The sequence below is a fragment of the Siniperca chuatsi genome, linkage group LG3 (assembly GCF_020085105.1).
Source record: "Siniperca chuatsi isolate FFG_IHB_CAS linkage group LG3, ASM2008510v1, whole genome shotgun sequence".
Classification (NCBI taxonomy): Eukaryota; Metazoa; Chordata; class Actinopteri; order Centrarchiformes; family Sinipercidae; genus Siniperca; species Siniperca chuatsi.
The window spans coordinates 34,068,081-34,212,259 of NC_058044.1; the positions used below are offsets into that span (position 1 = coordinate 34,068,081).

General features: G+C 40.6%; 4 protein-coding genes across 10 annotated transcripts in view; 2 read left to right on the forward strand and 2 right to left on the reverse strand.

The window, feature by feature from the left end:
- dok1a (docking protein 1a) overlaps positions 1 to 9,842 on the reverse strand; it is a 19,529-nt gene extending 9,687 nt beyond the window's left edge. Inside the window, exons 1-3 of the mRNA XM_044185741.1 lie at positions 9,713 to 9,842; positions 7,693 to 7,749; positions 5,862 to 5,940 (exon numbers count right to left, since the gene is read on the reverse strand). Coding sequence (XP_044041676.1) covers positions 5,862 to 5,940; positions 7,693 to 7,749 — 136 coding nt within the window. The 5' untranslated portion in view covers positions 9,713 to 9,842. The remainder of the gene's footprint in view (positions 1 to 5,861; positions 5,941 to 7,692; positions 7,750 to 9,712) is intronic.
- Positions 9,843 to 14,630: 4,788 nt separating this feature from the next.
- Positions 14,631 to 115,599, forward strand: glra3 (glycine receptor, alpha 3). 6 transcript variants are annotated; one of them, XM_044185680.1, is made up of 11 exons: positions 14,634 to 15,358; positions 59,540 to 59,653; positions 60,162 to 60,292; positions 62,945 to 63,012; positions 93,419 to 93,642; positions 93,813 to 93,895; positions 98,653 to 98,790; positions 101,426 to 101,640; positions 104,525 to 104,674; positions 112,553 to 112,681; positions 113,291 to 115,599. In XM_044185680.1, the coding sequence occupies exons 1-11, from the start codon at positions 15,294 to 15,296 to the stop codon at positions 113,618 to 113,620; spliced, it is 1,647 nt and encodes a 548-aa protein (XP_044041615.1). In that variant the 5' UTR covers positions 14,634 to 15,293; the 3' UTR covers positions 113,621 to 115,599. The 6 variants fall into 6 exon arrangements, with proteins under 6 accessions (XP_044041634.1, XP_044041615.1, XP_044041624.1 ...); XM_044185699.1 differs by lacking the exon at positions 112,553 to 112,681 and having other exon boundaries at positions 14,631 to 15,358; XM_044185689.1 differs by lacking the exon at positions 59,540 to 59,653 and having other exon boundaries at positions 14,637 to 15,358.
- LOC122871191 lies at positions 17,140 to 22,680 on the reverse strand. The gene is made up of 9 exons (XM_044185978.1): positions 22,565 to 22,680; positions 20,117 to 20,524; positions 19,945 to 20,030; positions 19,417 to 19,553; positions 18,918 to 18,977; positions 18,308 to 18,541; positions 18,041 to 18,188; positions 17,704 to 17,813; positions 17,140 to 17,242 (listed from the first exon to the last, which is right to left on the reverse strand). Exons 2-7 carry the CDS (start codon positions 20,465 to 20,467, stop codon positions 18,157 to 18,159), a joined length of 900 nt encoding a protein of 299 aa, XP_044041913.1. The 5' UTR covers positions 20,468 to 20,524; positions 22,565 to 22,680; the 3' UTR covers positions 17,140 to 17,242; positions 17,704 to 17,813; positions 18,041 to 18,156.
- A 10,413-nt stretch (positions 115,600 to 126,012) lies between the features above and the next one.
- The window catches only part of hpgd (15-hydroxyprostaglandin dehydrogenase), a 20,998-nt gene continuing 2,831 nt past the window's right edge, over positions 126,013 to 144,179 (forward strand). The window contains exons 1-6 of one of the 2 annotated variants that reach the window (XM_044186162.1): positions 126,013 to 126,345; positions 127,342 to 127,465; positions 129,376 to 129,482; positions 133,654 to 133,750; positions 141,195 to 141,271; positions 141,395 to 141,497. In XM_044186162.1, coding sequence (XP_044042097.1) covers positions 126,253 to 126,345; positions 127,342 to 127,465; positions 129,376 to 129,482; positions 133,654 to 133,750; positions 141,195 to 141,271; positions 141,395 to 141,497 — 601 coding nt within the window. In that variant the 5' untranslated portion in view covers positions 126,013 to 126,252. Of the gene's footprint in view, positions 126,346 to 127,341; positions 127,466 to 129,375; positions 129,483 to 133,653; positions 133,751 to 141,194; positions 141,272 to 141,394; positions 141,559 to 144,179 lie in introns of both variants that reach the window. The other variant, XM_044186153.1, reaches the window with a different exon arrangement.

Here is a 144,179-nt window from a genome sequence, read left to right on the forward strand (position 1 = left end):
GAAGCATGGGTGGGGAATCTGCCGTAGCACCAGGGCACGACGGACCCCCAAAAGCTTCCAATTATTCCAGATCTGAGATCTTTGAGATCAGAATGAATGTAGTGGTGAAAAGCTTGGGAGGACCAACCCATGATTTGTATTAAGTGCTCAGGAATCCCATTGCAGGAGGCCAAGATAGCAGCTCCTATCCTGAAGGAGTGAACAGAGTAATAGATGGGAAAATGCCGGACAAGAAGAGTACGTGGCGGAAGTGCTAGTGGAACCAGAATCGAGTAGCCACTTGTCCAGACTCTGAGACGAAGAGAGGTTCTGACGGGGTTATGCTCTGGGATTTCCAGAATTGCAAGTAGTTTGCAAGTGTCTCGAAAGGGTTCAGTGGTGATTGGACCTTGAAGTAGAAGACGGGTGTAGGATGTCCAGATTGATTGGTTTTGGTTCATTTAAGGTAGAATACTATCATTTCGTCTGAGAAATGTGACAAGTCTGAAATGCAGGCGTGATGGCATGGGTCGAAGTGAAGGGTAGAAGCGGTGTATTCAGATCATCAGAGGAAACCAAAGAAAGCCAGCAGAAACATGGCTTCTAAGGTTCGAGCAACATGAGAGATGCTATATCCAGAGTGTGGATGCAAACTGACAGCTAGTTGGCTATAAGGGAAAGACGGCAAGGATTTTGAGGTGCCTCTTGACGGAGTCCTCTGAGAAGTAAGGTTATCTGAGGATGGTTTGAGGCCAGGCCAGGGCTGCCGGTTAGAAGTTTGGTGAAGAACCTGATACTACTAAGGTAAACTTTGATGGTGTGTATTTTGATAGCCATCACGGTGTGGGTATAAGTAACAAAACAGGACAAGGTGACAACCTCAAACAACGGGAAGGTTATGTTGTACTGGTTGTAAAAGTGGTGTTCTGGGAGTTGCCGATCAGGTGTATGAAGGTAGGATTTGCATGTTGAACATCAGTGCCAAATATGGAGGAACCGGTCTTGGTGTCTGCATGGGGGGCCAAGCTTCTGAACTTCTGGAATGAGAAACGAGAGAGACAGTCAGTAATGGCGTTGGAATGATCGGGAACGTGAGCTGCGTGAAGAACGTATTGGTGAGTAACGGAGTGCCAGGTTAAGCGGCACATGAATGGCATGATGGATGGGGTGTTGGAGCAACCTTTGTCTATTATGTTGATGGTTACGAGCTTGTCGGAGTACATGAGGATGGACTCGTGCCCCCACAGAATAGCTGAAGCTGCTATGGGGTAGATTTCGAAGAGAGCAGAGGCTTTCACTTGCAAGCTCCAGGGGCCATGCTGCTGCGAACCATCTTCTGTTGTAGAAACCCCCAAAACCGACAGAAGGAGCAGCGTCAGTGTACAGATTGATGTCATGTGGGTGAGTCAGTTGGTTGTCATAGAAGAAAGTGATACCATTCCAGCTGGCGAGAAGGTAGAGCCAAAGACAGAGTTCGGTACTGTCCAGGAAAATGGAACTCAAGAGTAATGGGAAGGAAGAAGCGATTGACAACAAGTGTGAGATGGCGTTTGATGCAGGACAGAGCGAAGAGGAAGTTGGAGATCAGAGGGCTGATACGGTTGAGCTTTTCGAATGGTAAAGAAGCCTGGAACAGATTTGTGTCGAGGGTAATTCCCAGGACCTCTAGAGATGTGGAGCGGCCCTCTGTTTTCTCTACAGACCCCCAAGGTCTGAGAAGAAGTCAGTTTGACCAGACCTGATGCAGGTGGCGATGAGGGAGTTAAAATGATGAGGAAATTGTCCAGGAGATGGATGAGGAATGGAATCTTATGGTTATTCAACAAGATCCAAAAGAGGGCTTCTGACAGGGTGTTGAAGAGTTTAAGGCTGCTTTTGCAACCAAAGGTAAGCCTGATGGCAAAGTAATAAGAACCTCGTCAGCGGACTCCAAAGAATCGCCAGTATGCGTAAGAAGACGGTAGGGGCTGATGATGCTTGCTTTGGGTTCTGGTGGGGCCGCTGACGAGAGAAAGCTGAAGTTCTTGGTGAAGCTTGGTGTGGCGTAGTGTGAGCGGGAATGGAGCAGGAAGAGGTCAGATGAGACAGGGCACTACACAGGGAGCATAGTAGGATAGATGCTGCAGTAGATTTCATTATTGAGTGTGCCCCAGTAAGTGTTCTCATTAAACTGTTGGAGACAGGTTTTGCCTTCGCAGGCAAAGTGAATGTGATAGAAACCAATTCCTCCAAAACGGAGGGCCAGATTTAGAATGACTGCCATGTAGTCATCCATTTCTTGCCAGCGGGTGGGCAATTGGGAACATAGTACGTCTCTGAAGAGAGAGAAAGCATAAGCAAACTTGGTGGAAGAAAGCTCTCTGGTGCAGGTGGTTTTCTTCCCTTTCAGGTAAGGGAGCCCTCCTTGGTCTTCAGAAAATCTGTCGGCGGGTGGTTGGTGGAGGGAAGGCATGATGAGAAGAGCAAGATCTATGTAATTACCGTCTATGATCTCAATCTACATAATATTGGAGGGAACTGGAGAAGGACGGGATGTGTTAGGATGGTGAAAGGGAGGATTAGCTGAGGACAGGGTGAAGTTGCCGGTTGCCTTCTGGGCTGGAAGGTGTTGAGAGGGAAGACTGAAGTAAAGAGAAGAAGGGAATTGCTGCTGCAAAGGCTGTGGAGGAAAGCTGGGCGCCAGCATCTCAGTGCCGGACGCTCAAGCTGACATGGGCTGGTGGGACTGGTGGAGCTGGGAGGTGAAAGATCCTGGCATCCTGGTGTCTGAAGCCCCGACTAAAGCCGGCTGTTGTGGTTGGAGGAAGTGGGCAGCTGGGGGTACTGGCATCCCAGTGCCAGAAGCCCCTGTTGGAACCGGCTGCTGTAGTTGTTGGAAGTGGGCAACAGGGGGCGCTGGCATCCCGGTGCAATGTGGGCTGCTGGAACTGTTGCAGAAAACCCTGATGAGAGGTGAAGGGGGGAATTTCAGTGATGGTTGCTTCTACTGACGCTGATGGAACTGAATGTGAGTGAGAGATGGTTGCTGAAGCCGTGGTGATTTTTGTACTGCCTGATGAGTCTTGTTTTCTCTTTTGTTCTTGCTGGCTTTTTTGTTTTCTTAGGGCTGGAGGACATGGGTGAGCTGTCCCTTTAACGGGAGTGATGACGTCACGGCGTGTAGTTGGGGTGCATGTTATGACATCACCCGGAAGTAAGCTAGTGTTGACGGAACAGTTGCCACGAGGGGCTAACATGAGAGTGTTGAAGAGTTTTGCTTTATTGTCTGTTCTATAGAAGTGGATTCCTTTGTCCTTCAGCGCTTTATGAAATGAGGTGGTCAGTCAGACCATTTTGATGAAGGCTGGTTGTCGAGGAGTCTTGCAAGACCGGCCGTGGTTTGTGAAGCCGGAGCGGTCAGGAAGAAGACGAGGGACCTGGGTTGTCCTTGGAGGCAATGGAGTCGGAGAAGTGCAGCAGAGGTGACTGACTGATCTTGAGTGTCCTCTTCCTCTTTTTGATGGAGGAGAAGGGCTGGGGGAGACGGATTATTCGTCGAATTAATTGTATTGGTCTTGGATGTGGAGGAGGGATCAACCAGGCGGGATACAGAATGGAAGAGACAGAATATAGATTTGCTGGACTCACCTGCTTCGTGGTTGTCCTTTGGATAACGTTAGTGGGGAGTGGGGTCTCAGGCACGGAGGCGGTGGAGAACTTTCTGGCTTCTGTGACTCTTTGGGAGTTATCCTGTGATTCCTGATTTCATCCGAAAAGATCATCATCAGATGGGAACAACGAGATGGAATTCATACTTGGATGAGGTGAGGGGCTGGATGGGATTGAATTGGTTGAACTGGAAGGTTGCTAGTGTGCTCGATGTGGTGTAGCAGAATACAAGAGTGAAGAGGAGGAGATGGGTTAGGTAGGTATTTATGGAAGTGGCATGGTTGAGGTGTGGTCTTGGCTCCTGAAACTCTGCTAGATAGCTGCAATTAATGATGAGTAGTACGCTGCTCTGGCATTCCTATGTTTTAAGACTATCATGTTAGACTAAATGAGATTCTTCCAGCTTGGTGGAACGCCATTTCCTTTCAAGTTTTCGTGATGTTTGCTTTAATTTGCATGTTTGGGGGTTATAACATGGAGCTAACCTTTTTTGTTTTATTATCTTCTTTTTTAGAGGGGCGATAGAATCGACCGTCGTTCGCAGTGAGCCTGCAGCACAATCAACAATATGTACATGTATGCACATGTATTTTATGTATTTATTAATTTGGTTCTGAATTTCCATGAAATACTGTGAATGCTGCTATTGACACAAGCTATACCATGGTTATTTTCTTACATTCATATCAGCTAATACAATTAATGGTTTTATGTATTACTCTAAATGTAATTAGAATTATAGGAGGTTTAAAAAGAGGTTGGAAAATTATTTATAGTAAATTGCGATTTAATTTTATTTCAAAGTTTTGGCTAGGGCATAGCACACCAATGGTTCTCCTGGGTACACCATTTATTTTTTGTATTTCTTTCCATGTCATTATATGAATGTAAATGTATGTACATTTTAATGCATATGTGATTACCCTAGTGAACAGATGTAGATGTGTTATGCAATATCAACACAATATTTCAATATTTCAGTTACTTGTTTTTCATGTGTCCTCCATAATGAATGCAAAATTTCCCCTTTTGCATTCATTGAAAACACCTGAAAAGGTATACCAATAAAAATTTGGTCACAAATAAAATAAGAAAATATAAATCCATGTCAGGCGACCTTTGGTAAATGTATTGCTGCATTAACAAGTCTCTTGTGTATCATCACCTACTGGCAACATAAAATGAAGCCTACGTAACAGTTTATCAAATATACACAAAATTTCCAATATGTCATCTCCAGCTCCATGTACTCCACACAGCAAATAATATTTTATTCATTCACGCAGTGTCCAATAGTTATGAAAATCAAGTCAACCACCCTCCAGTAACAACACGACGGCTGCCACTCCCATCGATTTGCACAGGGGTGCTCGGGCTTGCTCATTGCTAATTGTACCTTTAATTTAAGTATGTTACTCTCCTACAGTTGAAGGTCCAGTTATCATTCTAAAACTCAATTTCATGTTACTTTCTGTTCCTTGGATTATTTAATATGAACACTAGATGTAATATGTGCACAAGTAAAGCCTGCATGTGACATCAGACAGATAACTCGAGAGGCACTGCATCGTGCAGACGCATCTGTTGACCTTATATAACACTATCACCAATTCTGAGTTTGATATTATATGAAATTAATAGCATATCCCTCATTCAGCTGGGAATCACTTTAGAAATAAACCTACTAATAGAGTATATAGAATAATAACCTAAATCCAAACTCCTACAATAATTGATATTTAATAGTACTTTTAATTATGTAGCCAAAGAAAACTGAAAGGAATACAACTGTAGTGTTGCATTAAAGCAGTGTTGATGTGATGACATTATCAGGGTTTTGTTTTTTTGTTGTTTTTTATAAGTTTTGTATTATACAACAGTTTTCACAGGCTGAGTAGTACTCCTCATGATGTGTAAACTTAACTTAATGTATAAAATCAGTGGTGTGCCCTTTTAAAACCTTTCTTATCATTTGACTGCTTGTGTGTTTTGCCCCACTGGACTTAACTGTAGCCATGTCACAATGTTACCAGAGCTATGTCTCAATTTGCGTACTTCCATACTTGCTATTTTGAGTGCATAAGTGCATTCACAATGACAATTATGGCAAAATGAAGTGCACTACATGGTTATCATAACTGATATAAAATGAGACCAACATTTTGATATAGTGGAACTTTCCTGTAATACTATGCTGGGACAAATAGTGATAGACGTAAAACACATTACTGTACCTCCCATATCCTGGATCTCCAGTCGACCCACTCCACTGCTACTGCAGGGAAACAGAGACATCCACACTGGCTTCCATCTCTGACAAGAGAGAGCGAGAGATGGTTAATGACAGAGAAAGTAGAAGTTGGATATGACAGTTCAGGACCCCTACACACATGCACTACCCTCAACCAAACATTTTCCTTGTGAATGTGATTTTTAGTTTCAATCCTCCCACATGTGACACAGAGAGGTAAAGATTAGTCACATCATCTCTGTGAAAATGCAATAATCCAATTTTCCTTTTCACATACTCTTCTGGGCGTTCTATGACTATATTAAAATGAAAAAGGAAAAGCTGTTTGACATTTAATTTTCAAAGGTGTAATCCGCTGTACAGTGTAAAATATTAAAATTTTTATTTAAATTTGAAAATTAAATATAAACAATGTAACCTGATTTTCCATTTATGCAAGCAATATTTAAGTCAAAATGAAAATGAAAACTGCATTTGACATTTGATGAGCGATGTTTTCACCGTTAGCACAGGAGCTTTAGATCGCTCGAGAGGAGGTGGTTTTCAGGGCTGACATGGAATACAGTACAGAGGTGACTTACAGCGACTCAAACCAGGACGCAAAACTAGGCCAGCAGGGAAAATCCAGCTAGAAAAGCACCTTGGTAACGTTACCGTGTCTTTGTCATCAGAGTCCTGGTCAGAGACGCTGTAATTCGGTACTGTATTCCATGTCGGCCCTGAAAACCTTCTCCTCTCATCAGTCCAAAGCCCCTGTGCTAACGGTGTAAACAACATCACTCAGCCAGTGCTCTGTGCTCCCATACCAGGCAGAGTCAGCTAATAGAACCGCTGACTAGTTAAGTTAATGCAAAGACTGGGGGCGCTGTTTTACTTATTACATTTGAATATTGTCCACTGTACTGCTGTACAGTGGACAATTAAGATGGTTAAGTGTTTGAAAATGAAATGTCAAATGCAGTTTTCATTTTCAAATTGTTATAAAATGTCATTTTCATTTTGACTTAAATACTGCTTGCATAAATGAAAAATCCGGTTACATTGTTTATATTTTATTTTCAAATCTGAATTAACATTTTTCCATAGATAGATAGATAGATAGATAGATAGATAGATAGATAGATAGACGTTTCATGTGATGCATTTAAACACTGATAATTTAATTAAAGCAGGTTTGTAATGGATCCTTTGTATTTCTATACCATTTTAAAAAGGTGGGATGGTTGAGACTAAGATTAAAGTTAGGAGATTCAATCAAGTGGCCACTGCAGTGATACCACACAGCATGAGTGCATGCTATCTGTTTCCTGTACAGCATAAGTGCTGCACAGGAATGTGTAGCATGGAACTGCGTTGTGTTTCAACTTGTTCATTTGGATTCCTGCTCTGGAGTCTCCTTCGAGCAACACACAGAAAGGCTGAGAGCTTTTTCTACCAAAACTATGGCTCACATTTCATTCCCTCAGCTAACTGTGGAATCTGAATGAAACTGAGACAAAATAATCTTTACATGTGTTACATCTCACCTGTTAAATACATAAAGCACTGAGCCCTATGCATTATTATGCAGTATTATAAGCCAGTATGACAGTATATCATCTTTCTATCAATCTTTCTTAGTTACTTTACTATAGTGTCAAGTTATGTTCCTGAGGTTGATATGATTACATTGTTATAACTGTAATCATAACATAAAGATAATATATCTGCTGCGAGAAAACAAGGCTGTATATTGAATCCTATGTCATATCCCAGGCTCATAAATGATCACTGCTACAAAGAAACAGCAAAGTTCAAATCTGTTATGTACTCACTTTGCCAGCTTTGTGTGGTTGGAGGTAAACCTTCCCTGTTTTGGTCTGAGAGTCCATCTGAGAAGCAATGCACTTCAGTTATTGCCTTTGGATTCAGAATGACGTGAGGTTTTCTTTCTTTGCTTTTTTTTCCTTGGGTGAATAGTGGAGTTGGGGTGTGCCCACAATGAGACATTCTTGAAATATGATCCTTACCTGATACACATACGCATACAGAGGTGTAGCCGAGATTGCAAAAGTGTGGAGGACAGAGTTCATGACTAATTCAATGTTTTAATTTACATTGTGACATCTGTATACATCTATATCTACATATACATATTTTTAAATATAAACATCAATCAATAGTTAGCGTTAGAGATTTATTAAAAGAAGAGCTGTAGGCTACTATGGACTTAGTAATGACCCACTAAAGGCCTAATCATCATATGATTACCACACACACACACACACACACACACACACACACACACACATTTTCATGTTACCGGGTACAGTTTGTTGCTAGGATTTGAAGACACTAAAGGTTCTGTGCTCAGCCTCGGTAAGGACTTATAGTTCATAGAACAGAAATATAAACACCTTACAATATAATGCAATATAGCATAATACACAAAAAGGGGATCTTGATGTTTTGTCCAAATTTTGCTTTTACATTGTTGCTTTTTATCCAACATGACACCAGGTGACTCCAGGTTATGCAACCGGCGAGAGGAAAGGTCACTGCTAATTATATTGCAGACGTGAGTTTACATGCAAAGGAACAATATCTGCCATATCTTCAAGGTTTTTCAGTGTAATGTGTGCTTGCGTTGTATAGATGACAAGAGAAAGCAGATGGAGGCAAAAAGATGATTTTAGGGCCTCCAAATTAAATAAGTAAATACATTGTATGTCCATGCCCCCTAGAACAATACATAGAAGAGATTTCTGATCTGACGCCCCTATCAGCAGGATGACATCATTTGTCTTTGTCTGCCAAAACTGTCACAAATCACTGTTGGAAAATAGCTGGTTATATAAATTGGTTAGGGTTAGGCACAAAAACAACTTAGTTAGGTTTAGGAAAAGATTGTGGTCTGGGTTAAAATTACTACTTAGTTAGGGTTAGGGAAACATTGTGGATGGGATTAAAATGACCATTTCCCTAAGGTTAGGGGAGCTTCTTTGTTACAATAATAAACACGTAGTTAAGGTTAGGGAATGATCGTAGTCATGCTTTTAAAAAAACGTCGACTTTGAAACGGGAAACAAACAGTGTCCTGTGTTAAAGTCTGAGTTTTTGGTGATCCATACATCCACCTCGATGTCTTCACTGTGGGGACTTTGTGGATCTACATTAACATCACGTGACTTCTTCCTTTGCTCCTGTCATAATTACTGTAGCCCCTAGTGGGGGCACTTGCTGAAAAGACTGATGCTTTCTTCACAAGCTAAATGGAGACTGTTCTCCAAAGATGAATGACAATTCATCTTTGGAGAACAGTCTCCATTTAGCTTGTGAAGAAAATGCCAAATGTAAACCACTTCATGTATTGTTTCCTCACATTTCTGGCTGAGGAGGTGAAGGACAGGGGCTCTGAGATGACTGAAGCTGTGATAGAATTTGTGTACTGCCATACCTTTTCTCCTGAGAAATTTACTGTGGCTTGTTAATCAATCAATTCAAATTCCAAGTGACAGTTTTTATTTGCAGATCTATCATTCTCCACAAGGACACTGGTTTGACAGCCTCTCTTTTACAGCTCCATATTTAAGGTTAGTGTTAACAAACCCTGAAGGTTAAGAGGGTAACAAGCTGAACTCCAGCAGCATGAAGCATTCACATTTTTTTCTGCAGAAGCACAACACTACTCTTGATTTCAAGACTGGTCATGCTGCAGTAAACTGTGACTACAAAAGAATAATTAAAAAAATCTGAGAACATTATAGGGCCACCTGAGCCATTATACACTGCTACTACAATGTTTTTTGAGGCACTGTGACAAATGTTTTTGGTTCTATTTATAGCTGTACTTACCTTTCAAAGGAATGAAAGTGTTTGTGTGTTCTTAAAGTGAATCCAATGCATTGATGTTGTGGTTGATGTCTTAGTATAGCTGTGTCACAGACACGCCAGGCTCCCCAACCCCACAACCACAACGTACTCCCTAACCAGAATTCTAATCAGGACACCTGTTGCCAATTACACACCTGATCTCCATCTGCATCACTCCAGCCCCAGTACAAAAACACACCACTCTCCTCAGTCAGTGTCTGGTCTTGTTTCAACAAGGATACTACGCGTGGCCCTGCAAGACAACGTTTTGGACGCCAGCCTTTGAAAAGTGTGCTTTCTCCTCTCCTGAGTTCCTGTCTCCAGTGTGTGTGTCTCCAGCTTCTGATCTCCAACCCCGCTAGGCAAAGGACGGTATCAGTAACCATAATCCCCCATTCTACTCACTGCTTGTTTTCCATCGTGTACAGTAAAACCATCTGTGTCTCCATCTTGGTGTCTCCGGCCTACTCTGTCCGTAACAAGCTGAAAGTGCAATGCCTGTTGCACGAAATCTTGGTGTCCTGTTTGATAGCAATTTATGTTTTGAGCAACATATCACTAAGCTTGTCCAATCATGTTTCTATCACCTCAGAAATATTGCAAAAATACGATCTATTTTAAATCTTAGTGATGCAGAAACTGTTGTGCATGCTTTTATCTCCTCATGCCTTGATTATTGTAACAGCCTGTTCACTTGTCTTAATCAAAAAACTCTGACACGACTGCAGACTGTACAAAACTCAGCTGCTAGGCTGTTAACCAGGACCAAGAAGTATGACCACATAACACCTGTTTTAGCCTCTTTACACTGGCTCCCTGTTGGTTTTAGGATTGATTTTAAGATCTTGTTGATTACTTTTAAGGCTCTTCATGGCCTGGCCCCAGATTATATTTTAGACCTTATGAACCTTCACGTAGTTTGAGATCTTCGGGCAGGGGTCTCCTGTCTCATCCTGAGTCCAGGATGAAAACTAAGGGGGACAGAGCTTTTGCTATCAGGGCCCCGAGGCTCTAGAACAACTTGCCCGACGAAATTAGGTTGTCTGAGTCAGTGTCTTAGTTTAAATCTCGTCTCAAAACACATTTTTATCTGAAAGCATATCCTGATTTTACTTGAACTGGCTGTTTATTGTTTTTCTGTATTTCATGTGTTTTATTTCTTTATATTTCGTCATTCACTGTTTTATTTTTCTTGTTGTGAAGCACTCTGTACTTTGATAAGTGCTCTATAAATAAAGTTTTATTATATATATAATTTGCAGTTTTCATCAAAACATGAGTGAAGGCAACATACGTTAATCAACATGAACGTACGTCAGTCCTACCTATGAAGGAAGTTACATACTGTTTTAATTATTAAATTAATTAATAATCAGGCAAGACTAAAGCAGGCACAGACAACATACCTATTTCAGACATCTTGGTGACCATAACAAACCTACTTTCACTCTGGGTCATGTGGTCTGTGAACCAGAAAGATTCTCTTATCATTCATGATAAATCATGATCCCATGTTCTTGCTGACAGATTGACTTTTTCTATGCCAGGGAATCTTAACGTACAGACATGATGATTTGCATGACCAAAATGTAGTGCACCAGGATAATTGGGGTCATTTTATCTTATGGCATCCTTTTAGTGACCTCTTCAATTCAGTTTTATTTATTTACATAGCGCCAATTCATAACAGAAGTTATCTCATTGCACTTTTCCTATAGAGCAGGTCTAGACCGTACTCTTTATATTATTTACAGAGACCCAACAATTTCCACCAAGCATTTGGCGACAGTGGCAAGGAAAAACTTCAAGAGGCAGAACCAGGGTGGGTGGCCATCTGCCGCTGCCGTGTTGGGTTGAGAGAGAGAAGCTGTATGTATGTATGACAAAGGTATATTATCATATATAGTTCCATAGGAGGCACATTGTGAAAGAGTGGTTTCTAACCAGAAAGCTGACAGTTAACTGTTACTGCCATTAGGGAGGGGGCTGATTAGTCTGGGCCTTAATTTGATGGGACGAGTCAGCACGGACTAAGCAGTCTCTTCAATCACAGTCCCATTTAGACACACCAAAAAGAGGGTAATTCAAGGTCTGACTGCAGAATGTGCCACATTTGCTTAAAAGTAGATTTGATAGCATGAGAGTGAGCAGAATAAGTGACAATATAAGAAACACTTTCACTCTTTTTGTTTACTGACTTTTGAAAGACCAATGCAGAATTTATTTTATGCCACTGCATAGGCCTAAAAAAAAGATAAAGAGAAGAAATAACTGTAGGTTGAAGAGATTTGTATTTCATATTAATAGCATTTTGAACAAAACCCTCAGTGGTGTGGCAGATCCTTCTCAATAAATTAATAAAACAAGAGTAACAAATGTAACCACTATTTTTCAGGAAAATACAGAAGTTGACATTTACTTATGACCTATTTGTCTGTACAGTATGTAGTAGGTTAATCCCAAAGTTTGGAACATCGCTGTGAAGTGATGTAACCACTAAGGATGAGTGTCTGTTTATTAATGCTAATTTATTAGAGTGTCAATATAGTGCTGGCAGCATGTTTAGCTCCAGCAGCTGTGAGGGAGAGAGAGAAACTAGGCTAACACACTGCTGAGCAGAGAAGTGTGTGTGTGTGTTGGTGAGAGCGGGAGGCATGACCTAAGATTTGTTCAACATTTCACTGTCAGCTGGAAAATGACGTAAACGAGGGTCATCCTTCCCTCAGAGGAAGGTCACCTCTATAGACCCACAAACACACACACACACACTATGTGCATGAAGTGCCTGCTGTTTATTGTATGCGTGTCCAACATATGACTCTCTTCTGCCTGATCTTTCACAGAGACACCCACAGATGATAACAGTTATGTGATACAAATGTGTCTTAGTGGTGACTGTGATAAAAGCTGCATGCTGTACACAGTACTACAGTAGTAGTTAACATAGCCCAGGCCATAACCAGGATTTTATTTAAGAGAATAAATGGAAAAAGAAATATCTGTTCAAGCATCTTAATCATTTAACAGTATATTCATGAATGTGTAACAAAAGTAGGTGAAAGCAAAGAAGTTTCCTTATATATGTGTATTTGTGCCATAATATAGAAAAAGAAGGCCAACATTTGAAAAGGGATAATAAGCAAAAAATACAGGGTAACTAACAAGCAATTAGCCTTACAGTATATTGCCCTGTGGGTGCATGATGTAAAGGGGTTTACTGAACTGGTGTACTGTAGAAAAAGCATTATGTTTGCAACAATATGCATTGTAACCCCACAGTCATTACTGTATCATTGGATTTAAGATGATTTTGAAGTGTTGATTTGTCGTGGGACACTTGACTAGTTCTTGATCCCCTCTGGGTTCCTAATTTTTTAAATCCCAGGATCACTCAGATGAGATTCAAGTCACCCTGGACTCAAAAGGCATCAATATCACCATCAACAGAATGTACAACCACTTTAAAAGTGACAAGGACAGAAGACAAAACTAATAAGGTAGGCTTCAGTATTCATAACAAAAGTTGCAAGTTGCACCCTGTTTTCAACCAGGGTAAATGCATGGGTTTTTGGGTTTTAGGATACTCCACTACACTGATGGATTCAGAATATGAAAATTGTACTGAACTAAACTACATATGTAACATTTCTGTCTTCATCTAACTGTTACGGTGATGGCGTCTTGTCATTCAGACATAGCTCTGTTACATATATGCTTATTATGTCTTTATTCAGACTTGACAGGACTGTTAAAGAAATAACCACAATGCTTGCACAATAATTGACACCTGGTGCACGAAAAGGAGCGAACAGTAGAGTTTGATAATGACTGATTTTATTTTGTGACTGTTTACCTTCTGCTGCTCTGGTCTTTACATTAATGTGACAGCAGTCAATTTAGTACTTTGTTGGAAGTATCAGGGAAACCTTACTAGGTCTGACCAGTGAAATTGCCATTTCACATAAAGTTTTACATAAAAGTGACTTGGGCACTTATTCAGACATGAGACCAACATGTAAAATTGCCATAACAGTTACGCTTAGGGTAGGATGTCATTATGTAAGACAGGACTAGTGTAGTTAATATAGTACGGTCACGTGAAAATTTTAAATAAATGGAACTTTTAAATTTGTATAGTACTGTATGAGTTTCAGAATGGATGAGGAAATTATTTTACAAATAGACATGGAATACCATAAGGCATCATCACAAAAAAATCTTGGAGGTATAGTTTCTTTTTCATGCATACAAATGATAAACTGTGTGACACCAAAAAATAGTCTTTTGAATAGAGACATTTTTGGAATAGACATAAAAGAACAAGAACTTCACTTTGATTACATACTGGTGAAAGTGCAGTATTTAAGTACATAGGTCACAGTAGGATAGACCCACGTGTAAGCACAGGGAGTGGATAGAGCAGGAGGCAATAATTACTTGATTGCAGGAAGAGCTGACAGGAAATGTTAAAAGTTTCACCATGCTGCACTGTAATACCCAGAACCTAATGTCTAATTCATATCTTGCACATTAGTGAGAGGAGGATGAGGGATGGAGGCATAAATGACAGCGGTGCAGAGTACAGGCATCTCCAATCTTCCATGTTGCCTTGAACATATCGCAGTGTCACGCAGGCGCCTGCACCCTCACACCCCTCCCCTTCCTCTCACTGTGTGTGGTTTTGTTTATGTTAGAGGTCCACTTGTACCACACTATCCACATCCTTGACAGGTTTGGTGCTTCAACAAATATAATTTTGGTTGTATTCTACAAATGATACAGATCGGTTTCTCAAACTGATCCTGCCTTGGTTTAGTAACCAGGCCAGGGAGTTTGCATCTCCACTCTACCCACGCCTACTTTGGCCATGTACTGTATCGCAAACTGTCATAAACATAGGCTGCTTTACAGCCGGGAGTCACAGCCACATGCGACTCTATGCATCCTGCCTAACAGAGCAGAATGACAGAGAGAGCGTAAAACAGATGGAGAAAGACAGAGAGAAAGAAAAGAGGAAAGAGGAGAAAATGAGGAGGATGGCAGGACGGAGAGCTACATAGGGACATATACACACACAGAGGAGAAAGCGCAATAATTCATGGGTGGGTGTTAAATTTGAATCAGCTCGCTGGGCTTCTAATTTTGATTCAGCTGTAAAAATTAACAACACTATAGATGATTGGCTGAGCTGTCTGCCAGTCGTGCCAATCCGGAGTGGAGGGCGGGTCTCTCTGCCCAGTGTTTCACGACGACACAGAATAGATCGAGCCCAGAGCAGAGCAGAGTTTGAACAGCTGTCATGCGCTCCGTTCGCTTTTCATTTCTTAACCTTTTCAGTTAACTGATTTATTTTGTAAGATGCCTAGCTTCCATGTTTTTTTTTTTCGTCCTAGTAATGGGAATTAACCGAACACTTTGTTTTTAGAGTTCCTGTTGCTACACTATGTTTGTGAGTTGCCCCCCCCGTACTGTTTGACCACAGCTGGAGCACGAGCGCTGTTTGCGGTGCTGAAAGCTTCAAGTGCCGCGAGGAGAGCAGAGATTTCCGAGCCTCTGGAGAGAGATGAGGAGAAAGAAGCTCTCTGTGGCGGGATTTTTAGTCGCCTGGAAACTAGTACTGTTTGTCAGGTAAGATCTGGCTATATGTTAACCTACCTGACTGGTAACATGTCTGTTAACCAGATAGATAGATTCGAAAAAAAATGGTGGACCTAAAAAAAAGTTGCATTACATTCCGCTCAACCACAACACACACAGCTCCTTTATTCCAGCTACATAGCTTATCATTTCTTGTATAGCTAAATTGTTTCAGATTGATTTGAAATAGCCTATGTATTTGGTGATATCAATGTTTGTTTAAATTGTGCAATGTCAATTATCTGCACCTGGGGCCAGGCGAAGGGTCAGTTGGTGTGCTGATATTGGTGAGGCTAATGTTATCTGCCAAAATTAGCTTATTACAGACTATGCACTGGAAAAAAGGCCACTCCAAAAATAAGCAAAAAAAAATTAAAACAAGATATTTTTGCTTGTAATAAGCAAAAAAATCTGCCAATGGAACAAGTGAAAATTCTCTTGGTACGATTTCTTGAAATAAGACATTATATTTAAGCTTTACAAGATAAGAGTGATCTTGAAATTAGCTGGGAAAACTCATTTTTAGCTATATTTTACTAGTATTGAGATGTTTTGTGTCTTATAATAAGCTTGCAATGCTCAAAAATAGTATTTTCCCCTCAAAAGTAGGATCTTTTTTTTTGTCATCCTGTTTGTTTCAAGTGTATTTAACTAATTTTTAGTTCTATAATTGTTACACTGTTCTAGATTTAAGTCAACCACCTACTTGAAATAAGATTAGAAACTGGCATTTTGAGACAAAATGTCTTGAAGTTAGTATTCCTGACTCGCATTAGGCAGTGCTCTTTTGCCATAATAAGCCACAGTTTACTCAATCCAAGTGTATTTACCTTATTGTAAGCTCTACAAAAGTAATACTGTCCTAGATTCAAGACATTAACTACTACTTATAAGACAGAAAAAAATGAAAACTAGTCTTGCATTTAACCAACTTTACATTTTATCAGCAAATAATAGACAGAGCCGTAGTTCACTGACAAGCCACGCAATATCGCGTTCATTATCAAAGATGAATCGACTTCGATAATGAACCCGATTTTGTGTAGCTTGTTAGTGAACTACGGCTCTGTCTATTAAAAGGCGCTCCATTTGAAAGCAGGTGATGGCGATTTAGCGGTAATCAGGGAACCGGCTTTACTGACGAAATGCACATGACAATCGCATGCGCTATATCGCCCAGCCCTAGTAACATCACCCTTAAGGATGCACCATACAACTCAACAGGACAATAACCAATATCACTATTTTCACTTTTATCTCAACTTAACTGCTTAGTCAATACTCTTTCACAGTAGATGCGCCTAAATTAGTGACTGCATCTGCTGAACAAACAATTAGTTTATTAAACTCAATATTAACTGAAAAGTTAAAATTAACTTAAAACCAAGCAGAATCAGCACTGAATTGTGCAAACAACACAAAATATAACATCATAGGATATCAGCATGTTGGCTAATATTGTCGTGCACCCCAAATGAACACTGGGCTAACTTAGCCAAATTCTGACCAAGAAATGAACACTAGTACCCTTGGAGGAAGTGCTATCCTACATGACCACTGCTTTTATTGGCCAATAAAAGCTTTCCACTCAGCCATGCTCTTCTTGTAAGACGATGTGAGATCTCTCTCATGGATTTTGTCTAAGAGGACCTCCGTCTGTATGACTGAAAGCAGAGTGGCTACACACTTTGGATAAGTCAGGTGTAGGGTGTAATAGTAGGCCATAAAGTATAAAGCACTCTCAGTAAGCTTGTCTTTTGGAAAGGTGGTTATTGCCACATCTCCTACCGCTAGGAGGCAGTTGGACGGACCGACAATCAGGACTGGGCAGGAAAGAGGGCGTTTCTTTAAGTAGGAATTGGGGTCTTCTGTTTCCTGTAACACATAACACATACATCCTTCTGTCAGTATAATGCATTTTGGTACCTAGGGTAGAGGGTTGTTTACAAACACATAACTTTACAAAGCAAAATTCTGACAAAAGTACAGTACTGAGAAATCTTCATCTGAAAGTGCTTTTTTTAAACTATCCCCAATGCATTTACTGCTTACACATGTCTAGCCTTCAAAAAGAAGTAAAAACCAAGACTAGGCTAGTCTTGCTTGGTTATCATTAGGGTGATAAAATCTGCTAAAATACTGTGACGCAGCCAAGACATCTACACAGTGAAAATCCTCTTTCTAAAAACAAATGTTTTAGGTGTCTTTGAAGGCTTAGAACATACAGTATGTGAATAGGAAATACATTGGGACTCGTCAGGGGCAGCACCTTCAATTATAATTTTTTCCGATACTGCAGACAAAACGATCCTGCAACATTTTTTTACACAGCTCACCTCGAGGACATGCACCAGAGCCTCACTCGCATCTCGAACCCTCTTTGGAGGAGCAGATGTGGAGGGGAACAGTGATGGCAGCACACGTAGAATCTCAAGAGCCTGTTCAGCTGTACAGGAAAAGATTCATTACATAAACACTTGGACAAAGTGCACAAGGTCAAATCTGATCAAAAGGTATACAATGCTTTATAAAATAAAAAAAAATCCAGCAAATAATGGGATAGCCATCATAGATAAAAAGAAGGACGACAAACTAGCTCTACTTGACATTTAACATGCCTGAAGGTCCACCCTAAACCCTATTCACTAATAACACCAAAACAGCATTCCCTACCTTTGTCCATTCCCATTGGGGGTTTCAGCACCTTTTTCCACACCCCAAAAAACTGCACCTTCTGGCAGAAGTCATGTCATCTTTCCCTCAGTTCATCAATGAAGTTGTTGTTATCTTTATCCAAAATGCGTTGAAGCTCCTCCATCACCTATGATATATCAAATATACCAATACAGACATTTGAATATAATTTAACAGGAAATTGGTATTTTAAACATTGTGTGTGATACCATGGTTTTAATCATGCACAGTCAATAAATGACTTACATGTACAACGACCTTGAAACAAGGATATGCTTCGAGAATCTTCACGTCTGTCCTCCTCGCGAATGGTATTTGAGTCAATGAATGCTCTTCTAGCTACAAATTCCAAATCCAAGACATGAGAAACATCCTGGTGGTTTGGATTTTTTCTTTTATACAAAGTTTGTAGGGCCTTGTAGTGCTTGGCCAAGGTTGCTGGACTGGTGTCTGGACTGTCACCATCTGCAGACTTGTTAGCTGTAAGACACAAAAATACATAATTAAAATGCTTCAGTTTAAAGAAAAGCTCAACTCATGTTGTTGCATGACAAAAATATGTCAAAAACTGCCATAAAAATCATAAATTAATATTAGATTAAACTTTCATGGAATTAAATCTTTTAAAAAATATAAGCCCTGATCATAACTACCAAATACCCATTTATTTTTGGAATTTTAACCATTTAAATGCCATTGTAAAAAATGTAATAATTTTTTGTATAATAAATACATGAGAACTATTTGCTTGAAACTCATATGGTCATGCAATCACATACAATTGCATGTAGGCACACATGTACAACCCTACAAAACACCCCACTACTACACACATAAGGCAGTTGGACAAACTCACCATCAGGACTGGACAGGGCAGAGGGTGGATATTCAGGTAGGCTTTGGGATTTTCTTTTTCCTTCAACACATAACACAGACATATTTCTGATAGGATAATGTACTGTAAGGATCATTTCGGTCTTTTGGTACTAAAAATTACATTCAATTAAAAAGAGCAAAAATGCCACTAATGAGACACAAGGATTTTAAATATTAACATTAAACATAAACATTATTTGATATGTTGGAGAGGTTATATAAAGTAATGTTGCACAGTTGACTGATACTTAAAGGTACTGCTGTACCCAGCTGTTCCTGATACAATACCAGCTTTTTATTAATACCAAATTTCTACAATTTCTACAATAATGTTAATAAATTGGTAATAAAACAGAACAAGTGTAGTGTAAACACCTATCCTCTGATGTCCATTTTAAAGCCTTTTACTTCAGTCATGTCAGCACTGTCATCTTGACCAATAAAATGGGTTTATTAGTTTATGCAAAGTTGAAACTTACCTTCTAAATCACTTTCTTTAGGGTCTGAGCCTGGGCTGCCACTTCCTTCTGTGGACCCATCTAGAATGATTGTTGAGTCACTTGAATCCATTTCATCTATGTCTGTTGGCTGCTCAAGACAGCGCCTCTTTGTAGAGCTGCAAAGATTAATCAGTTAATCAATTAGTTGTCAACTGCTAAATCAATCCATCTGACTTTATTTGCATAGCACATACAAACAAAATGTAACACAAAGTGCTTAGTAATAAATAGCAATATCCCCCACACACATCCAAAGCAATTATTTTGCAGTCAAACACTAAAATAAGAGCATTCATTAAAAAGGGGAAGTGAGGGAGACAGATCACCCAGGACATTGACTGACATGATTGATCATTTCTAGCTTCTTTAGTCCTCTGTGACAGTGAAATTAACATCTTTAGGTTGTGGACCAAACAAGACTTTTGAGGACATTGCCTTGACAACTGATAAATGAATCTTGAAAACGATTAACAGATGAATCTTTGAAAATAATCAGTTACAGCTCACCTCTTTGAATGTCTCCCATCTGGAGTTCTTTTTTGGGGGGATCTCACATTTTGCAATCTTTTGTATAGCTGTGAGTACACAGTGACCTGCACAAGACATTTAATACATTTTTCAAACCGCTACTAAAAATGTCCAAAATGAAACAGTCATCAACTGGGTGCATTTCACTTACCCATGTATGGTGGCCTTGGTCCTGCAGCATGGGGTAGTACAGTACTATTCTCTTTGCCATTGCAGTAATTTCTGGCTTTGATGGGTATCTGTGTGAATCTCGATCCCCCTTTGCCCTCAGGATTGCAATCATACTGGTCATGGTGTTTCGAATGAGCCGGCATCTGAGCTCCTTTGACATCTGGCAGTTGCGGTGTTTGCCTGTCTTCGCCAACTCAAAGTACTGTTGTCGGACTTGCTCAAGTTCTGTGTCGGTGTGCAAAACATATTCTGGAAAGGATAACTTCACAACCTTTTCAGGGGTTGTGCACTTTGGAGGACTTGCGTTCACAGGAGTGGATGTCTGTCGCATGGGTGATGCATTGAAGGAGGAACTGCCCGATAATTTTGAGTGTTCTTGGCCAGACTCCTGCAAAAGCAACATTTTTGTTTTTGGTGACAACACAAAATGCAATGTAGCATTGACATCTCTGCACACGTATAAATAAGCAATGTTCCATATAGGGGTGAAATCGCTTAGATCAACTAACTGAACACCTATCAATTCATCTAAACTGAATTGAACACACATGTAGACTACCATGCCTGTTCCAAAAACACTTTGCTGTCAGCTCAATGTGCTGCGGTTAGAAGATGGCTGTGTCTCATGTGACCTTGTTATTTGTACACGCTGTGACTATACAAATCACAACATGTAAATAGGAAAATGTTGCCGTTATTTTGTCACTTATTGGGAGCAGTATGCTAGCTGGAACCATTTACTTTCAGTCTTTGTGCTAAGCTAGGCTAACGGTGGGTGCGTCAGACAGAGTTATGGCACGCAGAGATAAAAAAGGGTATGGACTTATCTAACTCTGGGGGATACAGTGAATAAGCTAAAGTCCCAAAAAGTTGGTGTGTTCCTTTAAATATGTGGTCAATTTAGGCCACTTAAGTGAGAAACTGACCTCCTCCGACACATCATGACAGGCACGCCAGACCGCTTTTCTCCGTATAAAGTTCTCTGGGCCTGGGAAAAGATCCCGCAAGTCTTCACGAGACAGGGTGCTCATCATTGTCTCTGTGATGTTTGCAGCTATGAAAACATTGGAAGACAAACATAGCAAGATGAGTGCCCTAGAAATGAAACTGCACGAGACTATTAGAAGTTGACACTTAATTCAAATTAGGTAGCTAGTGCTAACCAGACAGGGCACCAGGATTCCAGTTTTAGATGGGCCAGAGTAATTGTGGGTGGGCCTTAAATTAAAAACGTTATCAAATCACTGTTTAACCTAGTAAAAATTACTGACTAATAAAATGTTATATTATCTGTGCTTACAAAATAGAGATTTGAATACCTTGATGCTCTTTAAATATTTTGTTGCATTGTTAAAAGTTTCAGTGCGTAGTAACGGACCTATCCACGATCACTCTCCTTGGTTCGGCCTATAGACTGTAAAAGTGGTCAGGAATCTAAAATTTCCTAAAACATAATTTAGTCCTGCTCGTATAACATGATCCCGAATACATCACAGTTCTGTTTAATTGTAATGTTTAAAGTTTTCAACAATACAGATCAACAACACGGCCAACAGTTTCAATCAATACTCAGGCAAAGTACTCGTTCATTGACAACGTCATCTGTCATGTAAAACATGCTCCAAACAAGCTCATAAAGATCAATCACACCCATTAGGCCTAAATCCGATCATTAGTGGCAATAGAGCATTCATTAACAACAGACTGAGCTTGGCTAATTATATTAAATATGAAAATAAAAATTGTAAAGCGTCTTTGAGTGTCTAGAAAAGCGCTATAAAAATACATTTATTATTATTATTATTATACAGAAAAGATGCATTAAATCTTGTACAGGCTGTGACTATACAAATCACAACATGTAAATAGGAAAATGTTGCCGTTATTTTGTCACTTATTGGGAGCAGTATGCTAGCTGGAACCATTTACTTTCAGTCTTTGTGCTAAGCTAGGCTAACGGTGGGTGCGTCACGAAGATTATTTCTTTCTTTCACGGTCATCCACGAAGATTAACAGCCCTTTAACGCAAATCGGATCCATAAAGAGCCGTATTTAGAGCTTGATTAAATAAATAGATTTTTCTAGTGACCAACAATTGTTATTTGTCGCCATTAGTTGACTAGTCTTCACAGTTTATGAATTTAGCGGGAACAAAATGGCGCGAGTAACGGGAGGCGAAAATTCTGGTTTTGGTCTGAACACAACATAATATACACAATATTGTTCCCAAAGCGTAATTCAGTTCCTACAGTTCACCGACCACACATAACACTTCACACAACAGGTGAAAGAATAAGAAGCGTGATATGACAAATGGGAAAAAATTTGAGGCCCACAGTGGAGCAGCGCCAGGAAGCAATTAGCTTTTTTCTTTAGCTTCAATTAGGCCTCTGCATTCGTGATAAAAAAATAATATTTTCATACATACCCCTTAAAATCGACACTGCGACATCATCCAATTCTTCCATGCTGTTAGCTTCGCCTTGCTGTCTCTGCTGGCTGCAACGACAAACGATGTCCTCCTAGTTCAAATCCAAGTTGGTCTCAAAACCGTTAGTTTACGCCCACATTCTCATTTGCAGCAGCTAGCTGGCGGGTGTAACCATAGTAACGATTTTTACGGCAGTCTTCCTCTACCGACCTGTGACCACAGTTTACCGTCCTCTTGCCTGTGACATCTTTGCTTCCAACATGATTTGGCGTTGCTTCATATGCTACATATTTGTGGCATTGACTCTGAAACAACTTTTAAGTCACATTAACATCATGCACAGTCGCAGCCCTGACTTTCGCGTCGTGTGCGGGATTGATGGCTGTCCAAACGAGTACAGGGTGTATAACTCCTTCTATTATCACGTGAAGCGGACACACGCGCATCATCTTCTCCAAGTTGAAGCGGCGGAGGAGGGCCACGGTTTACCTGGAGCACGGGCAGCCGCGAACAACCAAAGTAATGCAAGCCCTGTGGCTGAAGCAGAGAGCTCAAGCATCGTCATTCCAGCGGTAAGTCGTTACTCAAGCTACAACTTTACATTTATTTAGGTCAACTGTTCACTAAACATGTTTGTTTTTGCCAATGACAGGCTCAGGTTGTAATTTTAAGATAAAGTAATAGCATGAAAGTAATGCATTACTGTAATTCCACTATTTTTGTCAGTAACGAGTAATGAACCAGTAAAGCAAATACAACTACGTTAACCTACTGAGATTTAAATCGGCTAGTTATCTTAAAGGGTTAGTTCACCCAAAAATTAAAATTTTGTCATTAATGAATTACCCTCATGTCGTTCCACACTTGTAAGACCTTTGTTCATCTTCAGAACACAAATTAAGATATTTCTGTTGAAATCCGATGGCTCACGAAGGCCTCCACTGACACCAATGTCATTTCCTCTCTCAAGACCCATAAAAGATACTAAAGACGTCGTTACAAAGTCCATCTCACTACAGTGGTTTAATATTAATATTATAAAGTGACGAGAATAGTTTTTGTGTGCAAAAAACAAAACAAAATAACGACTTATACAGAGATGGCCGATTTCAAAGCACTGCCTCAGGAAGATTCGAAGCGTTATGAATCAGTGTATCGATTCATGATTCAGATCGCTAAAGTCACGTGATTTCAGCAGTTTGACGTTTTGACACGTGATCCGAATCATGATTCGACACAAAAGATTCATAACGCTCCGAAGCTTCCTGAAGCAGTGTTTTGAAATCGCCCATCACTATATAAGTAGTTATATGTTATACACTTGTGTTGTCAAACGCAGCCTACCGCCCCACAGATTGTCCACTTGTGATCTAATGTCCAATGGGAAATTAATTAGTTTATTTAATTATTAGTTTAATTTGTTTAGTTTATTTATGTAATTCAGTTACTAGACTTCATTGAAAAAAATCAGTAAGGTTAATGTTAGTCATGTAAACAACAAATTAAAAATTACAGGTTATCTTTCAACAGTTTGAATCAAGCATAGAGGATGTATTATGTGTATTATTAGCTTATCATTTACAAAGCTGTAACTGGCTGGTGAGACATGTCTTCATGACAGTGTGTGACAGGAAGTTGTCTCCGTATAGCTTATTGGAATATAAGTTCAGTTCCAAGGCCTTTAGTAATGTTAATTTATTGGCAAGAGAGCAAGTGAATGAATACAATTTAGTATGTGTGTCAATCTTACTCATGAAGTACAGATTTTTATGATGCTGTCAAAGTTATTGTTTTTTTGTAGTACTGTTTTGTTTTTATTAGTTGTTGTTTTTGTATGTATTTTACATACTCAAAATGGACACCAATCAGTAAAAATACACCCATCTTGTGCCTTTTTATAGGAAGAAACAAAAATCTAGCGAGCTAGCTTACCCAGGTAGTTGTCAGATTGTCTGGTAGGTCTACAAATGCCAATATTTTCCCTGTTTTAATAGATATGTTTGTTGTTAATCTCTTTCAGAGTGGATTTCAAGAAGATGGTCGCATGAATGTTGACCTTTCTAAACATGCAACTGCTTTTCTTCTTCAAGCCAGAGAAACCCATCGACTGACACAGGTAATTTATGCCATTGATTTTCCAATTAATTATATAAAATTTTTAGTAGCAAGCTTAAAAGCAATAAGCTTAATCTGTAGAATGATTTAGCCACTGTTCAGACCTGGCATCTTGGTTGATCCGATCACAGGTGGACAGCTAAAGGTGTGTCAGAGAAACACCTGACATTAGAATGTGTCTCCACATGCTTCTTCAGTGACCACTTGTGATCAGATCTCACTTGGTATTTTAAGACCAAGTGTAAACAAGGTCTTAAAGCTGCAGAAGGCAATATTATTTAATGATAGTTTTGCTGGAAATAGCCTATTTTTATCATTGCATGTCACTAACAATATGTAATTGAAGGGCTACTTTTAAAAAAAAGTGTCTGTGAGTTTACATATATTATAAAAAATTTTATATGAATTTTATAATATATAAATTTTGTTTGTTTGTTTTCTACTCCCCAGAGAGCTGTTAACCAAATGGTGAGTGGAGTCCAGCAATATCAGGCCGCATTATTGGAGCACCTAAAACAGCAAATGAGCGACATGATCGAGAGACATTCTGGGGACCTGGATCTACTAAAGAGTGATGCAATGGGGATATTTGACCAGTTTGTTGACCCTTTCTGTCAAATTACTTCCACCCATTTGCAGGATAAGACCATCAAAGAACTGTTAAAACCAGTTGAACCAGAGATTCTTGTCGCAAAACAAACAGTATGTTATGTGAAAAATGGAGACTCCCGAGTTCTTACCATTAAGGACCATTTTTTCATTATATACCGTTGGTGAAAAGTTTGGAGCAGCTGCTGTCACATCCAAGAATAATTGCAATGATTGATAAGAGGCCACAGGCATGCAAGGATGGATTTTTCATGATTTCATTGATGGAGACATTTTTAAGTCGCACCCACTGTTTTTGAAATTTCCCACAGCACTGCAGTTAATTTTATATACAGATGAAATTGAGCTATGCAATCCTCTTGGATCTCGGCCAAACAAAAACAAATTGTTATTGATTTATTACACCTTAGGTAACATCAACCCTAAATACAGATCGAGACTTGCTGCCATTCGTCTGCTTGCCATGGTAAAATCAAAAGATCTTTCCCATTGTGGTATTGATGAGATATTTGAGAGGATTAACCGTGACTTAACTGAGCTGTATGATGGTGTCCAGGTTGTCACTGCAAATGGTGAGAGGACAGTTTATGGGGCACTTATGTCTGTGTGCGGAGACACTCTTGCTCAGCATGAAGTGGCTGGATTTAAGATAGGAGTGGGATTTGCCTACAGTAAGTGCAGGCACTGCGAGTGCAACTTTGAAGACATGCAGGAGCAATTTAAGGAAGATATGTTTGTTAAAAGGACAATGGCAAGTCATAACAAGCAATGCAATGACATTGAAAAGGCAAATACTGACTTTCTGAAAGACAATCTAAAAATGACATATGGCATAAACAGGAGAAGCAAATTATCAGAATTTCCTCACTTTGATATAATCAATCAAACCCCACAAGACATCATGCATGTCATTCTTGAAGGTGTTGCCCCATATGAAATCAAATGTGTTTTAAAGCATCTTGTGCTTTCAGGGCATATGGACTTAGACACATTCAACAGTGCAATTATTTGTTTCCCTTATTCTCCTGTGGATGCAAGGGATAAGCCTTGCCCCATATCTGTCAATACACTGTCATCAAATGACAATAAATTGAAACAGTCAGCTGGGCAGATGCTGGTTTTGTTAAAGATCCTGCCATTTCTCATAGACAAAATTGAGAAAACGATTACACACAAATACTACTTAAGTTGTTAGAGATAGTCAAAATTCTGTTTTCACCTATTATTGCTCTCTCAACTCTTTCAAAGCTGAAGCTTTTAATAGAGCAACATTTACAACATTTCAAAGAACTGTTTCCAGATGCAAATATTATACCTAAACAGCATTACTTGCTGCATCTTCCTTCTCAGATTAAGGCACTTGGTCCTACAGTGAGGCATATGTGTATGCGCTTTGAGTCAAAGCATTGCTTTTTTAAGCAGTGGGCTTTGAAAAGTAGTTTTAAAAATATATGTAAGTCTCTTGTGAAGCACAACCAACTTTATGAATGTAGTCAGAATGTGCATGAGAAACATCCAATTTGTTCAAGTGAAGTTGACATGGGCCCAGCCTCTGAGGTGAAAAATGTTCACTACGTAGAAGGAAAGATTAAGGACTTCTTAGGAATAGAGCACGTAGAACATATAGTTTCGGTACAGTGGATTATGGAACATGGAAATAAGCATACATGTGGAAAATCTTTGGTTATTTCTAATGTCATTAATGATACTCCAGAGTTTGCACTTGTGAAAAACATTTATATTTTAAATGCTTCAGTGTATTGTTTTGAATGCCAACCTCTCTCTACAGTTGGGTGGAATGATCATTATTTAGCTTATGAGGTAGAAGTTCCTGACCTAGCTCAAGCCAATGTTTTCATCGATGCTGAAAAGCTTGTTGATTATACACCATACTACAGTATTAATTTCAATAATACCAAGTACATTCCAGTGAAGTATGAACTCACAGACATCATCAAACATCATCACTCTTGAGTTTGTATTGAGTGTATTTGTGCGCAATTAAATTTTTTTTAAGTACTGACAGACACTGTAATTCATGACAGCATTTTGTTTTACTTATTACTCTTTTTACTTATTAGAAGGAAACATAATTACAGCTTTTGCCTCTGTCTTTTTTTTATGGAAATGTAAAAAAATAGCCATACTGTGCATTGTGAGTTGAGCATGTTGTTTTCAATAAAGCAGATTTGTTGTCTCAATTCAAGTTAAATCTATTTCTTGAAACGAGATGATGCATCTTTTACAAATAAAAACCAGCTTAAAAACCTTATGACATGTCAAAAAAGCTTGTTTCATCTGAGATATGACTCAAAACAAGATGTTTTCAAGGCAGTTTCACTTAACAAGATATTCAAGATGCACTGTCTAAAAACAAGCTCCTTTATCTCACTTAAATCTTGCTCTTTAGGTGATTTTGTCTTATATTAAGTGTGATGAGATATTTTGACTAGAAATTAGAAAAATATACTTGGCAAGATTTTGAGTTTTTGCAGTGTGTTTGTATTGGTATAAATGGTGGAACATATATGAAATCTAATTTCATTGCATACATGTTTAAAAGGCTGAATTTTCCTATTATGTATATTTTTATGTTATTTTTATTGTTGAACTGTAAAGTACAGTATCTCTGTCTCACATATATAATGTAGGCCTATATCGTTGTCACAACTTTTAAGGTATCCCTGCCAAACATGTTCACTTATATGTTTATGTTTAGAAATTTCAGCTGGTACTATTTTGTCTTCAGATTTTGTTGCCCTCTAAAATTGATTCCACCCTAACAAAAATCCAGTATTTGTTGTATTTGTTGTAGTTGAAAACCTGCAAATATTGAACCTTTCTCAACACCTAAATTGCTCAGTGCTGTTTCTGTCTGATTATTTCTCTCTCTCTGTGGTTGTTAGGCTGGAATATGCTTGAAACAAACAAGTTCGTACAATGTGCTGTCTGACCATGTGTAAATGCAAAAGTGTTTATAGCTGTTCTGAATGGGCACACTCAGAGGATGAGCAAGAAGGGTGTGACGCAATGATTCGGACAAACAGGCAGAAGAGCACACACTCTAGGACAGTTTCTCAATGAAGGCCGTCATGGTATTGCATTTGTTTCTACAGAAAGTGAAGGAAGTAGTGTGGAGAATGAGAATGAAAAAACAGAGCTTGAGGTACAAATCAAAGTACAAATTCTGCCTACTTTCTCAACATACGCACACCTGAATTGCTGTGTGGGCATGATTGTCAGATTGATTGGGGAAAGTTCCAAAAAATGTAGAATGCAGCCCTAACGCTGTTTGATGATCCAACAAGCACTTCATTTAAAGCGTACTGATGCCTTTGCCCTGTCAGTTGCTCTTGTGGGTTTGAGCAATACTTGGCTGCACAACATGTGTTTGAAATGAAGGACCTATAGTGAGTCTAGTGAGAGGTTTATCTGCCTGTTGTCTACAATCAATTAGTAACTGAGTCATGTCAGAATGTTTTCTTGACAAGGATGCATGATTTTGAAATAAAACTATATGAGGGAAGCAAGGAATTTAAAGTGTTCATTGGAAATAACCATAGGAGAAGGGTCTTGGGAGGACCAACCCAAGATTTGTATTAAGTGCTCAGGAATGCCATTGCGGGAGGCCAAGGTAGCAGCCCCTATCCTGAAGGAGTGACCAGAGTAATGGATGGGAGAAATGCCGGACAAGGAGAGTATGTGGCAGAAGTGCTGGTGGAACCAGAATTGAGTAGCCACTTCTCCAGACTTGGAGACGAAAAGAGTTTCTGATGTGGTTATGTTCTGGGATTTCCAGAACTGCAAGTAGTTTTCAAGTGTCTCAAAAGGGTTCAGTGGTGATTGGACCTCGAAGTGAAAGACAGGTGTAGGACGGCTGGGTTGATTGGTTTTGGTTCGTTTTAGGTAGAATACCATGGTGTCATCTGAGAAATGTGACAAGTCTGAAATGCAGGGGTGGCGGCATGGGTTGAGGTGAAGGGTAGAGGCAGTGAATTTGGAGCAACTGAGAAAGCCAGCAAAAGCATGGCTTCTAAGGTTCAAGCAACATGAGGGATGCTGTATCTGGAGCAGATGGTGTGGATGCAGACTGACAGCAAGTCAGCTGTAAGAGGAAGGTAGCGAGGATTTTAAGCTGACTCTTGGCGTTGAAGTCCTCTGAGAAGTAAGGTTATCTGAGGATGGTTTGAGTCCGGGCCAGGGCTGCTGGTTAGAAGTTTGGAGAAGAAGCTGATTCCGCTAAGGTACACTTTGATGGTGTGTGTTTTGATAGCTATCATGGTGTGGGCATAAGTAACGAAACAGGACAAGGTGATGAAATCAAATGTCGGGAAGGTTATGTAGTAACTAAGACCAATAAGACGAGAGGGTAGAGGGTGCTAAGCTGTTGATGACAGAGTTCTGAGTAGACGATCAGGTGTATGAGGGTAGGATTTACATATTGAACGTCAGTGCCAAATATGGAGGAACCGGTGTTGGATGTGTTTCTGCATGGGGGGCCAAGCTTCTGAACTTCCGGAATGAGAAAGAAGAGAGAGTCAATGATGGCGTCGGAATGACCAGGAACGTGAGCTACATGAAGAACATGTTGGTGAGTAATGGAGTGCCAGGTTAAGCGGCACATGAATGGATGGGGTGTTGGAGCAACCTTTGTTTATTATGTTGACAACTGCAAGGTTGTCTGAGTACATGAGAATGGGCTTGCGGGACCATTTGTGGCCCCACAGAATGTCTGCAGCTACTATGGGGTAGATTTCAAAGAGAGCAGAGGAAGTGACACTTGCAAGCTCAGTGTGACCAGACCTGATGCGGGTGGCGATGAGGGAGGGAAAATGATTAGGAAATCGTCCAGGAGATGGACAAGGAATGGAATCTTATGGTTATTCAACAAGATCCAAAAGTGGGCTTCTGACAGGGTGTTGAAGAGTTTAAGGCTGCTTTTGCAACCAAAGGTGCGCCTGACTGCAAAGTAATAAGAACCTCGTCAGCGGACTCCAAAGAATCGCCAGAAGTTCGGGTGGATGGGGAGAACTTTGAAAGCGCCTGTGTTGTCCGCTGGTGATGTCCGCTAGTGATGTCCGCTTTCGAGAGCCACAACCCTTTCCCGACGAGTTTGATGAGGGTGATGGCATGATTGATGGTGGAGTAGTGAAGGGAAGCCTACTTGGAATCAAGCTATTGATGCTGGGAATGGTACTGTGCTGAAAGAGACATTTCTTTCCGGAGTATTTCCTTGTTGTAATGCCAAGGGGGCTAATGCGGAAATTAGGAAATGGAGGATAAGCAAAATGGCTGATCATAAAGCCTTCTTTGACTTCCTTGGTGATCAGGTGATCGACAGACTCTGGCTCGTTAATGGCTGACGGAAGATCTTTGCATGAAAAAGACGTGGATGGTAGTGCGGAATTTCCAGGGCGGAAACGTTCTCTAAATCCCTTGATGAGAAACTGAATCCTTTGATGAGGAACTGAGTAAAAGCTGGATCAGGATGGTTTTGGAGTGCTGCTGCTAAGGCTGCAATGTTAATGGATGTTGAAAGTTGCTTACCTAGCTGCAAGGTGGGGTTGTGCGGGCACACGGGGCGGGCGTGGCCTCCACTGCTGTAGGAGCAGACGTGATGGAAGCGGCACATGGTACATCCAGCCTCGTTTAAGTTGTTGCAGATGAACTGACCTTCTTGTAACGTGATTAGCCTGCCTTTTTTATCTGTACCTTTGTTTATGGGGAAAGGACTGATGATGCTTGTCTTGGAGGTATGGGGCCTGGTAGGGCCACTGACGATAGGCAAGAGAAAGCTGAAGTTCTTGTTTGGGCTTGGTGTGGCGTAGCGTGAGCGGGATTCGAACAGGAAGAGGCCGGATAAGACGGGGCGCTACACAGAGGGCATGGTAGGGCTGCATGGGCAGTGAAGATGCGGCAATAGATTTCGTTGTTGAGTGTTCTCATTGAACTGTTGGAGACGGAAGTGGCTTCAGAGGTGAAGTGAATGTGCCAGAAGCCCCTGTTGGAACCAGCTGCTGTGGCAGGAAGTGGGCAGCAAGGGGCGCTGGCATCGCGACAAACTGATTGTCCTCTTCCTCTTTTTGATGGGGGAGAAAGGCTGAGGGAGATGGATGGTTCGTCGGATTAATTGTAGTTGTCTTGGATATGGAGGAGAGATGAACCAGGTGAGATACGGACCATGGAAGAGACGGAATATGGACTTGCTGAGAGAGGGAGATGCAACACTTTCTGTCACTAATCGACGGGTGATGGATGGTGACCTTTGACCTTTAATTAAATATTACCCCCCCCCCCCGATCCTCTCTCCCTCCCTCCGGAAGTGCGTGGCGCTATGCGTGGACCAATGAGCGTAAAGCAGGCATGGTTAGCAGGAGTCAATGAGCGTGAAGCAGGCATGGTAAGCAGGAGCGAATGGGAGTAAAGTAGGCGTGGGAATGAAAAAAACCCTGTAAATGAAATAATATGATTAAATAATATAATCATTTAAGTGAAATCAATAGTATCAAAAGTATGAAAATAATTTACAAATTTACCATCTGTAAAATCTAATCTTTCAGGAGAAAAAGACACGTCATTCTCTGTTGTCTGTCTGGTGCAGAGTGAGGTGTGAATGAATTGGAAAGATGTGGGAGGGTAGGCAGAGTTAGCCAATGGGAAAATAGGTTAGGAGGAGCTTGCGTGAAACGAAAAAAAATAAATAAAAGCAAGATGAATCAGTTGAAGATGATCAGCCAGACGCCTGTGACGAATTATCAAAACGCAACACCAGGGGGCGCACCCAAGAAACAGGTGTTGTATTTGACTTGGATCCAGACACCTCCCCCCCAGCGGGCTTCAGGAGGAATGGCTTTTAGAAAATGGAGGTGTGTGGGGATATGCGTTCAATTATGAAGTCAACAAACTTTGTTTTTACCAGCTGGAGAAAGGAGAAACGTTAGGACCCCGCACTCCAAAAGCAACGCTTGCATCAGTGGACTGGTCTGTGCTGAATCTGCTGGTTTCAAACAACCTCAGAGCAACCCTCGGAGCAAATGAAGGAAAGGAACCTGCGACAAAAGACAAACAGACGCAAACGCTTGTGCGGGTTAAACGGGAATTTCCACCAGTGCTTGCCCCAAAAAATTGTAACCTGCAGCATTTGGAAGACGAAAAGCTCGGGTTCCGGCAGATGGTTCTACCGTCAGGTGGTCGAACGAGATGAACACTTGGACGAATTTGTCTTGGAATATTTCAATACCGAATGCAGCGTGTTCCAGACATCATTACGGCTGCCCCTCAAGGTGTGGAAGAAAATGATGATTGAAAAAGCAGAAAAACTGAAGGATCTCTTCCTAAGTACTCAGACATCGAGAGACATTCTGATGTTAAAAAAGACTCTGTTTACAGAAGACACCACCCCAAACTCTTCCTCCTCTGACTCCGCCCTGTAATTCATTCCGTTTAAAACGGGTACCACTGCAACTTCAGACTCACACAGTGAGAAAAAAGCATGTCTCTTCCTCTTCTACCGCAACCAGAAAGCACAGAATTATCTCCGATTCTGAGAAAAGCCATGTCTCTCCCTTGTATTCTGCGACCCGGGAGCCCGGATACCATCGGGACCCCTGTGGCTGCACCATCCAAGGCCGAGACCCCTTTTATGATACGACCAACCGGTTTTGCTATGCATCATGAACCTAGAGGAGAGAGGAGGGTGGGAATGCGACGATCCCTTCACCACCACCACTTCGCTGTCAGTCTAACCCGTGGAGGAAGAGTCTCATGGATGCAATCCCAGAGGAGAACCCCGCAACAGCTCCGGAGGAGCTTGATACAGCTCCTGAAGCAGTAGCACCACCGCACACTGGGAGCCCTACCCTCGATACGACACCCCCACCTTCACCGCCGGGGACCCCTGACTGGATTCTACCTCCTCCTACACCATCTCCCTCCCCTGACTGGCACTCTTCTTCTTTTTCTTCTTCTTCTTCTTCTTCTTCTTCTTCGGTATCCTCAACTCCAAACGCCTCACCACCCCCCTCTCCCAAGAAAGAAGAGAAACCTGACGGGGTGCTCTCTGACCTATTTCTGAACATGGTGAGAGCCGCAAGACTAGAAAAGATTTTGGATGTTGTTCGAAATGTTGAAAATTGGGATCAGCTAGTAAGTGACACATTGCTAACAGTAAACAAATGCTCTGTGTCTGATACCTTTTATAAAATCATAAGAGATGAGTAAAGATTCTTGCATGAAAATGTCTCATTTGTTTACTCTTTACGCTCTACCCCGAATGAGTTATTGTGTACAAAACAACATGTATCCAAATACCTGGAATGAAGTGAGAACATTGCACAATGATATTTACCATATGGGTGGAATCAACGTGTTGAAGTAAACCTCCAGTACTTTGAGAAATGCTGTGTATTTATAGTCAATAACACGATTTAAAGAAGCTTGTGTCACATTGTTGTTTTTCAAAAAACATGGCTGAAAAACGTGTCATGAAAAAAGTGTATTATAAGCCCTCACATCTCAGTAGTTTTGGGGTAGTGGTACGACTACGCAGAGCCGTGCAGGATGAAATAGGGAAAAAAGTCAACGCAGAACGGGTCAAAGATTTTTTTATCAGAACAGGACTCGTATACTCTGCATAAACCGGCCAGGATACATTTTGTCAGAAATAGTGTGTTTGTACCACGACCTCTAAATCAGTTCCAGGCAGACCTTTGTGATATGCAGGCCTTGACCGAACACAATGATGGGTACAATTAATTACTCACGGTCATCGATGTATTGGCTTATGCCAGAGCTTTGAAGACGAAAACAGGGGTTGAGGTCTCTAAGACCTTTGACTCTATTTTAAAAGAAAGCCGGACCCCTGAAAAGTTACAAACGGACGCGGGCAAAGAGTTCTTTATCAAAAGCTTTGAGGGATTGATGAAGAAACAAGGAATTAATCATTTTGCAACTGCCAGTGAACTGAAAGCGTCTGTTACTGAAAGGATTTAACCGTACGTTGAAAACACGAATGCTACAAACAGCCGTAGGTATGTTGACGTCTTACAGGAATTGCTCGACAGCTACAATAACAGTTATCATAAAAGTATAAAAATGACGCCTATGCAGGTGACGTCAGAAAAAGTCTCTCGAGTGTTTGAAAACCTGCACAGAACATTTCCCATACGCGACAAAAACAAATTACAGATGCATTTTAAGGAGGGAGATTTGGTGAGAATATCCAAACTGAGAGGAGTGTTTGATAAACAATATCAACAGAGTTATACCGATGAATTGTTCACAGTAACCGAACGTATACCTCGCCAACCCCCTGTGTACAAACTGAAAGATTATGACAGAGAACCTATCCAAGGCTCGTTTTACGAAGCAGAGTTGCAAAAAGTCAAGCTTGGTAAAGACAAAGCGTTTCAAGTTGAAGAAATTCTGAACAAGTGTGTTGTAAGGGGTAAAAAACAAATGCTGGTGCGTTGGAAAAACTGGCCTGAGAAATTCAACAGCTGGGTCAAGGCAAGCGACCTGAAAAATGTATAAAAACAATAGGTACGTCAAATCTGAATCATTATAACATGGACCAAATCTCAGGAGAAGGGTTTTACGTTGTCCTACCCTCCAACACCAGTCTCGATGTATTTAAAAATAACACGAGCTCCAGCTACCATATCGATTTAGCGCAGCATATTGATTTAGAAGGCCCATGGGAGGTAGCTCTGACAGAGATTTCATACCCCCACACCTGGTACAACATTTCTAGTGAGGAAGCTTATTTTGAATGGAGGGATAAACCCAAAGATGAAGCGTCAAAGAGCGAGGTGTTCACCCGTCAGGGATTTAGGGGAGGTTATTATCACAACCTGGACCAGCTCAAGATAGAGCTGAACGCCTTTCTTAGAAAAATTGACTCCCATATTTATTTAGGGTTTAGCTCCATTCAAAAGAGATTTGATTTTCAGGCAGGAGGTCGATATCATCTACGAGTTTACCCCCCTCTGGCTTACATGTTGGGGGTTAAGCACATGTATTGTTATAGTGATGTGGTACGACATCAACTGGTTGGTGATTCTTATGCTCCGCTCTTAAGAACGATCGCTATAGAAGGGACGGGGGACGTCATCACGCAGTATTTTAATCCACCCTGCTACCTACCGGTGGTCAAGCAACACATCGAAAACATCCACATTGAGATAAAGACGGATCAAAATAATCCTGTAAATTTTACCTTTGGGAAGACTATCTTGAAACTCCATTTTAAAAAAAATTATGCATCAGAGACTCGATCCTCACCGTTTTGTGAGTTATTATGAAAATCAAGTAGGGGGCGCTCACCCTGTCATGTACGGGAGAGGAATCGGTTAAATTTTTTTCTAAAATATTTAGTTTTGTATCGCCTTTGGTGAAAAAAGGATTTGCCATTGCTAAGCCTCATCTGAAATCAGCCACAAAAAACATTGCCTCGGAGGTGATAAGCCATGTGGTTAGTAGAATAGGGGGGTCGATCGGACAACGGGGCTCAAGAAGGATCCGGCGGTATGATGGTTTTAGCCAGAAAACTGAGGAAGAGACCTCCCGGGTAGCGAGTAAAAGAGCGTAGGTCAAAAAAGAGAAAATCAGCAGGGAGAAGTAAGTCCAAAGGAAAGCATGCTGTTGTGAGCTCCGAAGATTTATTTTAGAAAACAAATATGGCGCTTTTACATCACAAATCGGCCGAATGCACAATGGGTGAGTTGGATTTATTTTCAGCACCCATGACACAACTGTCTGTCGATGAAAAGCTCTACACAGAAGTCCTGACTTTGTCAGCCATTACTGACAGAGGTTCTATTGAATTTTTTATCCCCGGAGATGAGGAAAAATACAAGGATCTGAATGATACTTTGATTCATCTTCGTGTGAAAATTACCAATGCCGACGGATCAAACCTAGCCGCCGACGCAGCAGTGGGTCTCATCAATTATCCTCTGAATACAATTTTTAAGCAATGCGATGTTATTCTGGGGGATAGGTTAATTTCACAATCCAGTGCAACTCACCCTTACAGAGCGATGATAGAGACCCTCCTCAACTATTCAGACGATACGCTGAAAAGTCAGTTAACTGCCAGGTTACTTTCCAAAGACACAGCTGGTGCTATGGACTCTATAGTACCAAATAACGGTCAAAACAGGGGGTTAAATCAGAGAGCTCGGTACACCTTGGAATCTAAAGAGCCTTCACCTGCTAGGTCCTCTTCACGCAGACATATTTTTCTGCGAGAGGCTTTTCTTGAACTCTGTGGATTTGAGAATTAAGCTGACCAGAGCAAATGACGCCTTCTGTCTCATGGGCACTATCGCCAGCACTTTTAGTTTAAAAATACTGGGGGCCTCGTTGTTTGTCAAGAAAGTCACACTTTCCCCCACCTTGCATTTAGGTCACGCGTCAGCTTTAATGAGGGGCAACACTCTCTACCCTTTATCACGCGTGAACGTAAAAACCTACTCCATCCCAGAGAATTCCAGAATATGTAACCAGGAAAATCTCTTCCTGGGGACGATGCCTAAATATCTAGTGATAACGATGGCGAACCACGAAGCCTTCACAGGACAAAGAGATATGTCACCCTTCAATTTTATTCACAACATTGAATACATGGCTCTGTGTCAGGACAGGAGACAGGTGCCCGCCAAAGCTTTCCAACCTCAATTTAATCAGGGGTTATCCGTCAGTTTTCAATATGTTTACCGCTACAGGGAGACACCTGAAAGATTTACCTCTAAGCATCTACTGGGACGAATTTCAGCGGGGTTACTCTTTGTTCGTTTTTAATCCCAACATCTGCGAAGATGCCGATGCACTGTCGTGCGTTTCCAACGGAAGTTTAAGACTGGAAATGAGATTCAGACAACCGTTGCCCCATACTACCACTCTCATTGTTTATTCTTGTTACGAGTCTATTTTGGAGATTAATTCCAAACGACAGGTGCTTGTGGACTGTTACTGAGACAATATGAACAATCACCAATTAGACGGATTACTACGTCATTTACTAGGAGATGCTTTTTGCGGAGTGTGGGCCGTGGATCAGCTACCTTTACTGCGTCAGTCCTTTAGATTTCCAGCCTTTTTTTTATCATCAACACACACCCTGCACATGAACCAGGAGAGCACTGGTTGGCCCTCACTCTTGAGGAAGGCAAAAAAGGCAGCTTTTTTGATTCTTTCGGATTTTCCCCGGATCTTTCACATTACCCTAAAAGCATCTTGCAATTTTTAGAAAACCGTTGTGAATCTATTTTATACCACAACCGTCAGCTTCAACACGTTCTGTCTACGGTGTGCAGTCAGCATGGTGTTTATTATTTATGCCGCAGAGCCTGCGGTCTATCTTTTGAAAATGTGCTGTCTTTGTATCAAGATGATGTGATGAAAAATTATGTTATGGTATCAAAATTTGTGAAAAAATATCAAAGTTGCAAAGTGCAAAGAGCAAAGAGCCGGATCTTTTCACCACACTGTCTGTTCTTTACAAATGTTTAAAGATTGTTACAACTTATGAATAAAGATGGACCTGGAGACGGTTAAATTCGTTTGATTTATTTTTTATTCAAATAAAGCCAGCTAGGGGATAAAGGTATATGTTTCTTTCGTTTTCTTGATCTTAACGGTGGAGGTGATGGTCTCATTGTCCCAACACGGTGCTAAGGGCGTCTGTGTTTTCCCCTTCTTCAACACTAGGAGTGACCCCTCATCATCGTCATCCCAATGCGGTCCTCCCTTCTGAAGTTTATGATATTGCTCGCGAGCACGGGGGTTACTCATCAAGGATGAAGGGATGTTGAGCTCCCGTAAAGTATTTAGAAACCCTGTCCATCCCTTGGGTTCTCTGGATTTTTTATGCGTGACGGAGAGATTTTTAAACAGGTCTAGCAGGTGTGAGCCTTTCACAATCTCTCCTTTATGGACAAACTCTCCAGAGGGAGCCCACCCACTCTTGGTTAATTTCATAACACATTTCATAATGTACTCTGCATTGTTACGGTAGCGAACAGGTAGGTTTTGCAGCACCAGAATCAGAATCAGAAATACTTTATTGATCCCCGTAGGGAAACTCTTTGTTACAGTAGCTTGCCTTTACATCAGTGCACACAGGAGAAAGTACTAAGAAAACCATATGATACACTATAAACACTATAAACAGGTCAGAAAATAAATAAGTATTATGTCGGTATAAGTATGAGATAAACTAAGTGTCGAGTACGAAGTGGGTTTACTGGTTGATGATGAAAGTACAGTATAAAATACAATGTAACTAAATATGTATTAAGTAATAGTAGTAAGCGGAGGTGCATGTACTGTCGAGAGTAATAGAGGTATATAGTATCAGTAACAATAAATAAGAAAAACTAACATGGGAAAACTAATATTGCACGGGAGTAGTACACCTCGGTAGCAGTTTCATCCAACGTTACTTGTTTGTCTTCTCACAGATTTTCTTGTTCCCCAGATTCTTGGGTTAGAGTCAAAGTGATACGATGGTCATCTTTCTCATCTTGTTTGAGTAATGCTAGCCATCTTTGCAGCAGAGCGTTGTATTTTTTAATTTTATCATGAGCGTTCAAACCCTTTTCATATAACACATCCCTCATTTTTACATCCAAATCATTTTCTGCCGTATGTCTCATCGTTTCCCCGGCGCTGGGAGCAGAAGCTTCCGACTGACTCAGATGGTTTAGCTGTTGCGGCGAAATCAAAAACACCTTTTGACTCATGATTTATCTTCTCATAAGCCCTCCTAGCAGCTCTCCAAACATCGGCACCACCGCTGACAGCAAAGGTAAAAGAAAACCTCCAGACTGTTTTCTCAGAGCCTGGTGTTTGTTTTTTTTCAAAGTTGACAATTTCACAGCATTGGTGCGACTGCGTAATGCCTTTTAAGCGTAAAACAACCTTGTTCTTTCGAGTTTGGTAAGCATAACTTTTTGGACCCGCAGCCACAAATTCTTTGATGCTATCTCCCCCTAACTCGTCCGTCAAATCTCCCAGGTTACCCAGCTTGAGCAGTGTCTCTCCCTCTTTTGTGACATAGATAAGGCTGTCTGTATCGCAGTAATGGACTCTCTCGCGAACGGAATCTCTGCGCGAACTTACCCCAAAAGGAGTTCAGACATAATTTAGACACTTGCCTTTTAGCAGGGTTTGGTCTGATTTTATCAGCCTCCAGCAAAATCCCTTGGTTTGCATGATAGTCACTGATGTACTTTTCTCTGCTTTCCTGATCTACAGCATTGGATGGGTAACCCGAAGCTTCATGTTTACCTTTCAGAAAAGTGTGCATATAGTCGACAAATATAGAATTGCTCCGTCTATCAAAGTGCCATACCTCAGTTATTTCAGCTATCCGATAGCCCATTTCCAAAGCCTTGTTAAATTCAGGAGTGACCCAGACACCGGTCAACGCCCTGTGATCATCGCTATGCCGACACGGACCCTCCTGCAAATTGAGCTCGGCACAGGGCAAAGGGTAAACACAAGCTTAGCCCCTGTCGTTCTATAAGGCAGGACTGGAAAGTACAACTCTCTCGGCGGGTAGACCCTTGCCCTGTTTAGCCCAAAGTAGCTTTGAGGTTCTTGGAAATCTGTATAGATTATTTCAGGGTGTCCGAGAGGATAGGGGAAGTTGGTGTGACAGTAAGGATAGAGAGATGTCATATCTACATAAGAGATTGTCTCGTTCGACGCAGCGGTGTGTCTCAACTTTATAGCAGAGGTATGCCCTCCGTACAAAGCTTTGCGGGGTGACAACCGCTGTGGAGCATTATGTTGTTTGAGAAACTCCTTCAACCCCTGATGAGATTTCTTCAACATCCTCCATGTATGCTCATGCATGATGATGAGTTTTACCTTGTGCACGGCTTCTAACTCACGTAATTTCTCCTCACAGGGCACCTGCAACTCTCCGAACGGACGGCCCGTCAGAGGACAGGTGTCGTGCGCTTGATAGCAAATTGAACAACCGTGATAGAAACATCCTAGAAACTCATAGACATATTTCACCCCAGCGATTTCAGCATACCTGTCTACAAAGAATTGCCCCAGCTGTTTTCCCCCCTTATTTAAAGCATGTTGGATAGGGATGTCATGGGTGTGTGACAACCACCAGCGTTTGAAAATGTTTTGAACTGATGCCTGTAGTCGTCCGGAGAGCGGATTGCTCAAGTTTTCGGTGGTAGAAAGTTTGTCAGAAACACCTTCATGCATGCCGACGCGATGGTTGCACGGCTCAAGGGATCAACGGCGGTTTCATCAATATACTGTTTTCTGAACAGTATGCAACCCTCAGTGAAAATGTCTAAATCATTTTGACAATAGAGGCGTGCCTCTTTCATGAAGTTGAATGTGCCGTGCCGCACCGTCTTGTACCAACTGTAAAAGTCTGTTAGTTGCTCCGTTGTCATGGTCTCAATACCGTAAGACTGGGGGGGAGGGTACTCACCTGTATAACTCAAATGGGCCTCTGAGCTGAATCCATGAGGAAAGTACCCCTTTATTTTATCACTGAAACCAAGCGCTTTTGGAAAATTAGCTAAGCGGATTGTTAAAAAGGATAAAGAGTCAATGTATCTTTGTTTGTAATCAATATTGGTGACACAAATGACTTTTGGTTCTTGCATAATCAAAGAGGGCTTTAAACCCTGTTTGACCATGGCTTTGATAAGGAGATAGCTGTCAAAACGGTCAAAAGGTGAGCGACGCGTTCTGTTGCATTGGTCACACACAACAAGATGACACGGTCTCTGTGTACAACCAGGGTCAAAGCATACGGTGCAACGAGCGTCGCAAGAATGGCCTAACACGCATAAAGCGAACCTAGAAAGGCTTTGAGATTTTTAACCGCATAGTAGTGATTTTGGAAGAGAAACAAAATCAGGGTTTTACTCCATCTTGGGCTATCTGTCAAGAATTTGCGGAGAGCCCTGTCATCGTCGGTTCTGTAAAACACTACAATTTTACAGTCCAACGAAGTTTCAAATTTTGGGATGTTGCTAAAGGATACAGCGGTCTGATCGTCTAACCCTACTTCATTTTGAAGCTGTCTGCCGCGTTTGAGGGCTCCTCTATCGCTGATATCGGGTTGTAACAGATGAGCCAGACAGATGGTAAAACATAGTTGATTCTCTCTGTTCTGGACAATGTACAGAAAAAATGATTTTTAAAAATGATTTCACAGTCTAGCATTTTCCCCAGAATTTGTAGTTCTGCAACACTGAGGGCACCTGGATGGTCTGGACCTGGGTTTGTTTGCTGGAGACAAAAAAGAAAGAGAGAAACACAAAGAAAACATTAACTTCATAAATGGGCAGATCTCATAAACACAACAGCCCCCTTAAGGTTGGTATGTAAACAGACAGCCAGACCGTGTGTGTGTGTGTGTGTGTGTGTGTGTGTGTGTGTTCCCTGCATGTGTGTGTGTGTGTGTGTGTGTGTGTGTGTGTGTGTGTGTGTGTGTGAGGAAGACAAGGGTAAGGACCAAAAACAGCTGTTTTTTACTTTAAGAGAGACTGATGAGAATAACAAATGCAAAAACCCTAGAATTTCATATTTATAGCAGCTTATTCCTATATTAAAAAACACCAAGATAATACTTGTGAGAAACATTATAACTCAAACCAACGACAATAATAGCTTATAACAACAGACAGTCAAATATACCTTATGAGACTCAGCTTTGTAGAAAATTACATTTTAAAGCACAACCTATTTAATTTCACACATACAACTTATCTCTATATATAAACACCTGGATAATATGAGAAAACACTGAAGAGATATAACTCAAACCAACGCCATTAATAGCTTATAACAGCACACAGTCAAATATACCTTATGAGACTCAGCTTTGTAGAAAATTACATTTTAAAGCACAACCTCTTTAATTTCACACATACAAAACCTTCCGTGTTTGCTTATGATGTAAAATGAGAGAAAAGAAAGGTACATTGTGTTCCCTGCTGGGTAATTATTACATTTATACAGCGTGATTGAATCGTCTCACAATGCACTGTAAAACAATTTAAAAAGCAAATAGACTTACAGCGTGCTGATGGAAATCCTTCGCTGGAAGCCGTGCGGGATCTCAGGTGTGGATTCTCAGAACTGGAACTGGTTCTCCTGTGGTTGCGACCCGATGAGAATCCTGGATCTCTGGCCACTGGTTGAAGCCTAGACCTCTCCACAGCCATCAGCGGTTGATTAGTGGTTGAGGCAGGCTCCTGGTGAAATGGCGGTTGTTCTTCAAAATATTGATGCGGTATCACATCCCCCGGATCTCCTCTGGTTAACCGGACAGCCTCTAGAGAATGTTTAATGTTTTGACCGCCCGAGGCATGCCCAGTTGTGTCATCCTGTGGCTGTGATGATGGCGATAGCCCTTCTTGGAAATATTGGTCCAAACCGCCTCACAGATCTAGCATGAGAAAAAAAGTTTTTGATAAATATTCTGTGTAAGTTTTAGAAAAAAAAAAAAAAAAAAAAAACTGGCTAAAAAAAATTTAGCAACTCACCGGGTAATACCACGTCCTCTGAAAGCACAGATGAGGAGTCAGTATCAGATGAGGTCTCAGATGTTGAGGTGTCAGCTAATTCATGCAATTAGCATGAGGATTGATTTTAATTAAATGACCGATTGTTTTTCTTCTTTCTGGTTCACACTCTGCTGAAGAAGAAGAAGACTGGTCCTGTAGTTGATGCTGTTTCTCCCACCCCAACCCCTCTGGAATCTGTAACAATCAAATGTATTTTAACTTGATAAAGAACTTAAATGAATACTCCACTATCAAAATTATAAGTGTGGATTTCTTTGATGGCTGTGAAATGACTCATTTGGTGGTGACGAGTGTGCCAGTAAAAGTCATTAAACACTTTGGAAATTTGAAAGTAATTTCAGGACTACTTTTGCAAATTCTTGTCGTGTTTATTTATTTGTTTATTAATTGATTATTTATTTTGTGTAATTTGTTAATTATTTATTTATTTATTTATTTTTTTTAGGTATTTAGGTTTTACAGAAAAAAAACATTGAATACATTTTCCTTAAGTTAAATTTTATTTGGTATTGTAATCTTTTGGTTTAGCAGTAGTAGTAGTTGCAGCAGTAGCAATAATAGGCTTTAAACCCCCAAATAAGGTGAAGTTCCTTGAGGAACCTCAGACAATTAGGAAATTGAGTACTGAAGCACCCAAAGTGGTTCCAGACCATGCTGGAAAAAAGGTTTCCTCAAGGAACCTGATAAACTACCCCAAGTTCCTCAGAGAATGTTGGGTTTAAAAGGGTTCCTGGAGACTTCCAGAAGGGTTCTGCCAGTGTGGCAAACTGAGGAACCCTAAAAGGAGCCTTGAGTGTTTGTTAATTTTTACAGTGTGACGAAAATTGCTGAATACCATTGGTTACTGGGGACAAAAGTAGCTGACGGCTATATTTGGGTCAGAAGAAATAATGTCCGTTGGATCCTGTGGATTGATAATTGAGCTACCTTCCATCACACATGATGTGAAGCTTCAGGCTCATGAGATTTTGTCTTTGAAACCCCTAATAGAAGCCCCAGTCCCAAAAGGCAGATTGATGCCATGATTCCCTGTTCTGTCATATCTACTCTCTGAGCATTTCCTACCTTTCCTCCTCCTTTCTCCCTCAGCTGCATTCATTTATCCTTTATTAATAAGCTAACTTTTTGTAGGAATGTTTGCTGCATTTAACTTTGACTGCTTATGTATTTTCAGGCTTTCTAAAAGTAAAACTTGTGTGGTTTCCCAAAAATTTGAGCAAGCTTTAACATAAAAAGCATCAAAGCCACTGTAAATCTTCTTAGAGGGTCATGGATGGATTCAAAGACAAAATTTAACATGCGTATAGTCTGTCACTCAACTGGAGCTGGACTGTATCTGCCTCCAGCTTGTCATTCCTGTATAATACTCAAAGTCTTAGTTTCTCCCTCTTTTCCCTTTCTAGTTGTTTTTTTTTTGTGTTGTTGTTTCTTTGTTTGAATGTAGAGGGGCATTATCCGTGGTCACTGGTCATATCATACTACAACAGTTGTTTGTGGTATGCTCAGCATGAGTGAAGACAGGCAAAAAAACAGTAGAAGTATGAAATCAGTGGTTACATAAATGTCTAAGGGTGACCAAGCACAAAACCATACATGTGATTATTGGTAACACTTCAGTTCTGTAGAAAGCCCTGTTTCAGAGAGTTTAAAATTATTTTATCTAATTTCTTTCTACCCAGAACAACCTTCTGGGCAAAGACTAAAAAAGAAAAAGAAAAACAACACTTAAAAACTTATAAACTGGTAGATTCAATCCAAGCTATGTCAATCTTTTCCATAGAGACAAAACAAGATCTTGTGACTATGCATGACTGAATGAAAAGAATGATAATTATGGCCTTAACACTATAATTAACAAAAATAAATAATACAGATAAAAAAAATGTCTTGTAGAATCATTCATTTTTTGGGTAAGTAAGCTGTCAGAACGAATTAAATCAATCACAGTATCAATCTCTTGATTCTGTGTTGTTGACAACACTTAACTATTCCTCAGAATGGAAGTCCATTCTGAGGAATAGTAAAGTGTCAGGCAGGAAATCGCTAGCATTTGTCCTGCAGAGATGGCACACCTCCTGGTGAATGAGGATCTACATACAATGTGCCTTTCAAAAGTAAAGTAGCCTCTGAGTGGGTGTCCCTGATTATATTCTCATCCACCTGTAAAATGTCTTCAATTTCAATGACAAGTTTATATAACATGCTTTTTATCCTTTAAGCATCCTTCCTAATAAAGGCGTTATACTTGCTATGAAGTATCCTCTCAGTGTATATACTGTAATGTCATGAAGGTTTATGTCAGACTAAGGAGGATGTTACAAAAAATAGAAAAGATAGTCCACACTCAAAAAAGTGGTCAAGAGGCTGCAAATTATTTTATCTCATTTATTAGCACTGGGGAATTTAATCAGTACAAACATTTCAGCCAGAGGCCTGCCTCAGTTTCATGCAGTCTGTATTTATTCAGTAGGCTGTGGCTCAGGAGATAGAGTGGGTCATCCCTTGATCAAAGGGTTGGTGGTTCAATCCCACGTCACCAAGTGTCCTTGGGCAAGAACCGCAAATTGCTCCCTATGGTCAGGCCAGCACCTTGCATGGTAGCTCGCTGTGTGAATGGGTGAATGAGAGGCAAATTGTAAAGCTATATTGCTATGCTTTATAAATGCAGCCATTTACCATTTATCCACCAGCGACATAAGATGTCTGCAGGTAAAATATCAACTGGTGTAATCTCTCAGAGCTACATATACTGTAAATGATACAGTTGCCATTAACCACCAAAAAATACTAAATAAATGCTGGTAACACATTTTTATGCATGCATACAAGTTTATCCTTAATTTAACCCTTAACCCCTTAACAGTTAACTCTTAATTCCATGTTTTTTTTCCCCAAACATTCCTATTTAACTCAGATCTTTAGTCACCTGGCACTTATATAATAAGATTAAGTCATATATTAAAATCATATTGCTTGTAAACTTTTCAGAACATATTATTAACAATATTAGACACATAAAAACACATTTTTTATTAAATTATTACAATCATTTATAAATGTCAGAATTATTATCATTTTTTAATTCATTAATATATTTCAGCGTAGCCTGTTAATATTTCATGTTTGTACTGTTTTATCTTACACAGAGGCTACTGTAAATTATTATAGACTTACACCTACCAAACCTAAATTAGTCAGTACAGTAATCACAAATCACAGTCACTTGCTTGTTTTACGGGCAAGTGTGACTTCTCCAGCGTTTTTGTGGGATTTCCTCGGCTTAAGCGGTTCTGTTTCTGGAAAAACCAAAGACTTTTAGAGCATCCATCAGATTTGGAAGTTGTGGCACCTCTTTTCTCCAACCATGGCCACAACAGCTGAAGCAGGAGGTTTTCCTGGAAAGTGCAATGCTTGCGAGAGAATAAACAAACATCTTTTCCACACAATCACCGTGACAAATTAAGTTGACAGGTCATGAACTTATTAAAGGCCCAAAAGTCCTTTGGCGGATATGGTTGGAGATGGCAGACAGAGTTAACGTTACAGGGTTTATTAGCGAAGTGCCTGTGACTACGTTAGAAGAATCACCGTTGTGGTACGCTCCTAAAAAACACATCACGTATTTCTGTAGGACCCAGATGTTGGGAGGGACCTTGGGTAATGTGTTTAATTATACTGTCGGTGAACTCTGCATTTATCATCTGCCGGTGGGGGAGACTTTTGATCCTGACATGGTAAAAACTACGTTCACATCTAACAACTGGAGAGTGTTGAATCTCGTGGTGACACACTGCCTCAAAGTGGAAAACGGGGCTTTATTTTCCAGTGTGTGGGTCGGAGATGCAAAAGAAAGAACGTTAGTGGTGAGGGAAGAATGCTGGGATAACAAGGAAAACAGCAATCCAGACTCTGGCAGCAGCAGCTCTGAGATAAAGAAAGATGAGAAGGAGGAGGAAGAGGAGCCTGGCATTCAAAAAATATTCAGAGCTGTATGGGAGACTACCCCATGGTAAATGGTAAATGGTACCACAGTGTGACCTATCATTTGAATGTTGAAGATGAGCCTATTGGACAGTTTATCATCAAGCGTTTTAATTCTGAATGTTGGGTGTTTCACACTACATTGGGTTGGGTGTTTCACACTACATTGAGCGTGACTGTCGATGCCTGGTTGAAAATGCTCACAATGCCTGGTTGAAAATGCTCGTGCCGTTAGGATTATGTCTCTCATCCAGTGCAGCTGGTGTTCGAAGGACTATGTGGTTTTGAAAAAATACCTCTATTTTCCATAGACACACCCCCTACACCCCGCTCCTGTTACCATTATCATTTATAACAGGAGTTTTCTGGGGGCAGAGGCCACAAATAGGGAAAAAAACACAATGTCTCTCCCTCCTACACTACCATTATCACCACAGGCCAGGGGCCTGGCTACAAGTGATGACTACTGGGGCCTGTATGTGCCTCCTTCTCTGGCATCCTCACACAGGAGTTTGACTCCACCAAGCTCCTCACCACCATCATCATCGGATCATTGGATTCCTCCACTTCTCCAAACAGCCCTCCCCCCCCTGACAAGGCTGCCAAAACAGAACGATGAGCCAGATGGGTGACTGTCCTCCGTATTTCTGGACACTAAAATCTGCAGTGGTTAATTTGCTGAGTGCGGTTTTACGCAAATATAGAATAGAAATCTGTTACAGCTGCCAAATCAACCACCATAGCCAAAAACATCCCAATTGTCTGGTGGAGCTACCTGAGTATTTTTACTTAAGCCACTTTGACAAGTTGATAAAGAGGCTTTGGACGGAACGTTTTGTCCCAGCCATCCAGTGACTGCTCACCTCACACCACATCAACGCTTCTGAATCCAGAGTCCAAGGCGTTACAGAAGCCTTCTTCATGAACTAAAAACAACAGCAATCCTGTATTGCAAACAGGATTGAGGAGATTTATGATTTACGAGAAGACAACAACAAAGTTGAAAACCTGGAAGACGATGTGAACTCCAAATCCTTCTACCTACTAGCTATTGATAGTAATTTTGGTTTTAGTTATTAATTTAATTGTTAATCAGTTCTAAATAAATAGTTTAGTATATTATGAGACTCAATCCATTAATTGGTTCATTGGATCATTTTTCTCTTCTTTAAGAGTAGTGCCCCCAGGAACTTTATTAATTAAAGTTATTATTTATTATTATCTTTGATAATTCTGATAGCCAAAATTGAATTGATTGCACCTACACAATTTGGTGCCCCTTTAACCATTAGTAATTCCCTACAAATTTAAAGCATTTTCAACATTGAAACATTTCAACTTGTACTGATGCCTCTTTACCTCACTTTGTGCTGCCTAGAGCAAACTTTCTTAAAAGTCTTTGTATTGACTTTGTATGCAACACCTCTATTATATTATCAATATTCTTTGCTTTGCATCAGGAAAGTAACTTAGTATATTTATTCAAGTACTGCACTTCATTACAAGTCTGAGGTACTTGTACTTCAGTACAAGTGTGCTCACATTTCACATTTTTGAGTGCTAGTTTATACTTCTACTCCACTACATTTCAGAGGGAAAGAATGTACTTTTTACTCCACTGCATTTATTTAACAGCTATTTACTAGTTACTTTACAGATTAAAAATTGAAAAATCTATAATGAGCATATAAATCACGATGCATTGTTATACAGTGAATTAAACCACCCAACGTATATAAAATACTTCAAATTCAATTCAAACACCACCTGAGCCAGCTCCAACTCTAAAAAGCTGCTTACAATTGAATGCATCAGATATAACAATCCAATAATATATTTGTGGGGTGATGATGATGATGATGAACAATTTTAAATCTTCCACAGAGATGATGAACTCTCCTACACCGCTTGTTCACATCACCTCTGGGTCATAAAATAGGCCCTGCTAGGACTCAAGGATGACATTAAATCAGAATCAGAAATACTTTATTGATCCCCGAGGGGAAACTCTTTTGTTATAGCTGCTCACTGTCACGTCAGTGCACACAGGAATAGAAGTACCAAGCAATAACATATAATACACTATAATACAGGTCAGATAAATTAGGGTATAAGTATAAAATTAAAATAAGTACAAAGTGGATTACCGGTTTGTTTATAAGTATGTACGGTATAATAATACAATGCAATAATATATGTAATAAGGAGTAGTGCATGTACTGTCAAGTTAAGTGTAGCTTATTAAGATTATTATGGGACGGTGGATATTGCACAGCAGTAATAGGAGTATGAATAAATATCAATAAATTAAACTGAAAACAGAGTATATTGCACCTGAGTATAAAACAGAGAATATTGCACAATTATTTCAAGTATTACAGTGATGTTAATGATCCAATGTCCAGTTTATTAACTTAGGGTCATATAGACTGACACTTAGAGGGAGGAGTTAAAGAGTTTGATGGTCACAGGCAGGAATGACTTTCTGTGGCACTCTGTGGTGCATTTTGGGGGGAGGAGTCTTTTGCTGAAGGTCCTCCTTTGTTTGACCAGCACTTCATGGAGTGGGTGGGAGACACTGTCCAAGATGGCATGTAGGTTTGCCAGCATCCTCCTCTCTGACACCACCGACAGCGAGTCCAGTGACTCTGTGTGGTAGCTGAAGTCCGTGGTGTAGATGGTGAAGAAGAAGAGAGAGCACAGTCCCCTGAGGGGCCCCAGTGTTGTTGACCACGCTGTCCGACAGACAGTGCTGCAGATGCACATGCTGTGGTCTGCCAGTCAGGTAGTCAACAATCCAGGATACTTAACAGTGATGAGGGAGGTGCAGCCAGAAAACAATAGGCCTGATTACTGGGCCATCATGGAAACAATTAGGTCAGTTTCAGGTGAAACTAGCTAATCAACAGATACTCAGGAAGACTCCTTCCTGAGGGCAGGGCTTATGTAACACAGAGTAGCTTAAATTTCTGAGTTCCCGTCCCATTTTTTCACAATTGAGAATGACTTCCGGATGGGAGACGAAACGTCTTGATTCTGAAAACAGTGTCCAGATGACTACGACTGAAACCTTTTCTACGATACATGATATTATCATATGTGCGTTATTAACATGATGTCAATATTTTGTTTTTAAATATCACGGTTAGCATCAATACCGGTATATTGCGACACCACTAAACCAAAGCCAGTTTATTTATTTACGACCCTCACTAACTTGATAAACTGAAAACTCCACATTCTAATATCCCATGATCCGGACTTCATCAAGGACTCACACAGAGTCACACAAAGTCACAACAAAGTTTTATGTTGCCATGCTGATGTTGATGCAGGAACAATAGAAACTGTGTTAACAGGAACTGTGTATGTTCATTTTGTGTATGTAGGACTTTTACTTGTAATGGAGTATATTTACATTGTGGTATTTTAACTTTTACTTAAGTAAAGTGATACTTCCTCCACATCTTCACTCTTGTGACTAGAGTTGTAGCCCTACTGGAAGGGCTCTAAACACTGAATGGTGAAAATTGCTTGCTCTGTTTTACTGCCCAAATCCTTTTTGTCATTCTGTGTAAATGCAATCATCCACCCACAACACATCTGGCCAGAGTAGGGTGGATAAATCTGAGAACAGTACATGACTTGCATCCACACCAGCACTTTCAGGACTGTTCTATTTTCCTCCTGCTCTTCATGATCACTTGCATTTTGTTTTAGTATAGCCACATTTAGTAGTTGTCACTGGCATATTTTCCTGTTGATTTTGTTCTGTTGTAAAATAGTGGTTATGTAATCAAAAGTTTTACCAGTTAGCCAAAACAATTCCCGTACTGTACCGCACTGAGATGAGTGTAAATGTACTATTTGATCGCTATTCTGCTGCAAAATTGTCTGACAACATAAATGTAAATACGGATCAATGACAACTGCTGTGTTATGTGAATGGCTGTTTTGGCATTCAAATCATAGTAATAGTTGGGAGGCAAAGGAAAGTTTCATTCTTGACAGCCAAGATGACAGCCACATAGTAGCTGACTGTATTCGAGCAGGCATCACAATCTGAAATCTGATTAAAATGTCTCAAGAGAATCAGTGTTAGTTGCCGCTGCTGTATTACTAAATTATACAAAAAAATTACACACTATCCATCATATCAGACCTGGATTAAATGTGTGTGTGTGTGTGTGTGTGTGTGTCACTGCCTTTGTTGTAACGGTGCATGACAAATATGACCAAAAGAACACTTGTTACTGCTGAAGAAAACATGCTGCTGAAAAGCACAGTTAAGTGGTGCTCTGCCTGGCTGTGTGTATGTTGTGCTGGGGAAATGATGGGGGAAGGTGAAGGGGGTAGTCTCTACACTAAGTGAACATTTGGCTAAAGGCAGTAGTCAACCCCATCCCTGTCACTGCACTGGGCTGTCCTAGGCGGTAATGCCAAAAATAAGTGTTGTGTTTCTGATGTATGTATTAATCCAGCAGCTAATTAGTCTGAACAAGTACTACAGCTGCAAAAAGACTACAAAGGCTGTATATTAATACAAGGCAAAATAAACATTTTAAAATGCAGAGGGCAGGCAAGACTGTTTTCACCACAAAGTGGAGTCAAGTGTCAGCAACCCTTAAATGGAAATATCCACACAAGTTTTCTCATCAGGACTAAAGATTAATTACTGACCAAATCAATATGTGCAACTTTAATTGAGAATAAAAAAGGAGTGATGCCAAAGTAAGCTTTCAAACAGAAGTCAATCCACAAATGGTGACAGTAAAGGATTGTTGAATTTGATTACTTTTTCTTTGGGAGGAAGCTCTGTTCACGAAATGAAATAAATTGTGTGACAGTTCATATGCATCTGCAAACATCTTAAGGCCTGTCAGTGAAAACAGTCTTGTAGTGGTCCTCCTCCTTCTGGTAGTTTGGCCTCTATCTGTCTGGCTGGAATCAGCATGATCATGTCGTGATCTGAATTTCCCAGAGGGCATGTAGAAAGATGCCAAAATGTTTCTGTTTCTACTTGCATAGGCCAGCCTCCCTGTTTGCATGTTTGAAATCCCCCATGAGAAATATCCTACAATTGTGGTACATTATGCAGTGATACATTATGCAGTTTTGAATCTGGCTAGGCAGAATGGCCTGTGTTTGAGGTAACAGTGAAAGTGCCTGCAGCGGATGATCACATATTCCAAATCTGGAGAGCAGTGGTTGGAGATTGTGGTTATGTCAGTGCATCAGTTGATGACTGTTTTCTCGCTGAGGACTGCATTGTCATTCACACAGAAGAGCTTTTTTAAGTTGAACATCAGGACTAGACCAGGTTTGGTTGTTGTTTTTTGTTTGGTTGTTGTTGTTCTTTTTGGCCAGAGATTAAAACATGAAAAGACATTATACAGGCAGAACAAATGTTGTTCTGGTAGGTCTTCCTCTATGTTTCTGCAACAGTACACAAGAACACTTTTACCTCTAGAAAGCTTGAAATTGAGTTTTCATGTTTTGAGAATCTGTCTGACACCAAAAACAGCTACGCATTACTAAATAATTTGTAAACCTGCAATTGGATTCAGTAGCAGGCAAACAGTGAGACTAGCACTATTGGCTTGGAGAGGAGAGTTACAGCAGTTCAGAAACTAAGAGTGAAAATATCATGAGCAAAACACTTGTGTTTTGAATTGGTCATTAGTATTTTCATCTATAGTACATTACAGAATACTTTGGATTTTAAACATTATTAGTATTTTAAATGCATGTTGTCATTATACATGTTGGTCATTCACAAATGTTTTCATATATTTTTTATCATAAAAATTAATTTAAATAAGTAAACTAATCATTAAATATGTGCAGGACACTTTCTTGTACCCACATGGAAAGGCAAGGCAAAGCAAATTTATTTATGTAACACAGTGAAGTCTGTGGAAATGGAGCTTTGCTGATGATTTAAACGTCACATTTCACATTTTTGAGTACCAAATTAAATTCCATCCTCTCCATGGTATTGGGGTGAGGCAAACATTTCAGAGATAGATATCTCAAAACCTGAGAAAGGAAAACTATTTTCAGATGCCAAAAGGAATGGGTGAGTTCTTTTGTAATTTGGGTGAACTTCAATTCAATTTTATTTATATAGTACCAATTCATAACAGAAGTTATCTCATTGCGCTATTCTTATAGAGCAGGTCTAGACTGTACTCTTTATAATATTAATTACAGAGACCCAACAAATCCCACCATGAGCAAGCATTTGGCGACAGCACTCTGAATAGTTATGAATGAATAGTCATGCCAATGCTAACTTAAAGGGCCAGCAGCAGTGTCTCTCATTCTTATACTGACATGTTTTGATCTAAGCATATTCTGCCTTGTGTGTAAATGTTCCACATTTGAATGTGTGTGGTCATCAGTGCAGTGTGTGACTGTTGAGCCAGCAGCAGTGTCTCTCAGAGTGCTCGTGTCCCTTCTCCTCCTCCACCAGCAGTGGCTCTGATTTTGTGTGCTAATGCACTTTTTGGCCTTCCTTTTGAAATCATACCACTTTTTCTGTATTTCTTCCAGCTTGCTTGTGGTACTCAAAACTTACATGACTAACCGCATCATTGACCCTCTGCCATTCTTCTTTTTCTTTTTGTTAGAAATGCCACTGCTCAAGCCTCCGGACAATTTATTCCCTTTTTTCTACTTTATTTTCCAGTGGCATAGTCACTGAAATTGTACTTCAGAGTTTTCTCTCACATATTTTGAGATTAAATGATTAGTTGATTAATCATTTAGTTGATTGAGAGAAAATTCATTGTCAACTCTTTTGATAATCAATTCATTCCCAAGTCCCAGCTTCTAAAGTGTGAGAATTTTCTGTTTTTAGTCTTATGTGATTTAAATTGATATATATATATATATATATATATATATATATATATATATATATATATATATATATATATATATATATATAGAGAGAGAGAGAGAGAGAGAGAGAGAGAGAGAGAGAGATTCATTGATTGATTGATAGATAGATATGAATTTGGGGCTTTTAGACTGTTTGGACAAAACCACCTAATTGAAGACACCAATTTAGTTTTTACTAAATATAAGTATTTTTCACTATTTTTGGACAATTAATACAACATTTAAACAATGAATTTAGGAAATAATCGTCAGATTAATCGATAATCAAAATAATCATTAGTTGCAGCCCAACAACTACTGTATTAATGCATCAGTTATGATTGATGGGATGGGAGCCGAAACGTCTTGATTCTGAAAACAGTGTCCAGGTGACTACGACTGAAACCTTCTCTACGATGCATCTGTTATGGACATTCAATCAACATCTATCTAACATCAATAGATAGATATGGGAGTAGACACCTCATGTGCAATTGAGTAATTCCACGCTGATTCACTGTCACACTCTAATGCAGAGAAGAATAAAATTGTTTTCATACATTTTTTTCAGATCCATACTAGCATGATGCATACTTTTAATGTACATTATGAAAACCTTTATTAGCCCAAAAGGCAAAAATCTAGTCTGTAGATAAAAGCATCTTAAACTGAAGTTCAGTCTAGGCAGATAAGGGGATGTTGTGGACATCCCTGGTGATAAACTGGGATTTTTAATGACAGCTCAAGGTCTGAACAGTCCTGTAATACATTTACAGTAGCTCAAACTCATCCACATCCACAGATCATAAACTAGAATAATGGATTCTTGAACATTTTACTTTCCTGCATGCTTGTTGCCATGCTGATAGAGACAGGGTGTTACATAATGGTAGGGATAAACCAGGGTCTCCTAGGCACACTAGGTATAGCCAGATGAAAAAGGCCTCTTCTCTCTGTCTCTTCATGTTGGCTTCATGAGGATGTTTCATTGCATAATCAGAGCTACTTATAAATAATTCTTTCAGCTCTTCAAACCAACCCTCTCCCAGTCAGGGTTGGGTTTTTTAGCATCTTAGTTGTAGAGAGCAGGTGATATGTTGTTTATATGTTCAGATGAATGCTGATGCTGAATCTTCTGGAATTTGTGAATCTGATATTACTGTTACCTTATCGCAATGAAGTTTGGAGAATTAGCAGCAGCAGATATAACAGGAAAGAAAAAATACATTAAATATATTCAGCTCTCCCCTTTAAATAGCCTTTGTGTGTGACAGATAGTAGTTCTAGGTTAAAAGCTCATTCATTATTGATAAGCATTGGATGTTATGCTGTGTCTGCCTACATTGCTTCCTATTGTTCTCTCATGTTTTAAAGGAGAAGAGTATAGAAGAGAAAGGGGGTAGAAAGAAGAGGAGGAGAAGAAATTGCAGGAGAGGAGAGGGGAAAAGAGCAGAAGAAAAGATGGGGAGAGGTAGCGCTACAGCAAGCTAAGCAGCTTAGTAGCCGATTTAAGATGCTCTGAGCTGACAACTCTGCTTGAGTGTGACTGTTAACCGTCCACGTATCCAACCTATCCAAAAAAAAATTGAGCTTAGCTTAAACTCTTCATGTTTTAGAAAGAGAAGTTTTACTTTGTCCAGATATTCTTGAGGTTATTGAAAATGTCCAGTTATTACCCTTTGAGACTGAAGAAACTTTTACAGAACCAAATTTAGGAACTTTATCTGAATTTTGACTATATAGATTATTTTCAAAATCTAGAATGTTTATTAGCTTTAACCTGTGTACATGGTTTAAATCCAGAGCCAAATGTGAGTAGCACTCTGTCATGATAGCATGACGAGTGGCATGGTGGAGACACTAAAGGAGCAGTGAGACGCGTCACCAAAATTGTTAGGAATCTAATAAATCTGTTTTCTAATCTAATATTGCCATGAATATTTCATCTGCATCAACTGCTAATGTGCTAATTGGCAATGGAACTGAACCAGCATCAACATCCACAGAGGCTTCACATACTAATTGTGCATAATAATACTATAATTTTGTATATGGTATATTATAATATAGTAATAAATTATAATATCTGAGGAACTACTTTATGTAATTCAATGCCATTGTCATTCTGACTATTTGGTTGAAAGTAGCCTACTGTAACGTATTAACAGGAATGTAATTATCCAGTCAGGGAAAATCTCACTTGGGGTGAAAATTAAAAGTGCTACCGTAAACACATTATTATTATTATTATTATTATTATTATTAGTAGTAGTAGTAGTAGTAGTAGTATTTCATGATTATAATTAGTTATTTATTTTGAATGATCTATGCTCTGGGAGAAGTAGAGGAGGGTTTAACTTTTACCCCAAAGACTGACATTTTCCATCATCAGCTCCATGGATTGCTCTGAGTAAAACTAGCTAGCTACTATCAACAAAATACTGCTCACCTTCTTCTCCTTCGACTGAGTTGGGTAGGACTAGGGAGGACTAATGGTGGGTTCGGTGGAGCTGCATGTGCATGACGAGGACAAAACTGATTATCTGTTAAAGTACTGATTAAATTTCAGCTAAATAAACAAAATGGAATGACTGTAAGAATGTTGTAAGTGGATAATGTTGATCTATAGAGTGTATTTAAGTGAAATCAAACCACCAGTGATATTATTGTAACTACTGTGGTTAGCTTGTGACTGGCTTCAACATTAAGCCAGGATATTATTAACAAAATGCTAATGTGGCTGTGTAGCTTTTCATGGGCACTACATGGGCACTTGCCTTGCTTGGAGAAAAATTGGGTAACAGATTGTCACCCTTTGTTCTCCCTTTCAGACCTTTTCTGCCTGTCTTTTGGTTTTGGCATCCTGATTTTGGTTTTGAGGACGCTATTACTATTCCATTCGGTAAATAGATTTTAAAATGTCAGTTTAATTTTAATATTAGAGGTGGTGATCGTCTCAATGTTTAAATGTGATGCTATGATATATCCCGGTCTAAATGAGGAAATAGATTTCAGAACTTTTTTGTCAACTGGCTTAATGATATGTATGTTCTTGATGTTTGTGAGAGTTATATTTTCATTATTATGGGTTATTATCATTACGGTGACTATTAACTAGCTTTACATAGCCTACTTGTGATATGTTTAATGTATTTTATGTCTGATATTTTATGTCTGATATGCCGGTGTAATTTGGCCCTCCTGCGACATATTTATCTATATTTATAATTACGGTCTACCACTCAGGTTGACTCCTCTTTCCAGCCACACCCTGAGTAAAACCCATTGAGTTGAAACCAGTCAGCATTTTTTTGTGATATTTTATACTCTGACATGCCCTAATTAATAAAGGTATATTAACACATCATTGGCTCTGTGTGAGAGGGACTGAAGTAAGCCTAGTAGCTGCCCTCTTTCTACAGTTGATAGTTCGACTTCAAGAGCACCTGGCATTCACCTGGAGTTTACCATTTCACAACCGTGAACACCCAGTATTCTTTTATTTTAATATTACTTTGTTTTTTCAATTATTATTATTATTATTATTATTATTATTATTATTATTATTACTTTACTTTAGCTTATTATTCTTCTGTGTTGCGTTTTTTGGGAGCAAATGCCAAGACACATTCTTCGTATGCTTGCATTGCTAATAAAACAGATTCTGATTGAATGGGCTATGTCATGCTGACATAAAATCTCAAAACCAAGAATCAGATACAAAAAAATCACCAGGGTTGTGTAAATAGTAGCCTATGCATGTCTCGGTATTTGATGAATTGTGAATGAGAACAAGTTGGTCTTTTCAGCCATAACCCAAGCACTTCAGGCCTTCCTCCACTTCTGTAGTAATGCCCTAGATTGTCAGCAATATTGTACAATAATCTCTGAAGGTGACTCATTTTGGTCACAAGTTCCACTAAACAAAAAGCTTCATTTTATATATTAAAGCTAAACCAGATACATCGTTGGAAAGATATGTCAGTATGAAGATTCTTCATAACAAAAGAGGCTACAGATATGCGACCAGCTGTTATAGAGCTCTTGACTTCAGATATCATGTGAGCAAAGTCAACAACTGGGGGTCCCGTCAAATAAGATAAATTTCATTAATCCCACAACCCCACAAATTTGCTTGTTACAGCAGCTCAAGATTCAACACATACAGGAAAAAGGTTGATAGATAAAAAAATACACACAAAACAAAATAGAAATAGAGAATAGAAAATAAGAGCTATAAACACTATATACACCTATTATTTATACCGAATCCTTCAGGATACAGCAGGAGGTAGTTGCACAGTGTAAATAAATTGAACTGCACAGAATCGGGTCCTCGGTTCTCCAATAGGACTGATGCTCAAAGTGTCCTTATAGCGCCACGGTCAGGTTAATAATGGAATGAATGGACGGCCGGAGCAGTTCCTCTAAGAGTCTAATATTGCCGCGGAAGGATTTATATTGGAGTTAATTGCACACTAAAGGGTACCTTGTACCACAAGGCTTATGTATTTTAATTTTGTTGGTACTTTATACTGTGACTGTATTTTTGAATGTGCATTGTTTTCTTTTGTATGTATCCTAGTTTTGGAGGTATAATTTCTTTTTGAGGACTTAAAGAATAATGTATAGACGCTTTATACGATACTTATGTGGTGCCACTCTGTTGTGCTGTGATTGGTAGGTCTATTTATCTTTTACATACAAATTTTAAACACAGGAATGTAAAAAACTGTAAGACACTGTAATGTCAGTAATTAAAGGAGATATTAAAAATGGTAAATTAATGATATTCCGACATGTGTGTGTGCGTGTGTGTGAATATGCATGCACGTACTTTATGCCATCACTGCATAAGTCAGTGCCCCACTTTGGCCACCCCAGTCAAAAAAGTCTGGACATGCTGTCACCAGCAGTGAGTGCATGTTAAGAAAAGGTTAAAAGAGTAATCAGACTCTTGGTAAACACCCTTATTCTGTTCTTAGGGTTGTATAAGGTTACTCCCTGTTAGGGTAAATGGTAGCTACTTCTAAATGCCAAAGTAAAGGTTGATGATCCTGATACTACACTTGGATGTGCTGAATAGTGTGTGTGTGTCTGTGTGTGTTTAGCAGTATGACCCATGCAGTGAGTTATTTTTGGAAATGTTCCCTCTTGTCCCAACTGATAAACACACACACATACACAAGTGTAGTTTCAGGATCATCAAGCTTTACCTTAGCATTTAGAAGCTTCAACCCATTCACCCCAAAAGACACACACACACACACACACACACACACATACACATTGTTGTGGCATGTCTGTACAAAATGACAGTGTTACCTTAATGCTAATGATGATGACTGTAATGTAACTAATATAATAATACCATATGGTCAGACTCCCTGTTTGACAGTCTGAGCAGCTGAGCAACTGTTAATGAAGTAAAACGTGACATAAAAGGGTCTATTTGTTTTGAATATTTTTATGGCTATTTGAACCCTGAAATTTGAAAAATTGTTTCAAGTATTTGAGTCCAGATTCATGAATGATTCAGATTCACATGGGATCAGTATTATCTCTTGATATGATGGGCGATGGTAAACAGAAGATACAACTATCCCCTTTCATAAATTTGCCATCACAGGGGCTCTACATCATTCAAATCCCATCATTTAGAATATTTTTTGATAATTCATTCATATGACCTCACAAAATAGTGCTAAAAGTGACATAGTTACTGCTTGCGATCTTGCCCTGTAAGTTAACACAGTTAGTTCAAGGTAATGAATTTGTATCATATCCTCTTGTGTCACAACAGACAGATAACCATGCCTCTTTTGTGGAGCAGCAGAGCAGGGTTACATAAAATTGGATGTTGCTGCACAGCTGATCCTCCATTTTGGGTTCTGGGATTTTCTTCTTTCCCTCAAAGGTCAGCACTGTCAAGACAGTTCGCTATTGGTCAAAGTTGCAATTGTGTGTGTAAAAATTCACCAAAGTTGGACTTTGCAAATTTACTTTGCCTACTCGAGTGAATCCACCGATCACTGCGACTCCATTGACTTCATTAATATTTTACTGTTGTAAATTATGGTGTGACCGAGCTAAGAATGGCTGTCTAGTCCATGGTAAACAGAAGATAGGGGAGGACATCTGGATATGATGCCAGGATAAGGCCGAAAATTTCCTAAATCATTCAAGTCCTTGGTCGGAAATTTTAGATTCAAAAATTGTCTTTTCAAGGTTTTATCCTCAGGGTGTTTATGGATCTGGTCCAAGGTGTTTTGAATAGCAAACATCAAAGCTGTAATAAACAGTCAATAAATTGACTCATAATGGTGCTTTACATCAATTGACAAGGAGAGTAGCAAAATACACATCCTGCTGTGAAAATGTCACAGATGATTTCTTGTGTTACCTGTGTTTTGTTTCTATGACAGTGTGCGTCAGTGTAAGGAGGTGGACAGTGCTGCGAGGACACAGCAGGTCCCAATGTCTCCCTCTGATTTTCTGGACAAACTGATGGGGAGGACATCTGGATATGATGCCAGGATAAGGCCGAACTTTAAAGGTATCTACCTAGCTATATATGTGTCTGTCTGTATTTTTCCACAGGAACTGACAGGGCAAAATGTGAACCCCTGTGAGGCACTGTCCACAATAACATGGATAGACTGTGTAACAGCAAGATAATGATTTTGTTTAACTCCATTTTATTTTACAATATTTGAGAGGCAGCCACTGGTATCCCCTCTGTGTGTTGGGTAAAGATTTGTTGTGGAACTTCACTTGAACTTGAGCTTAACCTTTTACTATATCCATACCTGAGAACAGACAAGGCAACATTTGTCAGGCACAGTTCCAGTCAGGTACCTTACAAACTGGAAATTTGAGGTTAGCCCAAGTAGTAAAAGGCTGCTTCACCATTTAATTTGTGTGTTGCTCCATCATTTTTTGCTCAAAATATAAACCAAATCCAGTTGCTGAAATGTAACTGTTCTTATTATGATCCAAGGCCAGTTCTCCTCCTTTATTGTTCATTAATCATACTCCTTTATTATGCCTTGCCAAAGATGATCTTTTTAGCAATCCTTGCAGGCATTGTCAACATTTCTGAGGTGGCTTCACACTAAAGTGTCTTTACATTAAAGCGCATTTAATGTAAAGCACATCCACCAAATGACAATTATATCTTTGAAAACAAACATTTGAATGTGTTCCTGGATAGAAATGGTAGCTCAATGTGGGGACATGATATGTAATACAGTTCAATACACAGACATAAAGTATAAATTTCTCATTTTGGTGTGATACTTGAGAGTGAGAAACATGTGCAAAACACACATCACCTACAGCAAACTGTGTTGTTAGAGGTGAAGCTCTCAGCCCAGCCATGCAGTGATTGTGCACACTGGTGGTTTTATTCAAAACCAGAATCATACAAACAACTCCAATACAAAATCCCCCCCATTGCGGAATGCTACTGAACAAATGTATAAAAAAGGTCAAAAGCACCCATTTCAGGAAACTCTATATACTTATATCTGAATATAATTTACTCTGGCCCCTTGCTCAATTCCTTATTTTTATATAATTATTATTTTAATGGCTCAACTTTATCTACTTGTATATTCCTTTTATGTAATTATATTATTTCAACATTTCAATCCTGTTTGATTTGTTTTTGTTTTTATTTTCAACAATATCTATTTTGTTGTTATTTCCTATAAGTAATTGATGGTTAAATGTACCCTGTGTGTAAATTGAAAACATCCTTTCTTAGGAGGTGTGATTCTGTTTTGGACAAGAAACCTTACTTGAATTGTACAGCATTGAGTTTGTCACTGTATTTATCTTCCATGTGTTATAAATAAAGTTAGTTGAAAAAAAAGTGTGTAAGTGCAGTCAGATTCTCTTAGCACCACGGTTGTCTTTTCCTTATGAATTCTCCTTCACATCTTTCCTTGACCTCGATGGAAAACATCATGAGGCCAAGGAACGATGACAGAAGACTGTTTAGCAAAAGACATAGGACATAGGTCTTCTTTTATAGTATACTGAGAGTTGTTTATAATATTTTCTCTTTTAGATACATTTAGTAGTATAGTGGTGCCTGGAGAAGTGGGTATACTCTTAATTTCTGCCCACAATTTTTTTAAGCGGCATGTCCAGCAAAGGATAAACGCCCTGTGTTATAAACAGTGACATTTAAGACTACTCTTGCACATTTAGTTCACCCAACAATAGGCCAGTAGTATTTGCACACTGTCTCTCAACTTCAGTTCAATTCAATTTTATTTATATAGCACCAAATCATAATAGAAGTTATCTCAGGGCACTTTTCATATAGAGCAGGTCTAGACTGTACTCTTTATAATATTATTTACCTTGCAATTCCCACCATGAGCAAGCATTTGGCAACAGTGGCAAGGAAAAACTCCCTTTTAACTGCAGGATAGCAGAGAGGGGTCTGGTTGGGGGCAGGTTGAACTTCATGAGCTGGCATAGAAAGTACATCCTCTGCTGGGCCTTTTTGATGATGGTGTCGATGTTGGATGTCCACTTTAGGTCCTGGGAGATTGTAGATCCCAGAAACCTGAAGGCTTCCACAGCAGACGCAGTGTTGTTAGATATGGTTTCCCCTAAAGTCCACTGTCATCTCTACAGTTTTGAGAGTGTTCAGCTCCAGGTTGTCCTGACCGCACCAGAGGGCCAGCTGTTCAACTCCTGTCTGTATGTGGACTCATCACCATCCTGGATGAGGCCCATGAGCGTTGTGCCATCTGCAATCATCTTAATGTTAAGATGATTGCATGTTATCTGCCTAGAGAGTTCACCAGTATTTTTGTTGCTGCTGTTTACATTTCCCCAGATGCACTTTTAAAAAATGCACTACAGGAACTGTATGAGGTCATCAGCAGTCACAGGACAAAACTAGAAGAGCTCACAGTAGAGTGCAGATCTCTGCCAGGCCTGGTATCACCAAATGGCATATGAATAACACACCAATGTCTTAAGTAATTTTGCATGTTATCACAGTGGACAATATTCAAATTTTAATTCAAATTTGAAAATCAAAATATATACACTGTACCCTGTGTACAGTGTATATATTACAACCTGTGTTGTATAATGATAAATAAATGAACCTTGAACCAAAATTAACCTTAAACCATATTATGTATATCCATCTGCTGTAATCATTCTATCTCTCTCTCTGCAGGTCCTCCAGTCAATGTTTCCTGTAACATTTTCATCAACAGCTTTGGCTCCATTGCTGAAACCACCATGGTAAGTACCAGAGATACTGCATGAAACTAAATTAACAGAGGTTAAAGGCACAGAAAATGTTGCAGGTTGCAAAACGCGAGGCACACCACACTGCCTTTTTTGTTGAAGCCTACAATTTAGCTGTGGGTTTTTTTATGTTGTCAGGCAACCACCAAATCACCTGTCTTTAGCCTAACTGTGATTTTGCTGTGAAGTAAACTCACAAATCTGATCCGATTGGACAATGGGGACAAAAACACAAATGACATGAGCGCTTGTTGGGTGCAGTCGAAGTTTTTACAACTCGAGGCATTCAGAGCGCTCCTGCAAAAACACAAGGCACAAAAATGCTTACTGCCTATAGAAAACAACTGGAAAAAGATGCCTCTCACTGCAAAAACTGCACTCTGTCTGACCAGGGCCTAACAGGGGTTTCTTTATATAGGATATGGTCAGGAGCTGCTCATACTGCTAATTATTAGCACCTACCAGAAGGGCAAGTAGTTTGAAGCATTTCTTTCTTCCTCTTACAAACTGTGGCCAGAATGATACACTTACAAGTAGAGATAATGACAGAGGGAGGCAGAAGGAGATAGAAATCAGAAGAGACAGACAAGCAGACAGGAATAGCAGTGTGCAGTGAAGACATTTAGTGACTCTGACAGCAAATACTTTAAAGTGATATGAAGTCAGTCCAGGCTGCACACAAGCTGCTTTGTACATTGATATTACACATACATGCATGTACACTTTTTATGGGTTTCATGGTATGTTGCGATTAGATTAGTAAAAATGTCCCAAAATTGTCGGTGACGCACATTTGGTCCAGGATGTTATCCATCCACACTTACAATTTATGTTTAATCATCAACAAAGACAGACATTTACAACAGCAAGGATTTGTGTCCATTCATTGTTGTTGTGTTTATTTCCCCTTAAAACACCAATATAATGCATATCAATAATTTTCTAGCCACCAAATGTAATTATCGTAGAAAAGGTTTCAATCGTAGTCATCTGGACACTGTTTTCAGAATCAAGACGTTTCAGCTCGACTGAAACCTTTTCTACGATAGAACACTCATGGACGAATGAGGGACTACACCGACCAAATGTAATTGAAATATTATGTTGAATTTGTCAGTGTTATAAAAAGCATGTATAATATCAGCTCAATTCACAGAAAAGATACTTTCCTAAAGAAATTGCAGAATGTAACAGACTGGTTACTCATGCACTTCTTTTTTATCTGGAGCATCAGAAACTTTTCTTGGACGTTTTACTCCTAGTTTCTGTAGCCTATTCAGTCGCTACGGTTGCTCCAGAGCCATGTAGAGAGAGAGTTGCGTCATCTCCATTCAATTTCAATTCAAGTAGCTTTATTGACATCTCTGCATACAGTACAATGTTGCCAAAGTATATTAACACAAACTGTACAATAATAATAAACAAAATAAACAATAAACAATAAAATGGGTTGTTGGGTCTCTGTAAATAATATTATAAAGAGTACGGTCTAGACCTTCTCTATAGGAAAAGTGCAATGAGATAACTTTTGTTATGAATTGGCGCTATATAAATACAATTGAATTGAATTAAACAATGCTCAATAATAAACATTCTCTCCAATGGACCTTTTTTTTTTAAACAGCAATGGCAGATCGCAGAGCACTCTACATGGCTCTGGGTTGCTGCCTGCTTCTGCTCTGGCAGACCAAATCAAATCAAAACCAAACCAATCATTGCTGGTTGGCGTAAAATGCATCATTACTGGTGCACCAGCGCGGGAATGTTGCCACAGACACCAGATTTAAAAACTCTGTATACTACGAAATACAGAGAGATTTAACTGGCGGTGATAGGCTTAATCAGCATTGTGTGATCTCCTTTAGCAAAAGCTTGAATGTAACGGATGTTCATTTATATGTAAAAGTCCCACACAAGCTGTCTACACAGGCTGCATAATGCCTGCGTTTTTTACTCACACTATACGTGCAAAAATGCAACATGGAGCGTATTTATACGTGGCAAGTCTATTTTCTATTTTTTGTGTGTAACTACAATGATTGTGTATTGGGCTCTGAGCACTGCCAAAACACAGATGACTTACACTCAGTACTGTGCCTGAACGCATCCTGTATAGATACAGATGGCACTAAAGCTGCTGCTGCTCTACTAATGTGCTGCTCATGCCACAACTCCTGTCTAGACATGGCGTTAGCCTTGTTGGCTCAAAGCAAGAAATAGTTGCTACTTGCAGCTTCAATTCAAAAATATGAGTATCAGCCAAACCAATGATTGATAGTTAGATAGATACAACTATTTTGTGTGTCTGTAAGTCAGTAATAATGCTTCACTACACTCCAACACCACTTCACTTGTCGGTGTTGTGATCACTCAAGCCCTCTCTAAAGATGGATGGATGGATGAGTGGATGGATGATTGAACCGACAAGGTCTGAATGCTTTCTGCACTGCTGGGAGTTGTTCTGACAGATATGCCATTTGTATGTGTCTGTGTGTGTTGGTATGCCTGCCATGCAAAAACACTAGAAATTTCAGAATGTACAAGATTGCTTTTATATTTTATCAGACTCAAATGAATTTAAATGATAGTATGTGTGTGTGTGTTTATACAACACTGAGCCAGCTTTGTGAATGTGTTATTCTGGCCCTGTGTCTATGTGATTTCTTTTTTGAGTCCATCTGTAATACATAACCACAGGGAAATCATTATTATTTAAATTTTTTATTTAGATTCCAATTCCACTAGATTTTTAGTCAGTGTTCAGTGTTTGTTTTAGTTTTTATTTTGAGGATGTCTGTAGTTATAAGCATTTTTTTTATCATTAGTACCTTAAACAAGCCCATAAGTCAAAAGAAGCTTGTTCTGGCTTTAAGCACAGGTTTGATAGTAATTGATAGTCAAAGGTTCTGGTAGTAATGGAAAAGGTAATCTAAATAGTGGGAAGAAATCACTTACAACTTGTTTGTACTGTTCCGTTAAGTGTGTGAATATATCAAGCTACCTCAGTTTTTTCTTCTGTTTTTTGTCACTTGAGTATCTAGTTTACAGGTAGTGGTAATAAAATCTCTTGTTGAAGGTTGTTCCACAGACATGTAAAGCTTTAAAAAAAACAAAAACAAAAACAAAACAGTGAGTATGAGGGGTCAGTGCAAATGCAAAGGTTGTGATACAGTTTATACTGAGAGATGCAGAGAGGGAGGAACACAAAGAGATACGTATATACATGGGTCATATGTCACATTAGGATTAAGACCTTTCTCTCTTCCCACCATCTGTCTTTTCATTTTCCCACTCTTCTTTTCCTCTAACAAACAAGAGAGTGCAGTGACATAACTTCAATACATCAGCACATTTCAAAATGTTTTACTGACATGCCAGATAGTAACCAGGAACTGTAGCTACATATAATTTCACACACATATTATTAACAGTTGGATGTAGATAATTAATGGATGAATAAACCAATAGATGGTGTCAAAATGGCCTTTTACGTCCTAGACAGTTTTAATTGTTGCTGTCAGGATAATATGGATGATAATATTATTATTATCATTATCATCATCATTGTTGTTATTGTTATTATCATATTATCTGTAATATTCTTGGTTTCTGGTTTGTGGCTGCAATGAATTACCTGCTGCAACCTGGAGGATAGACTAATTCTCTTTTGTTTTTTTGTTTGTTTATCTATTTGTTGACTTAACCCCCTCAGAAAACTATTGGAGTCATTCTAGGATGTGGATTTAATGTCCACTTGCCTCCAGGTGGTTGATTCTTGTTTGATTTCCATCCCACTGCCTGGCACTTAATATGACTGCATGCTTTCTAATGCACAGGGTTCTCTCTAAGTTCTCACAGTCTCACAGTTCCTCCTGAACAATTGATGAAACAGTGATAATGAGAGAGATGATAGTAGATGTCTGAATTTCTGCAAAAGGCCTCTGAAGTTTTATATAAAAAAATAACATTGTGTGAATGTTTTCAGAGCTTAGCTTAATCACCCATACATTATCAGAAGGTAAATTTATGGAGCATGCATTGTAGTAGTCTTAAACACGTGCCTTAAATAAAAGTAGAATTCAAAGAACATTTCAATGGTAATATAACCATTTATGGTAAATGGACTGTACTTGTATAGCGCCTTTCTAGTCTTCTGACCACTCAAAGAGCTTCACACCACATATCACATTCACCCCATTCACACACTGATGGGAGGTGCCAACTGCTCATCAGTCCAAAGAAACTAATCAATCACACACACACTCACATACTGAAGGAACAGCCCTTGGGAGCAATTTAGGGTTCAATATCTTGCCCAAGGACACTTCAACATGTGGGCTGGTGGAAGCCAGACTCGAACCGCTGACCTTCCCATTAGTGGACGACCCATTCTACCACTTAACCACAGCCGACCCTTTATAATTTATAATGCTGATTGTTTTGTGACACAGTTTTACCAGTATGTCATTGAAAGAGAGGAGAAAAACAGAGAGATTCAGAGTTAATTTTTGAATGCCCAGTATAACACACACAGAGTTCTTAGAGCCAGGTTGGGTCACTCTGGTCTGTACACTCTATCTATGTTAAACAGATGTACTACTGTTAGTCTTTTTTCTATTTGTTCACTCAATCTCTTCATCCCTCTTAATCCATTCTCTATCTGTGTGCGAATAGTGTTTAGTTTATCTGAGTACACAGGGAGACATGATCATGATCAGGTTAAGTTTGAACTCACAGAAACCATTTCAATTTAAAACCTGTGATAGAACAATTTTGCTGTTTTGTTGTTAGCAGTGCACCTGTATCCTGGTTGGTTGAGATGGTTATTCAAAGCCGCATTAATTTAAAAAATATATATAAAGTTGATATGACAAACTTGTCAGCAAACAATTTCCTGTTTATAATTTCAGCAGGCATGGAGCAAAAAGGCATTTATTATGGATTCATTTCATTGGCTACCAGATGGAGTCCAGTATTCATTCTCCTTTTATGTCTGCTTCATAGAAATATGTGTTTCTTTAGCTCTTTGATGCTATGTTAAACCAGATAGTCACTAACTGTCTGGGCAGGTAGCGTACAGTGGATTTAGCTGAGCCTTTCCTCTGCAAACAGCCGCCTGCTGCTGCAGCTGAAAATTTAGTCAATGAGAGTGGAGTTTGCAGGTTATAAAACCAAAACAAAGAGCTACACGAGTTTAAAAAGCTATGTAAAGCTAAGGGAAACTCCAGCATCAGGGGATAATTCTCTTTGGGCTTGTCACTATACACAGCTCCTCACATTACACAGTCACTTAATCCATTGTTAAAGAGCAACTTGCAGGTTGGAGACCCCAGTGGATCAATGTGTAGGAAAATGATGTAGAAACTAGATTTTCAAAAAGATATAGAAATGTTATGATCAGTGTGTGCGGACGCAAATGCAGACTAAGTAAGAAGGTTTAGTGAGTTCTGGGGAATGGAAGACGAGGGCAGATGATGAGGAGAAGAAGGGCGGGATGGATGTAGCAAGTACAGAAAACATCCTGAGCGTGGCTGGTTAGCAGACAAGCTAAGCTGGTTGAGCATGCAGGCAAGCGATCCTGATGGCACAGAGAAACAATGGTGAGATTATCACACAAAAACACGAGAAGCGAAAACGCAAGAGACTATTGCTGAGCAGCTATGACTGATTCTACTAACTGTAGGAGAAACAACAATCTGCTGAAGAGATGATGAAAGACCAGAGTAGACATACTGCTGAAATGATGAGCTGATGGCTGGCAGGTGTGTAAGTTGGAGCAGGTGAGTTGAATGATGTAATCGGGAGAGAGGAGGGAGAATGCCAGGAGGAAGGCACGCCCATGCCACACACACAAACACAGAGACTGACAGAACAGGAGACAAAGGGGAGGGGGAAAATACTAAGAAAACACTGATGACACATACATACAAAAGCTACTCCAGAAGTTACTGTAGTGTAAGAGAGTTTTACTTCCGCTTCGAAAAAAGACAAATTAGATGTGACATCACATCAAGGAAGAGTGGCCAAGTTAGGTCCAGTTTAACATTAATACATATGGATCCCAAGTGAAGAGGTTGTAAATGTATATTCAAATGCATATGACGGATCACAGCTTTATGATTATGAGCCTCCTAGGTGTCCAAGAAACCAGGAACAGACAAAGATTAGAATAAATAACGAGATAAATTGAGTTGTGTGAGGAGAGCCAGTGGAGAACTAGGCAGGTGTCCTGGCGAGTGACCGACATTAGCTATGGGGCAGGTTGAGAGAAGGGGGAGAGAGATAAATAATCAATTACTCTGTTGAATTCTTTCAATAATCTGATTTTCTATACAATTAGAATAAAAGCCTAGTGGACCAAGGTAATTAAGTACATATTGATGCTGTATGTTCAGCAGGTATCTAAACTCAGAAGTATTGCTTTTAAGTCATATACTCATATATATCTTTTATAGGCTATGTAAAGTTGACTTTACCAATTTGAGTTTTCAAATAGTATTAAAGTATTTATATGTAGTTATAGTAAATTGAAGACAATATTAAAACTGAATCAGAATCATTTTCTGTTTCTCCTTGACAAGTTGCCCATATTTACATCATCACTACCTATTACCACTTTTTGATGACGTTAAAGAGGCTATATTATGCTTAATTTCAGGTTCATACTTTTATTTTGGGTCTCTACTAGAATAGGTTTACATGCTTTAATGTAAAAAACAAAAACAAAAAGCAGCACCTCTTTTCAGCCTCTGAAAGAGAAGGGTCCAACTGCGGCCTATAGACCAGGGGGTGTGAGTGTGAGTGGGCTCAACGTGAGCATCCAGTTAAACCTCTAAACCCACGATGGGCCATTGGAGGACCGTGACGTTGCTATTGGATCTAGGCGGCATTTGAGCAATGGCGCAGCAGAAGCAGCAGGTAGGTAATCACAGCTCATTGCAGCTAAAGTTGAACATATGATGTTATTGCACAAAGTATAAAACAATTTAAAAAGAAATGTTATTTATTTGTTTAACGTTAGCTAGGTTAGGTGCAGCGTCAATGTTAGTCTTGCGACGACATTAAGCTACAGTGTTGTCAGCTTGGCGACTTTGTCACTAGATTTAGCGACTTTTCAGACCCTCTTAGCAACTTTATATCTAAAAAGCGACTAGCGACAAATTTAGCGACTTATTCAGAACATCAGGGAAAAGGCAAGAAATATATTCAGATATATTTTAATTCATTTCCATGCATGCTGCAGCTCTTCTGCCAACAGTGTCTCTCTTCCTCTCCTGTTGCACTGTGCGCAAGCAGTCAGTGTGTGGCTTGTGGGGCAGGCAGCTGTTTTATATGTCTTAAATGAAGGTGATCTCTCCCTCACTGCACTAAGTTTTATGCAAATGAATTTGCAACTGAGCGAATGACGTCATCTGGCGACTTTTGGAGCTATTGCTAGCTACTTTCATTGGAAAAGAGTTGGCAAAATTGTGTAACAGCTTTTTTCTCCCTTCCTCTCCTCAGCCTCACATCCCTGTATTACTGATGAATTTGGAGTCGGAATTAATACGCAAATCACAAAATGTGTACCAGTGTCCTCTTTGCTGGAAGGTGGGAGACTACTACATCCTGGTTCCTCATTTACAGGGCACAAAAACAACATAGTTAAACATGCAGGTAATTGTGCTACTAAAACATATGACTGTGTTGCATGCAAAACCCATAATGTAATCTAAAAAAATCTTGTGTTTTTGTTCTCAAATAATCAATGGAGTGTGAAAAATGTATTTGCCTCATGACTTTGGTGTATTGTATGACAATACAAAACATTTATATTTGCAACACATGGTGAAGATCAATTGTAAATTATTTACATACATTACTTGCGTTTATAGGTTAGCTGTGTATTGCATAAGGCCTTTATAAAAAGTGTTCTAAATCATCAAAATTTTCTTACAATTGTCTACAATTACTACATATTTTTGTCACTGCTGTGCATGTATTCATATTGATGTTTTCATCACAAACTTTTGATTAAAACGTGATATCTTGTTCACTCAGAGCTTCAGCTTCAGTTCACTCGGCCATGTGTGTGGCATTGAGTCATATGCTTTCTTGTAATCAATCCAGGCAGTGCACAGGTTGGTGTGTTGGGTTCTGCAGTCTTGGGCGACTGTTCTGTCAAAGCCACATTTTTTATGTGACCCAAATGGGCGTGAAAAGAATAGATTTTATCCTGTAAATTACCATGTCAACATAACTGAAGGAATTACTGATCTTATAAAGTAACTTGCTTATGTAGTTTAAAAACTGCTCAGTAACCAAAGTATATGCAGCTGTGAGGACTGTACTGTACATGTTTCAGAGTAACTTACTTCTTTTCACTTGAGTTTTTACTTGTCAGACAATTATTGCCACATTTATGCTTTAAAATGTTTGTCAAAGCTGCAGATTATGTGTTTGATACCTTTTTAAAATGTTAGAATATATAGTGTATAACTTGTATTGTGATCTGTCAGCACTGTAATAAAGTTTGACTGTGAAACAAAAATGCCTTGTGTTACTTACTGACATTAACTACCTGTAGTAAAGGATTACTAGCAAAACTTTTTCACAATTTTCTTAAATCTTATAAATTGTGGATATATAATGCACAAAGTAGCAAAGCCATAACTTTTATGTAAACTGTCCATATCATGTCCTGCATTGAGGGTTTCTGGTATACTGAAGTTGTATCAGTTGGTAATACAGCTCTCAGGTAACAGTGATCATCGTGACACGTCTTCCACAGGGAATACAGTACAGAGGTGGTTTTCTTGCCGAGTTTGGCTCCTGGCACCCTTAGCATCCTGCTCTGCCTCAGCTCTCAGTGATTTATAGAGTTTCCTGATGTACAAATAGCTTTAATTGCTGCTAAAGTAACTGCAGCAGCTGTTAGCTAGTTAGCCGTGATGCTAGCTGTCCTATTAGCTGTCTCTGCTTGGACTGGGAGCTAAGAGCACCGGGGGAGTGTTGGTGTTTACGCTTCGAGCACAAGAGCTTTGGACCGCCAGAAGGAGGAGGTTCTCAGGACCGGGGTAGTGGGGACGTAACCGAGCTCAGCAGCACAGCTAACTGAGCCAACTTAACGTTAGCTAGCAGCAGCTACTGTTAGCAGCAGTTAACGTTACTCTAGCAACACGTAAAGCTATCTGTCCATCAGGAAACTCCATAAATCACAGAGAGTGAGAACAGGGTGCAAATAGCCAAACACGGCAAGAAAACCACTTGGCACTTATTGTATGATTCTCTGTTCTTTTTCGTATAGGCTTCGACCTCTGAGGCTATCGCTAGTGGGTTTATCCCTTGCGCGTACGCGCAGCACAGAAAGCACTTTGGTCCACGGGCACCTGTTGTGTGGGCCCCACCTCAGTCTCACCTTGTGTATAAATTGGACTGGACAATTGGCGGCCATTTTTCTTCTGCACCACCACAAGCACTGAGAAGTCTAAAGAAGAATGGTTTCTATCTGCTCCCCCATCACCAAGGCAGAGGACTTTACGGAGCATGGTTTCCCCCCCGTTGCACCTCTGGAGCCCAACCTCACGGCCTTTTTTGGGGTGAAGCAGGCCTGCATAATCGGCGGACGGCAACCAGCCCTGCCCTCTGCAAGAGATCAGTGGACAGACCCCACTCACCAGTGCGCCTTTCAGGCATCAGCGGCAGCTAATAACATCTCCCTGCTGACCTTCTCATTGACTATGCATGTGAAATTAGTAAGGCCTCCAGCACATCACTCACCTTGTGCGCGTCCATCGCAGTCTCCCAAGCCAGAATTGCAGCTTTGCAAACACAAATCCACCAGCACCTCTGGCTGCAACAATCCTCTATCCTCGAGGCATCGAGGAGAGACCTGCTGAAAGCCCCCATCAGTCCGAACGGACTGTTTGGGCCACACCTCCATTCTGTGGTGGACACTGTCAGGTCGGCTTTGGAGGAAGTGGACATCATCAGGCGTCATGTCGGCTAGACATGACCTGCTGTGCGGCCTCAGCATTCCCCCAGTCAGTGGCGGTGCCGCCATGACCTCCTCCTCTCCCACCACCACCTCAGCCAGCCTTCCCAGCTACCCGACAGGCTCCCCGGTGACCTCTCAAAACCATCCAGGTGGCCTGCTCCTGGTCCAACCTTCCTCATGAGCTGCCCAAGAAGCAGAGCAGGCGACAGTGATAGGTTAGGGGCGTTGTGTGTGGTTCCTTGAATGCTCTTTTTGCACAAAACTGTTCTGAAATAAAACACAAACATTGTCCCCTAAAGAGTAGTTTTCCCATGATAACACAGTCTGTCCCTGAATCGACTGATTTAGCCACAGCTGTCACACACACATCCCCCACATAGTGTGAGCAGGCAGCATTTATCCTGTTGGTTAATAGGCAGCACGGACTCACGACATTTAAGCAGCACTCTTCCTCTGTCACACACTCAGAGGCTTCCCTCACACATTGTCTGAATGCATAATTATGAGCCCATGAGCGCCATCATTACGCCTCGTGTGGACAGCGCACACACATCTCTGTCTGTGCTCAGTGTCTCCTCTCCTCACCCTACAGTGTGCAAGAGTGACGACTCACCTCTGTGTCACGTTTTCGGCCTCTCCTAAATGGTGACATCTTGACACTGCTGCCACAGCGCATTACGCACCACCTTCCCAGCTGTGCTCAGCTGCGAGCCCATGTGTAATGCAGCCTCTGGAGGCTTCCTCTTAGCCGTTTCAGTCAGAGCCCCCCATGTGTAGCATGGGAAAAGACCCCGACACGCGTACCGGAGGCAAGGTCTCTGGCTCAGCTCGCCTCCATGGCACCAAACGTGTGTACACTCGCTTTCAGAGCATTACTCAGAGTGGCAGCGTCTATGCTCCATGGATGAGCAGGCTGATCAGCAGAGGTAACACACTGTAGTTCCCCTGTCATTCCTCCAACTACTAGTGGATAGGAATTTGGCTTTCAGCATGGTTAAAACTTATGCTGCCGCCATTTCATCTTGCCACGAGGGTTTCGGTGACAGATCTGTGTTTAGCCACCCTCTGGTGAAACGCTTCCTGAGGGGCATATGGAGATACAGGCCAGTTTCACATTCCCTAGCTGCTCATTGGGATTTAGCGCTGGTTTTAGGCGCACTGACTAAAGCCCCCTTTGAACCTTTGGATCAGGTTCCACTCAAGTTCCTGTCAGTCAAGACAGCTTTGCTTCTGGATCTGTCGTCTGCAAAAAGCGTTAGAGAGAGAGTGATCTATCTGCTCTCTCTGTGGTGCCATCGTGTCTCAGGATCCAAGGAGATGGCAGCTCAGCTGTTTTGTGCCCTAATCCGGCCTTTATGCCTAAAAGCATCACTAGCTCCTTCAGTTCTATGGTTTCTTCCCTCCTCCTCACAGCTCGGAGGGGGACGCCACGCCTCATCTCCTCTGCCTGGTGCACGCTGTCTTGCTACGTTACGCGCAAAGCCGCCTTACGCCGTTCTGAGTATCTGTTTGTGCACTACAGAGAGCAATCTCAAGTTCTGCCCAGCACCTGACTCACTGGCTGTGTGAGGCTGTTTCACAGGTGTATCTCTCCTCTGGGATGGATCCTCCTGAAAGCATCAGAGCACACTCCACCAGAGGGATTTCATCCTCCATGGCTTTGCACGGAGAAATGACAGTGGAAGACATTTACACTGCAGCTTCTTGGTCTTCCCGCTGTTCTTTCATTTGCTTCTATCTACGGTATGTCTCCTGCTTCTCTATGACTCACTCTGTACTGAGTGTTCTATCAGAGTGATTATACTCAAGGGATTAGGTTATGCATTCCTCCTCCTGTCTGCGCACGGAGAGCTGCCCTTCTGTCCCTGCTCTACTACTCTCTGGTCGTCTCTGCTTTGTTATGGCATTAGGCTTTATTTATTCCCAGCCCCTCATGGAGAATATTGGATATTCTACTATGCTGTGCCATCGAGGCACATATGGGGTTCTGTGATGCGCCATTGCGCATGATGCACTGGCTGGACATGGAACGCTTTTTATTTCATCTGTGAAGTAGGATGTGTTTGTGCTCATGGTACCGGAAGGACCCAGTGAGGCGCAGACCATATCTTGCTTCGCCCTTAACCCACTAGCGATAGCATTAGAGGGCGAAGCCAAAATGAAATAGAACGTTAGTTACTTTGTGAGATAACCACACCCCCTTCATTTGAATATAACAGATGGCAATAAATATGGCATTATGAAATAAATAAATATGACATTTTGAGATTAAAGTCCCATGAAATAAATAAATGTGGAATTTGGAAATAAAAGGCCAATGAAATAAATGAAAGTAATCTTTGAAAAACATCTGTTTTTTAAATAAAAACCTATTTATTTATTTATTGAACTATATTAACTAATTTATTTATTTCATAGCCATATTTATTAATTTCATATGCATATTTATGTATTTGTTTATTTAATATTGACAAAATGGCATTCCATAGTTCCATATGTGTCGGCCTGTATGCAGGAAACAGGTTAAAGGTTACGCCAACTTCATCTCAAATGCGTAGTTATGGCAACAGCTACACACAGTGCAATAATGATAAAAAAAAAATTATTAAATCATTTACTGAAGAAACTGATTACACAGAACATTTCACTTTGAGTGTAACACAACATTTTCCAAGTGAGACTAGGTGTTGTTTATAATACAATGCGAGACTATATGACCAGGAGATGTTACACTGGAACTGCACTATTATTAGTGTATCTGTGAATCAGAATGGTTGTATTAGCATCTGCCTCAATGCCTAGCAGGTCACTATAGGTTTATGGTCTGAGCAAGCTAGCTGCTGGGTCCTGCATTTTGACCATTTCTGTTTCACACATTGCTATATCGTTACCTTCAGGGCATGTCTATCAAGTAAATTTACACACAGCAGCAACACACACACCCACATAGCGGTGAGGATCATGGAGCAGAACAGTAGAGTAGGGATCGACGGATTGATACTTTGATACTCACAAGCTAGTCATTTGGTATCAATTCCTTTAAAAAAAATATCGATGATAAAATTATATAAATACAAAACGTAGGTGGCTGCATCACTTCCAATAGTTTTCAGTATTTCTGTATAATGTTTGTGGCAATAAACAGCCCTGACATATTTAGCTGGGCCGTGTCACATGACTGTGGAAACCTATGCGACATGAGAACTTGTGGTAGTTTAGGTGTTGTCACTTCCTGGTTTATTTTGGTGGTATTCTTCTTCCCTTGTGTGTCTTGTGTTTTTACTTCCTGTCTGTGTTTTCCCTCCAGTTTTGATTGTTGGTCCTCCCTTGATTGTTTGCACCTGTGTCTCGTTGTCTCACCTCCCCTAGGGTATTTAGTCTGGGTCTTTTCTTTGTTCTGGGTTGGATCATCGTTGTACATGTGGTGTTGTTCCTGCCGAGCATTGTCTCTGTAAGTTGTGTTGGATTCTTTGTTCTCCCGTGGACCTTGTTTGGATTTTGTCTGCTGATTACCTGTCTACTCACCTCTGCCTGTTCTTGCCTACATTCCACCCCACAATAAACACGGTAGTCATCCGGCTACTTCACCCTGAGACCGCTTCCTCGTCATCTGCTTTTGGGTCCACATACCTCCATACAGCACCCCTTACGACAGAATGATCCAACCAAACATGGACCCAGCAGGTAATAACTCGGAAGTAGCACCCTACCACTTAGCGCTGGCTAACCGAGAGATTCTGCTAGGCCAGCATGAACAATAACTCTGGACTCTGACAGACAGCAAACAGGCCATGGTTTCCCAAATCGCACAGCTAACGCAGCAGGTCTCCCGACTCACCACCCAGCTCTCAACAGCCGGCACCACCTTGCCTACAGATTCCGGTCACTCTCCACTACCCACACGGATCACTTCTGCTACTAGCCCTGATCGACTCAGGAGCGGTGGACTCTTTGCTGGATCACCGCAGCCCCCAGTCCCTGGAATCTTTACTGGATGGCAGCAGCCGTCACTCCCTGTCTCTGATGGATGGCATCAGCCGTCACTCCCTGACGCTGCTGGGTGGCATCAGCCGTCACTCCCTGTCGCCTTTGGGCGGCAGCAGCCGTCACTCCCTTTCGCCGCTGGATGGCCGCAGCCGCACCCTGTCCTCACCGCTGCTGGACAGCAGCTCCCTGGACTCTCCGCCGGACCTCCGCCGGACCTCAGCAGCCCCTTGGACTCGGTCGGGGCACCGCTGCAGATCAGCTGTTTGGCCGCATTGTTTACACCAGGGAACAGCTGATCGCGCTGAAGCCGGGCAGCATGGCGCCCAGGACAACTGATGTCCCCACGGAGATCTGGAGGAGAACACACCGAGGATGCAGAGGTGGAACGAAGCGGCGAGGGAAGAGAGAGGGGTGCAGACAAAAGAGACTTAAGAATAAGAGATTTAAGCCGTGTCTGCCTTCTCTCGTCATGGGCAACGTGAGATCGCTGGCGAATAAAATGGACGAGCTAACGGCGTTAGCCCGGAGTCAGACGGAGTTCCGTGAGTGTAGCTTGATGTGCTTCTCTGAGACATGGCTACACCAGGATATCCCGGACCATAACGTCTCCATCGACGGCTTTCAGACTGTTCGGGCCGACAGGGATCACACCGGGAGCGGTAAGCGGAAAGGCGGTGGGCTTGCTGTTCTAGTTAACAACAGATGGTGTAACCCTGGTCACGTTACCATCAAGCAGAGTATCTGTAGCCCGGACATTGAACTGTTAGCTGTGGGACTCCGGCCATATTATCTGCCACGTAAATTTTCACATGCCATTGTTGAGGCTGTTTACATCCCCCCCTCTGCTAACCCGGCATCGGCGTGCAACGCCATTCACACCGCCATAGCACATCTACAGACTCAACACCCGAGTGCACTCATTTTAATCTCGGGTGACTTCAACCATGTCAGTGTTTCAACAACACTGACTAATTTCACCAGTATGTGAGCTGTCCTACTAGGGAGGAGAGGACACTGGACCTGCTGTATGCCAACGTTAAGGATGCATACAGCTCTTCTCCCCCCCCTCTGGGTAGGTCAGACCACAACCTGGTTCACCTTAAACCCTGCTATGTGCCTCTAGTTAAAAGGCAGCCTGCGACCACAAGGACAGTGAGGAGATGGTCAGGGGAGGCCTATGAGACACTGCAGGAATGTTTCGAAGTGACAAACTGGGATGCACTCTGTGAGCCTCATGGAGAGGACATTGACGGGCTCACTGAGTGCATCACTGGCTACATTAACTTCTGTGTGGACTGCAATGTCCCAACCAAGACGGTCCATTGTTACCCAAATAACAAACCGTGGGTAACAAAAGACATCAAGGACATTCTAAATGCCAAGAGGAGGGCCTTTACTGATGGTAATAGGGAGGAGGTGAGGGCAATCCAGGCCGACCTGAAGGTGAAAATCAGGAGGCCAAAGAGAAGTACAGGAGGAAGCTGGAGCGGAAACTCCAGCAGAACAATATGAGGGAGGTCTGGAGCGGCATGAAGACCATCACTGGCTTCAGACCGACTGGCAGCAGAGGAGCTGAAGGCAGCTTGGACAGGGCCAACGAACTGAATCTGTTCTTTAACAGATTCGACACACCGGCTCCTGCTCATCCCCCCTCTAACTCAGCTGCTGTCGGCCCTCAATCTCCTCTGAGTACTCTGCTCCCCCTCTCCCCATCAGGCTAACGGCCCTCTCCAGACCGACGACTCCCCCCCTTCCCCACCTGTAACTTCTGCTGTGGGCCTGACTGCTGACCAGGTGAGAGGACAGCTGATGAGGCTCCACTCGAACAAGGCTGCAGGCCCCGATGGCGTTAGCCCCGGGTGCTAAAAGCCTGTGCCCCCCAGCTTTGTGGAGTCCTTCAACACGTCTTCAACCTGAGCCTGAGTCTTCAAAGGGTCCCCATTCTGTGGAAGACATCTTGCCTCGTTCCTGTGCCGAAGACGCCACGTCCCAGTGGCTCCAAGGACTACAGACCGGTGGCACTGACCTCCCACATAATGAAGACCCTGGAGAGACTAGTGCTGGAACAGCTGCGGCCCAACGTCAGACCCCTCCTGGACCCCCTTCAGTTTGCCTACCAGCCCCGGCTGGGAGTTGAGGACGCCATCATCTACCTGCTTAACCGCATCCACACCCACCTGGACAGGCCGGCAAGCACGGTGAGGATCATGTTTTTGACTTCTCCAGTGCTTTCAACACCATCCGGCCTGCCCTGCTGGGAGAGAAGCTGGCAGCGATGCAGGTGGGCGCCCCCTTGTGTCCTGGATTGTGGACTACCTGACTGGCAGACCACAGCACGTGCGGCTGCAGCACTGTGTGTCAGACAGCGTGGTCAGCAACACTGGGGCCCCTCAGGGGACTGTCCTCTCTCCCTTCCTCTTCACCATCTACACCACGGACTTCAGCCACCACACAGAGTCCTGCCACCTTCAGAAGTTTTCTGATGACTCTGCTGTGGTGGGATGTATCAGCGGTGGTGATGAGACGGAGTACAGGGCTGTGGTGGGTAACTTTGTTTCATGGTGCGAGCAGAACCATCTGCAGCTCAATGCGACAAAGTCAAAGGAGCTGATTGTGGATCTACGGAGGGCCAAGGCACCAGTGACCCCGGTTTCCATCCAGGGGGTTAGTGTGGACATTGTGGAGGACTACAAGTACCTGGGAGTATACTTAGATAACAAACTGGACTGGACCAAGAACACTCAGGCTGTTTACAGGAAGGGCCAGAGCCGCCTCTATTTCCTGAGGCTGAGGTCCTTCAACATCTGCCGGACAATGCTGAAGATGTTCTATGAGTCTGTGGTGGCCAGTGCTATCCTGTATGCTGTTGCATGCTGGGGCAGCAGGTTAAAGGTAGCGGACGCAAACAGACTGAACAAACTGATCCGTAAGGCCAGTAACATTGTGGGGGTGGAGCTGGACTCTCTGGCGGTGGTGTCAGAGAGGAGGATGCTGGCCAAACTACACGCCATCTTGGACAGTGTCTCCCACCCGCTCCATGACGTGCTGGCTAAACAAAGGAGCACCTTCAGCGGAAGACTCATCCCACCAAAGAGCACCACAGAGCGCCACAGGAAGTCATTCCTGCCTGTGGCCATCAAACTATTTAACTCCCTCCTCTAAGGATTAGTCTGTTTGACCCTAGGTCACTAAACTGGTCATTGAGCATTACATCTCCGCCATAATTAATAATAATTGTGTAATATTCTGTTTACTCCTCAAGTGCAATATTAGTTTTCCCTTGTTAGTTTTTCTTATTTATTGTTACGGATATACCTCAATTACTCTCGACAGTACATGCACCTCCGCTTTTACTATTATTTAATACATAATTAGTGACATTGTATTTATACTGTACTTCACCATCTACCAGTAAACCCACTTGGTACTCGACACTTAGTGTATCTTATACTTATACCAACATGTTACTTAATTTATTTCTGACCTGTTTATAGTGTATAATATCGTTTTCTCCTGTGTGCACTGACGTAAAGGCGAGCTACTGTAACAAAGAGTTTCCCTACGGGGATCAATAAAGTATTTCTGATTCTGATTCTGATTCTGATTCTGACCCCCTGCTGGATCGCAGCCGACTCCTTTCCCGGCTTATCGCAGCAGCTCCTTACTCCCAGGCCTGAGGTTCTGAAGACAGCGCAATGTCCAGAGGTCCAGTCGCCAGCGCCATGTCCTGCTGTCTCGGCGCCATGTCACGATTCCCCGACACCAGCACCAAGTCCTGTTGTCCAGTTGCCGGCCCCATGTCCTGCTGCCACACCGGCTCCAGTCCCTGCTGGGTCGCAGCAGTTCCTGGCTCCAGTCCCTGCTGTACCTCCTACATCTTCATGTTACCGGAGTCAGCATTAGCAAGAACGCCCCATTTGCTGGACTACAAATGGGGCGTTTTTAGGCAGTTCAGGAGCAGTGTTTTCTGTCAGAGAATAACTCCCTTTGGCTTGGACTTTGGGCTTTGTAACTTTGCAGACCTTTTACATGTACAAAAAAGCAAAAAAGGAAAGGGAAATCCCCCCCAAAAATAATATGGCCTCTTTAATAATAAGACTATCAAGTTTTACTGTAGATATTGTGTCACTATCCCCAGATAATACTGCTACACATCTAACAGGCAAGTTGTCTGCTGGGCGTTTTGCATTCTGGGTAGGCACATTAGAAAGCCCTTACCCTCATGTGTTGTGTCTGCCATCTGAAGACAGTTACTAGAAGGAGGACTTTACAAATGTTTTGGGCTCATGTGGATGACAATCAATAAAATGAATCGCAATGTATAAAATAATTTTATGCAGTTAAGATCAGACATATATCGAACAGGTACTGCATTAATGGCTAGGCCTGCATGAAGCAGCAGCAAGACTAAAAACAAATTATGTCCTATATAAATACAAACTATTAATGTATTATTATACTTGTGAATTGCAGTTAAGATAATAAGGCACATTCTGCAATACACATGTAAACTAAGAGTTAACCCCACCACCAAAAGCACAGAAAGCACAGAGTACATACTTCCAACTAAAGCTGTGCAATCCTCAATTTGCTATTTTATTAATAGAAAATGTTTTAATTTGCATCTGGTTCTACATCAAAATACACATAGACAATCATGCGATATAGGCATGATGCTTTTTTCAAGTACAATAAACATAAGTAATTAGTTAAAATAAAAAAAAAAGCTTGATCTTGTTTAGAAAACTTTTCAAAAACAAAACAACAATAAACTAGTCACACGATTCTTAGTGCATGGCCCATTTGTTTACCAGATTTCATCAAAATCTTAAACCAGGTTTTTGAGATATCTCACAAACAAACAAATGTGACGGAGTATGTAACCTCTTTGGTCTAGGTTAATATGAATTGTAGAATTGATCTGACTTGTGTATTGTGTTATGTCTTGACTTATAATAAACTCAACCTGAAAACCGGGAACCAAAACATCTGAGCTAGTTTCGCACTAATGTCCTGTGTTAAACCGTGAATGCTGTGCAAGATACAGGCCAACTACCTCATCCTTGGAGATCTAATGGCAGGATCTGGAAAGGGGGCAGGTGCAGCAGAGGGCAAGACAGCACTGCTCTCTTGTAGAGCCTTTGGTGACCTGGAGTAGCCCTCTCTCACTCCATGAGGGCCAATGCATATGCTGGGGGAAGGAAAAAATGTTTAGATCACATTCAGTGATATTATAGTTGACTTATGCACTGATTCACATAATAAATACTATTTAGGGACTTACTGAAACTGCTAACCGTACGATGGCTTCTCCTTGATAGGACGGACTACCTAGCCACCTTTGGGGAACCTTGGGTAGCGAACCACAGATCTCACAATCACTGGTTCAAGCAACCTTTCACCTGCAATTATGGTTGAAATACAGGGCTGCCAAGAGAAGCCTGTAGAAAAAGCAGATCATGCAGTTCACATGTTGTACATATGTGAATAAACCCAGAAGTAGAGACAACATATAATAAAACTTCAAAGCAACCTTTTTTCACCTACGTCACATTGCAAAAATCAGGAACATCCTGAATGATACAAAATGATGCCAAAAAACTTGTCCATGCATTTGTTACTTCTAGGCTGTATTATTGCAATTCCTTATTATCAGGCTGCCCGAATAAGTCCCTTAAGACTCTCCAATTGATCCAGAATGCTGCTGCACGTCACATGTTTTTTCACATAGAACCGGCTGGGTTAAAGTTAACTTTTAACTGACATTATGCTGGTCAGGCAGAGGTCCGCTGGAACAAGCGCTAACATTAGGCTCAATGTGAACAAACAACAGCAGAGAGAAACAGACTTAATTGCGGTTTGGGAGTTCCAGGTGAACTCATGAAATCCATCGGCATAGGTGTGCGGTCATGTCAGAGGATTACTGCGGTGATACCAGCTGCCATTTGGATTTGATGTGCGACCGCCACCAACTGTCACTCTCAAGTCACATGAGAACGTGGTAAGCAATGCTGCTGCCCAAATCACCTTGCGAGGCAGCTGGATTTGCGAGATCACACGAGAATCCAGCCTTGATTTGCTACTTGGGCCCAATCCCAATCTCCACACTCACTGACTCAAGGACAGTTTTAGAATTCCAAGAAAAAAAATTCATAGGGTTATTATTGTTTAGAAACTTTCTAATGTTTTGTGCCCACTATTGACTTAAACTAGAATGCTTGTGATTATAACAGAAACCATCAATTTCTTCTTTTAATATCTCAAATGCCAGCACTGTTGAAAGTGCTTTGTGGAGGGACTGAAAATGACTTAAAATGTCTTCCAAGCTGTAAATGAATAGTGGCATGCAAAGCAGTTTACTCCTTTATGCCACAGATTAAATACTTTTGAATCATGGTTTAGAAGTTAATAGTCGAAATTCACCCATAGACCTGATTCTCACAATATCGTCCAAGACCCTTTTTTGTTATTTGCAATTGGCCAAATTAAATAAGACTTTGTGCACACTAAATGGCACCCTTAAACCTTCACTGGTGGTGAATTGTAAAATGTAATCAGTATACATATTTTTGTGTTTAAAGTGGAAAAGTAAGTTTCTTGCTCACACATCTGCTTGGATCCTGACCTGCACAACCACATTGGAAAAAAAGTATCCAAAACATAAAAAAGCAAACCACAAATTAAGCTTTAGCTACTATATAAAGAAACTAGACACATTTATCAGAAATGCAAGTTTTATTTGTGTACAATGAAGGCTTAAATGTGGAGATGGTGTCTGTCTCCCAAACCCAAACTGGGACCTGATTCCACAGGAGAGGAGCTTGATAACTGAAGGCTCTGGCTCCCATTCTACTTATGGACACTCTAGGAACCACAAGTAACCCTGCATTCTGGGAGCGCAGTGTTCGAATGGGGTAATAAGGTATTATGAGCTCTTTAAGATATGATGGTGCCTGACCCTTAAGAACTTTGTAGGTGAGGAAAAGGATTTTAAATTCTATTCTGGATTTTACAGGGAGCCAGTGCAGAGAAGCTAATATTGGAGAAATATGATCTCTTTTCCTAGTTCTTGTTGGTACACGTGCCGCAGCATTCCAGATCAACTTAATAGTTTTTTTTTATTTTATTATAAAAGAAGCTCATGAAGTCGTTACTGAGGGCTATAGGAATACATGGCTCAATAGACCTGTGACTCTCTGTCAGCCTGGCTACAGTGCAGAAAAGAAACCTGGGGTTGTTTTTATTTTCCTCTATTAATGATGAGTAGTAGGCTGTTGTGGCATTACAGAGGGCTTTCCTATATGTTTTAAGACTATCTTGCCAGGCTAAACGAGATTCTTCCAGCTTGTTGGAACGCAATTTCCTTTCAAGTTTTTGCGATGTTTGCTTTAATTTGCGGGTTTGGGGGTTTTACCATGGAACTAACCTTCTTTGTTTTATTATCTTCTTTTTTAGAGGGGCGATAGAATTGAGTGCCATTCGCAGTGAGCATGCAGCACTATCAAGATGGTCAGTTTGGGAGTGGCTGAAATTAGCATAGGAGTCCTAGATAGCTCAGGATAGTGGGAACTTTCACAATCTGTAGTACTTCTAGCCAACCACAAGTGGACATCTTCACTCAATAACAAATCTCAGAATGAACTTGGGCTTCAAGGCCAATTTTTCAGTTTACTGCAACAACATGACTTTGCTAAATGCCGCTGAAGCAATGTATTTCTATTGATGCTCTGAATTTTCAGGGTCATCCCCAATAATGAATATTAATTTAAAAACCATGATATTTGTAGTGATTACCAGCATATGAATGTGAAAGACATCAAATAGAGAAATTTTAAAAAATGGAAATGCTTACCAGGACCACGTTCTGGATGTTCCAGCATGTACCTTCCCACATCAACATTCTCTCCTCCTTTGTCACTGCGGACACATTGAGGCAACCCATGAGTATGCACAGCTCTAAGGAAGCAAAACATTTTTTTAAATTAACTACACAACCAATAGAGCATTGTGTGATTAGGATTGTAAGGACTGCAACATTATCACAATGACAGGGAAATATAATGCATACTTTGGAAACTGGAAAGTATGGGCATATAAAATCTATACATTTTTGTAACAAAAACGACTGACGAATGTTGCCACTGGTATGAATGTTATGTTTTGCAATGCTCATAAAGCAGTCAGTGTTTTTTATAATTGTATGGACTGTTATATTAGGACTCTATACTGCAGTATAAGTAGCAGCTACATATATGGGTGGAAGATCATTTCTATATCACAATATATAGAATTTTATAGGAGAAATGATATAATAGTACATTTGTTTCTCGTCTAACACAATCTAAAAATGGTTTAGGAGAACAAGAACTCTACTGGAATGCCAATTTCTTGCCATGGTTCTTAACAGTGTGATTATTAGCCTGTAATATTCATATTGTATACAACTTTTACACAACCCTCCATGTATTGCATTAAAAACAGCTATAATAGCATAATGGTCATTTTTTTCTTAAATTAGGCCTAACTGTGGCAGTTCCCAACAGAAAGTTGTCATGTTAAAACAGAGCATAAATGCTTTGGTGTGAATGGTGAATTATAGCACTTTTAAATTCTTTATTTTTGTAAAGGCTAAATAATTGCCAAGATACATGATTGTTTACCTGCAACAGTTTCCCCATTTAGTCTTTATTACAAGCAGCACACAGGGGTATTAGGCTATCTTTGAAATTGTGCGAAAAGAAAACATTGGAAGACGATTATTTTCTGATGTGGATTGGGTAGCCTTATCCTACCATTCATTTGGAACAACAATTTTAATTATTCTCCGGTCTTTCCCATCGTGGCCAACCTGTACATGGAACAGTTTGAGAAGAAGGCATTATCCTCGTTCCCGGGCACACCACCAAGTCATTGGTACCGCTATGTGGATGACACCTTTGTGAAAGAGAACCGCTTGGCCTTTCTTGATTGTTCTTGATTGTTCTACACTCAGAGGAGAGGACGGAAAGCTCCAGATAGAAGTGTACAGGAAACCAACACATACGGATCAATACCTGCTCTTTGACTCACACCATCCATTACAGCACAAGCTGGGTGTAATCCGGACATTACAACATAGAGCCCAAGAAGTGCCCACCAGCTCAGAGGGTAAGAAGAAAGAGGAAAGGCATGTCCAGAATGCACTCTCAGCCTGTGGTTATCCTACTTGGGCTATCAACAAAGTTAAAAGAGCCAAAAAACAGGACAAAAGTGTAACTGAACCAAGAAGGAACGGTGTCTCCATTCCTTATGTATCTGGACTGTCTGAAAAACTACAAAGGATCTTTAGACAGCACGATGTTCCTGTTTTCTTTAAACCAGGCAACACTTTAAGACAGAAACTCGTTCACCCTAAGGACAAGTTGTCCACACAAAAACAGAGCAATGTAGTCTACTCCATTCAGTGCAGTGAGGAAAACTGCAAAGAACGGTACATAGGTGAGACCAAACAGCCACTTCACAAAAGACTTTATCAACACAGACGACACGCTAACTCAGGATTACAGAGCGCCGTGCATTTGCATCTAAAAGCTACAAACCACACATTTGAAGACAGCGAGGTGAAGATTCTAAGTAGAGAGAAGAGTTGGTTTGAACGGGGTGTCAAGGAAGCCATTTTTGTGAAAAAAGAGAACCTCTCTTTGAACAGAAATGGTGGTCTGAGATTGGTGGTGGTGGTTCTACGATAGAACACTCCTGGACGAATGAGAGACTACACTGTCTTTTTAGTATAATCTAATCGTCATCAGTTGTACCATTTCTACTGCCCACCCTTATCATTAGCTCTGATGTGGTGGAGGAGTGCAATCGCTCATTAATTCTCATTTACATTGAAACATCACAACTATAACAGAAATTACAACATTATCTTGATATCGCAATACGATGAAGCGGGAAAAGTGAAACTTCAAAGGGAATTCATGTGAAATCTGTCAATTTTGATATTAGCATCTTACCGGATTAGTTTATGGTTGCCATCTATGTGCCACAGGAAAAGAGGAGCCGGAACAGAGTACGGCCATCTTGGGATGATGTGTACCTGAAGCCCACACAGCACAGTCCCAACAGGATCAACTGCTCTGAGTGCTTCACATATTTTGTGCTGCTGCCAATCTTGGCCAGGTGTAAAAGATGTAAACCATTGCCAAGGGTCATCACAGTCACTAGAGTCATATTCAACTAAACATTTATTGTGGAGAGGTGCCTTGTATTGTATAATGTATTCCACTATAATCATGAAAACTCCAACTGAGGAATAATGTCACATCTGTCACAAAGTGTTAAAGACAGAATCTGTAACAAAATGCAATACCACTGTTCTGGATGTTTGCAATGACCCAGCACTGTAGAAGGACTTACATGTAGGCATCATTTTTTAGTTACCTGATTTTTCCCACTTTGCATAGAGCCAAATTGCATGCAGAAACAAACTGCCACTGTTAATATCACTTACTTCTTCCAGATGAAATCTGCTAAGCATCTTTCAAAATGGCTTCCAATTGGGCCCTTCCATAAAATGATGGCTTCTTAAGGGTAAGGCCATTTGGCAATCCAGCAACTTTATGGTCATGCTTTTATTCACCAGGGACTGGTAGAGGAGCCTTGCAGTACCTCCGGCCTCCTTCCTCTGAAAGACACAGGCATACACACGCATGCACGTGTTATACAATTTTACACAGTTTGACAATTCTGACTTTGAAAGTCTTAACGCTATAAAGGCTATAATTTTGTCATTTTGTTAAGGTGTCATAATCTTACAATTGATGGGCACATTAGATAAATAATTTATTAATTTGATAATAATGCTACTGATTCATGGAGGCATATTAGGTTATCAAGATTCAAGTCTAAGCCATTTCTTTACATTAGTCTAAAAATGTGTTAGAAAATATGCTTACTATATTTTTGATTAATAGATCCTGCGATTTTCAGTACATCGACTTAATATTTGGTACTGGGTGTTGCGGCTGAGGAGCTGGCTGCAAATGTAACAACAGACAACAACTATTCATTTCATAAAACTGTATTATGTATCTTTGCACTATTACAGGCCTCAGTCCATTAGTGTAGATTTTCATACAGTATAATCAATATCACCTTTGAAATGCAGTGCAAAGTTGTGCACTGTGTGTGTTGAGTCAAGAAGTCAGGGGCTCCTTTGCTGCTCAGTTCATATACCTCTAAGCTGGACTTTTGGCAGACAAAATGTCCATTTCCACACCCAAAGCCTTGAGCTTGGACACCTTCACAATATTTAGGTCAACAAGGCAACAAAAATAGTAAATAATGTATTACACACAAAATAGACAAAACCTACATTTACAAATCCAACATACACTGAAGAAAAAATTATACATTAGCTGTGTCTACGAGGATTCTACTATTCCACTAATAATTGGACTTATAGCCATATCTGACTACCAATGCATCAACTGACCACCTTGATCTGAATAGACTAGCTCAACCAGTAGTTGGTTTAGTTTGAGAGGGGTGGTATAAGCCTTTGACAATCTCTTCGATGTGAGAATATTTGATGCCGATAGCCTTGTAAACATTTGACCCAAGTACTTTCTTTTATTTTGTTTTGTTTTTTTACACACTACATGTGCTCTTACTGTACATATTCTTTCATGTTATGAATAAGCGCCAGAAAATACAAATACTTACGGTAACAATAGAGGATAATTTCCAAAACATAAAATAATCAGAATTTTGTATTGGCCCTACTCAATCTTACAGTTAGATGAATAATAATGACACTGTAGCGTAATCGTGCTACTGTGAGTTCCTCTTGGCCCTGAGACACCACGCTGAGACCAGGGTTTCAGTGTATTCTTTCTTTCTTTCTTTCTTTATTTCTCTTTCTTTCTTTCTCTCCACACACTCTTTCTCTGCATCCGTCGTTCTTCCGACCACCTCTCCATCTGCCTCCTCCCCTGTGTCCAGTATGCTACTGTATTTAAGGAGAGAATAATTAGTTAACCGGATTCAGCTGTGCCAATTATCTCTCCTTGATGCTGCTCACCTGAGCAACTCCCCCACCTCTCACTCTGCAGCTGACAGCTACCCATACCCACCTCCACATACCCCTACCGCCTGACTTAGGCCAGGGAGCCATCCGGCCCAACCTACCCCATGGGAACGGGAGAGGAAGTCGGCCATGGCCATCTGCGCCCCCGGCCTATGGATCACTTTGAACTTAAAAGGCTGGAGAGCCAGATACCACCGTGTGATCCAGGCGTTGGCATCCTTCATGCGGTGGAGCCACTGGAGGGGGGCATGGTCAGAACAGAGGGTGAATGGGCGCCCCAGCAGGTAATACCGCCGGGCCTCGACCATGGCATGGAAAACATGCTGGACAGGCGGCACATGCTCTAATAGAGGTTTGGAAAACACTATTCTAAGTTAGTCATCATGGGGGGGAGTGTAGTGTTAAAATAAAAGCTGGGTAAACTATAAATGTCCGCTGGCTAAACTGTCCAATGTTAGGTAATTGTAAACTCATAAAAAGGTGAGTGGTTGCTATGTTGCATTTAAAAAAGGTGGGTAAGCTGTGTTTGTGCTTTTCCTCTACACTACATCCCAAATAATAAAATCAACATGGCTAATGCCAAATATTAATATCCATGTTACACTTACCGAATCCTATCCGATCGCAAATCAATTTGGATTTTCGATATTACAATCCTATTTTTATCTCATTTAAGGTTTGGCTGGAGTCAGTGGGCCAAGCAGGTTCATTCAACATGCGCTAGTCTTTTCCTGTGTTCTATTTTCAGTCCATGATCGCAGTTATATTTCTTACCTTTGTCAACAGACTCCTGCGTAGATAGACAGCCAAAGCATGCTGTGGCAAATGATCAGCAAGGGATTTGACTGAACCAACTCAAAGGGTGGTCCAAAATTGTGTGATTTTATTACTCATCTATCAGTTGCTGAAAATAGTAAAACGATCATTGATATAGGCTGCTTAAATATAATCACCTGATTGCAGGGACTGTATGATGATAAGCTTATTTTTAAAATGACAAAAGGTGGGGTAGCAAACCAGTGGGGGATGCATTTCAGAAATATCAGAATCATAAATACTTTATTGATCCCCGAGGGGAAACTCTTTTGTTACAGCTGCTCACTATCACGTCAATGCACACAGGAATAGAAGTACTAAGAAAAAAATGTAATACACTAAAGACGACGAGACGGAGCTACAGCAACAGGCAGCATGCACATTGGCGCCTGCGCGCTACACATTTGCGCATGCGCATATGTATAGTGCACATATCACATATCCTAATGTGATACATGTTCTGTTCACATTTATGGATAGCAAAGGCAACAATATTTCTCTGAGAAGTAATGAATATATTTAGAAAAAAGGATCCAATCACTCCCTGAACATAAGGCAAATCAGGAAGAGAATAAATGGTAGAAGCTGATGAGTATTGGAAATGCATTGGATGGTTTGAACGTTTCACAGGCAATGTTGTACGTAAGAAAAAATGAGAAGTATACACAAGTGTTAAGGGAATGAATAGAGAGAACCACTTCCTGAATGGATCTGAGTCTATGTAACCCTCTAGTAACTTGGGAACTCCCTCTTTAGTATATGGTCACCCCAGATTGCCCCTATCATCCTGTACATGATATAAAAAGGTAAACACACACTTTACCATTATACTTCAACATGGGCACATCCGCAGCTTCTGGCTCTGTCTCATTCTCTCACTTACATTCTCCTCCATTCACCAGCTGAGAAAGACACACAAATGGTAAATGGACTGTACTTTTTGCACATTTCTAGACTTCTGACCACTCAAAGCACTTTACAAAACATACAAACACACAAAATTAACAGAATTTACTGTCTAATTTACTAGCGAGAAAAAAATAGACACTCACCACCATGAGAGAGAGAGAACGATTTAATTGCATAATAGGCAACCAGATCCATCCATTTTTAATGGATGCAATTCATTAAATAAAAAATATACGATGCACACAGCTAGCAGTGTGACTTAATAGGTAATAGTCTAGATTTGACAGCAAGTTAATTCTTGGTGACACCATTATTTTGACATTACGCCAAAATAAGACTAAGAGTAGTCTCCCAATTTTAACTTCAGATTACAGATTACAGTGGCTTTTTTCCTTTTCATTATCTGTAATCCAAACGCCATTCTAAGCACTCCCAAGTATAAAAAGGTAGCTAGAATTAATGCATGCTGTTCCATTTCACCACAGAGTCATGCTATGCACTATCGTGCTACCTGGCAACCTACTGTACAAACAACCATTCTTTACTCTTGGCTACCCTGATCTCCTTCATCAGCGTGTTTCTGGCCTGGTTGTACAGGATTCTATCCCCACGTCTGTAGGCCTCCTCCTTGGCCCGATGAAGCTGCCTGAGTTTTGCTGTAAACCAGGGTTTATTGTTGTATGTGCAGAAGGTTTTAATCAGCACACACATGTCCTCACAAAAACTGAAAAATGGGCAAAGAGGTAGAGCTGAGGTGCCTGGTTGCTAAAACACGCTCACCTAGCTCGACGTTACCAAGTTAGCTAAGGCTAAGAAGCTAGGCTATATGCTACTCAGCGTTGCTAGCTGGCTAACCCTGTGGTATGCGGTTGCTAGTCTACGGTTGATACTCGGACAGTCCTCGTCCCAGTTTACACTTGAGGTAAGTTAATCTGAAACTATACAACAAAACTTGAAATAATGATTTATCTGTTACTGAGATTATACTACAGAAGATTTAAGATGCCTGTTTTTTAAATATATTACTATGGTAATTTGTAACACTAGATTTTGTTGAGACTTGCAGAAATTTGGCCAGTGTCGGTCAGTATTAAGTAAACAAAATGTATTATTATTCATTTTTGTTTACTTAATACATGTCTAACTAACAATTTGAAGCAAATAAATTAACCCAAATTTAGATTCACATAACTTTAATTGTGAGTCATTTATTTGGATGCCGCTTGATTATAACATTACTTTTTATAAGTTAACTTTAATAAGCTAACGTTAAGTTACCTACATGTGATTGCATAGCCATAATTATTATTGCTGGACTGGAAGACTATCTTGCCAGACAAAGTGAGAGACACCCCTCAAAGACACCCCTTCAAAAGCCACACAACCATGACTCGAGAGGTGAGTCCTACATCCCACTACTACAGCCAGAACACCATTAAATAACTTGTCTCGATTGCACCATGTGGGTTGATCATGTTCATCTTACCAGCTTATGGAGGAAGGTGCAGTAATAAATTCATAACTGCAAATTCAGGATTCCTGGAATACCCAGGTGAGGAAGTAATGGCCAACAGAGGCTTGAAAGGACAGTGAAACTTGTCATTCCAGTGTTCACCATAAGAGGCATGCACCTCGCTGAAGAAGACCCCACCAACACTAGGCGCATCACCAATGTACGGGTCCACGTTGAGCGGGTCATATGCTGACTGAAAAGTTTCAAAATCCTTTTTCTAAAAGTTCCAATTAATTGACAACATTTTGAGAATTTGTGCAGCCCTGTGTAACCTTCGTAGCGATATCATTTCAAATGTAGAAGATGAATAAGGCAGTGTAGATTTGCTGTTAAGGTGCATTTCACTTATGTCCATAGATTTTACTGTGTTTTTGCTTTAACTAATCAGTGTAAATATCATTTAATAGTGTAAGGAGTTTTTTATAAACCAATACAATGTGACCACATATTACCTGTCAAATAGGTATGTTTTATAAACCTTTCCAATATGACCAGATGTTACCTGGTCATATTTACCATTTACCATAGGTTTGGACAAGGCATCAGTGTTTTGGACATCTGCACCATTCTTGTAAATACCATTATTAATTCAAGGTTCACCCATGGATTAGAAACCATCACACCTCAGGGACAATCTGAACTATGATTTGCTTACCTGAGGCAAATAACCAATGACATAGGAGCATGACCCTGTGACAAACTGCTCCAACACTATAACTACTTATAGTGCCCATGTCACCCCATGTCTGTGCGCTGTGTATGCTGATAGTAATGACGAGGCTGCTGCTGCCTGTGGTTGAAGGTGTGTCTGTGGATCATTTAACATTCATCTAACACAGGACTAAAATTGCAAAATAAAGCACTGTAATTACATGCAGAATTATCCAAACTTTTACTAAGAGCAACCTTCCCTTCTCTCGTCCTCATGTAAAGAACTGCACATCACCATGTATTTATATTTTTTACAGTTGTCATCCACATGTATAAAATCTTCCATGATGCTTTGACTGAGCCAAACTTGGCTCATGATGCAAATTTGTTATGGGGAATCAACCAGTTACTTCAAGTTCCATAAAAGTCTTATAAATTTCTGTGTGTTATGTACTCATATTATTCTCTGTGTCTGTAGGACTACCGTGTGAATATCTTCCTCCGTCAGCAGTGGAATGATCCAAGGCTCGCCTATGCTGAATACCCAGATGACTCTCTGGACTTGGACCCCTCTATGTTAGACTCCATATGGAAACCAGATCTGTTCTTTGCCAATGAGAAGGGGGCCCACTTTCACGAAGTCACTACAGACAACAAACTGCTCAGGATATTTAAGAATGGGAATGTTTTGTACTCTATACGGTAAGTGGTGGAGTAAACTAGACTTGGATTTAATTTCAAAATAATTTATATATTTAGATAATTAAAAATTTTGATACTGTACATGTGTATGACATTTATGGATAACTTCAAACCCTGTCACTGTCTTTGATTCACTTCTTACTTTTTCTCTCCTCTGTCTTCTCTTTCAGACTAACATTAACTCTCTCATGTCCCATGGATCTAAAAAACTTCCCTATGGATGTTCAGACCTGTATCATGCAGCTGGAGAGCTGTAAGTACAATGTAAACACACACACACGTTTGTAGTTCTGTACTTGTGAGGACACTTACTGACATAATGCATTCCCTAGGACCTTAATCTACAAGCTTTCCAGTATCCATGTCCACAGCAATTGTGTTGTATAAGAGGTAGTTTATTTGGATTGCCAAGAGGATTCAGGAAGGATTGGATGAGGGTCGTGTATGGTGGGATGACTAGGGGTCGAGGGGAGGGATGGATGATAGGGGGGTGACAATGGGGTACAGCTCGTAGATGGTGGAGGAAGGAGAGAGCGAGAACAGTTCCAGTGGTTCGCCTCCACTATGAGCGAACCATCTATTGCCGTAGTAACTGCCAAATCCGATGGGCTGTGTTACGTGGTCGTTGTAGAAAAAGGAAATGCCGTTCAAGAGGAGAGATGTCACGCCACAGTCTCCATTTTACAGGCGTTGTCCAAGACAACATAATCATGGAGGGATGGGACTGCAGCAGAGAGGGACAGTAAGTTGGAGAAGAAGGATCACCCTTGGGGGATGATGCGGATGCCAAAATTCAGGTGTCCGAGCAGGGATAAAAGCTGACACTTGGTACATTGGTAGGCGAGGTGCTAGTTGTAGCGTGATCAACCCCGATCCTGAACGTTTTGTATCTTTATTGATAAAAATAATTAATATTTTCTCCTCATCGCCTCTATGTCATGAAATGAGCCCTGGAAAGACTCAAGGGAGAACCTCCCTAAAACAAATTTTCACAGGACCTCCAGAGGTCACTAATGGAAGGTTGAATGACAATCTCTCTATTTAAGAAAGTCTGCTTGAAGTCAAACTAATCCGATGTCCTGTTGAGGTACAATTCACACTATGGTTCCCCCAGCCCACATGTCGAAGTGTGGAACCCCAAATTGCTGCCAAGTGTGAGTGTGTTTGAATGATTAGTTTCTTTCAACTGATGAGCAGTTGGCACCTGCCATCAGTGTGTGAATGTGATATGTAGTTAAAGCGCTTTGAGTAGTCAGAAAGACTAGAAAGGCGCTATATAAGTACCATTAGTTTATGACCCTCACTGACTTGGCAAACTGAAACTCAACCCCTCAACCATGTTCTGGACCTCATCAAGTGAACACCAGGACTTGTAAACTGTAAGACTTAAAGGAACAGAAAAGAACAGAAGAAAGTAACTTTGCCATACAGAATCAAAATGTATTAACTAATATGTTATGTTTAATTGACAATACAAGCAAAGTGTGGAACTTGATGTTGTCATGCTGATGCAACAAAGAGCAATAGACCCTGTCAACAAGAACTGTTCTTTATGTAAAGAAATTAATATGATGTTGTACCAAGTATGGATCACCATTTTCTGTATAAACAAAACTATTCTTTCAGGACATCCATAATAATTTGGGACAGCATGTGTGATAATTGTATGTATGTGGGATACTGTTTCAGTAGTGTAAGTCCTTGCTTGCCACTTTGACATTTGAATTGACTAATTAATTTTTTCAGCTGATCTCCTGTTGTCTTAACCTTAATATTAATCAACTGATTAATATTAATTGATTAATATTAAGGTTAAGGTTTGATCTCCTGTTGTCTTAATCTTAATATTAATCAACGAATGAATATTAAAATTAATATCGTAATATTAAGACAACAGGAGATCAGCCTAACATGCCTAAGGTTACTGGATGTTACATATTAGCCTATGATGCCTTATTCTGTCCTCAGTCCACTTGGCATAGCCAAACTGAAATGGACATTTAACTTGTGTGATTTTATTTTACTATTTTATTTATTGTTACAGATATATGTGTATAACCTATATATGGTGTGTCGTCATAATAGCAGATGTGGTTGTAACACATATTACCATGTATGACATTCAATTAACACTGTTAATTACTTACAAGTTATATTGTTCTTGATTCATCAAAGTGCATGGTGCCTTCCAACAACTAATGAGACAAAGCTTTAACATGGGAGACTTAAACTTAAATCTTGCGCCTTGAACACAAACAACCCCGCCCCCTCTTTGCAGAAGACTTTAAGGCAAGAGAAACTTCTTGTCCGTGGCTCTTTGCTTTTCTTGCCCTGGTCCTGTTCCCTGGTCAACTTAAGCAGTCCCTCCTCTCGCTTGAGGGGGTGCAACTACCCGCAGAGCAACCGAAGGCCACCTGAGAAGCCCAGCTGACTTCAACCAACCCACAGAGGAACGGAGGAAGGCACATTTACCGAACATGTCGGAAAAAGGCCAATATCCAACTCTGAAAAAAAGAAGCCTGCTAAAGGGAACCTGTATTTCTGAGATCTAACAAGAGTTAGAAACGAAAAAACCTTTACTTTATGCACCAGCACGTGGTGCAGAGAAGGATAAACAGAGAGAGGTGGAGCAAAAGAGACTCAAAGACTTAACTCTTAAACAAAGAAACTTTTATTAGCGTTCCTAAAGATGCCTGCTCCTCTCTGCTGCAGCACCTAAATCCTAATGAGGGCCGTAACGAACTTTAAACTCAGTCAACAGCTGGTAGACGCTCACACCGTGTTGCCATCACAACCGAACGCCGTCATCCTGATTATGGAAGAAGAGACCCGACTCAAGCCAAAGTCATCCCGCGGGACCGACAGCACATCCGAAACATGGAACTCTGGGGAGTTTCATTCGGGACCGACCGCCCACAGAGTGCCCCAGAGAAAGGGCACCTCTCCTCTCATCTCCCTTCTAGGGCAAAGCCTGCCCTGCTCAGCCAAAACTCAAGTGAAACTACAGAAACTTTTCTGTGATATTGGGGTTTAATGCTTTAGCTTGATAGAAAGTAATTAAGGAATGTAAAGTTAGATCAAAATTAGGATCTCCCACCAACATGTATGATAGCTAAATTAGCCTACTTCAGGTGAGTATTAATTCCTAATAATAATCTCCCTTGATTTGCCAAAGCTTTTCAGTTGCTAGTTTATTTAGTTGGTAACTATTAAAATGTGTCCACATATTGGTCTCCTGTGGTTACGTAAGTTAATATCTAGCCAAAATAACTAATTCACTGCATCCTCTGGTGTCAAATGGTCATTGATTCACTAATCATTCATTGCTGTGTTCATATCATTCATGGTATGTATTTACTGAGTTGAATACTGTTATTTAATATGAATGTTGATCTTATTCAGATAGCCGGAAGTGAGTGTAAACCTACTCCTTCCTCTTGCCAAAATTAACGTAATTTGATATGATCAGTTTAATGCATTTTAACCTTTATTCTGCTACATAGTTTTGAGATGTACAAGGAAATACGGTGGAGTTTCTCGGTTGGAAGGAGGCTTGAAAGGAAAGTGAATCCAGGGTGATGCCGATGCTGCTGTTTTCTCTGGGGAAAGGAGAACCGAGCTGAAGGAAGGCGGACTTGAGGGTGGAGAGACCATAAGATGATGGTATAATGGTGAGGAAGTAATCCAGAAGATTAATGATGTATGGAAGTTTGTGGTTGTTGAGTAGTATCCAGCAGAGTGCTTCAGAAAGTGAATATCTTGGGACTGCTCTTGCACCCGAATGTGAGGCGGGAAGCAAAGTAGTATGAACCTCTCCAAGAAATGCCAAAAAACCTCCAGAAATCCGGACATATAAGCAACACCAGCAAGACAGATGAGGTTGATGACATGTGAGATGGTTGCATAATCCATAGAAAAATCCAGATTGAGGATGAGGCTATTGATACTTGGTGTGGTGGTGGAAGAAAGATCTATAATGGGTCTTTTCTTGTCAGAGTAGTGGTGCCAATGGGACTGATGCGGTGGATTGGTAAAGGGGGGCTAATGGACCTATCATGAAGCCATCGTCGACTTCTTTAGCTAGGAGCCTGTCCACTGTATCGGGCTCGGCCAGCGTGGATTGGAGGTTATGACAAGTGAATGCTGGATCAGGGATGACCTTGATGTCTGGGTGGAAACCGGAAGTGAAACTGTGAATGAGGAAGTGGACAAACTTACGATCAGGATGGTCTTTCAGAGCGAATTTTAAGGCGTGAGAGGCCTAGAGGCCAAGAGGCCTTCCCCTCTTGTCTACGCCCCAATGAATCAGACGGCTGACAGCGGCATGTTGGCTAGTATGGGGGTAGGTTTGGCAATAATGGGAGGTGGAGGCGCGGTGTGACTAAGCTTTGGAAAGATGGAAGGAGTACATGCAAGTGGGGCGAAAGGGCGAGGTAAAGGATTAGCAATGACACATTTGGTGGCGGGATGTGAAGGGGCCCCGCACAAGTCGCAAGTCACGGAACGGAGCCAAAGGAGCTATGTTAGCTACAGCTGATAACTTCATATATTATACCAAGAATAGTTTTTTTTGTGACGGTGTGTCGGTTGGTCAAAATCAAGACTGTTCTGAAATCGAAAACTTGGAAAAGTGTTTTTTAAATACAGGCTTGAGGAGTTGTCAAAAAGTATCTGAATATCAGTCATTACAAACACAGGGGGGTTGGGGGTAAGAACACATTTGCTACCCTGGGACATTTGACAAAAAAAAGTACTTAAGGACGAAATAGCGCAGAATTTGAATAACCGACCAAACATTCCCAACTTACGCTGAAAAATTTCAGAAAGTAGCAAGACCTCAGTGAGACTACTTGCTACAATATAAAGTAAAATAACTGACAAAAATTCAAAACATCAGAGAAGCCTCCTAAACATATCTATCACTTCAAAGTGATACGCCATTACCTTTATGTTGCATAATGTTTTATAAATTGCTGATTATTAAATTGCCCTGTGGTTTGTGTTTTCCAGTTGGTTACACTATGAATGACCTGATCTTTGAGTGGCAGGAGAATGGACCTGTCCAAGTGGCCGAAGGCCTGACGCTCCCACAGTTCATCCTTAAAGATGAATCAGACCTCAGATACTGCACCAAGCACTACAATACAGGTAGTACACACACTGCCATAAGCGTCACAACACATGTCAGAATCAGAAATCAGAATCAGAAATACTTTATTGATCCCCAAGGGGAAACTCTTGAAGACAACAGACAGAGCTACAGCAACAGGCAGCATGCAAGTTGGCACATGCGCACTAATATGTAACATGCGCACAGGGTGGAACAGAACGAAAATCAGCTGCAAGAGCTCGGAGAAACAAACAGACTGACATCCAGACTAGTATTGTCTTTTTATTAAATGGGTTCTGACCATAGATAGTAGACAAACATGGATGTGGTGTCTTTGACCTATATGGGGGTGGTGACATAGAATGATTCAGGAGGCTCAGAGAAGGACAAGGATTATAGATATTTATTTATTTATTTATTTTATATAGATTTTGGGCTGCATAATGAGCTGACCCCATGACAAGATACAATTTTGTAGCCACACCTCTGTCTGTGACATCACCAATAGGTTTCTGAAAGGATTTTTGAAGATTGGCATTAAGTGAATGCCTGCTGCCATCTTGTTAGTTAGTAGATCCAGAAAATCCAAATTCAGGCAGTGGGGTAGAAGCCTGGTTGAAGCATAGGTAAATATTGCAAACAATTCCTTTTACAATCATAACTGTGCCCCATCTTTGTTGCTGATTATTGTACTTAAGAAATGTATCTATAATAACCTGATTATTTAGTATATCAGGGTATTTTGTGTTTTTTTATTTACGAGAATGTATACCATTTCATTATTATAATTGCATTGAGGCATTGTAATTTAATTTGTGATAAATAATTTCATTGTTTATTATACAGTTAAAATATGCATTTGCATAGTGTTAAAAGTTTATAAATAGAAGAAGAATTCATAGTTTAGTCAATAGGAAAGAAACCCAGTAATGTTTGTTTTGTTATTATTTGATTTACTGGAGTGTACGTAATGACGCAACACTAGAGCGTTGCGAAAGAGAAAAAAAGAGAAAAAAACACCACCAGAGAAGCGGGAAGGACGGAGCATCAGTGACCGTGGCCGCACATTACAAGAGCTCACAAAACCTAGGAAAAAGTGTTTAAAAAGCCGCGCTTCAGCACACTTGGAAAACTTCCCCTTGTTTCGGAGGACTCGCCGACGACTCGTGCAGCCTGGAGCGAGTTTAAATAGTTTTCTAAAGAATGAGCTGGAAGAGCTAAGCTAAAGTTGCTAGCACTGTGTCTTTGCTAATTCACCTCGGAACCAGTCGGGAGAGAGAGACGGCGTGATCACCGGACGATCCCGCACTCACCTGCGTTGAGGATGACACCCAGGAGAGCGGATTCCGTGTGCCCATCTCATCGATGTGCTTCCTTTTTTTGGCCGTAATGGTGAACTGCAGACTGGTAGGATTATTCAACACTATTACAAAGGGATTTGAGCTCCAACGCGCGCGCCAACGAAACGCAAACTTGCTGACTCAAAATCGAGTGCACTCGTGGCGGGAATGACTGGTAAATAATTTATGTCGGGGGAATTTCTTATAGTGAATATATTTGATTTAAAACTGAACCTTTTCAATATAAAAGCATAAAACGTATCCACTGTAAAATCAACACTGTAAAAAGGAAAATAACCACAAGGTAATTACATTTAGAGGTACCTGTTTTTAACTAATTATAGATGATTATACCTGAGAATCCTCTCATTTAATTTGAAGCTAGAATCATACTTTTACCCTAGACAAAGGTTTTATACATCGGGATGTCTCTTTTGCCAGTGTTAAATTTGGAAGTTAAAGGAGTCTATATACTGTAGTTATTCCTTGTTACTAACGAGCTGGTTGGCAAAAGGGTTACATATCATATAATTATAAAGCAGGCAGCAGGTTGAGGGTAGCGGACGCTAACAGACTCAACAAACTGATCCGTAAGGCCAGTGACATTGTGGGGGTGGAGTGGACTCTCTGGCGGTGGTGTCAGAGAGGAGGATGCTGGCCAAACTACACGCCATCTTGGACAGTGTCTCCCACCCGCTCCATGACGTGCTGGTCAAACAAAGGAGGACCTTCAGCGAAAGACTCATCCCCCCAAAAAGCACCACAGAACGCCACAGGAAGTCATTCCTGCTGTGGCCATCAGACTCTTTAACTCCTCCCTCTAAGTGTTAGTCTGTATGACCCTAAGTCATTAAACTGGACATTGATCATTACATCTCTGCAATACTTGACATAATTGTGCAATATCCTGTGTTAATACTCCGGTGCAATATACTCTTTTCAGTTTAAAATTCCCTATTTATTGATATTGATATTTATTCATACCTCTATTACTGCTGTGCAATGTCCTCCATCTCATTATAATCTTAATTGCTACACTTAACTTGACAGTTCATACACTATTACCTTATACCGTATTATTATCATCAACCGGTAAACCCACTTTGTACTTCACACTTATTTTATTTTATACTTATACCCACTTGGTACTTAATTTATTTTCTGACCTATATTATAGTGTATTATATTTTTTTTGCTTAGTACTTCTATTCCTGTGTGCACTGACATGATAGTGAGCTGCTGTAGCAAGAGATTCCCCTCGGGGATCAATAAAGTATTTCTGATTCTGATGAATAAGTGAATATTATTTTAGCATGTCTCTGCTTTGTTGCAGGTAAATTTACTTGTATTGAGGTGCGGTTCCACCTGGAGCGTCAGATGGGCTACTACCTGATCCAGATGTACATCCCCTCTCTGCTCATTGTCATTCTGTCCTGGGTCTCCTTCTGGATCAACATGGATGCTGCCCCGGCCAGAGTGGCACTAGGCATCACCACTGTCCTCACAATGACAACACAGAGCTCAGGCTCCAGGACGTCACTGCCTAAGGTCTGTGTTTGTGTATTTTATTATTAATCTGTGTTTATTATTCATCTGTATGTATTTTCTGCACTTTCTTCCCACAGTCCTATGCGAATGGCACTACATATGTTCAACAGACAATTTCAAATTTATTTCAACACACCAAAAATGTCTGTGAATGTCATATGAATGGGTAGAGATAGATAAAGAAGAGTTGTTGATGTTCATTGTGGGATACCATGAAGCCATCACCACCGCCAGAGAGTCCAGCTCCACCCCCACAATGTCACTGGCCTTGTAATGCTTTTTGCCGCTCCTGTTATTTCATATACATTTCATATAAAATAAATATAATTTGAGTCTCCAGTGTTCCCTCCATTCCTGTGTAATGGAGTGTAATGGAAAGTGTAATTTCGATATGGAGTCAGTTTGCTGTGGGCTACACCTGAGCCCTATTTTTAGTTGTTTGTTATTTAGTATTGTTTACATTTTGGTGAATCTGCACCTCTATGTGTTGATTACACACATCATGCATCTGCTAGAGCGTATATGAGAAAGAGCCCCTTAGTCTTGTTCTGGTATCTTGTATGCATGAGAAAAAATCTGAAATGGAGCCCTTTGTTACATAACCCTTATTAGCACACCCGTCTGTGTGTGTTTGTGTGTGTGTTTAGAGGTTACTCATGTTTCCAGTGCTCAACAGAGCTTTGCACTCCAGTATGTTACAAATGTCTGAATAAGTCATTATTTCATAAAAGAATGAGGATCATTTTGACACCATAAGCATCAGTGGCACAGCCATGTGTGTGTGTGAAGGGCAGCAGTTGCAACCCTAAAATAATGTCTCTAATGATTGTAGGAAAATGTGAATTGGTTAGGAAATACATTAGAAAAATTGAAATCAACTTTTTGTGTAAAAATATCATTGACTTACTATTGTGAGAGAGGTCGCCCAGGTTGAGACTTACAATAAACAGTTTTCAGTACAGTGGTAAAAATATTGGATCCCACTCTGGCTGATTGGTACAGGGTTTGAGATGCAAGGTAAGTAACAGACTGTCTTGAAGATGTAGAGTTATTTCACACAAAACCAAACATGTCAAAAGTGGACTGACCAACTGTCTGACCGGCATTGCCATCCCTAAAGCCTCTACCATAGCTAAATGCTAAAGTTCACTTGTGGTCAGCAGTATCTCATATAAAAAACAAAATCATATACAGTACAGACCAAAAGTTTGGACACACCTTCTCATTCAAAGAGTTTTCTTTATTTTCATGACTATGAAAATTGTAGATTCACACTGAAGGCATCAAAACTGTGAATTAACACATGTGGAATTATATACATAACAAAAAAGTGTGAAACAACTGAAAATATGTCATATTCTAGGTTCTTCAAAGTAGCCACCTTTTGCTTTGATTACTGCTTTGCACACTCTTGGCATTCTCTTGATGAGCTTCAAGAGGTAGTCACCTGAAATGGTCTTCCAACAGTCTTGAAGGAGTTCCCAGAGATGCTTAGCACTTGTTGGCCTATTTGCCTTCACTCTGCGGACCAGCTCACCCCAAACCATCTCGATTGGGTTCAAGTCCGGTGACTGTGGAGGCCAGGTCATCTGGCGCAGCACCCCATCACTCTCCTTCTTGGTCAAATAGCCCTTACACAGCCTGGAGGTGTGTTTGGGGTCATTGTCCTGTTGAAAAATAAATGATGGTCCAACTAAACGCAAACCGGATGGAATAGCATGCCGCTGCAAGATGCTGTGGTAGCCATGCTGGTTCAGTATGCCTTCAATTTTGAATAAATCCCAGCAGAGTCACCAGCAAAGCACCCCCACACCATCACACCTCCTCCTCCATGCTTCACGGTGGGAACCAGGCATGTAGAGTCCATCCGTTCACCTTTTCTGCGTCGCACAAAGACACGGTGGTTGGAACCAAAGATCTCAAATTTGGATTCATCAGACCAAAGCACAGATTTCCACTGGTCTAATGTCCATTCCTTCTGTTCTTTAGCCCAAACAAGTCTCTTCTGCTTGTTGCCTGTCCTTAGCAGTGGTTTCCTAGCAGATATTCTACCATGAAGGCCTGATTCACACAATCTCCTCTTAACAGTTGTTCTAGAGATGTATCTGCTGCTAGAACTCTGTGTGGCATTGACCTGGTCTCTAATCTGAGCTGCTGTTAACCTGCGATTTCTGAGGCTGGTGACTCGGATGAATTTATCCTCCGCAGCAGAGGTGACTCTTGGTCTTCCTTTCCTGGGGCGGTCCGCATGTGAGCCAGTTTCTTTGTAGCGCTTGATGGTTTTTGTGACTGCACTTGGGGACACTTTCAAAGTTTTCCCAATTTTTCGGACTGACTGACCTTCATTTCTTAAAATAATGATGGCCACTCGTTTTTCTTTACTTAGCTGCTTTTTTCTTGCCATAATACAAATTCTAACAGTCTATTCAGTAGGACTATCAGCTGTGTATCCACCTGACTTCTGCACAACACAACCCCATTTATAAGGCAAGAAATCACACTTATTAAACCTGACAGGGCACACCTGTGAAGTGAAAACCATTTCAGGTGACTACCTCTTGAAGCTCATCAAGTGAATGCCAAGAGTGTGCAAAGCAGTAATCAAAGCAAAAGGTGGCTACTTTGAAGAACCTAGAATATGACATATTTTCAGTTGTTTCACACTTTTTTGTTATGTATATAATTCCACATGTGTTAATTCATAGTTTTGATGCCTTCAGTGTGAATCTACAATTTTCATAGTCATGAAAATAAAGAAAACTCTTTGAATGAGAAGGTGTGTCCAAACTCTTGGTCTGTACTGTACCTTGAAACAAACTCTCATTTGCATTGCAGGATCATCTATACCAACTTTTACAAGAGGCGTGTGTGTGTGTGTTTACAGGTCTCTTATGTCAAGGCCATAGACATCTGGATGGCAGTGTGTCTTCTCTTCGTCTTCTCTGCACTGTTGGAGTATGCTGCTGTCAACTTTGTGTCGAGGCAACATAAAGAGCTTCTGCGATTCAGACGACATCACAAGAACAAGAGCAAGGTACTGAAAAATCCTACAACAAAAAACACAGTCCACACTCCATCATCCAGAGTGATCAGACAAAATAACAAAATTACAACTTTAAATTATACCTTTACATACAATCTTTACCTGCACACAGACATGCACAGACACACACAAACTTATGGACTGGTTTGAGACTGCCACCTTGTGGTGACATGTTGCTATTGTAGTTTGCTAATCAGAGGAATAGCATTAGATGAGAAAGAGGAAGGAGGGGGTGAAAAAGAAAATCATGATGTTAGGGAGTAATGTTGAAAACGACTCCATTCCTGATGTGTGACAGTAGATATAAAGTGTCTGACTATGCATGTTTGAGTCTCCTGAAATGCCACATCTCACTTACTGTATTGGTGCATGATACAGCATGGCTGTAACTTCATCTATGTGTTTTTATGGTTCTTTAGATCACAGTTATGTTATTTCTCTAAAAGAAAGCCATCCAAACAGAGGATGAGCCTGTTGTCAATGCATGAGTAGGATCTCTGTGTGTTAGGAAAGGATCAACTCAACATTCAGTCAACTCACATACACAAACATTTACTTTAATTTGACACTTTTGTTTGTCTGTCTCAGAGAGGCAACTCAGTAAGTTAGTAAGTTTTTAACAGAACTGAAAAATAAAATAAAAAATAATATATATATATATATATATATATATATATATATATATATTATTATCTGCCAAAATATTACATTCCCAAATACAGATGAAATTAGTGGTTGATGCCAGATTTTACAGTGTTCTACCAACTGGACAAAGCTTGCTATGTTTGGTCATAATGTAAGACCTGTCCTGATCTGACTATAATTCATAAAAACAGGTCAATATATAACTGCATTTATGTTTAGGAAATAATCATAAAAGGCTTGAAACAACTACAGCATATAGTATCTTGTCCAGATCCCAAAGAATAGAATGTGAATATGTTGATATATTTTTCCAGCAGAGAGAACCGCTGATGTTCCTTTATGTTGTTGCAAACTTGTCAAAACTTAGTGGAAAGTAGAGCTGCAGTTTTAAATGATTGGAGGAGTTGGCTGGATACCCCCCAAATCTCTGATCATCTTTCATCAGATGGATTGTTAGTAGATGTGTACAGAATGAGACATTAACAAAACCACAATACACCCAAGAAAAGGGACGTCTTTTGATGGCCTATATGGATAAATAGTAGAATGGAACACCTGGGGATGCAACATTGTAACACATAAAGGAAGTTTTTATTTAATAGTGTAGGGTTTTACTTCAATTGCAATGATTATAAAGACAAGAACGCTGAACACCCTTGAGTCCAATCCAAGATTTTATTGTCACAGCCGGGAAGCAGATCAGTATGTAAAATACAATCTCTTTGAATTTTCTGAAGCACATGATACACTTTTATACTGGTATTGAAGTCTTAAGACTAACATTTGAATGTAAACAAAATCCACAATACATATGTAATAAATATTAATTAGGTAGATGAATACATAAACCGCATAACTGCAGTAGACTGACGGATCCTGACCAAATTTCTAACTTGCCGATACATGTACATTGTCAGAAAGAAACTTACAATTGACAACCCCCAAATTATCTGTGCTATGAAATCCAGTCATAGGAGTCCATCGTCCAGTGTTGCAGTTGAACAGCAGGAATGTGTAGAATCTGTAACAGAGCTGATCCCATATGGGTGAGAGAACGAGGACTTGGTGAGACACCAAAGCCACTTGAGCAATATTCATGATTTACAACTATATCATCTGTTCCACACCATTGTGTGTGTGCGAAACCTGAACAGGCAGAACAAATGGTATATAACCTGTGACTTCAAACTTGGGATCAAATCAAATGATCCAAATCAATGTTAGCCACAAAAGCCCCATTACAGAACACATTTAATTCAATTCAATTCAGTTTTATTTATATAACACCAATTCATAACATAAGTTATCTCACTGCACTTTTCCTATAGAGCAGGTCTAGACCGTACTCTTTATAATATTATTTACAGAGACCCAACAAATCCCATCATGAGCAAGCATTTGGCGACAGTGGCAAGAAAAAAGTTCCTTTAAGTGGCAGAAACCTTGGACAGAACCAGAATCAATGATGGTGGGGGGCCATCCGCCGGTGCCATGTTAGGTTTTGAGAGACAGAGAGGTTTTGGGAAAGAGGGGGTGGGGGTGGGAGAGAGGTTTTGAGAAAGGGGTTGGGGGGTGGGAGAGAGGGAGGCACAATGCAAATACCACCTAGAATTTTTAAAATAGAAGAAATGTAATTGTAGTGTTAATATTAATAGGCCTACTTATTGACAGTATGTCAATGCCATTGATTTGTTAAAGCTTGTAAGTTTACCTGTTGGTGCCGATGTCATGGTACCACGTTGGTTTCGAAAGGTAACGTCATTAACAACAAGCCTCCTGCACACACGACTCACCTGCTGATGTGAAAACGGAATCCCGGAAAAAATCCAAAAACATGCATTGTGTCTTTTGGGTGACTTTATAAAACATACTACTGATGAAGAAATTCAACAAAACACATAGGCCTACAGGAAGAGAGAAACAGAAGGGGGCGGGGCAAGCCCGTGTGTGTGTGTGTGCAGGAGACCAGACGTGTAGGTGTGTGCGTGTGTAGAGAAAAGAAAAAGAGAACTGAAGGGAAAACCAGGTGTGCTGCAACAGGGAATACAAGGGATCAGGACCCAAATGCAGACACCGGAGGCAGAGCAGGTGCAGATCAATGATTTAATAGAGAACACAAGGCTTACATGGGTAGTCAGGCAGGCAGAAATAAAAAAAAAAACCCAGGAGAGCAGTCCGAACAGGCAAATGAGTCCAAGAGGGAGTAGACAAAATCCAAAACACACGCAAGAAGTCCAAGAACCAACATGGGGAACAAGGTCCGTAACGCTTGACACCAGGTACAAAGACGAAATGACACTGAACAAATGAAGAACACAGACTAAATACACAGGTGACAACGAGACACAGGTGAAACCAATAGTTTAGTTAGTTCAGATAGACATTGAACAACTACTCTCATTGACATCAACACTGCAGGTAGAGCAGTTACCCATGGATTTCCCTGCAGATAAGAACAGAAGCTTTGTTCTTATCTGTGCAACACACACCAAAATGTGGGAAATACTCAGTTAGCAGCAATTCTGCTACTGTCTTTGCATCATTCCTAGCAGTAGGGTAGGCTTCCACCCAAAAGATAAAATGATCATTTACAACCAAAATATATTGTTTTCCTTTGTCTCTCTGTCTTCCTCGGTCCACTGAAATCAACCTGAATCTGAACAAAGGGCGCTGTAGGACGAGGATGTCGTCCGAGTCTCATAGCTGGTCCCGGATTGCAGCTGAGACATGTTGTATAATGCTTAACATGATCATACATACACCATCATCAGTCTAGAGTCATCATGAGCTAATCCATGATATAACTAAATCATTGTCCCCATTAGGGATTCAGGAAATACATGGTGATTGGCTGGAGGCCAGGGCAATGCCATCTATGCCGATAATGAGTTTTGGAGGTGGTACAATAACTTCAGTTTTGTCAGAGTTTAACATCAGAAAATTGCCGGTCATCCAGGTTTTTATGTACTTAAGGCATGCTTGAAGTTTAGTTAACTGATTTGTTTCATCTGGCTTGATCGATAGATATAATTGGGTATCATCTGCATAACAATGAAAGTTTATGGAGTGTTTCCTAATAATATTGCCTAGAGGAAGCATATATAAGGTAAATAGAATTGGCCCAAGCACAGAACCTTGTGGAACTCTGTGACTAACTTTGGCGTGCAAGGAGAATTCATGTAACATGTACAAACTGAGATCAATCTGATAAGTAGGATTTAAACCAGCTTAGTGCGGTTCCTTTAATGCCAATTAAATGTTCCAGTCTCTGTAGTAGGATGTGATGGTCAATGCAGCACTAAGTTCTAACAAGTACAGAGACAAATCCTTTGTCTGATGCAATAATAATAATAATAATAAACTTTATTTATAGAGCCCTTGTGAAAACAAAGTATAAAGTGCTTCACAGAGACAGAAATAAAATACCACAGTGAATGATGAAATACATGAAGGACAAAAACAAAATAAGAGATAACTATAAATTAAAAACCAGTAAAATAAACAGACAGCTCAGATAAGATCAGGATATGCTTTCCGATAAAAATGCATTATGAGAAGAGACTTGAAAGAAGACACTGATTCAGACAACCTAATTTCTTCAGGCCTTAAAAGGCCTTAAAAGTTATCAATTAGATCTTAAAATCAATCCTAAATCAAACAGGGAGCCCGTGTAAAGAGCCTAAAACAGGTGTGATATGATCGTACATCTTGGTCCTGGTTAAAAGCCTAGCAACTGAGTTCTGTACAATCTGCAGTTGTTTCAAAGTTTTCAAAGTCAAAGTGAACAGGCTGATTCAATAATCAAGGCGTGAGGAGATAAAAGCATGTACAACAGTTTCTGCATCTCTAAGATTTAAAATAGATCATATTTTTGAAAATTTTCTGCGGTGATAAACAAATGATTGGACAAGCTTAGTGATATGTTGCTCAAAACATACTCAAAAAATTACTACAGGACACCAAGATTTCTTGCAACAGGTTTGATATGTTGTGACAGGTTATCAGTAGATGGCAGTATTTTGTGAATGTAGTTTTGTGATATGTTGGGGCCCAATTACAAGGATTTCTGTTTTACCAGAGTTGAGCTGAAGAAAATGTATCGACATCCAGTTTTTTATGTCAGACAGGCCATCCTGCAGAGAAACCATGGCTGTTTTCTAGTCGTTGATTTTGATCTATTTTTCAGAGAAGCTATGTGATCTAAGGTTGAAGAACAGAGGTAATTAAAAGAATCAACCAAATCATTGGTGTAGGAGGAATCATGAAACACATTGCCAAGGGAATTGAACAGTCTACAGAATTTAGAGGCACTATGCTCATTAAGGACGCGGGATAAGACAGTACTAGCAGCCTGTAATTCACAGTTAAAAACAATGCATAGGTGATCAGACACAAACCCTGATTTCCACAGATGGTATTCTCAGACCCAGACTAAAAACTAGGTCTAAAGTGTGGCCACGGGAATGAGTTTGGCCAGACACATGTTGTTGAAAGTTAAAAAGTTAGTGATATTTAAAAAATAAGTAGCAAGGGCATTAAGAGTCATCAACATGAATATTAAAATCACCACAAAGAACAATTCTATTATAATTTAAAACAAGACTAGATAAAAAAGTTTAGGGGGGCAATAAATAATAGCAAATATGCTATTATTTGCTTCCTATAAATAGTAACACACCCACAACCACAATCCGTAGGGCGGCTAAAGCAGTCATAGCAGTCAGCATCTGGAGGGCACAATACAGCAAGCTGACTGTGATTACCAGGACATAACCAGGATTCTGTTTACCACATTACCACAGGAATTTTAAAAGTAACGCCAGAAGGATCCGGACTCCAAATATGGACAGGAATAGAAATAACAGCACTATGATCACTCCACAAGGGGGAGTTGGTGACAGGAGAGGGTGCATGGCTGGAATTGGAAAGTCATTTGTAATTTTCACCAGTGCTGTCTCTGATGCACTCTAAATCCTGACTGAAAGTCCTCAAATAAACTATGTAGAAAGTCACATATTTGAGAAGAATTAGGCCAGAGCGGAGTGTTTCTGGGGACTGGTGTAGGTACCAGATATGCTTGGCCTGGCAGATCTGCTCGGGGCCTCAATGATTACTGTACAAAAACTATTCACTGATTTGATGAAACTGGATCATAATTTATGGAGTTTCTAGATCGACAGATAGCTTGAAAGTAACTGCTAACTGCTGCTAACTGTAACATTAACTGCCATTAGCTAGTTAGCTCAATTAGCCATGCAGCTATCGGCCCCATTAGCTTAGCTGACTCTGCCCAGACTGGGAGCTCAAGCCCCGGGGAGTGTTGATGTTTATACCGCTAGCACAGGAGCTTTGGACTGCCAGATAGAGGAAGTTTTCAGGACCGGGCTCTAAGCTCCCAGTCGAGGCAGAGTGAGCTAGCTAATGGGACCTCTAGCTGCACAGCTAACTGAGCTAACTAGCTAACGACAGCTACCGTTAGCAGTAGTTATCGGTTACTTTAGCAACAAGTAAAGCCATCTGTAACTAACTAACTAACTTTGCTTCACAACCAAAAAAGCCCTTTCTGTGAGACATATTGAACAACCTCCAAAAACTTAAAGAGTAGACCTGAGCAGAGTAGTCTCGCATAGCCGGACCTATCTCCACACGTCATTTTAGCGCTGTGCCAGTGTTGGAGAAAGCGCTAAGAGCAGAGCAGTCGAATACTGAGATACACTGAGCGGATGGATGGGCGTGTGGCAAGATAAAAAAAAACTAACGGGAGGATTTATCTCATGCTCGTCTTCTTAATTATTAGCCCAGTTTAGACACTGAGCATATGTTATCATTAATGCTTTTCCTGGAAGCTGCATAAGGACTATACAAATTATGACCAGTTCGAAAAGCATTCTTAACTTCTGTTGTGAAATTATCACCTTCAGTTTTCATAACTGCCAGAGCAGGGAAAGGCACAACTGGCCAAGGACCATTTTGCCAAACATCTGCCAAACTCACCCAGATAGTCTGGGGGCACTTTGCTTTACACGTAGTAAACATCATATGCATGTAACTCAGACACTATGCTGTTAGCATGTCTGAATCTGCTTAGTGTTATCCTGGCAACTCAGGATAGACGAGGGGCATGGAGGAAAGGATACAATTCATCCCATTGCATTGTTTTGCTGCTAAACTTTTCAACCCTTGTATGTCGTCCTATTGACATTTATATTGCAGTAACAACCATTTTGTCCCAACACTTTTTTGTAGTTTGACACTACTAAAGCAACAGCAACTTTACCTTTTGATTTTGATTTTTCTTTCTGAAACTTTTGTGTAAACCATTTCATCTGGTTTTCCACCTTACTACGAGGCTCCAAACATCTCTATCAGGTCACAAAAGCGACCACAACAAGCTGAGAGAACTAACTTCTTAGACAGACCACATCTGCCTTCTGCTTTCAGCGGAATTACATATTCCTCATATGGTCCATTCTTGCCCTGTGATTTTTACCGTGGAATCACAAAACCCTTAGACAGGCCCCCAGGACCATATGATTGCAGGGGAATACATTCCTCATATGTGATTTTTACAGTGGAATCACAAAAACACTGCTTGCAGCTGAATGATATTCCTCATGTCGACTTTTGTAATCATAAATGATCTAGATCAGCCACTTTGAGTACTCTATACAGTTAGTGTCTTACATCAATAAACCATCACGCGCATTTAAATGCATTTAAGAGATACAGGTCACCTCTACACAGCAACAGATAAGAGGAATTCTCTATCCTACAGTATAGAGGGTGGTATTTAAAAGATACTCACCTCTCTTAGAATTCCTCATTTCTGCTGCTGAAAATAGAAGATATTCTGCATCCCACCACTGCCACCAAAGTTCTGCAGAGTTTTACTTCAGTTGTGATGATTATAAAGACAAGAACACTGAGCCCACTTGAGTCAAACCCAAGATTTTATTGTCACTGCCGGGAACAAAGTTTTAATACTGAACTTTGTGCTTTCAACATTTATTAGTTTATATTATTTGTCATAAAGGTAACTGAATTGTTCAGAATTTAGACCCACCCAAACAAAATGTAATTGACAGCGTTGTCATTTAAACATTTAACACATAGGTTGACTGAATGAATGAGTGTCCCAAGGCTGTTTTTGGATGCTATTTGTTTTTGTTTTTTCCTTTTGGTTTCTGTCTGTTGATTACTGGTGTGCATGCTTTTGACTGGTAGAACAGTGGAGGTGCTGTTGATCCAGAGGAGCTAGCTGATTCCCTTCATCGTGTTAACATTGACAACGGCCTCAAACCAACAGACCCTCTGTATGGCTCTATGACCAACATCTACACCAGCAACCACAGGGTAAAGGCGCAGTATGTGTGTGCGCGCGTTTGTGTGTGTTTGCATGTATTTGTGCATGTTTCACTAGCATGATCCAACCAGTGTGTTGTTGTAAGTCCTCCCCTATCGGTTTGCTGGTTTAGCGAAGACATGGACAGGGATACTGGGTGATGATAATCATGATCATCAATCATTATCATCATAATATTCATACATAACAGTTTTCAACATAGATAGTTATAAAGGACATGCCAAAGGACATATTAACAAAATTGAAAAAAGGCATAGAAAGATCACTCTGCTACATTTTTTGCTACATCCTAATATACTGTAGCTAATTTGTAAAATTAGCATGGGCACAAAAGTTTGACAGGAACAGCTCTCAGAGTCGGTCCACAACATGGCCAAAAGTATAACACAGAATATATGGCTCTTTCACTATAATTTCTGCACTAACCAATCTAATCCAAAGCCAATATTGTATATAAACAGAACAGAATATCAATTTAACACTCATTCTGTGCCTTGCTCAAGGGCCCATCAGTTACATACAGTCTGTGAAGAGAATAATAAATGAGCACTATTATCTGATCCGTGATCCCATCCTCCTCCTCCTTGTCTCTCCAACAGGAAAGGGAAGTACATGAGAGCAGACTGACCTCCACGGCTGCTGTGACCTCCACTCCCAGCAACAGCAAGGACTCAAAGGCCAGCACCAACAATACTGTTACTGTACTGAACACCTCGGGAGGCACACCAAACACTACCCAGAATCCACCTGGAGCGGCAGCAGGTGGAGGGGTTAAAAGCACTGAAGAGATGAGGAAGTTATTTATTGACAGAGCCAAAAAGATTGACACTGTGTCGAGGGCCGGCTTCCCTCTGGCCTTTCTCTTCTTCAATATATTCTACTGGGTTCTTTATAAGATACTTCGACATGAAGATGTACATAAGCAATAGAGGAAGAAAGAGCATAGATTATTCATATATAGTACGTGTTGACTGGCTCATAACTGAGTGCTACAGCTATTTATATAAATAGCGGTACCCTTGTATACTTGACTACCTTTATTTCCCTTTACCTTAACCCTGACCTTACCCTGACCTTGAGAACCATTCAGGATGACCTCACTTTGCAAAAATGTCCTGATTCTCAAGGCATAAAACTCATCAGTTATCACAAACAATGTACAACACACAAAAGGATTAGTAAATCAAAGAGTACGAACTCTGCACTGGCTGAATGATGAGATTATTTTTCCTGTCTAAAATATACTGACTGGAGAATATCTGAATCTGACAGTGTCTGAATTCATAAATTCTGGAACAGTATACATAAACATATCCTGCATATGGATATGTCATATAGTCATAAAGCCACTATAAGTTTACATCTGTTGATGAATAGGTGGCAAGGAAACTAATTAAAGAGAAATGTGACAACGTGATACAAAAAGGGCGCTTTAAACCAGAATTATTACACACAAAATATTTGGTCACATTTGCACAAGCTTTGGTTTATAACAGATTCATAATGCCAGACAAGCTAATCGTAGCACCTATGTGGAACTGCTTCATTTCAAGTGCTCATGTCTGATGAGACATGTTTTATTTGGAGAAAAATCTGATCTGTCAAAGTCAAAGTGGAGGATTTCAATCACCTTTGTCTGTGGTGGGTAGTGACCCATGTCAGTGTGGTACATTGAGACCAACTATATCGCCCACCTCCCTCAGCATGGAAGCAAAGATAGGTGGAGTATGAGAGTTGCTCTGGCTCATATCTGACTATGCAAGTGCTTGTTGTTTCTGTTACACAAGGAATCTCAATCCTCACTCCCTCAGCTTCAGAAATCCTGTTTAGGGAGCAAAGCCAGTGTGAAACACAATGATGATAAACAACTTCCAAGTCACCTCAGATCTATATATATAAGGTATATATAAAGCTGCATGAAGTGATTTTTTTGGTAGAGAGACTTCAAGAAGACTCAATAGTAGTTAAGTACGACTAATAAATATTACTTAACTAACAAATATAGCAAGCAGGAGAAATTACAAAAAAGAAGACTTCCTCATATTTGAGCAAATGTGATTATTCTTGTGGTTATCTTACTGAGCACCAAGTGTGTGCAGCTCTTTACATTACCTCTTTGCTTATGGAATGGTAATATATGTGTATTTACAGAAATAGTATAACAGCATCAGTCAATTTAGACTGACTGATGAATAGATGAAATGATGCCTATGACAGACAGACCAGATTAAAACCAGTAAATCAAGGTCTGTCGATGGCTGGTGCCCTGTGGAAGCATCTCATCAGCATACTGTACAAACTAGATTCCCAAACTGAAATGCAGCAGGCACGGTGCAGCTGATCTCTGGCTCCTGGTGGGGAAGCGGAGCTGAGATCTGGCTGCCTCTAGTCTATTTAAAACCTTAGTCTTCACTATGTGTAACACAGCAAAATCTGAAAACAAATCAATTTCATGGGTAGCTCTTGAGTTTGATGGGCTCATATGTACTCTCCGAGTGTAATGAACAACATACTGACTTCTGAAGCAAATACTGTATCTTTGAGACCTACTGTTGGTCCAAAGACAGCACAGCCACATAACACTGCACAAAAACCCTGTGCAGTTATATCACTTTCAGTCCATGTGGATGTGGTTTCCACTCCATTTAAAAACTGCATATTCTAGGGACATGCTGGTTAGACCTGTCTGAGTGCTTTAATAAGACATAACAGGCAAACAAAAACATGTGCTGCACCTATCAAAGCGTGGCAAGCAGTGGAGAAGGAGAAAGAGAAGAGAAATAAGTGTGAAGAGGGCATGTTGTGTGTGATGAATATAAAGTGTCTTGTGTCCTATAAAAGTCAATATCAGTCTGCAATTAGTAAATAAATTGGTATACTATATTTTGTAGTTATACAATCAGATCAAGTCTGTTTCCGGATTGTTGTTGGTTTATGAAATTTTGACCCCGGAGTACAAACCATTTCTTACTTCTTATCACTTCTTCTTTCTCTGGAATTTCATTGTGTTTTCTGGGAAACAGCTTGGCTCTAACTTTAATTCCTGTCAGCTGTTAACGTCAGCAGATACTTCAACATTCAGACTGTTGTGTTTGAAACAGTGAAGTGATCTGCAAAGGAGAAAAATGCAGTTACTCATGAATTGTTTCCTTTTGCACAGTTGGCCCTGACCCAGGATCTGCATGAGGTACTGAACAGTCTAATGTTTGTGCTCTGTGTGTGGCCAGTTGCACAGGAGCCTCAGATATTCTCATGTTTCTCATGTTGAACAGGGGCCTATAAACCTGTATCATCCAATAACTGATAAGTGTTTTCAGTTAGTCATTATGGAGCCAGTCTTGGAGTGAAGTCAGCTATGATGCTTTCTAAATGGTAAAGTTCAGTTGGTGCATGATCTCAGACCAACGCAAACGTTTTGGCAAGACTTATCATTAGTGATGTTTTCAAAACTGACCTGACCACATGAAAATCAAATTGATTGAGATCGCAGTGACCATCGTTGCTTTAAGTTTTGTAAAAGTTATGTTAATTTTGTTAAATTAAGTGCAAAATTAAGTGCATTTAAGTTTAGTTAAAGTCTGGACTTCATTACCACACAACAGTAATGTAACTATCTCAAACAGGTTTCAAGCTGATTTTCATAGTGTAAAATTAATGCAAATCAGTGTATGTCTGGAAGGAGAACACATTCAAAATATAAAATCTATGTGGGAAATGGTTGGCAGTTATTTAAGGTCTACATGGTTAGACTGTTAATATACTAAAAATGAAAAAAACATGAGTATTCAATTTTATTTATATAGCGCAAATTCATGACAGAAGTTATCTCATTGCACTTTTCCTATAGAGCAGGTCTGGACCGTACTCTTTATAATATTAATTACAGAGACCCAACAAATCCCATCATGAGCAAGCATTTGGTGACACTGGCAAGAAAAAACTTCCTTTAAGAGGCAGAAACCTTGGACAGAACCAAACTCAATGATGGGCGGCCATCCGCCACCTTTTTTTTATAGAATAATAATTGTAGTGTTAATATTAACAAATTAGTAATAATGGCAACAACTGTAGTAGCAGTTGTGGAGCAGGAACACGGGGCAGCAAGTGGCCCACATCCACAGATCCAGGCTCTGCAGCTCCGGAGGTAGAAATACCTGCTGAAAGCGACAGAAGGAGAGAGGAGAGAAACAAGAAAGCACAAAACTACGGGAGAGAGAAGATGTTGAGTTAGTAACATGCAGTAATGGGATAAAAATGCATATAGATGGAGAGGAAAGAGGTGCATCATGGGAAGTCTCCCTTGCAGTCTAGGCAGGGGAATTTAATTGGTTTTGTAGGTGTTCAGTTATAACCAAAAGTATTTAAAGAAAAATCTTCTGTGTGGTATTTTTGTCTTTATTGGACAGGTGATAGTGAAGAGGCAGATAGGAAACAAGGACAGGGGGCTTGGGGGGAGGTATAACTTGCAACATAAGAGGGGAGAGGGAAGCACAATGCAAATACCACCTAGAATCTTTAAATAGTAATAATGTAATTGTAGTGGTAATATTAATAAAGTAATAATGATAGGAATGACAGTCATAGAAATAATAATGACAATAATAGTAACAGAGCCAACAATAACAACTGTAGTAGCTGTTGTCGAGCAGGAATACAGGGGCAGCAGGAACCACAGATCCAGTCTCTGCAGCTCCAGAGGCAGAAATACCTGCTGAAAGCGACAGAAGGAGAGAAATGAGAAACCACAGAACTACGGGAGAGAGAAGATGTCGAGTAAGTAACATACAGTAATTGGATGCATACAGATAGAGAGGGAGAGAAGGAAAAGGTGCATCATGGGAAGTCTCCCAGCAGTCTTAAATGTGGAGATGGTGTCAGCCTCCCGAACTGGGATCTGATTCCACAGGCGAGAAGCTTGATAAATCCTTCTCCTCACTCCTGGTCTAAATTCTATTCTGGATTTTACAGGGAGCAAGTGCAGAGAAGCTAATATTGGAGAAATATCTCTTTTCCTAGTTCTTGTCAGCACACGTGCCACAGCATTCTGGCTCAACTGGAGAGTCTTAAGATAATAATAATAAATAATAATAAGGAATTGCAGTAGTCCAGCCTAGAAGTAACAAATGCATGCACTAATTTTTCTGCATCATTTTGAGACAGGATGTGCCTGATTTTTGCAATGTTACATAGGTGAAAAAGGCAGTCCTTGAAGTTTGTTTCATGTGGTAGTTAAAGGATAAATCCTGATCAAAGATAACTCCGAGGTTCCTAACGGTGCTGCTGGAGGCCAGGACAATGCCATCTAGAGTAACTATATCTTTAGATAATGTGTCTCTGAGGTGTTTCGGACCAAGTACAATAACTTCAGTTTTGTCAGAGTTTAACATCAGAAAGTTGCATGATAATAATATGATTAATAATAATAATTGTAGTAGCGGTTGTCGAGCAGCATGGGGACAGTAGTAGTGCAATGTTGCGTAGGTGAAAATAGGCAGTCCCTGAAGGACATATCCTGATCAAACATAACTCTAAGATTCCTTACGGTGGTGCTGGAGGCCAGGGCAATGCCATCTAGAGTAACTATATCTTTTGATAATGAGTTTTGGAGGTGGTACAATAACTTCAGTTTTGTCAGAGTTTAACATCAGAAAGTTGCAGGTCATCCAGGTCTTTATGTCCTTAAGGCATGCTTGAAGTTTAGTTAACTGGTTAGTTTCATCTGGCTTGATCGATAGTTATAATTGGGTATCATCTGCATAGCAATGAAAGTTTATAGAGTGTTTCCTAATAATATTGCCTAGAGGAAGCAGGTTAAAGGTAAGCACATTAAATTCTCCTATTTTGTTGTGCTATTTCAGCGTTGTTTTTTTTTTTTTTAGGTTTTTATGTATAATTCCTCTTCTGTTAACTTTAGATTTTATTAATTTAAGTGGTTGGGGGACAGACACCTTCACTAAGGAGTTTTGGGTGGGTAACTGCTCTGGAAGCACAGAGAAGCATGTAGCACTGCAACTCTGCCTCCTGGTCTCAACTCTGAGTTGTCATGGTTTTGGTCCACTAATGAACTCGGCCAGATTTCTGGCTATGAGAGCTGCTCCATCCAGTGGGATGAATGCCGTCTCTCCTAATAGATATGCGGCTAAACATGTCATCACTGGTCAGGTTTGGCAGGGGCCCAGAGAAAACTACAGAGTCTGACATTGTCTTTGCATATGTACACACTGACTCAACATTAATTTTAGTGACTTCCGATTGGCGTAATCGGGAGTCGTTACTGCCGACGTGAATATCACTCTTACTGTATTTACATTTATTCTTAGCCAGCAGTTTTAAATAGGATTCAACGTCGCCCACTCTGGCTTCAGGAATACATTTGACTATGGTCGCAGGTGTCGCTAACTTCACGTTTCTCAAAATGGAGCTGCCAATAATCAGAGTTGGTTTCTCAGCGGGTGTGTCGCTGAGTGGGGAGAACTTGTTAGAAACGTGAACAGTTGGTGGTGAACCATGGGCTTCCACTTAGGCCCACCCAGCCTCCCTGGTTTGGGACGGCTAACAGGAGCTACCTCTGGTCGGTCCGCACCGGCTACTGGGGGCTAGCTAACTACAGCAGCTAATGGTTGAATTCCCATGGTGCGGAACCGCATTTCCAATTCACTAAGCCTCACCTTCAATTCTACAAATAAACTACATTTATTACATGTACTGTTATCACTAAAGGAGGCAGAGGAATAGCTAAACATTTGACACACCAAACAAGAGAGAGCAGGAGAGGGAGCGGGAGAGAGAGAAGCCATCACTAGCTGCTAAGCTAAAGAATGGTAGCTAGCAAAAATGAATAGCGTGTAAACTGTAGGATTAGCAGAAAAGTCGTTAAAAGAAGGTGAGAGCTATGAGTGCTTGAGCAGAACTAGTGTACGTTTATAGCAGATAGTTAATCACTATAATGAAGAATCAAACAAAATTAACTGAGATAAGCTAGAACAGCAGAAATGCGCTACTAGTAAAACACAATCACCGGTGACTGGAAATGACACAATATGCTTACTGCAGCACGTCAGCACGACCACCACAGCATGATCCTTAATATTGCTCCAGTGAAGGAATAGTCTTTTATTATGCTCTGTGACCCTTAAAGCTCCTCCACTCCCATTGTTCACTCACACAGGTGTTTTCACTTCCATTTAATTAAAGCTCTTCTCGGGACTGTGTATGCATGTACAGACTGTGTTTGATTGACATCAGTCTTATGGCCTGAGGGATGCTCTCCCTGATGCTGCGGTACCGTCTGCCGGATGGCAGCAGGCAGAACAGTTTGTGGCTGGGGTGGTTGAGGTCTTTGATGATCCTGTCTTCTTCCTATACCGCTGGATGTAGAGGTCCTCCATGGATGGCAGCTCTGTCCTGATGATGTGCTGTGCAGTTGTCACCACCCTCTCTAGAGCCTTACAGTTGAGGGCGGTGCAACTACCATACCAGTCAGGAAACTTTCAATGGTGCACCTGTAAAAGTTGCAGAGTATCCTGGAGTCCATGTTGAGTCTCCACATCCTGTGGAGGAAGAAGAGCCGTTGTCTTGCTGTTTTTGTGATGGGGTTGGTGTGGTGAGTCCAGGTCAGGTCCTCGCTGATGTGAACCCTGAGGAACCTGAAGCTGCTGACTCTCCATCATAGTCCCATTGATGGTGATAGGGGGGTGTCCTTCTCTCTGTTGCTTCCTGTAGACCACAATCAGCTCCTTTGTTTTGCTGATGTTGAGATGTTGCACCAAGATATAAGGGCTCTGACCTCCTCTCTGTAGGCTGTCTCATTGTCACCAGTGATGCCGATGGCGGTCGTGTTGTCAGCAAACTTGATGATGGTGTTGGAGCTGTGGGTGGCCACGCAGTCGTGCATGAACAGGGAGTAGCAGTAATAGACTGAGCACACAGCCCTGAGGGGTGCCGGTGTTGAGAGTCAGGGTGGAGAATGTGGTGCTGCCTATCCGCACAACCTGGGGTCTGGGGGGGCACAATGCAAAGACCACGTAGATTTTTTTTTTATATATAGTAGAATATACAGTGTTGAGTCCCAAATCTCTGAGCTAGATGACAAGCTTGGAGGGCACAATGGTGTTGAATGCTGAACTATAGTCAATGAACAGCATTCTCACATGTGTTCCTCTGGTCCAGGTGGGAGAGGGCCGTATGGAGGACTAGGGTGATGGTGTCGTCCATTGATCTGTTTGGCCTGTATGCAAATTGCAGTGGGTCCAGTGAGTCAGGGAGGGAGGAGGTGATGAAGATTTTAACTAACTGCTCAAAGTCTCCATGATGGTGGAGGTGAGTGCTACTGGGCAGTAGTCGTTCAGGCAGAGGGCTTTAGTCTTTTTTTTGAGGACAAACACAATGGTGATCTTCTTGAAACGTGGGGACTACAAACTGGAGCAGTAAGAGATTGAAGAGATGGATAATGTATGTGAAGACATCCCGTTAACCCAGGGCTTCTGATTTGGGAATGTCCATACAGTAGTCCTCAATACAATGTCATCGATACATTTGCAGATGTAGCTAATGAACGCATCTGTGTATGTGTTATGTTGTCCTGAAACACATACCACTCTGTAGTGCTGAAGCAGTGACGTAGAGCATAGAGTCTGATATGTCGGACCAGCACTGAATGGTCGGTGACTCTTAAGTTAGGAAAACAGCCCGTAGAAATGATCTCCACACCTGAGCACCACTGGTTGTTTACCATGAAGCAGACGCCTCCTCTCTTGCTCTTCCCTGGGCCGGTCTTGTGAGGGCCAGCCTTTTTTTCCCAACCCCGGCATTATATAGCCTATATACAGATATTTAAAACCTCATCTTAGCTGCAGCAACATGGCTGGTGCAATCCGTTATAGCAGGTAGCAGTTTCCCTCACAACTGAAACTGAAAGTATCTAGCACTCAGGCAGTTAGTATCTAGCACTTGTTAAAAGTTGCCGAAACATGGATAGAAAGAGAAAATCCACATCTAACGGTGCAGAGAAGGTGCACCAAAAAAAGAAAAAAGTGTGCTAGATAACGGATGTATTTAAGCAGTCTGCAGGTGATGATGAGGACAGTGGCAAAGAAGCAGAAACATCAAAGAGGAGTGAGCAGGGAGCAGGTGCTTTGTCATGCTTACATGCTATGTGCTGTGAACTAGCTAAATGAACTAACTAAAGAACAAATATTTTTGTTGAAACCTTGGGGTTTCAATGCTAGAGTACCACTGCAGGTTTGACCATAAATTTCTCTATGGTGTTTTAAAAAATGGTCATCAACTTCGACTGTAAATGGGAAAAATAAACATGTAAATTTGATAATTTTCTTTTAGACTACTCATCAATTCTTTTTCGCATTATAGCCTATAAGACATATAATATTTGATAGCTAGTCCAGCAATAAAAAATTATTTGTTAAATACTTACTCACAAACATGGGGAGGAAAACCTTGAAAAATTAGTTTAATTGTTTTACATATTAGCCTAACATAAACAATACAAATTAACAGATTGTGTTTGTTTATTTTTTATTAATCATTTGTTGATCGACAAACATGTTGTCAGTTAGAATTTGGTGTATCAAAATGGGCAGCAAATTCCCAGGCTGCTTTTTGCTGTTGCTTGTCAAGTTGACTTTATTTTGGAGGCGGGGATGGAATAGACAGTGACTGATGTCTCCCTTCCTTTGATTGGTCACTTGTAACACCCACAGCCTGTCTCTGACCCCTTTTTTCAAGAAGAAGATGTTGGAGAAAAACGAGGTAAAGTGAGGAACAGCTACCTCTACAACACAGGTAAATCATGAATAACCAAAATGTAACAGGCTATTTGTGGTGACAGCAGTGGCATATAGGATCCATGGAGTTAACAATTGCTATGAAAAAATGTGTGCTAGTAATGCTAGTAACTGCCTGTCATTGACTGTGTCAGTAATTAAACCAAACAGCCAATCAAAGGTCATGGTAAGTGTTCAAAGTGGGCAATAAAAGGAGTGGAGACACCAGTCGCCATTTATTCCATCCCAACCTCCAAAGTCTCAAAAGTCAAATTGTTGAGTGAGCAAGTGTTGAGCAGTTGCGAGCGCATAGGGAGGGTCAAGCTTGCGCTCATCACAGCCAGTGCTCACAGGACCGCATTTGTGCACACTGAAATGCTGCTTCTCTGCTCGCAGATACTGTTCTGTGCACTCGCAGAGCAGAAATGCTCCCTCGCAATGATGGTTTTCCACTCGCAGATACTTCTGTGCACTTGTATCACATGCACCCATTTAAGTAGCCAGTATATGTGAATCTGGATGAGTTTACTGCACTGTTTTTAACTCTGTGACACACACAATAACAAAACGACTCTATACTATATGTGCATTTCTATGGTAGATCAAAAATGATTATTTTTGTACAAAAAGAGGTTTTAAAAGATTTTAAAAGTTTGATTAATATTGTAAAACTGGACTGACATTGTGTTTGATATGTTCTTTTTGCTGCTGTTGGGAAGAGTCAGTGCTACAGCTTTTCAACCTAAAACTACAGAAGTACTGGAGCCATGGGTTTCTTCACTGGATTGTATTTATACTTGCAGTGTGGTTCAAATGTGGTGAAAGTGTGTCGATTTGTGGAGAATATTTTGTTAAATTGTGTGCATATCACAGGTCATAGCTCACTACAGTATAAAAACTCCATGGAAAATCTGTCACGGGAACAATGAACTAAGCTGACTACCGTCATAACATAGCTGGACTGTATTCTTTGTTTGGACCAATTTCATATCTCAGAGGTTATATTTCATCAAACCGAGATAAACGCATTTTTAACAAAATGTCAGATTATTCACACCATTATGGTTGTAAGTTATCCGTCAGAATTATGCGTCACATATCTTTCAAAACACAACACAGCAAATCAGTAATTATGTACTGTATGCTGACAGAATATTCTGTCATGATCCTGTTAGGTCCTCGTACATTTGTTGACTAGAGAGTAGAGCACACACAAAATCTTTTGTCAAATAAGATGTGCATATTTTACGTTGTTCTAATTAAATTCTATTAGATTAAAATAAACTTGGTAGCTACTTCTTAATGTCGACTGTCTGTCCTTTCTTGTCAGTTTGCCTGGATAAGTTATATAATGCTGCCTTACTTAATGGCACAGGAAGGTGGTACACTGGGTCCAGCGGGCCATTGCTGAATCTATATTTGATCCTTTTTCCTTTAAATTATCAATTTTAATGGAATATCAGTATCTGCCCTGCACATGGTTTGACACAATAGGCCTAATTCTTAAACATTATTTATCTAGCTATTAATGAATTAAGGTTGCAAAAGGCTTTTAACCATTGGCCCAGTTTTACTCCTGTTGTCAACAGCTTTCCATGTACTTAATGCAGGACTATGTAACTTTTGCTGAACATTTGCCAAAAGTGTGGCTGGCTTTAGCAAAAGAGCTAAAGTGTGAGGAATGATTAAACAGTGTGTTTATCTGCTCTAATTAAGCTGCAAAAGTTAGCATGTCTTGCTAACTAGCTTACTACCTACAGCACACATCAATAGCTAAGTACATTAGTGTGTGGGATTACAGGTTATGTTATAAAAAGCCCCGTTGACTAGCACATCAACTGTGTAGTACTTCTCCACTGTGTGGAAGCTGGTGCTATGCTATCAGAGTTTATGGTAACATAAACGGCTCTTACTTGCTCTTTATTGAAATTGAGGAAGTTTACACGCCAGCAACCACAGCCACCATTAACGTTAACCGAGATAGCATTAAGTCCTCATCCTAGAAGCCTTTTCTCTAACGTTAAACGTGAAACCATACTATTTGAAAATATGAACAAGCTAAGCGGCCAAATAAATAAGAGGAAATAAAAGTCTAAGCTTACATTTCTTTATCATACTTATAATACTAGGAATAACAAGCTCTACACTGCAATACAAGAACAATGCTATTTCTTTATTTCCATGTCTTCTACATGGGTCATCAACTGTTGGCTGACTTTTTGCCTGGGACATGCAGCTTCAGCCTCCATCAGCATGATATTATGTATGTATACCATCAAGTGCATTTTAAGAGGATTCTCATTTTAAAACAAATCAGCTGCAAACAATAAAAAGTCAGCAAGAGATGGCGTTTTCAAACAGTGAGAAGCCTGCTTTTGTCTGCCTCTATCTGAAATCAAGGAACCTTATGGAAAGCTGATCTTGTCTGGTTGTTTTGTCAGACAGTGCTCTGTAGTGTGTACAAGAAGGGAGAGGGGATGTGAGGGGTCTGTAATGATTTTGTCTGTTCGTTCCCTGAGTCACAAGGTGTACAAGTCCAGGAGAGAGGGCACAACTCTTCTACAGTTCTTACCGTCTGTTGCAATACATTCTTGGCCTGTTTGGTGGCCAGTCTAACCCACACTGCGATACATTACATGATAGATCAACAGCTGCTGGGGCAGGTTGAACTTCCCCACCTGGCACAGGAAGTACATCCTCTGCTGGAGCTTTTTATCAGTGGAGCCTGTTGGTCTGGTCAGGTCCTGTGACATCCCAGAAACCTGAAAGATGACACCTCCAGATTCTTGATCAAGAATGGAGGAATGATGAGGATGAGGGAAGAAAGGGTAGGGATGTTCCTGAATCCAAATCTGATATTCTGCAAAGTATAAATGTATAAAGTGGTGTTTATTTGTATACAAAAACTTGCACTTTTTTTAGGAAGCAAGGAAACAAGGAAAACATCACTACACAGAAGTTACTGGATGTCATTGTGGTCTTGCATGCTTTACTTAGAGGACCAAACCAGTATTTTTACAGCAGCCATTGGTTTCCATTCATTTCAGCACAATGTGATAATAAACATGCAGTGACCTGAACCTTGTTGTAATGTATCACCGAACAGCGTTGCTGTTGTGTAACAGCAGTTACACAGAAGACACACAATAAGCTAACATGAATGTGGTTAAAAGGAGATGTGAGATTGACAGCTGTCCAAGTTTTCTTTCGTTTTGTCAAGAAATTCTTTTCAGATTCTTATACAAACAGTGACATGTGTCAAGGGCTCAGGTGTAGACATGAAACAGTAGTAAGAGGAGCAAAAGAGTGTAGAAAAAGGAGGAGGAGGTGTAAAGGAAGTAGGGGGAGGTAGGAGGGCAGGTACAACAAGCTGGATAAAACCTGTAATTATTATCCTACGGAGTTTACTTAGACTTTGACTGTCTCTCTCTCTCTCTCTCTCTCTCTCTCTCTCTCTCTCTCTCTCTCTCTCTCTCTCTCTGACACACATGCAATGTTTGCATAGACTGATAAGCTGAGAGAGAGAGGGGGGGGGAAGAAGGGAGGGAAAACAGCCCAGCCAAAAGAGTGAAAACACACACAAGGGTGAGAGAGCCTATGATTGTGTTACAGAGAGCAGATAGGTGCATAAACACACAGAGGACAGAAAAAGAAGACAGAGAAGAAAACTCGGTGAGACATAGAAAGAAGAAGAGAGAGAAAAAGCAGAGGAAACGTAAAGTGTGAGAGACAGAAGGAGGAAGGCGAAGTGTCGGGGGTTTTGCTGCTGCGCTGGGATCATGTCTCTAAATGGGAAGGTGGCTCTGGTGACCGGGGGGGCTCAGGGCATTGGGAGAGCTGTGGTCCAGTCACTACTGCAGAGCTCAGCCAAGGTCAGTACTGCTCAGTCTGCCGTAATTTTATTGCTTTAGCTTCATAACTTTACGTTTTCAACTTAAGTTTTACTGCTTTGGTAATTATTTTATCACAACTGTCTTCATTAAAAATGCTCAAAGTGCTTTAACTTTACTCCTTTTGCTTTTTTGTTTAAGTTACTTCCAATACGTTCTCTGATCCAAATGTGCATTAACAGCTCAAACTCTTGTACAGCTGACTTGACTGTTATCTCCACTGCTCAAACACAACCTGTTTTGACCTCACTGCTTTGACGTCATGAGAATGCCTCTCAGTGGACTGGAACTGTCTTCTTTGGTTTTATTGATTCACCTTGAATGGATTGACTTTACACTAACACTGCTTTTTCTTCTGAAGTACTTTAATATGATTGTTTTAACTTAAACTTATGGGAAACATTTTATCTTTACTGCTTTATCACATTTGTTTTAAAGCATTTAAAGCTTTTTGAGGTCAAAACACATGTTGAAATAGGGCCAGTGTTAACTTGTCTTACAGTAAATTAGTCTACAAAGAATAGTATAAATACACTGTGTTTTGATAATGTTTTGAGATGAGACAAGTGGCATTGTTTTTTAAACTAGCAATTAGACAATGAAAGGAAAAACATATATCAAAGGCAAGAAAGGGAAAAGGCTTTTGAAAGAGGTAAATTAGTTTCGGAGAACTTCCTTCACACCCTGTGAAACGCGGCGAACTACAGTACAGCACTTAGAGGAACATGTCATCAGTCTAGTATTTTTGTTCCCTATCTGAGCAGTGTGCTACTGACTGAGCTGTTCACAGCCACACTTGTCAAACTACAGGTCTAATACAGTAAAATGATAAGAAGTAAGCAGTACACTGTAACCAAAGTATCGTTTCTTTTTATTTAGTACTAGGTTCTGCAGAGATGGATGCAAACTTTACCTCCCTCCAGCTCTGCAGTCTTTCTGTGTGTGTGAATTTAAATAGTCCAACTCACTTTTGTTCAGGTGGCCGTGGTTGACCTGAACAAGACCTGTGGTGAAGAGTGCAAGGCACAGCTGGATGCCGAGTTTGGAGAGGAAAACTGCACCTTTATTCCGTGTGATGTGTCCAATGGAGATGCACTCAGAGGTAATACTATATATAGTATAGTCCTATAGTATAGTATAGATACTATACTATAGGACTGTACTAGAGGAGAGATAACAACCGACACCAACGCCTTTCACATCACTTACTACTTGTTGAGTAACACAATATGAAAACTTTATCATATAGTTTTCATAAACACATCCAGTTTGTTGCATAATGTAATACCCAATTATTATGACTCCTTATGTAGCTTGCAGAATATGACTGTTCAGATAAGGTTGTACTTTGCCTACTCACTTTTAAACCTCCTCGTAATGAATGAGGAAGTGACCTAGGGACTATTTTTGGCAGGCATTAGAAACGTTTGTCTAAGTTGACAGCTGCATTCAGTGAGTGTGAAAGACCAGCAAGCTCAGTCAAACAGACAACAACTATCTGTGACATTTACGAAAACAGCAAGTTCTGGTCACTCAGGTGTATCTTATCAACAGGCTGCACTCGTGGTCCAGCTAAAACTAAACTTGTCTAGTCTTGCTTTGTAGTCACATGATCATTTATTTTACTGTATTTCAATTTTGAGTGCATGCATTCTTACTGCTCTGCTCTTCACTTACCTTCTGCTTTTCTGCAGATCTGTCAGTGCTGCTGTGCTTGTATGTGTGTGAGTGTGGGCGTGTCTGGTGAGAAAGAGAAGAAGCAGAGAATTAAAGTGTGTGTAAGTGAATAAGTGTGTCTTAGAGAGAGAGACACTGAGAGAGAGGAACAAGGTTTCATTGTCTGACATTGAAAAAGTAAATCCCTGCAGGCAAACGGCTGTGGAATGCTGTTTGGTGTTCCTCCTAACTGTGTGATAGTACTGCTGTTGATGTGGACACAGTGTAAGCCTGCACGGAGCTCATGACAGTGTGTGTGTGTGTGTGTGTGTGTGTGTGTGTGTGTGTGTGCGTTCATCTCTGCAAGCATGCACAGTGTGTGCAATTGTTAACAGTGCATGTCTCTGCATATAGTTTTTGTGTATGCGTCTTCAGTGTGTGTGACTAATATGTGCACATGTATGTGTGTGCGTATGTCCGGCAGATTAGTTTGTTAAAGGCAGGTATGTTTGTTTCGTAAGTGTGGAATGCAGCAGGTGATGACACATGTAGGATTTGCTACCTCGGGTTTCTCCCTTCAGCTGTTTATCCAACCATGTCTGTCTGATCACATAGGGAGATAAACAACCTGCTGGTGGCTCATTGTGTGAGAGCACAATATATTTCCCCTCATTCACATTGTCTGTCTGTGAATATTCACCCAACATGTCTAATGTCAGTTTGGCAACATAAGGAAACAAAACATGTGGGCTTAAACTCTACAGTGAAGGGATTCCTCCATTGTTTAGAGAGCAGAGAAAAACACACACATTCATAAAGAATTGAGCTTGTCTTCTCCAAATGTATATGATGCAATTGGTTTATTTAGTCCTCTAACATTCTAAGAAAAATAAATAAATAAGCACCTATACTAAAGATGAAAAAAAACAACTGTGCAGATAGATTTGTATGTTTGAGATAATGTCTGATCCTGTGATGCCTCCTCATCAGACAGATTATACAGACAGAATCAGAATCAGAATCAGACAGCAGATAATGCCAGTGCAGTGTGTTTGGAGTATCAGCTGTGGATGAAGGAGAAGGAGTGGCTCAGTGGACCAGAGTACACTGTAATTGAGTTAATGACACCTGTACATGTATAGACAGTGTGCTTTCATGATGGTAGTAATGAGGCTGACTTTCTGTCATGGTAGACACTATGTGCCAACTCTACCTCTCCTTGTGTCCCTCTTTCCACAATGATCATCACACAGTCTTAATGAATGTAAAACATTCATTTCAGCATTTCAATTCTTATGAGAGCCTGTGTCACTGTCATAAGTCATTCACTGATGGCTTTTTGTTTCTGTGGAATAGACGCATTCCAGAGCACGATAGACCAGTTTGGTCGTCTGGACATCGTTATCAACAATGCCGGCATCAACAATGAAAAGAACTGGGAGAAGACCATACAAGTCAACCTGGTAAGATGACGAGATGAAGACTTTCAGGTCAAGTCAGTTTTATTCATATAGCCCAAAATAATACATCACAAATTAGTGATTTGTGAGCTTTTCAATCTGTACAACATACAACACCCTCTATCCTTAGGCCCTCAACTTCGGTATTGCCAACCCGTTCTCATTCCCAGGTTGTCAAATACCGACGTCACATCTTGTGACTGCCAAGTTTCTTTTGTGAAAACCAAAATGGTTGACATTCCTTTTATTCTCAGTGGAAAATGCAGTATTTTAAGATAGTTTGATAACATTTCTAGCGAGAAATGTGCATTTTATTCTCATAATCTTCATTCAGTGAATGTATATGATCTTTAGTTTTGTTTGTTATTACAAAGATTTTCTCAGGTCTCAGATCATTGCTATGGTGGTTGCTATGGACGCTGCTATGCATATGTAGGGAATTGTGAGTGGGCTTGGCACATTCGACTCTTATTTTGGGCTGTCTGCCGTCAGTGGGCTTTATTCCATTTCAAATTTCTGCCGGTCGGCCATAACCTGAATCCAAACGATCCAAATCCACTATCGCTGTTAAAAAAGGCGTTGTATAGCCTGTGATTGTAAAATGTGAAGTTGCTCATTTAAATTTATATTTTCAAGAATATGTGGCTGAGGATATTTAATTATGAAATCACCTTTCGTAAGAAGGGGTTATCAAACTGGACTTTACCTTTCACTTTACCTGTGTGTGTGTGTGTGTGTATATGCATATATATATATATATATATATATATATATATATATATATATATATATATATATATATATATAGAGAGAGAGAGAGAGAGAGAGAGAGAGAGAGAGGGGGAGGGGGAAGGGAGAGATACATAATAATAGATATATATGGACAGTTGCAGGTCCGCCATACATCTTGATACAAATGAGCACCACACTTGTAGTTTTTCCAGTTTCCAAAGTAGTGTTGTAAATAGGGTCGTAAAAAGATATATCTAAAATATATCAATTATTACTACAGCCAAACTAGTAATTACACTTCATCTATGTTAAGACAAACTAAAGATCTTGGTTTATTGCAGGTATTTTAGCAAGTATTCTTGAAATTGGGTTTTGGGTTGGTAGTTATTCCAGTTTGAAAAGTAGGGTTGTAAATGTGATCGAAAAAAGGTATATCTACTAAATATAGCCAAACTAGCAATTACACTGCATCTAGATAATCTATGTTAAGAAAAAGTAAAATGTTTATTTAAGGTTTATTTAAGATATTTTAGCCAAAACAAGAGTCTAACACCCCATAGTTTACAGCTTCCACATTATATCACACCAATGGGAAGAGAAAAAAGTTTTCACCTGGATCAGGGAGTATTTCATGCCATAAACGCCTATGTTTTTGTGTGGAGGATATCATTGAAAGAAAACTTTAACATGGGAATTAACAGTGAGGAAAATACTTCTGGTTTGCAGGTCTTCGGTTCTCCAATGGGACTGATCCTCACAGCGTTCTATAGCGCAGTGGTCAGGTTAATATTAGAGTAAATGAATGGCCAGAGCAGTTCCTCTGTTATTGGTTTGTTTTAGATTGGAGTTCACTGAAAGCCCAGTGAGTCTCATACAGACACTGAAGGGTACCTTGTGCGTCTGTATGAGACACCAAGGGGCTTGATAAAACATCGGACAACCTGGGAATGAGATTGCATATGTAGGAGGAAGGACTGTTTGCACATGTACCAGTATCTACTTTGTATGAGGCTCTCACTGACCCTCAAGACCACATCCCCTCAGGGAGTGTACCTGTTTACCTGGCTGTTAGCTTAAGCTCCCTGTCTCATCTGCCTACTGAAAGAAAGCATGCCTGCCTGCCTGCAAACTATGCAAACAAAATAATAATTGCTTAAATTACTAAAGATCTATTTGGATACATTTCAGTGGTCAATCTTACTTGTAATAAATAATAAATGCATGACCAAGCTCCTCTGTATCTTGACGAGAAAGAAAAGGTCTGACCTTTGTAGTGTTCCTTAGATGATAAATTCCTTACATGCAACTGCAAAGTTGGATCAGAGTGATTGATAACACCCAGGTTTCTTGCCTGCGGTACAATGTGCTGAAATAGTATAGTTAACTGTGAAAATTTCCAAATCACAGGTCACAACACACAGGTTGATGACCTGGTAGCCCTCAGTATATGTACTATGTGAGACTTGAAAAAAGTTCTGACAACTGAATCATCAGTTGTTTTGTCAGAACCACCTCAGACAACACAATTAATAAAAGCTGAAACAGCAGGAAGACAAGTGGGCCAGGATTAGTAGTTGTTTTATGCAGATTAAGACAGAAATGGTAGATGTAGGACCCATTGTCAGCCAGTGTATGTATGTACTGTATGTCGTTGCCAGGCCAATTAGTTCATAAGGACAACACAGATAAAGTGTTAGCCAGCAAGCTAATTTTCAACTGCAGTCTTTTGACAAGATGTTCTAAATCCAAAGCATCCCATTGTTTTATCTGTGACCTCCACTTGTGAGAGATATGACTAAGAAAGGAAGTGAAGGGAGACAGGGGAGGCTTACACTTACATTTATAGACTTTGTCTTATTACCTCCGCCAAAGAAGTTATGTTTTCGGTGCAGTTTGTTTGTTTATCTGTCAGCAGGATTACTGAAAAACTACTGGCCCGATTTTCATGAAACTTGGTGGAAGGGTGTGGCATGGGCCAAGGAAGAACTGATTAAATTTTGGAGCATATCCGAATAACAGGGGGAATAAATAAATTGTTTTTCACTTTCGTTAACATTGCGAGATAGGTCACCAGTATCTATGGCAAAATGAACTAAATTTGTCATGCAAACCCGTCATAGTTAAAGTGAATGGTGTGCCGCAACTAAACATACAATAAAACAGCCACCTCAAACATCACTGTAGAAACAAATTCAGTAGGTATGAAATAAATAAGCAAAAAAGGGATTAGATTTTTCCAGATTAACCTGGAATTTTCCGACCTGTGCAACATACATAATAAATGCACAACTGAAATGATGAGGCTTCTGCTAGGCACAATCATATTTTGACATACTGTGATTCTAATAGTTTTGGAAATATAACCAGACATATATAGTGGTTGCACTTGCAGATTTGCATATCATAGAAGACTGGACTATTTCCATGTGGCCTTCTACTTGGAAAATGTTAATCTTGTGTTTTTCTCAATTGATCGTGATTGAATAATGGGCCTGTTTTACTATTGTTTACTGTTGTATTACTGATATAAACCATCTTTTGACACCATCAGAAAACAATACTAATGTAGATTTAGATTAGTGCTGAGAGTGATTGCAATTGATTGAAGTTCCAATTTTGCATTTTGAATTTTAGTGTTATTTCTGTCTGAAGATTGTCAGTCATCCAGGTTATACTGTATGATAGAAGTAAGTCAAAGGCAACTGGATTTTCTGTTTTCCTGTTTCAAGAATGATAAAACTTGATACAAATATAGACTGACTTAAACCTATTCATCAGTTTCACAACATTACAAAAATTCCTGGAAACACAACCCTCTGATGACGGTGTAGTCCCTCATTCGTCCAGGAGTGTTCCATCGTAGAAAAGGTTTCAGTCGTAGTCTCCAATCCTCTGATCTAAAAGTATGCAAGTATACAAGTATGTGGTACTTCATCAATGGCTATACATAATCAGTGACAAAATCACTTTGTGCCAATTGAGCCATTGTTGTCCTTTCCTACTGAATGTAGGTCAGGTCATAGGAATGTAGGATATGTAGTATATGGTCTTTGTGGTATATTAAATAAACAAAAAGGTAAGAAAGTCATAAGGTGTAACCATAATACTAAAATATCATGTAATGGAGGCCTCAATGTCCCTAAAACACCCCAGGCCCTACAACTGCATTCCTGCAAAGTATAATCCCAGCATGCAGCTCAGCCTCCAGCAGTGGAAAAACATGTCCAGCCTCCCAATGTACATGTGCATTTCACTATGACACTGCATATAGCATATACAGCATTAGGCTTTTAGTAAAATCTATAGTAAAAAAAATTATAAATACCTTTACTTATGAGTCGGTTCACACATTCTTTACTTTCAGTTTCACGTCGTACTTAAGCTGAGCTGCACTTGCTTTTTGTGAAGATTTCCACTCCATGTTTTCTCTTTATCTTTATAGACCTCTGTAATTAAAGGGACCTACTTGGCACTGGAACACATGAGTAAAGAGTATGGCAAGGAAGGAGGCACCATTATCAATGTATCCTCTATGGCAGGTAACATACACGCACACTAACACACACATGTGCATGCACATATTTATTCAACTGCTAAAGACAATATATTTTATTATGAATTTATTATAATGATCAACCTTGTTTGACACTTCAACACAGATTTTACTCACAAGCTGATGATATAAACATTGTCCTGATTAATTGATTGATTAATTAATGAATTGTTCTGATTAATATAAAACATGGGAACCAAAAGTATTTGAAAATCAAAGTCTTATTTTCAGAATAATTTAGTAACAATTTAGAAAAGTTTAAAAAGTCAAACAAACCAACTAAGTAATGGTTTGTTAATGGTGAGAGCATGGATCAGGAACGCCTAAAGAAATTCAGTAATAAATCAAACTTCAATCACATAAACTATTTCGATTGTCTCTTGCACCAAAAGCATGACAGCACAGTTACAGTGCTACAACTACAGTAAGAGCACATGATCTACACTGATATAAAGTATATGATATTGGTTATTAATACAACAGAATTGATGGGCAACTTAATCACCAACTTAGGGCTGTATTTTGTTAAATGTTTTTTTTCTTTTCTTTTATTATTACACAAGGCCAAAGGGATACATACACACAAATAAAGGAACAGAATAACAATGTCACCAGCTCAAAACTACAACAAATTAGAGTAGAGAATTAAAAAAAAGAAAAATATATATATAAATAATTCAATTCAAAACAAAACAAAACAAAAACAAAAAATACTTCCCATTGTAACTTAGGCATTATTTTTACATTAAGGTTATAAGGTAGGTTAATATACATATTCACACAAACACACCCATACATACATACTTACATACATACTACATACACATACATATACACATATATACATATGTTTTGTTAAGTGTTTGTGGTGGTACTTTTTTGAATGGAAACCAGTTTGCCAAAGAGCAGGAGATATTAGTGCACCTGGACTAATTTATGTGGATTTAAAGGAGAGGCACTGTGAAAGTGACAAATTGACTGACTTTCACTGATTTAGTAGCTGTACACAGAATATGTGCACTACTTTGTACAGAAGCAATGATTTTTACAGTGGCTGTAGCATTCACTGAATACATATTCAATCAGAGAACCATTTTTTTTCAAATGCCATTAGGTGATAAAATTTGAAAAAAAAAAAATGTATTTGCATCATATTTTCAGTACTTGAAGACATATATTTTTTAAAGTGACATGTATTTACATTAGTTATTTTTCTCTTTTTTTCCTCTTGCATCCATAAGTGAACCACACGTTCAACACCATGCTCATGTTGTCTGGATTTGACCCTGAAATCCATTCCTTGAAGTCTGTTTTCAGCTTTCATTGGCTAAAATAGAGAATGAGAACAGAGCAACAGGAGATTACAGTAATCAGATATTTGTGACAATACTTTTGCATCCTGTTTTTCATGTATGTGAATTTTTGTAATTGACTACCCCACCGATTTATCATTGCACACTTATAACATTGTCAGACTCACAATGCACAGTTTTCTTTCAAAATCAATGCAGCAGAACCAGCGATATCGTCTTTTTTATTCCACATATTTTTCCTTGTTAAAACCTGGCACCTGCATTTCCCACAATGCAACTCGACCACCGACAGTTTGGTCGGAGATTTGGGTGTGTTACGCTGCATTCCATTTTTCTCTGAAGTCATAAGTAGTCATCTTGGATTTTGTGGTTGGGGTTGGTGAGGTTCGTCCGGTGCTTAAATGACATCACTTGAGGACATTTGTCAGACTTCACACAGCTCCCTCTGGACACACAAAAGGTTTTATTATTAAAAGCAGTTTTTGTACTTTCATGTAGGGGAGAGCAGTGTGTCATGATTCATGAGGCAAAAAGGTTATAGTCAGCCCTTTTCATATTTCAGATTTGAGGTATATTATGTTTTTCAATTAATTCAATTAAATTCATTTAGACAACAAGTTTCAATGGGATGAATATTTTAGACTAATTGAATGTCTGAATATAGTCTGCCATATTTAATAAGTCTGCTAAAGGAATAGCTAATGATGACCAATTACAATTACTGAAAATGTAACATAATGCTGAAGATCCAATATCACTAAAATATTAATTTCACTACTATATGCCTGGGTATTTCTTGCCTGAGCCTCTCTGTAAAGACTCTGCCAGTGAACTCTGTCTCTGTGTCGGGGTCTAATTTTTTGTTATGTGTTTAAACGCATTTGTGGTGTTGCCACAGTAGTGAACAGCCTTCCTACACACATTTGCAGTTCACAACATTTTCATTCACAGCTGTGTAAAAAAAGTGTCTGATTAAACTAGTCAGGGTGCGCGCAGTGGTGTGTGCACATATGTTGTTTGAGTGCACAAAACATAACGACAGTAGTGAGTACAAAGACTACGTGGACTACAATGTGCTCACAACAATGAAGAAAAACATGACTGTACATAGACTGATCCTGAGGACTGACCCTGTTGGATGGTGGGAAGGAAAATGTGCTTTAATTTCCCTCTGAGTCAAGATCTGGGACCTTGCAGCATTGTAGCCATTCATTTGCCTTAAATTATAGAGCAATGAATATGAGTCAGTCATTAATTTAATTTCTGCAGACATTCATATCTTACAAATGTATTGCACAGACACTGAAAATTTAGTGACACTTCAGTTCTAGTTGGAAGCACATGGCTCGATTAAACTCACTACTCCCCAAACATTCTTCTTCCTGAAAGACAGAGCACACAGGGATTTATTTATGTCAAAATGTCACGGATGATGAATTTCTCAAAGTCTCTGGAAGCCAAGCTTCCTTGAGTGTGTGTTATGTGGGAAACACATGAGACAAAAAGCAACCAAGACAGGTTGGAAGACATCCTATAACTGAAACTACTGGATCTGGAACTTTCTGCACTCCGTCATGGAAAAGCTCACGCTCCTCCAAAAAATTCTCTTCATCTGTGTTTTGCTCTCCACACACACACACACACACACACACACACACACACACACACACACGTTTTACAAGGTAATTCCTGCTCTTTTATGGTTTTATACTGTCCTGATGGGCCAGTTTTTCCCAAAGTCTGTAAAAGTTGTAATCTTTATCAAAACTCAAACAAAAACCCTGCAGGAACTAAGTCGCTCTGAGAAGGCACCAAACTACATTTTGTATACATACTATCATAAAGAGATTACCACTACTTTTAAGACCACATGACCTTTTGATGTGACTGTTGTAGTTATTAGATAGTAGGAATACTGGAAATGTCACTGGATTTCTCTCCACATGAAAAGAAAACATGCTGTTCTTAATTTAATCAACCACACATACTAGAGGAGTAGATAAGTGATCTGTTAGTTTGTTACTGGTTGGTTAGACACAAAACCTCATTATACTGCTGTGACTATTTGTCTAGGATCCAAATTTATCTCCTCTGAAAACTTTTTCCCACCAATATCATTTATCCTTTTTCTTGCTTTTTTTGTTTCGGGGTCAAGGATCCTCCAAGAAGCAGCTGATGGTGCTGCTACTGTTCTATCGTGTGGTAGCCCTAGTAAAAATGTCCATTCAGTATAGTTTTTGTCATGTTTGTGTGTGGAAGCTGTTCTTAGTGAATCAGAATCAGAATCAGAAATACTTTATTGAACCCCGAGGGGAAACTCTTTTGTTACAGCTGCTCACTATCACGTCAGTGCACACAGGAATAGAAGTTCTAAGCAAATCAAAACATAATACACTATAATACAGGCAAGATAAATTAAGTACAAAGTGGATATAAGTATAAAATTAAAATAAGTGTAAAGTACAAAGTGGATTTAAGTATGTACAGCATAATAATACAATGTAATAATATAAGTAATAAGTAATAGTGCATGTACTGTCAAGTTAAGTGTAGCTTATTAAGATGATTATGAGACGGTGGATATAAATGTAATCTTCCCTTATTCTTAAAGATCATGTGAACTCTATGCCACTCAGGAAATCAAGGCGAAACCCTCATCAGTCTTCGGTCATGCTAGTCAAGGCAGATCTTAAGATATAGCACCACAGACCACAGTTCATGTTTCTGAGCAGCTGTGGACCCACAGTCAATGCTGCATGAATAGACTTTCTGTTAGCTAGCCTTCTGCATATTCTATCCTAGACTGCTGCCTTTTAATGTTTGACCTGGAGCCTGCCCAACCATAAACAAAGAGAAATAAGATCAAATTCATGCAACTGACTGAAGCACAAAATCTACAAGGAAACATATAGGAGATATATAATATAATATAGGAGACAGACAGAGGCTATTGCAGTTGTCTTCACCAGACTGTGTAGTAGACAGAAATATTCAGTCTATGGCAGTTGCATCCATCAATGGCATTGACATTGCAGCGACCCTCTCCTTTCTTGTCCTCAGTGAACGCCATTAGACTATCACTTCCTTTTTGATTTTGATTTACAATCTACCCAGAAGGTAAACATGCCATAACATGAAGATGAATAAAAAAGTGAACATTTTAAAGTATTTTTTGACACTGCCTGACAGATGAAAAGATAAAGGCAATATTAGCTGAAATTCTGGTCACAATCTGGCACTAATCGTTATTTTTTATATTAACATTCAGACGACTAATGTGAAAGACATTGTTGATAGTGACAAACCCACAGAGAATTTGATTAACAGTCTCACTGCCACTGTTAGCTCTGCAGCTCTGATAAACCCGCTGTGTGCTACCTACCTAGCTCTAAATGGCAGACACACAATGGCATACTTATAATAGCAACTTGGTGGTAAAGAAAATGAAACAATATCAAATACGGAGACATTAGCACAGACATTTTGCAGTGCTGGGCGAAAATGCCTGCTAGGAGCAGAATTATAGACCCAAAGTATAGACTCATTTCTCGACTTGTTCTTATTCCAAATCATACAATTAAGTAGAAGACATATGCATAATAGATCCCTGGAGTGTGTGCCATGAGAAAAGGGCAAAAGCATTTGTTTTTATTGCACTTGCACTCCATTAATAGAGTATGTTTTGGTAGCACATAACAATTGAGAAAAACATTATACCGTAAGTATACATCATTATTATTAATAGGTACCGCAGGATGTCATTGTTTATTGTCAAATTGCAGGCTGTATTATATAGTGTTACTTTTAGAGATTCCAGAAGATGTTCTTGGTTCATGTAGTCGGACACATCATCTTGTAGATCTAGAACAGTTCAGCCTCCAGTAACAGCAGACATATGGTAATCATTTTTCACTTACTTGTGATAACATCAGTGTGTGTGTGTGTGTGCGCGCGCGTGCGTGCGTGCATGCATGCGTGCGTACTTGCCATTCCCATAACAAACACAGACTTGTCCAAACATGGTCAAGCATACTCCAAGCATATTGCTTTGGGGGAAAGAATGTATGTCTGTGTCTGTGCGTGCTGGTAAATGCATGTGTTTGTGTGTATGTGTTTTGAATGATGTCCATTATCAGACTCTTATGGATGTAGGTTCAGACCATCTGAGACTGATTGAGTTTATATTGTTTGTTTTGCTTTTATTACATCAGCTGTGAAATTGTTCATCTCTTGAAACTTGTAAGCAGGGTCCTTAACAGCACGTTGCAACTGTAGGTGCAATTTGTGGTTACAAATTTTAAAATTAGGAAGCTGCTTGCAAATTTTTGTTTACAACTCTGTCCATCATAGTAGCATATGTTACTCCTCGGTGTTCCTGTAATTAGGTTTCCACTATTTCTGTCACTTTTTTTCTTTTTCTTTGGATTTGGCCCAATATTTCAGCTCCATGTGTTTGCATGGAGCCTTGAAACAGGAGTAGTAAAGTCTAAGCAACCTCTACACTCTTAGATCTCACAACCTTTCCTGACACTTTTTTTTTCATATTTGTCCTGAAGGAACTAGACCCATAAACTGTTGTGGAAAATTCTGAGGAATAGGAATAGGAACATTTTCCAAAATCCTGAAAACTCACCACAGAGGCCAAATTGGCCATCTCGTCATCTAGCGGGTGATTGCCATAGTTCACTGCTGTGAATTTCAGAGAAAGTTAGAGGTGACTGAATGTTGTCTTCTTAACTTTACTGCCATACAGCCCCAGACCCTCACTGGGCTGACTTACATCATTGCTTTTCAAAAGCTCTGATTACCCTGTACACACTGAAACACCAAGCTGGCTTACACTCCATGGAGGTGATTCTGGAAAAGCTCCATTTTGGGGGGAGAAAAACACAGTTTTAGTCTGGACAGAGGGCTGAGATGGACAGAAAAAGATGCATTTACAAATTACTGGTTTAATGTGGACGTCTCTTTCTATCTACATCTTTCCAAGAATCAGTTGTATATAGAAGAAAGCGCCAATACAGGCATATGGAAGGAAGCCTACAGGGCATTAAAGCAATAAGAGAGGACTCGTAATTTTTAATTTAAAATGCTCAGGGCCAAAGGTGTGTGGCACTTTTGCAGTGCATAAGAGGTGGCAAAATCAGTAGGCATGGCCTAGCTTCAACAGTGTCCATTCAAATGATCTCTTCTCTAAAAGTTGTGTGCTCTCTCTAATGTACTTTTGTACTGTTTTGCCTGGTAACTCCAGTGTTTAGATTTTAAAAAGACAAAACAGGCAAAAAACAGAAAGTGATTCCACTGAATGTGCTGACTCTGATTTGGATTTCCTTCCATGGCAAAAACTCAACACTGTTGTGGAAGATTCTGAGGAATAGGAATAGGAACAAATCCTGAAATCTCACCACAGAGGCCAAATTGGCCATCTCGTCATCTAGCGGGTGATTGCCATAACCCGCCATAGAGCTATATTAATGAGCCAGAGAGAGAGGAGTGTGATTTGAAGTCAAGAAAACACTGACAAGACAGTGATTGAAATGAAATATAATGTATGTAAAGTAGGTTTCTAGGTTTTATTGAGAGTTGCAATGTAACATAAGGGAGATGGTTATTTGAAAGGAGAGAAATATATTAAAAAATACAAAAATAAGATCATCTTAGCAACAAATTGTTTATTTTAAAGCACTGTGCATCACTTTAAGAGAATTTAATAAAAGAGAAACATTGGGGGCTGTTTCTCCTCATTATTGGAAAATAAAAACTGTAGATTAAGACATTATGGTGCTGCTGTTAGACATATGAGTTGAGCCTTGTCTCACTAAACCTGGATCAAGTGATCCTACCCCAAAATGAGAAGTTGCTGTTTTGAGCAGATGCAACTGTGTTTGGGAACAGCCCTGATGTGTCCCTTGTGTCCCTATTATTCTACTTACATCGCCTGCATGTTTAAAACTCACAATAAATGCAGAGAAGCTCATAATGAAAACACACTAGTGTATGTGACACCAAGTTGAATTCTGCTCATTCATGAAAATAGGGTTACTGATTGTTTGTTGTTCTGCATTGCTGTTGGTAACATGTTTGTTCTCTTGTCTCCTCTTCGTCTTTATAATTCAGCCTTCCTGCATTCTCCTCATCAGCCTGTCTACACTGCTACTAAACATGGAGTCATTGGCTTCACTAGAGCTATGGCGGTAGGACAAAAACACACACACACAGTAAATATGACAGTATAAAAGGTTGTCTTTAGCTTTTCTAGAATGGGATGTCCTCCAGGGAACTCAAAGCTCAGCAGCTCATTCTAAATGTTCTTGCAGGATGCGTCTTCTCAGGGCAACTACGGTGTTCGTATCAACGTCCTGTGTCCGGCCTTCGTTGACACTCCTCTGCTGCACTCAGTGGAACATGAGGACAACATGGGCAAGTTTGTCAAGTTCAAGGATGATTTCAAACGCAGCATGAGCAAGTTCGGAGTTTTACAGTACGTTAACGCACACGTGTCACTGGTGGTTTACTCAATTTAAATTCTCCTTTGTCAGTCAGATCCTTTTAGCTGAGATCAGTTTCACACTGTGAATTTATTGGTGAGGTACGTAAATGAATACTAGTTTCCTGCAGCGTTTCTGAGCATTAATGTACACATAATTTATTCATATTTTTTACTGAGACAACAAATGTGTGAATTGTCTTAGAGTATTAAGTAATTTACAGTCTTGCCAATCTTGTTATTGATTAAACATGATCAAGTTTGGCATTGGGTCGCCAAGTGTGGAGTGTTGATGGTGGGGAAGTGGGACAGATCATCTCCAGCTGCCAGGGGACTGCAATTGAAAAACAGCTGATTGATAATACAACGTATACATTAAACTGATAAATGTTTGGTTCCCCCTCCTTGAACCGCCACCTTAACGTGGTGGAGGGGTTTGAGTACCCGAATGACCCTGGGAGCTATGTTGCCTGGGGCTGTACGCCCCTGGTAGGGTCACCCATGGCAAACAGGTCCAGGGTGACGGGTCAGACCAAGAGCGGTTCAGAAGACCCTTATGGATTATTTAAAATCAAGGCCAGTTACGTCGCCCGGATTGGCGCTACCGGGGCCCCACCCTGGAGCCAGGCCTGGGGTGGGTGCCCGACGGCGAGCGCCTGGTGGCCGGGCCCCATGGGGGCCCGGCCGGGCACAGCCCGAAGGAGCGGCGTGGGGCCGTCCTCCCGTGGACCCACCACCCGCAGGGAGGATCCGTAAGGGGCCGGTGCAGAGAGATCTGGGCGGCAGTCGAAGGCAGGGGCCGGCGACCAGATCTCCGGACACAGAAACTGGCTCTAGGGACATGGAATGTCACTTCGCTGGGGAAGGAGCCTGAGCTTGTGCGGGAGGTTGAGCGTTACCGGCTAGATATACTCGGCCTCGCCTCCACGCACAGCCTGGGCTCTGGAACCCGTCTCCTCGAGAGGGCTGGACGCTCCATTTCTCTGGCGTTGCCCGGCGGGGAGAGGCGGCGGGCTGGTGTGGGCCTGCTCATAGCCCCACAGCTCAGCCGTCACGTGTTGGAGTTTACCCCAGTGAGCGAGAGGGTCGCGTCCCTCCGCCTCCGGGTGGGGACAGGTCTCTCACTGTTGTGGCGGCCTCACGGGCCGAACAGCAGTGCAGAGTACCAGGCCTTCTTGGAGTCCCTGGGAGGGGTACTAGACGGTGCACCACCCGGGACTCCGTTGTTCTACTGGGGACTTCAACGCCCACGTGGGCAGCGACAGTGACACCTGGAGAGGGGTAATCGGAAGGAATGGCCCCTGATCTGAACCCGAGCGGTGTTCAGTTGTTGGACTTCTGTGCTAGTTACAGTTTGTCCATAACTAACACCATGTTCAAGCACAAGGGTGTCCATCAGTGCGCGTGGCACCAGGACACCTAGGCGGAGGTCGATGATCGACTTTGTTGTCGTATCATCTGACTCCTCCGCCGCGTGTCTTGGACACTCGGGTGAAGAGAGGGGCGGAGCTGTCAACCGATCACCACCTGGTGGTGAGTTGGATCCGCTGGCGGGGAGGAAGCCGGACAGACTTGGCAGGCCCAAGCGTATCGTGAGGGTCTGCTGGGAGCGTCTGGCGGAGCCCTCTGTCAGCAGGGTCTACAACTCACACCTCCGGGAGAGCTTCTCCCAGATCCCGGGGGAGGTTGGGGACATTGAGTCCGAGTGGACCATGTTTTCCACCTCCATTGTCGATGCGGCGGCTCGTAGCTGTGGTCGCAAGGTTTCTGGTGCCTGTCGCGGCGGCAATCCCGAACACGGTGGTGGGCGCCGGAAGTAAGGGATGCCGTCAGGCTGAAGAAGGAGTCCTATCGGGCCTTGTTGGCTCGTGGGACTCCCGAGGCAGCTGACAGGTACCGGCAGGCTAAGCGTGCTGCAGCCCGTGCGGTCACAGAGGCAAAAACTCAGGACTGGGAGAGGTTCGAGAGGCCATGGAGGAGGACTATCGGTCGGCCTCAAAGAAATTCTGGCAAACTGTCCGACGGCTCAGGAGGGGGAAGCAGTGCTTCACCAACACCTTATGCGGTGCGGGTGGAGAGCTGTTGACCTCGACTGGGGATGTTGTCGGACGGTGGAAGGAATACTTTGAGGATCTCCTCAATCCCGCTGTCACGTCTTCCGAAGAGGAAGCGGAGGCTGGGGACCCCGAGGCGGACTCATCCATCACCCTGGCCGAAGTCACTGAGGTTGTTGGCAAGCTCCTTGGTGGCAAGGCTTCGGGGTGGATGAGATCCGGCCCTGAGTATCTTAAGTCTCTGGATGTTGTGGGACTGTCTTGGCTGACACGTCTCTGCAACATCGCGTGGCGATCTGGGACAGTGCCTCTGGACTGGCAGACCGGGGTGGTGGTCCCTCTGTATAAGAAGGGGACCGGAGGGTGTGTTCCAATCACAGAGGGATCACACTTCTCAGCCTCCCGGTAAGGTCTATTCCAGGGTACTGGAGAGGAGAATTCGTCCGATAGTCGAACCTCGGATTCAGGAGGAGCAGAGTGGTTTTCGTCCCGGTCGTGGAACACTGGACCAGCACTATACTCTCCATCGGGTGCTCGAGGGTTCATGGGAGTTTGCCCAAC

Bases quoted from the DNA above. Each gene is read 5' to 3' on its own strand.
- glra3 (XM_044185680.1), top strand. From the start codon at position 15,294: ATGAGGAGAAAGAAGCTCTCTGTGGCGGGATTTTTAGTCGCCTGGAAA. The intron at 59,654-60,161 runs GTCAGCACTGTC...TTTCTATGACAG, and splicing joins TTTTCTTCTTTCCCTCAAAG to TGTGCGTCAGTGTAAGGAGG. The intron at 60,293-62,944 runs GTATCTACCTAG...CTCTCTCTGCAG, and splicing joins GATAAGGCCGAACTTTAAAG to GTCCTCCAGTCAATGTTTCC.
- LOC122871191 (XM_044185978.1), bottom strand. From the start codon at position 20,467: ATGCGACAGACATCCACTCCTGTGAACGCAAGTCCTCCAAAGTGCACA. The intron at 20,031-20,116 runs GTAAGTGAAATG...TGTCTTGTGCAG, and splicing joins ACCAAGGCCACCATACATGG to GTCACTGTGTACTCACAGCT. The intron at 18,978-19,416 runs GTAAGTTTCAAC...TATGTGTTGAAG, and splicing joins TAAAGAAAGTGATTTAGAAG to GAAAAAGAAAATCCCAAAGC.